The sequence below is a fragment of the Crassostrea angulata genome, chromosome 7, assembly GCF_025612915.1.
Source record: "Crassostrea angulata isolate pt1a10 chromosome 7, ASM2561291v2, whole genome shotgun sequence".
NCBI classification, from domain to species: Eukaryota; Metazoa; Mollusca; class Bivalvia; order Ostreida; family Ostreidae; genus Magallana; species Magallana angulata.
This window is the reverse complement of record NC_069117.1, coordinates 56835481-56952666: the sequence shown is the minus strand read 5'-3', so window position 1 is coordinate 56952666 and position 117186 is coordinate 56835481. Positions and strand designations below refer to the sequence as shown.

The window sequence follows — 117186 nt, the reverse complement described above, 5'->3', positions numbered from 1 at the left end:
GTGTGTGACCCTATATTGAAAAACCAATTATATGTACTAACAAATGATGGGTATCTGTTTATAAATGTATTAACATATCTCATTTTTTTTAAAATTCAAATCCTTAGACACCTGTCTGGATTGAATATGGGAGTAAAAAGCTAAAAAAAAAAATAAGAATTATAAAATATATTATATACACAGTTATTCACAGTACATGCTGAACTTTTCTTTTGAAATTTTAAGTATTTGTTGAATAGGATATCAAGTTTATAAATTAAAGCAGAAAAACCATCAATGTACATGCTGTAATACTGTTCTATACATATTTTTGCCATTCCTTAAATTCTAAACTCTCTTTTTATATTAAAAACTACTAGACAGTATACTATTTACATGAAAATCGCAGGTAAACTGTATCTATTTCTATTAAACCTATTTATTTTGTTTTTCCCTTTCAAAATTTCCAGAAAATGATTCAGCTCAAAGTAACGATAGAGTAAAGACTAAATGAGACCAAAATAAAATTACCAGGTACTCTTACAGAGGCATGCTGAAGATGTTTTTGACACCTAATATTTTTCCTGGTATTAAAAGGATAGAATCTATTAGTTAGGCCTTAAAAAAAAAAGTTGTGTGTTTAGGGTAACCCAACCTAACCTACAAAAATGCCCTGAACCTACCATTTTTAGATGTCTGTTTTATCTGATTGTGAATTTTATATTATTTCTATCAAAAGATCTGTTTTTAGATATGACATAAACAAACATTCTTAGGATTCATGCAGAAAAAAATATGATAAAATAAAAAAAAAAAATCGCTACCTACCTAACCTAATTTTTTCATTAGTGTTACCCTAAACACACAATTTTTTTTATAGGCCTTAGACAAGTTTTTTCCAAGTTTTGTTAAAATCATATGAACTGAATCTGAACTGGGAATGAATGCTGTGAACACACAGGTGTACACAGGTATTCACAGGTAGAGCGGGCAGGTGTGGCCCGACCCTCACCGTCATTCGTTATCAAGTTTGATACAGTCTCGTTCATCAAAGCTTCATCATGCCCACAGCCAGTGATCAAGTTGTTGACAACAAATTTTTTAAAAACAACCCACTGTACTTTGAGGACTTTGTCATGAACATAACTGTATGTTGTAAAAAGTGGTGAAACTGGAATTTAATTTATTTGAACTGCGTTGACCATTGGTATGTTTATCAGAAGTTTTCATAGGGAAAGGAAGAAAAAACCTTGAAGGCAATCCATTCATCTCCTTCAAAAAGTGGAGATTTAAGTGTAAATTATATAATAATCATTAATTTTATCAATCATCTTGTACAAGTGGAGAGCACAGGAAAAACCCATCAATCAATGATGTGGAATTTCTGAGAAAAAGTGAGGAATGACAGATAGCTACAGAGAGAATTTTTGTGTTCTGTTTTCTTTCTATCAATACAAAGAAGGCCCTTCAGCTGTTTAGAGTTTAACAAATAATCTGTCATCATTTTTGTGCTGAATATGAACTACCAATATTCAATCGACAAGCAATATTGTTTGTTTTGTATTAATATAATATTTGGCATACATAAGTTATTGCAAGAAAATAAAACTATAGTGATACAACTTTTTGGGGGGGAGGGACATATAGGTGCATTGATTTGTTATTCTTAATTCTTACATATTGTAAAATATTTGTATGAACGTATGAAGAACCTTGTAAAAGCCTTGCAATCTATGGTCAACATATTATTTTTCTTCCTTGTTAGGGACCCAACATAAATTATACTAATGAAGAGGCCTTATAATGTTATAAATGAATAAAAATATGCACATAGTAATCACACAAAATAAATGACCACAGCGCTCATTATAATTGCTGTAAAAGGGATGCGTTGGTTTTAACTGCATTTCTTCTAACAATTCACAAAAGAACCCGTGTTCCGGACAAAGAAACTTGACTTGAGTGGACAGGCCGATATCGGTGGGAAGAAAAAGAAAAAATAACAGCTGAGCACGATGTTTACTGCGACCCGACGGAAGATCGAGTTTCTGTTTATGTTTTAAAGATGCAAATTATTGTCGCTACATGTGCATCAAGCTCTTTGTGAAACATTACATCAGTTTGAATAAACAAAAGGTTAGTTACCTCAGCGACTTGTTTCTTCCTCACTCTCGCCGTCCGTCCGCCATGTTTACTCATCCGGGAGCTCGGTTCTGCCACACCTACACACGCCAAGAGGGGCGTGTCGCTAGGTCAGGTCACAGCTGATCTGACCTATAAACCATTTTCGGTTTGAACACATTATTGTTTCATATAAACGCATGTCTTGGCAAATGATAGGAACGTCCACTAAAGTAAATTCACCACAAAAAGATACTTGTAAGATATTTTAATATAAAACGTGAGTGGCAATGAAGAGGAAGAAAAAGAAAGATGGTGATTATAGCTATGAAGGAAGATAACTCTTATGACAGATGTCGTTTTCACAGAAAGGAAAAAGAGTAGTGCTTCTTGGAATTCAAGACGTGTCAGCTTGCGTCACATTAATCTTGCGGAACTTTTTTGTTACCCCACCCACCCACCTGGCGTTATCTAAAGTTATAGGAATAAAAGACGTGTGTTCATGTAACAGGTTTTCCTGCATTTTCGCATGTGATATATGATATATATACTCTATAATAAGTAAAATATCTCGATCCCGTGGCCTACTTTTAAATCAGATCGTCATAAAAAAATCAATAAATAAGTACACTATCGTAATAATATATTGGTTTATTTAAAAAAAAAAAAAACAAGTCTTTTTTAACAATAAAATTAGAATTTTCCAATATGATCAGAGACATAAATACAAACTACTTTTCAATGTTATACTTGGTCTTTAGTCATTGATATAGATTGACACTCGTGTTAATGTATGTCTCTGATATGATGTAAATCGCAAGCAATTTTATATAATAAATATATTTGATTATGTACATCGCAAGCGTAAACGCAAGCTAAATATAAAAAAACCCTGTAAAACATGAAATTTTTACGTTATTAATTTTGATTGAAATTCTACATCACAATAAGAAACGGGTCGATACAGGGTTTTTTTTCTTGGGAAGGGGGAGGGGTATCAAATTGTGTGCCAAATATTTACCCCCCCCCCCCCCCCCACGGAAAATTATGAAATCTTTAAGTTTGTAAAATACTTTAGTCTTCAAAATATATCATCGAGTTTTTTAAAAGTTTAGTGTGAATATGGATCAACCTATGAACGACAACTCTGGCTATGAACAAAATTGATTCGATGAAATAATTGTTTTGATTATATTGTTACATCTTTGCACCCTTGCACCAGTTCTGTTTGTTTTTCTGTAGGTAAAAGGGGGCGAGGTCTCATCGTTTAGCTATCGAAACTGGAAGGTACAATAATACACAGAGAACCCAAAGGAACTGCTTTTCATGTAAAAATTATGTTGAAGATGAATAGTGTGTCCAGTATATATTGAATGCCGTCATAAATATATTAAAAAGTATTTTTATGAGAAACCATCGATGTTCAAGCTGTTGCAATTGTTTAATAACGAAAATTTTAAAGATAAGCGTAACCTCGGCAAATACAATTTCAATTTTTCAATTTCAATTTCTTTATTAACCAATTAAGGGCCCTCAAGGGGCAACATGAAGACTGTTGACATACAACATCCAATGAACATAAAACATTCAATAAACATATACAAGAGGGAAAGAGCTGGATGATTTAAAGAACTATGACAGACATGAACAATTAAATAGTATATATGTATATATATATGTATAATAATGTATGTTTCCATACATTCAATATAGTGTCTTCTATATATTTATGTTAAACACCATACATAAATATGTCAAGATACAAATGCACATACAAATTTGAAATAGTTTATCATATGATTGAAAAATAAAAAAAAAAAAACCAATATTTGAATAGGAAATACAAATTAAGGCAATGCCTTTTGTAAAAATTTACCAACAGAGTTTAATATATCTAATTCTTCACAGTTTAGAATCCAAAATAATTTTTGTTTATCTTCTAAACTAGTAAAATGTTTTGCTTTAGATGAAATTAAATCAAATAGTTCCTCTCTTTCTTTTGTAAATTTGCTGCATTGGATAAGAAAATGTTCTTCATCTTCAATTTTATTAAGTGTACAATTTTTGCATATTCTTTCTGTTCTAGGTGTGTTATTATATCTGCCCGATTCAATAAAAAGTCTATGCGCTGATATCCGCAGTCTACAGATTGGCTTTCTGTATTCAGGTCTTAATATAGTTAAATACTTTTCCAGTCTGAAGTTAGTTTTCAAAAATAAATAAGTAACAAGTTTGCCATCTTTAAGTGTTTCATTTATTATTTTATTATAGTATGAAACATTTATTATAGTATGAAATTAAGAAACGATATATGTAATTAACGTTAGATGTTGTTCTTTTGATTCTTTTCGCCTTTACTTATGTCAATTTTTCATATTTATGAATGTACAATGTAATAGGGTCTCCTGTAAAATACCCACTTCTGTACTTTACTATGTTTAATTTGTAAAATCTGATGAGCTGCAAAGCTCAAAGAAATAAAGAATGAATGAATGAAAGAAATTAAACTCAATTTATCAGCCAATTAAAAACACAGGAGGTAATCACTTTCATGTATCCTATTATTCACAATGTATTTGATCAGTTATCATGCAAATTAGTAAAGTTTTATTTTTAGCTGAGATTTATACAAAAAAGTTCCACCCTTTCATTTGTTGGTTTGCTACATTGAATAAAAAATGTCATTCATATTCAGTTTAATGAAGATTCACTTTGATGAAGAGTGCAATTTTTACATATATTCTTTTCTATCTATCTATCTATCTATCTATCTATCTATCTATCTATCTATCTATCTATCTATCTATCTATCTTTTCCCAATTCAGTGATGAGGAAAGGATATAGATAGGTAAAGATTCGCATAGAAAGTTTTTATAACACTGAATATCAAATTGCGTCAATACATTTGACGCCAGAATGTTTTAGTTTTGCTTGATATTAACTTTAAATATTCTCCATATTTCAGAGCCATGCATGTATACGTTCTGTAAGCGTTATGCTTTAACCCGGTATTTGTCTCTACATGGTTTTACATATATATATATATATATATATATATATATATATATATATATATATATATATATATATATATATATATATATATATATATATATATATATATATATATATATATATATATATATATATATATAAAGAGTTTTTATTACAAAAAACCAAGTGTTTTTAAGCTAGCTAAACTTTTAAGTGTTAACAATACAAAGGAACTCAATAATTTAGGAAAATATTTGTGTAGCGCTTCAAAATGAGAGCGCAGCATTGTAACAATACTACAGTCTAAGCTACTTATCATACATTTATGTCTATTCATATCTGAAGATATGTACATGATTGTATTGTCTTAATATGTCCACTCACTTACTGCACATTGCACATTTGTATATAATTTTATATGTATTATAATTTGTATTCCGATGAGTTGTAAAGCTCAAGGATAATAAATTGAATTGAATTGAAAAGTTATACGTATATAAGTAATATACCTGTATATTTTTTGTGATCAAAGACATTTGTACAAGTGGATATCCAAACATTATGTCCATACTTTGAATCCTTTACGTGCCAAAGAGATAGTCCCTGAATCTGTTAAGGAGGATGTGTGGTCAACAGATTAACCATCAGATCTACCCTAAATTTTAAGATACGGTTTCTTTAGCTATGAACAAACTTTTAGTAAAGAAAAAGTCCATACATTTCTCCTTTTGAATTTGGATATTTTCCTATGTCTTTATATAGATCTCTTCTTCTAAAGAAGATCAATACAGTCTAAAAATGGCCCTCCTAAATGAATGACAAGGTATATATATAACTTTATTCACATTGGATGTAGAAATGTACACACTCTGTGTTAATACATACATAATTGTGCACTTAAACATGCAGTTTAATCATTCATTGAATATCAGTTTATTTGTTTCACAATAACACCCCAAATTCACCTAAAAGATGGTAGGTTTATGAGATTTCAAATCAGCACTCAGACCTTGCATGTATATACATGTATCTTCTTACCACCATTAATAAATTGAAGTTTAGAATATGTTCGTGTATCAATCCAAATCCAGTGAAATGGACACACACAGAGGCCGAGACGATTCAAATAGAATCAGTTTGATTTGTCGTTTATTTCAGGAATAAGGAACCGTTCTTTGAATATTATAAGACAATCATTACGGTCTGGGCGTGATCAGATCCAATAAAGCCAGAAAGACTTTATGATAGATTTCATTACGTACCGATCACATCATATGTTCAAAGAATGATTCCTTTAATGTCACTTGTATTTCAGTACGTCATTCGCATCAATGATGAAATGTATTGAACTATACGTAACATTTGATTCGTATTGAATTTAAATACACACACGTAATAAGGTTTCCACGCTCAGTCTACAACGAACAAAGAAAAAGAAGAAGAAAAGCGCATATACCCCCGCACTGCACTTCACTGAATGGAACAGTTTGCATAAAAATATTACAAATAGTTGAGTAAATGGATATTATTGAATTTAAATTTGCTGCAAATGTGCATATCTATACATTGGTACAGCATATTGCTGTAGATGTGATATGCTTACGAATTAAATAGTATTATCAAGGTTTGTTGAAATGTGGAACTTAATTTTTTTTTAATCAATTTTTTGTCTTTTTTTTTTTATTTCCACGAAGATCTGAAAGGTGTAGATCAAAACATTCTATTTTGTTAAACTGTCAGGTTTTTCTACAGGGTCATACATAGTTTAATCACAATAGCGACTGACGCACTTACTTTTTATTTTGTATTTATAAATCACTGGTCTGTATTAGGCGTAAATATGAGGGAAAAGAGATTAATCGCAATGGTCCTTACATTTATTAATACATGTATCAATACATTTCATTTGCGCCCGAAAAAAACAGTGAAAAAATATATGTATAACGCAGCCATTACGTATATATACACAAACCTACTTTTCCTTTTAATTAAAGGAGAAGGTTTCTTTCGAAAATGTCTACTTAAGAATGTGGGTTTTTACTTTACATGTATTTTATAAAATTAACTTAGTGCTGATGTCAACAAAGATTATCATCTTTATAAAATGACATAAAAAGTTTGGTGTAAACAACTGTATCTCTTTCAAAAATAAAATGCTCAACATGAATTTTTACATTTCATAATTAAGAGATTACTTTGACAAAACTATCGTTTTCAAGTGCAGAATTACCTTTTTTGAAGCCATTTTGACACTCATGGTTTAGTTGTTTTTGGGAAGAAGCCATGTACAGTAGATACAATATGTTTGTTTGACACTTTATCATGGGGACTTAAAATGATTAGACATATATATATATATATATATATATATATATATATATATATATATATATATATATATATATATATATATATATATATATATATATATATATATATATATAAATTAAGTATTACTTATAAAATGTCACAACACTGTAATGTGTTTTTTAAACGTTATTTTGGAGTAACATAAATGGGTGCCAACCCATGCATAACGTCTAAATGAACCAGTTTCTTTACAATACTGCAGTTGGATACTTATACAATGTAGTCATGCAATTGGAAAAAAATTAGAAAGGTGTTCAATATCTCTACAAAAAATATATCAATACCAGAACCGAAAAACAATTTAAAAGACATTAATTAAAGTGAAATTTATAATGCCTGGGCATTAAATTAAAAGATAGTATATATACTGTATGCTGCAATACGATATTGTATCAAAATAAACATAACAATATTGTATTTTGATTTTGACTCACGATATGTAACGATATTGTACCTAAAGTGACACGATATAATACCTATGATACAGTACAATATTGTATCATAATAAATCTTACATTATTCTAATAATTCTGGTCTTATTTATTGGAAGCACTTAATGTACGCTGTATAATTCCTTTATATGATGCGACACTATCATTTTTTGAAGATCGTCTCATTATTCACAGCGAATCGAAAAGAAAGCAGTGCTAATCATTGTATATATGGACCAACTTGCCAAAACAAAACCAGGTTTAAAATAAAGCACACTTTATTATTCTTAACAGACATCTACAGGGTTGAAACACAATTTCTTACGAATAACAAAAGTTACATCACAAGGCGCATTCAGTAAGTTGATATGTACGTCTTATTTTCTGACATAAAAAAATCGATTTTATGATATCAGAAAATACAAATGATTTTTAATATAAGAAATGAATTTCTAATATCAGTAATTCGATTTTGTTTATATCAATAAATGATTTTCTGATATCAAGATTTCGATTTTTTGATATCAAAAATGAACTTAAATTCTTGACTTCAAAAAATCTATTTGTGATATCAGAAAATAATTTTTTGATATCAAGAATTCGAATTTGATATAAAAAAATGATTTTCTGAGAACACAAAATAGATTATTTGATATCGATTATTTTTTGATATAAAAAATTATTTCTTTTTTTTTATATCAAAAATTCGAATTATTGATATCAAAGACTTATTTTTAGATATCAGAAAATACCTCAAAAATATTAAAAACGACGCCTTATAAAAAATAATCAAACTTCCATATATTAAACCAGAAACAAACTAAAGCAGATCAACTGGACCATGATAGCCGGTGATTAGAAAACATATTTGAGGATGATGATGACGATTGCATTGACTTGTGAAATCAATATACTTGGACGACTGCTACTATGACGTAGAATTTAATCTCTCAGAACGACGACCCCTTGTGGTCAGATACGGGTTACAACAAGTTCAAACGACAATGCATGAACCAAACGCACCAGATGTTGGCCGGAAATCGAAGGAAGGGGAAATAGAACACGGGTCCAAAGGTCACTCGGGGATTTACGGGTGGGTTTATATAAATAGTGCCTATTTGGAAGGGTAACAGTTGAAACTGACACCCCGAGAAAACCATTGTCAACCGACGTCAAGCGGAGGTTGACAATGGTTTCCGAGGGGTGTCAAATTCAACTGTTACCCTTGGAAACAGGCACTATTTATATCATTATACTAAATGTCTTAATTTTGAAAGAAAACTTAGTTGCTTTTGTGTAGAAATGACGTGATTTCTACGTCTTACCGTAGGCGCATAATTTACGCGCATGTAACAATTCGTTGTGTTACCCGTTGCCAGGTCTGTTGCTAACGCTGAGGGTAATAGAACGGATTATCAAGTGCGTCTTGACCAATCAGATTTCAGTATTTAACATGAAAGTATAACAAAATTAATTGGTACAGGTCTGACAGGCACGTAGCATTGTTTTTTGAAAAGGGGGGGGGGGGACAGACTGATAAAAAAATCTTGACAAGCATAAAAGGGAGAAAAAAAGGAAATTGACAGCTTATCGAAAATCCTGAAAATCCAATCTGTGTGTGTGTGGAGGGGGGGGGGGGGGGTTACTATACCATAAACTTTAATTTTCAATACTAATTTCTTTCTTCCTTCCCCTTCAATTTTTTACATGCTCCCAAAAAAGTGGGGTGGCCAACTCCATCTATATTCAGTTTTTAATATGTAATTTTAAGAAAAAAATTTGCTGCGAGAGAAAATGCGGGGCCGCATCCCACCCCATCCGCCCTTCTGAAGCTTCGTGCCTGTAGACCGGTATACATTAGAGTTCACAAATGTTAATTGAACCAAAGAAACTTTATCATGTCCGACTTTGTGATCATCTTACAACATTAAGAAATGACTCCTTGATAGATATATTCATATAATTTTCAGCTATTGTTCTATCAAATATTTAAATTGATAAGTTCATGTTATTACACAACCCGGAAGCTTCGACAAGGCGCTACTAATGATGAATCAAAGTATTGAGAGTACTGAAAGCCGATCTTTGTTTAATGAATTTGTACACTTTTTTAAGATCCTAATATAGTGGTTTTTCTTTTGAATGATGCGAGTAATCCCTGAGTTTTGGTCCAGAAGGGGGTAAAAAAAAATACTGGCAGTTTATCATGACAACAAAGAAAATGATCAATACCTTGAAACAAAACTGAAATCATTTTCGAGAAAAAGTAGTATTGTGATATTACGTCATAGAAAGACATCATCTTTTGGTTCTGTATGCGTAAAAGTTAGATTCGCAATTATATTATATCTTAATTTTGGGAAGGTTCCTAATTTCTAAACAAGACATTTGTCATCACCAGCCCTCTCCTAGATTTCTATAACGAACTATTACCCTGTATATTCCGCGAGTTAAAGCGGAGGATGATTCCCATGATTTGGTGTATATTTCACTATCGACCTCTTTTTTAAATTGAAAATTGAGTAATCGCTAGCTTTTTTATTTAATTGAATCATTTATAGCTGGAGAGTTAGATTCCCCTGTTGTTCGTGCAAACCTATTTGCAAGATAGATCAAGTTGTCCTATACTCAGTAATATGTGAGTTAAAACTTCAAACGCATTTCTTAGCAATGTATCGTCATATTATGAATTTTTTTTTATAGAAAAACCCATACATTGGTATTACAGAAAGGGAAAGAAATTTGCTAGTCATACCGTAATTATAAAATGTTGATTTTTTTCAGTACATAAAATTTATCATCTTCGCTAGTCAAGAGTTTTCGGTCCACTTTGCTCCCCATAAACCCTTGGTGGATTTCATTACGGAATCTCGGTGATGTGGTGGCGCTATCTAGCGAACAACTTGAGTTGCGCCCCTTGCATAATTTACATCGAATTAAACAACGGGTTATATACACACTACGGCATTAATACAACTTGAAAACATGTTGACTTCCGAATATCAGAACATAATTCACGATGCTATTAAATAAAAATTAAGATATAACCTAGGGAAAGCACGGAATGTTTTATTAATAGTGTTTTGTATGAAACTGTACCGGGAGTGAAAAAGTCGCCGATTTATATGAAAGCTTTTATGCCACAAAACCAGGTATCGTTGTCGTGAATGTTGCGGACCAAAGACATTAGATAAAACACAGCTCGTTGGACCCTTAAAAGCAATAACCATAAGCAGGACGTATATAGACTAACGGGATAGGCAACTTCTACATTCGCCATGTTTACTTCCCATGCTATCGAGCCTTGACAAGTTTGTAGAACTATGTTCATTCCCAGTAAAGCATACAGGTTTTTAAAGCGATCCGGTTAGACCATCGTTGGGGAGGCACTGTACTCGTGAACTTGTGTCTCACTTGTTAAAAGCGCCGAATGTTTTACCAAATATCACAATTGTTTTCTTTTTTAAGAGTTTATATTTACCAGCACTGCGATTGGATCAGCTACTCGCAGCTGCAGCCAATCATTAAACGGAGCTTGTCACCGAGTTCTCGTAATGAAATCCGCCAAGGGTTTATGGGGAGCGAAGTGGACCGAAAACCCTTGGCTAGCGAAGATGTAAATTTATATGCAGTATAAGCAAATACATGTATTCCAAACAAGCTTGTTAAGCGCTTGCCAGTACTATCAGTACTTTGAAATTTTTTATTTCTTATACATGTATTTATTCAAACCTGGATTACGCACTATCAGTACGTGATTGGCATCATTGGTGAACTGTTATAGACTATACGTTGCAAAAGAGATTCGTAGTGTTATCAAAGACACTGGAAAATGAAAAATAAATTTGAATTCGCAATAATTTGTGGCTAATCAAAATAATTTCTTTGTATTCTTAAAATTCATTTTTTGCATTGAGAGGAAGAAGAAAGGAGTGCATTTTAGCTGGGAATGTACCCCCTCCCACCCGTTTTGTTTTACCAGAAAAAAAGACACAAATAGCACTTTTATCTGAAAATAAATAATTTATTCAGATCTGAAAAGTACCTATCATTGCACAATAAAATACTGTAAACATAGTATTCTTTTCAAAATAGTTCCCACCCCCTTTATAATATCACCACTTGCTTGAACACGGTAAAAGTAGAACACAATGGACGGTTTAACACACGCACATACAGACACACATACAAAGGGTACAGACAGTGTATGGCAGAATGATTTTGGTTTTTTCCATTGAGGTTCGTCTCATAATTGGCGACAGATGTAGGGCAGCGACCAGAAGGCGGACCGGACGCCGGCCGCCTGGTTGGCAGTGTTAAACAGATAGTAGTAGCAGGGCCGTGAGCAGGTGCTCCCACAGGCCGTCATACAGCACTTCTCCACCCCCGGGCAGTCGCTGTCGGACGAGCAGTCCATCCCACACAAGTTCTCGTTCCGGAGGTACCTAGGGCACGTGCCGGGCTTATTTTGGTGCCCACTACAGGTGAACCCGCAGCCGTTGTAACAGCAAATCTCGTTGTTTGGACACATGGCGTCGTTTTGACACTGGGTGATGCAGGTGCCTGGGGTCGTGGGCACGGGGCACCTCCCGGGACGGGACAGCTCGGCGGGAATGTGGTTCATTTCGTATGTCGGGTTGACCTCTGAAATGTTAGAAAGGTAGATATAATGAAATGTATAAATCTATATGAATAAGAAATGAAATCTAAGCTGAGAAATCTGATGAATGTACTCACCCATACAGACTGGGTAACGTTTGCAAGGCGGGTACTCGCACGTGCTTCTTTGCAGAACACATTTTGTTCCGGCGGGGCACTTCAAATTCTGCAACAACAAAAAACAATTTTGTCAGGGATTTCTACACCAGAATAGCTTATAAACGTTGATTACATTTACAAGAGATAACTGTTGTACTCACACAAGAAAGGAAACGGCAGTCAACTCCGGATATAGCGGACATGGCCAGGATCTGTGGGCGAAAGAAAGAAGTACATTGAAAATGAAATACAGAAGGACACTTATTTGATAGGGCTGGTTATTACTCTGATTCTAAGACTATTTTTACCTTTAATTCTTTGCTAGATGATAATTTTTTGCTAGAAATTTCCAGATGTATCTGATGGATATTTCGTTGACCATCTGTACATACATGTACTAGTACATGCCATGAAGTACAATCACAGGTGTTTGTTACATTCTGGGGGCCTATTGTAGTCTATATAGTGAATACGCCTCCGGTATGAAACAAACGCCTGTGCGTACAATACAGAAGATATATATATATATTTTTTTCCACAAATTGTGTCTTACAAATACAGTATTCTATTAAGCACCGGTAAAAAAAAAAACTAAAGCTCTAATTTTTAAGACACTTGGTTTTACAATAAAAGTGATCTACATTATTTCACAGGTGCTTGAGGACAGGATCGACCCCCCCCCCCCCCCCAGTATATAGACCCCGGTCCTTTATTCATTTTTTAATTTAAAATCAAATTATCCTTTTAGGACATATTTCTAATCTTATTTATTCAATCATTGCCCAAAATTACCTAAAAAACATTTTTTTAAAAATCAGACCCTCTGTGTATTATATATGTAGAGGGTCTGATTTTTTAAAAATGTTTGTTTTAGTTAATTTTATGCAAGAATGTATAAATTTGATTAGAAATATGTCCTAAAAGGATTATTTAATTTTTAAAAAAATGAATAAAGTCCCGGGGGTCTATATACTTGGTGGGTGGGTGGGGGGGGGGGGGGGTCCGATCCTGTCCTCAAGCACCCGTGCATTATTTATCCAAGATATCACTTAAAACCTTCGACAGCAAAAATAAACTTGCATGGAATTTCCAGATCTTTATGCATTAAAAGTACACGGTAGCATGCCTGTGTAGAGTACAAAAGGAGTAATAGGCCATTGGTCTAACAATCGCCGCTCTGACGTAAAACATTCAGGGTGTGCCTCCGATCATTGTTCCGCTGTGTACATATTGGTACAGGGACTTATTTAGAACGTTCTAGACTTTGACTTTTGATTCTACTGACGATCCACGATATTACAGGGTCAGAATGATAAAGGGAGCACCAGGTAACACAGCAAATACAAACATTGCGTCACAAGAATGCGCGGTCACTGTCCAGTTAGCACAGTTTAATCTGAGGGGGATTGTCCGGGTATTGGACCGTGATCGATACGTCACCTAGGGACCAGCAGGCCGTCCGTCTGGTGAGTCTGCAGTCAGAGTCACTAATCGGATATCGGAACAAGTCCCCATCTTGACATCGTACTAACCCGAAGATGGGAATCGACGTATTGTAAACCGATTCGCAATTTCTGATATTATATCATTCATAGTGCATGTAAGTCAAAGAATAAAAGTTTTCACTTCTTAAAATGTCACTTAAAGGCACAATAGTCGTCAGAAGTTTTGTTGTTGAGGTTTTAATTGCAGAAATTACAAACAAAATATATTGAAAACAAAACCATCAGATTTATGCTCTTATATGGTAGTTATAAAAGTTTATCAACGATTTACTGCGCCTTATATAGTATGAAATGCGAAATTCTAGACCTCAGAAAAGGGAATGCAGTATGTGCTATAGAAAAATTTCATGCCATATTTTATGGGATTGAAAATTAAAATAAATATTTAAGACCCTAGTCTAATCTGTTGTATTAATAAATTAATGGCATTTAGCGAGTAAGCTAAGTATTGCTATTAGTATTAAATCTAGTTTTTTTGTTTTGGGATTTTTCTTTTTTTGCTCATTCTTTATAATTTACCGCGCAAGAGTATTTTATACGTGAATTTAGTTTTTGTATGGAGTATTAACCTATACATAAGTGAGAAATACGATTCATAAAAAATACATAAAAATCAAGATTCATAATACTTTTTTTTTTAATAAAAAACATTATTCTTTGGAGAAATAATTGAAAAACTTACTGCGGGTAGGATGATGAAAATCATGGTTATGTAGAGATCAAACCCTCAAATATTGCAGCGTCTCCAGTAGAGTAGCAAAAATTACTGTAAAAACGAGAACCGGCGAATCTTCTCTTATACAGAGTTTCACATACACGTGGAGAAAGGGGGCGTGACCAGCACCCTAGAAACGCACAAATATCAGCTAAATATGGAAATCACATCATCGAACGTCATTGCCATTCAGATATATAGACATGACTTGGACCTTTGTGAAAATGACAGCAGACAATTCTTTTTATTGGCGCATCATTCTACATTGAGCAAATTGCTAAAGACCACTTTAATATTTGAAAAAAAAATCTCTTAAATAATAGAATATGAATTGATTAATTAAAAAATTGAATAAATATTGAAAACTGTTTATTCTATAGGTTCTTTTAAAAACAATTGTAGATTTATGTGCTTTTAAATTTATGACGCGAGTGAAATAAAATAAATTGAATAATGGGGAAACTGACATTATCATAGATGTCATCAATAATGAATTTTGATTGCGAGCAAATGTAATGAGCCAAATTATTATATAATTAAATAAAAGCAGTTTGTGTGAAGGTCTTTCATTTCGTAACATCACGTTCCGGCATATTGTCCGTAGTACAACCATTGAAATAAAAGACAGTAGAACAAATATTTGGTACTCTAAAAGATCGGACAATAAACAAGTTAAACAGACTTAAACAATTCTTAAACAATTTACGTTGGATGCATCATTTATAAAAGAAAAAATTATATACATTGTGTATATGCATTGTGCAAGTTTTGCAGTCCACATTATCATAACACTTTATATTCGGACAAAAAAATTACGATCAGTATAAATTTTATTCTTAAGATCGTTTCTTTGCAACTCTGGAAGGAATGGAACAAGATTCAAATCATCTAACCATTTCGTAAAAAAAAAAACCTTTTAGTAGGACTCTACGACCTTTTTTGCTCACTGTAAAGTTTCCCATAATCTAGGAATGACAAAAAGACCTATCTCCAGAGGTTATCAGAGATTTACCATTGTCTGATCAGTAAGAACAATATGGCGGTGCTAGTCTGGGCCGTTATTCTTGTGTCAGGTCAGATATTCCACTTGTCTTTTACACAATTGTCATTTGTACAAAAAATTATCTAAAGTTTAGAAAAAAAAACGTTATAGCAAATGAAATAAATGTAAATTGTAGGAATCCTTGGTTCACAGGGAGAGGCCATCAAGAAGCAGGGTAAGTACAAATCACTACAGCCGTCCTTGATCTGTCATGGCGATGTATTGGTATTCTAAATTAAAAGAAGATGCGTAAGAGAGTCAGAACAGTGTACCAGCATGACGTTTGAGCTTGGAATTGGTGTTGTATTACACGCTAAACGTGTGGACAAATTATATTAAAAGATGGCAACTGTGATCATTTCTTAATTAAAACTAAACAGATACGTCAAAACAGATACCGCACTTTAAATCTTTTGACAGTAACATACATGTTTGTACAAACTCGGGTCTGATACAAATACCGAGGCCATATTACATACGTTATAACCAAATGTTCTTCTCTCAGCCCCACTGGTTTGCTACCGATGTGATAAAGTCGCCGACGCAGTGGACTGTACCGTAACGGAGGCCTGTAACTCGGACGAGGTATTATGACGTCATGTTGACATATAAATAGACGCAGAGAGAGTTCGAATGAAATCTTTGTTAAAACGTACTCTTGAATTGCCTTCGTAGCAATATCTGTAGTGTTACAAAATTTGACTCTAGATTAGATTTGTGCTTTTCTCATTTCAGCAATGCTTTACCGACAAATACATCAGTGAGGAAGGGAATGTGTACTTCACACTAGGATGCAAGGCAAAGCGAGTAAGTCTGTAGACATAAGCTCACTGGGAACTGTTTTGTTGAGGTCTTTTGATCGATGATTTTACATGAATGGTGTTATTGACAGATCTGTGATATACTGGCGTCGTTTGGGAAACGAGAGGTCGAGGAGGACATGACTGACCGAGAGAAGAGAAACATAATCCACCTGTGTACTCAATGCTGCGCCTCTGGTTACTGTAATAACAAACTGTGCACAGTGGTCACAAGTAACGCAGCCTTTCACTTATACCCCTTTAACAATTAATCAAAGATGTCAATGTTAAACGGTTTTAAGAACATCGTACGGTATACTAGTTTCTACTAAAACAACGCCATATCAAATTACTTTTAATCGTAACATTGCTACACGATTTCCGTGATGCATGTGGTAGAAATATTTTATTTCTACTCAGAATTTTGTATTTCTTCATGCAAACGTTTTTCTCAGCTCCTGTGCCAACCAGAAAATGTCAGGTCTGCACACAGCTAGAAGAGGATCCCTTGTCATGTACCCAGATCCAAAACTGCGAGCCTCACCAGGTGAGTAGGACCTCGTGTCTTGTTCTAAGGTACCTCACCAGGTGAGTAGGACTTCGTGTCTTGTTCTAAGGTACCTCACTAGGTGAGTAGGACCCCCGTGTCTTGATCTAAGGTACCTCACCAGTATGTAGGACCCCGTGTCTTGTTCTAAGGTACCTCAACAGTATGTAGGACCTCCATTTTCTGATTTGTCTCTTGGTATGTTAGACTATATGATTTAGCCTGGCTTGGTTAAGTACATCAAGACTACCCCTAGCATAAATTTTGTAATGCCCTTATTAATCAAAACTCGAAACTTGCTCTGAACAAACTGATCTTACATAATTAAAGTGCCATAACCCCATATCAAACGCATATTAAATATGACAAGGTTTTTCTTGTGTATAATCTTTATTACGCTTCTTAATATCAAGACATCAGTATTCGAACTTCATGAACGATTAAGTATAAATCTGCTTTCTGTGAAAAAATGCCATGGACCTTATGACTTTATGATCTAAAAATTCACGAACTTTATTCCCTTAAATTATGTGACAAGATTGCACCTTTTACGATGCTTAAGGTCAAGGTCACTTGCGTAATTTGTCCTGAGCATGTCAATATTTGCTACTTCACATTGAATAAGAATTAAAAATAAAATTCCCAGTGTCATCCTACAGAAAATATCTACATGAAGTTCTCTTTCTCTAACAGGAATGCTACGCTGATGTCGTGATGGATCAAAACCACCAAGTTCGTCACCGAATGGGCTGCCGTAGTAAAGTAGTAAGTAGTTCGATTTACTGCCGCAGTATGAAATTAGTTGAGGAAAACTTTGGCCCATTTTTGCGACGTTGACATAGAGTCGTTTTCACAAGAGCTTTGACTTTGGGCAATACACGACAAACTCCGATTTTTTGAAGGCGTGGTCTAATCTGGTTAACTGTCCAGTCATTGGCTAATAGATATGAATAAATTGAACATAATGACACTTGCTCGACTTCACCCAGAGATGTATATTTCATTTGAAACAGCGCAACAGTGCAGATAATTCCAATTTTGATAGTCTATGAGCTTTTCTTAGCAAATTAGAACTAAAAAGGTCATTATTTGACAGCTTATTTTGTTGCGCAAACTAAATGTGACATCCCACCGAAAGTCCAAGCTCTTGTTAAAACATCTCTAAAATAAAATTACTGAAAACTTGAAAGTGACAAATTAAAAAGAAAATCTTATTTTGTATCTTCTACGCTACAGATGTGCGAGGCATTCCTGCACCATGGCCACGGTCTTTCTCACGGCAGACGGGCGGTCGGCATTGGTAACGACGCCCACGTCGCCCAGCTGTGTGGGGGATGCTGTAACAGCGACGCCTGTAATAGGGGCGGCTGTTACACTATCTGTGAGTAGGCGGGGCCTAAAGATAACCTTGGTTGTTTAACTTCTCTTCGAGAATATTAGCAGTCTTAGATCTTGCCTATCATTGAATTCTCATACACGAACACGTGTACATTGTATATATTAGGGTAATTCGTCTCGGCGAGAATCTACTTACATTCATGCACAAGTAATGACATGGCTAAAATTTAATGATGTGCTCGACAATCGCGGCCATTAAAAACAACAAGGCAATCAATAATAGACTCCATTATTGGACAAACATTACTTACGACATTTTAATATTGTGCGCAGGATACATCTAGCATGTGGTTGTGCGCGGATTTGAACCAGTGATCATGATGAATATTAATATATGTGTATCTACTAGCATACATATCATACGCCAGGCACAAAAAATCGTTCTTGAAATTGGGTGGGGACTAACACATCCTAATAATCTTGACGACAAAAAAAACTGGAAACAAAATTGCAAATCATGAAATTCGGGGGTTGGGGGTGGGGTGGGGGTGGTTGTTTGTTTTCATGCAACTTCAATTTCACTGTTTATTTCCTTATTTTCACTTTAATTTTTTACGTGCTCCCTTAAAAGTGGGGTTTGGGACCTCCATGATTATTCAATTTTTACATGTAAAATTGATTTTACACGATAAAAACAATTATTGTAGAGCAGAGGGAAGACTTCTATTGACCGCATTTTTCAAAAAAAAAAAAACCCCAAAAACCTGTTGGTTTTCGCAAGTTTTATTTCTGGACACACGTTTTTCTTCCTTTAAAACATAATTATCTCATTTGATACAAAAATGGTTGGGAATCTGTGAATTTCCACCCTCTTGTTTCTTCTTAATGAGTTATGGCGTAATATAGTCACCTACTGTAGTAGTAATTACTATCGTGTTATTGTATATACTCAATTCACTGATTCCTTTTCTTTGTTTGTATCCACCAGTTTATTTCTTCTTGCAGCTCACTACAATCTCACCAACCACGGATAAAAATATATGTCAAGTGTAAACAAATGCAATTCATTTTTTCTATATAAAAAGCGCAAAACATCGTAAATTTGTTTGTATATGAATACATGCACTCCTTGAACTTTTTTAAAACCAGGCATGTAGGATAGGTTTTTCCAAGTGATGAGGGAGGGGCATCACCTCAGAAATCAATGCAAATCAGGAGTTCAAATGGTCAGTAAACACAATTATGACAAAAAAAAACATTGAACATTTAACATTGATCCCACCATTTAAAGAAGACACAATGACCAAAACTGAAATGCAGCATTTATTTCAAAATATTGTTTTGGACCAAAGTTGAATGGAATGAATTATTGCGGCCAGTCCCTAGTACAATGCACTGTACTTGATGACAAAATACCGTACTAAAGAGGACCCAAGATATCTAAACAGAGTCACAATAAATGCGTTCCAAAGCACAATTAGCCATTAGCCGTGATGAAGTGCAGGTTTCAATGAAAGGTTAACCGGACTCTTCCATTGATGTCATATTCAAAGACAATGCATTTATATTTGAATGTGAAGAAAACACAACACAGGAGTACTTGTATATTTTTATTAATTTCATTGTATTGGACACAACATAGTACACTAAAGAAAGGAATGTAGAAAGTGAGCCGGACTTAGAAGGATGTCCCACGGACCTTATAGAATCTAAAAGCTGGGGAAACTGAGGTCATACTGCAACAAACAAGATAAGAAGAGCTTTATTACACAAACTGTGATAACCCTAGCAGGAACTAGTAATAAAATTAAAAAGTTAAAGCGAAACATCCAAAGGTCAACAGACTGTACAGATGGGGTGGGGGAGGGGGGTGTTACATTTCTGATTGTTTCAACTTGGAGATGGATTGACCGATTGTTCTTCCTATAATATCCTTCTAAGCCTTGCTCCTTGACATGGCACTAATCTTGCTACTTTATCAGTGCTGTTCACACAGAAATATCGCTTATAGATTTACAGGGATATTTGTCTAATTCTACATTGTCATGCATACACAGAATAATTCCATTTCGTTCAATTGTAAACAAGACAATTTTTTAGTAACATTATTATAAACGAGAAGTCAGAATAGACTAGACAGTGTGTTTGTAATTAACAACATGATGTCATAATAATTGGTTATAATGACTGCTCAAAGGAATTCCAGTACACAGGGAGGGACCAGAGATATCAGTCACATGCTTAAGCTACTTAGCCAAACAGGGCAACAATATCATGGAGTTGATTTAAAATTTTACACATAAGCACAATGAATATTTCAAAATGGCTACTGTATAAAAATTATTCTATGCTATACATACATGACAAAGCTAAGAGACATAGAGTAACAAATAATTTTTTTTTAATCTATGAAATCACAAACAGCTACTTCGCTACAAGTTATATTGCAGATATTCCACCCATCTCTGAAATAAGATAACACAATATTGTTATCATTAATACAAAACATGAAAATGCCAATATGTATTAACAAAGCAGATGGGCTGTAGAAAGGTCAACACAAAGTAATATGGCTGCCGCAGTCAGCCGAGTATTTGGTTCTATACATACTAATCTGTGTAGAAAATAAAGAAAATCAATATTGCACATAAAACTCTACACAGACTAATCCTAGAAATATAAAAAAGAACATAGTTATAACAAAGTTCTTAGACTATACATAATGTATGCATCATAAACAGGAAACTTAACAAGCTTCAACTGGTGAAAACATATTCAACATGTTGATTCTAAAGACTGCAGTATTCAACATACTTTAATAGGATGTTTTCTTGTACTGTGGCAGTCAAATACATATTTTTCTACAACTGTCTACTGATTATGGGTGCAGTTTTTAAACAAACATACAGATGAAGCATCATCAGCAATCTTTGTGTTGTCCCACACATTATAATTCAACCACAATTAAAGTCTAATACAGTCCCAGGTTTAATACATTGAAAATATTTATTCTACATAAAATCCTAGTTTTTGGTAACAAAGAGACCAATTAAAGTTTACTTGAGAATGACGCGATTCACAGACACAGACAATGGCGGCATTGTCTGGGTCTGACGGATGCTTGTCAAGTGCGGGTCACTAAGCCTGTGTACACAGAACCTCCGGAAATTTCCGCTCAGTTTCCAGGAGTGTTGGAGAGGCCTTTCAGGTCCTCGAGGAACCCTTCAGGGGTCAGCAGATGGGTGGCGCCTTAAAAAAATATATAAAATCAAATTTCTATATATATACTGTCCCTAAAGATGACAGGCATTAAAAAAAGTTATAGCTGATTAAACACTTATCATAGACCGCTTTCCCTGAAGAAGAAATCATGACAAAGTCATGGGTGATTAAACATAGAACATGGACGGCATGAAATGGTATGCTCGGAATGACGTCATTACATAAGGTAAGATTGTCAATATTCAGGACCCTGACTATTTATTCAGCGAAATCCAAAAATAAATATTTAAACTCTCTGTAATTGATACAATGAAATCTTTTACACACTGAAAGTGGTACTAAGATTTGAGGCCCATATAGTACACTGTCAGAAAACTTCAGGACATGTGAATGAATGGGCTGATTTGCTTATTCATGGTTGAGATTGTAGCACACAGATTACACCGTCCATTCATTGTGGATGGTGTCCTTGAGGTGACCTTGGTCAGTGTATGCACTAGTTATCAGTCACCTTGATGAACTCAGTCAGATGGTCAATAGAGGAAACCCTAGATAGGATATAATCAGAAACCCCAGCAGCTAGAACTATTTCTGCTCAATACACTGATAAAAATATCCCTTTCCAAACAATATTGTCTTTCAATTATTGTGAATAAAATGAATGTTTCTGCAGTCCATAAAACACATGCAACACAAAACAAAAGACCTGTAGAGAGTTTAATAGCAGAAAATATAATGTTTCCTTCCGCTAATGCAAATTGTCAAATGTTTTCATATGTCTGTAAATGCATTAGAGGATTATTCATTCATATTACATAATTTGAATTGAGAATGAGGTTGAATTGTAAGAAACCTGGCACCACAGATTCACATGAAACAGTGTTCAATCAGGGGATTTTGGTTGATGTACAGAAAAGTACTGTAGAAACTTGATACACCAGTGTGTTAACGCATCAGGGGACAGATGTGGGAGTTGAGCCACCTCGCAAAAATATAGCGATTATTAATCACCAGTAGGTATCAAAGAAAGTATCGTATTCTTTATAAACAAGAAGACTTCATCTATCAAAAAAAGTTCCCCAACACCTGGACAACCAAGATTAACATTGAAATCTTTGTCACCAGTTTCATGATTTCATTAAAACAATCTGTTTCTTCACATTGGTAATATTTTTTTTCACACACAAAATCACAAAAGGCTCTGGTTCTGGAGAGGAATATGAAAATGTGAAAAGTTTACGACAATGCCAAAGACGACAGACAATGGACAAATCTTGATCAAAATAGCTCACTTAATCCCTGGGCTTATACAAAACATGCACTTAACCAACTGCGTAAATATCCACTGTTACAGCAATTGATTTCAATTGGTATTGTCTTTTTTTGATCTTTGCTATTGATGAGAGGACTTAACAGTTATGAAATGTTGAATTTTATTTATGATTTTCAAATTATTCCATTTATCAGGATGAACACTTCAAAGTTTTGTTAAGTGTATTTTTACAATGTCCAAGAAGTTTTCAATACTAAAACTGCACTTGCTGTGTTTTAGTCACCAATAAACAACAGATTGGAGATAACCTTGATAGATTTAGCATTTCAGTTCCATGTAGAAGGTCGAAAGGTGACCACAAAATAACAAACAGCAAAGTCTGTGACAGCAAGACAAACACTGTACAGGGAATCCCGCTACAGCCTTGGGTCAAATCATCTGGTCTTAGAATGATACAGAAAGATGTGACAGTAAATATAAAGGGCCTTCAGCTGCCAGAGAGTCAAAAACAATATTGGCCCTTTCTTTAAGTTTGCAGTCCATTTAAGAGACTGGTAAAATATCCTTGATAAACCGTGATTCCTGGATTTGAACTTTTTATTGTACAAATATACAACTGGGATTAGATACAAGTTCAGAAACTTCGACCACCCTCTCATTAAGTGATTCCTCATCAAGGTCGTTAAGTGATTCCTCATCAAGGTCAGACTACACAACAACAGATACAAGGACACAGATGTTTGAAAGAAGTCAGGGTTTGGTATCTTACCAGTGAAAAATGTGCATTACATTGTACATAAAACAGTTAAAATGTGCATTAAATTGTATAAAAAAGTAAAAATGTGCCACAGACTATAACTTTTTTTAAAAGTGGAAACATTTTAATACTTTCAAATCTTACTTAGATTTTAAAAAACTCTTGTCTTTATGAGATTATGTCTTGAAATTTTTTTCATGAGAATGTGTGTTGAAAAAAATTCACTTGGAAATCCCCCAAAATGACTGAACAAAATAAGAACAATAGTACACCCACCAATCAGAATTTCCCAGTTCTTGCAGGCCTGTGTCACCTGGTAGGCACACCTCATTTCGGAGTAAGCCACGCCCCCAATCACGAATATGATTAGCCGCGGTCCACTCTTGTAGCCAGCCTGGCTCTTGTCTTTATGCCAGTGTCCATAACGAGCACTGCAAACAAACAACACCCATGTAGAGAAACGTTACATCAAGGAGTCTGAAAGTCAGCATTTAGGAGGATTAACGAGGCCGAGTCTAATTATTTCTACCCTAGAAATTTTGATAAAATTTCTTTTATGCAGTTTTACTACTATAACAATTATTTTAAGATCAAACAAGTGAAAAGCTGTCAATGTGACAGCAAACCGGGTTTTCTTTGATGTGAACTGCATCCATAATCCACGTCAACGCCCGCCCGCCATTTTCACCATTTTAATAACGGGATTTTTCCGTTGGAAAACCAGATTAAAAATAGTTTATTTACCACCCCGATTTTTAAGGGAGTTGTTTTGAAAGATAACACTTTTTTTTCTATAATACACTATGGAAATTTGTTGAAAAAGGACAACATTTTCATGTTTTCCCTATATTTTTTGTACTTTTGCCCTATGAATTTCTTTCCCTTTCAAATATATGAAAACAACTGCCCCCCCCCCCCCCCCCCCAAAAAAAAAAACCCCAAATGGTGGAATTAAAAAAAAATTTACCTCATGGTTTCATCCAAGGACAATATCTAAGTTGATTTTTTTTTACAAAAAAAATTGGCATATTGTACATGTTGGCCTATAAAACCTGATGATTCTAAATGAAATAACATTTTTTAATAGTATTGTGTTTTTCTTAGTGCTCTGTCAATGAATTCTTACTTGTAAAATCCATTGATGCCTCGAATAAATGAGCTAACCTACTTTTTTCTTTGACTTTATGCATAGTTTAAAATACTGGGAAACGATGACACGTAAATGTTACATCTTATGTTAAAGGGACTTGGACACAATTTGTGATAAAAAAATTATTTTTATTTTTTTTATGTATAATATGGTTTACTGGTGCATTTTAAATGATTGGCCAAAGTATTGAATGTTTAAGTCAAGTTACAAGCAAGATACAGAGGTGAAAATTGATTGTTGTGTAAACAAAGCTCGAGTCTTATAGTTGTTTACAAAAAATGTAATGTAGAGAATTACTAATTCTTAGACAAAATGACACGTAAAAAACAATTTAAACTAATTCAGTATCTTCATAAATACTATCATCAACAAAAGAAAGATACATTTGATTGAAACTTACACCAATACTATTCATATTTAACAAATGAAATATTCGAGTTTTGTTTACAAAACAAAGAATTATGAACTCTGTATGTTGCTTATAACTTGATATTTGACTTTCAAATTTTGACATTGCATCATAAATTGCTATATTTATCATTATAAACATTAAAAATGAAAAAATAAAATTTAAAAATGTTAAGACAAATCATGTCAAAGTCCCTTTAATTTTGAATAGAAACATAATTCAAAAGAAAGTTATAAATTTGCATCTACAGCTGTACAAAAAAAAAAAGATGTGCAAAGTCAAGTGCACTTGAACTGTATTTCGGTCTTGTCAAGTGTAAGTGGCCATAAATTGATAAATATCTACACAATGTGCAAATTGCACTATTTTTTATGTTCCCCTTACATTATGGCAATGTCATTTACGATAGTTTTTCTTAGTAGAGTTCCACCTTTACAAATTAAAGCATAATCACCATATACTAATAAGATTTCTCTTTGAATGTCTCTGTGCTTTTTTAAAATTAACTTTTGTCAATCCCATTAGTTAAATTAGGCTCATAGAATATCATGCACCCCCCCCCCCCCCCTCCAAACCAAAAAATAAAAAAGAACAAAATCCTTTGTTGCATTTTGGAAAATACTGTATGGTTGCCACTTGACCTTTCTTCAATGCTTGTAATGAAAATCCCCTTGAAAACATTTGAGTTTCTGACTACATGCTATAGGTCTGTAATCACATATTTTAATGAGTTAATGAGTTTCTATATCATATTCTAATAATAAATTAGCTGTGACTGAGAGTAACTGTGTAGTGACTAAGAGTGACTATGTAGTGACTGTACCTGATCGGTGGTCCTCTGTAGCCCCCACCCGTCCTGGGAGCTCCGCCGGACAGGAACGGGAACTGTCTGGAGTCCAACTTGTCATCTACAGCCTCCTGTTGGTAATAGAGTCAATTATATAATGAATACTTCAATATACATGTTACAATAAAGGAGAGGGATGAACAGATGGAACAAATTCTTATAACTCTGTGTCATATGTATTAGTCGTGTGTATTCTTATATATTGGTGATTAATGTTAATAGGAATGCACATAATTTAGGTAATTGACCCTTTAAATGTATATGTATCATGAAAACATGTTCTTTAAATGTATATGTATCATGAAAACATGTTGTTTAGGTAAAATTTATCATATCTAGAAAATTGACAATATCACCATATGATATAATGAGTTACTATTATACTATAATGAGGATTGATATTCTGTTACACTATCATGAGGACTGTTGTTTTGTTATAGTATCAAAAGAACTGTTATTTTGTTGTACTATCATAAGGACTGTTATTTTATTATACTTTTATGAGGATTTGTTATTTTGTTACACTATCATAAGGACTTTTGACTTATTTTTGGGAGTTGATTTTAATCAACTCTCCTATGCAGTTACTCAGACAAACCGAAAGTGAAACAGTGTTTGGACCTCAGCACAACTCATTGCTGCTGACAAGACTTAGTTCTTGAAAATAAATGATGAATTCAATGTAATGTATGCTAAAGCAGTGTTTTTCAAGGAAACTTATTTATAAATACCTTGAAAATAGTCAGATTTTAAATGGTACGAACAATTTAAATATTTTTTGTAGTCGTATGTATTCCTACGCCAGAGTTAAATAGTCTCGTTCAACTCGACGCTCGGCTGTCTCCGTAAATCATTGTCAGAGATTTACGGTGTCAGCCGAGCGTTTGGTTGAACGAGACTAGAGTTCAATATTGCTTGGATCCATACAATTTTCGAGAAATATTTCTATCACTAATACATAGTTCGATTGAATTAACTTTATCTTTAAATATTATGTAACATTATTCATATGGGGTTATTTCGACATTCTTGTCGAAAAAGTCCAAAAATTCATATTATAAAAATGTGCATAATTCAAATTAGAAACTACATGTACATGTACTTGTCATGCAAAATAACATATATCATTGATTTTAAAATAAATAAACATCGCCAAAATCAACTCCTGTCAGTTCTTCAGTACTTTGATTTTGTTATACCATCAAGAGGACCCGTTTTCTGTTACACTTTCATTAAGACTGTAATTTGTTACATTATTATAAGGGAATGTTATTTTGTTATACTCTCTAGAGGACTTGTTATTTTGTTACACTATCATGAGGACGTTATTTTGTTACACTATCATGAATACTGTTATTTTGTTACACTATCATGAACAGTGTTATTTTGTTAAACTACTGTTGAAGCCCATATTTTTGTTCGCGGTTGAAATTTCGTTGTTTTAAAACCAAAAACAATTTCATGAGCATTTAATTTCGACATATTGTAATCCCTTAAACGCATCACCTATCAACTTTGTAAATATTGATACTTGTGTTAAAAATTTGTCATGGATTTAATTTTGTTGATTTATAATGCCAAAGAAAATAATGAAATTAAATCCTCAACAAATATTTCTACGTTACGATAGTCGCTGACAATCGAAAAATCGTCGCTGAAGGCAGCAAGTCCGCAACAATCGATAGTTAGTTTTTATCATCGATAGTCGTTAAAATTCAGACACGTGATAGATGACCTTTAACTGCGCAACAATATCTATAAACTGATTAAAGTATTATTATACAGTAACCAACCTAGAGGGCAACCTGCTTTGTGATCGGAAACTTCGCTGGAATTTCCTCCGAAAGAGAAGTTGAAGTCGTCCTGTATTCTGAGTTTACGGTAGTGTTAATTAAACCAAAAGGCAATGAAATGATAATTATCAAATTCATAAGACGTTTTTACAAGCTCAGTTTACCCCTTTTGTGATTAGTAACTTGCCGACTGTCTTATCTTCATGTGTTATAAAAAACGGGTGATACTGTGCATTGAAAGTTACAACTGATGTTTATTGCTTTTCATGCTGATATTACAAATATAGTTTGAAACTTGTAATTAGTTAATAATACTGCAGAATTTCTGCTAAAATTATCATAAAACCATTTGTTTACAGTTGTCTTCAAAATTTAACAGATCCGCTACATAACAGTTGTAATTGGGTCAATGGGTTGCACTAATACCTCCAAAATACACAGAAGTACATACACTGACTTTATTTGTCATTTAACTTGCAGAATTACAAAATACATGTATTTAATGTATGAAATGTACGAATGTATCAGATCAATTAAATTTAACTCATTGGATAAGTTTCTACAAATTTTAGAAGTTGTTTTATTTTTATTGACTTGCTTCTAATCCAATTTAAATTTTACCCTTATGGTCCCTAAGTATAAGTATAATATTTAATTCATTTGAAGATAAGTTCACTAAATAAAGCTATTGATATATGAATTATAAATTCAAAAAAGGTATTTTCTTTGATCATGTTGATGCTGGTATCTTTCACTCATTGACAGGATGAAAATAAAATCATTGTTGGAATTTGAAAGTTTACATAATCGATTTTATAATCGATTGTGAGCTGCCGATTCGATTTGATTATCGGTAGTAAAATTTGTTCGATTTTACAACACTAGTTATTCTTATACAATATCATGAGGACTGTTATTTTGTCTCACTATTGTGAAGACTGATATTTTGTTACAATATCATGAAGATTCTTATTTTTTTCACTATCATGAGGACTGTTATTTTTTTCACTATCATGAGGACTGTTATTTGTTTCACTATCATAAGGACTGTTATTTGTTACACTATCATGAGGACTGTTATTTGTTTCACTATCATAAGGACTGTTATTTGTTACACTATCATAAGGACTGTTATTTGTTTCACTATCTTGAGGACTGTTATTTGTTACACTATCATAAGGACTGTTATTTGTTACACTATCATAAGGACTGTTATTTGTTACACTATCATGAGGACTGTTATTTGTTACACTATCATAAGGACTGTTATTTGTTTCACTATCTTGAGGACTGTTATTTATTACACTATCATAAGGACTGTTATTTGTTACACTATCATAAGGACTGTTATTTGTTACACTATCATAAGGACTGCTATTTGTTACACTATCATAAGGACTGTTATTTGTTACACTATCATGAGGACTGTTATTTGTTACTATATCTTGACGACTGTTATTTGTTTCACTATCATGAGGATTCTTATTTGTTACACTATCATAAGGACTGTTATTTGTTACACTATCATAAGGACTGTTATTTGCTACACTATCATAATGACTGTAATTTGTTACACTATCATAAGGACTGTTATTTGTTACACTATTATGAGGACTGTTATTTGTTACACTATCATAAGGACTGTTATTTGTTATACTATCATGAGGACTGCTATTTGTTATACTATAATGAGGACTGTTATTTGTTACACAATCATGAGGACTGTTATTTGTTTCACTATCATAATGACTGTTATTTGTTATACTATCATGAGGACTGTTATTTGTTATACTATCATGAGGACTGTTATTTGTTTCACTATCATGAGGACTAATATTTGTTTCACTATCATGAGGACTGTTATTTGTTACACTATCATGAGGACTATTATTTGTTTCACTATCATGAGGACTGTTATTTGTTACACTTTCATGAGGACTGTTATTTGTTTCACTATTATGGGGACTGTTATTTGTTACACTATCTTGAGGACTGTTATTTGTTTCACTATCATGAGGACTGTTATTTGTTACACTATCATGAGGACTGTTATTTGTTTCACTATCATGAGGACTGTTATTTGTTACACTATCATGAGGACTGTTATTTGTTTCACTATCATGAGGACTGTTATTTGTTACACTATCATGAGGACTGTTATTTGTTATACTATCATGAGGACTGTTATTTGTTATACTATCATGAGGACTGTTATTTGTTTCACTATCATAAGGACTGTTATTTGTTATACTATCATGAGGACTGTTATTTGTTATACTATCATGAGGACTGTTATTTGTTATACTATCATGAGGACTGTTATTTGTTATAATATCATGAGGACTGTTATTTGTTACACTATCATGTGGACTGTTATTTGTTTCAGTATTATGAGGACTGTTATTTGTTACACTATTATGAGGACTGTTATTTGTTATACTATCTTGAGGACTGTTATTTGTTTCACTATCATGAGGACTGTTATTTGTTTCACTATCATAAGGACTGTTATTTGTTATACTATCATAAGGACTGTTATTTGTTACACTATTATGAGGACTATTATTTGTTACACTATCTTGAGGACTGTTATTTGTTTCACTATCATGAGGACTGTTATTTGTTTCACTATCATAAGGACTGTTATTTGTTACACTATCATAAGGACTGTTATTTGTTACACTATCATAATGACTGTTATTTGTTTCACTATCATGAGGACTGTTATTTGTTATACTATCATGAGGACTGTTATTTGTTACACTATTATGAGGACTGTTATTTGTTACACAATCATGAGGACTGTTATTTGTTTCACTATCATAATGACTGTTATTTGTTATACTATCATGAGGACTGTTATTTGTTATACTATCATGAGGACTGTTATTTGTTTCACTATCATGAGGACTAATATTTGTTTCACTATCATGAGGACTGTTATTTGTTACACTATCATGAGGACTGTTATTTGTTTCACTATCATGAGGACTGTTATTTGTTACACTATCATGAGGACTGTTATTTATTTCACTATTATGAGGACTGTTATTTGTTACACTATCTTGAGGACTGTTATTTGTTTCACTATTATGAGGACTGTTATTTGTTACACTATCAAGAGGACTGTTATTTGTTTCACTATCATGAGGACTGTTATTTGTTACACTATCATGAGGACTGTTATTTGTTATACTATCATGAGGACTGTTATTTGTTTCACTATCATAAGGACTGTTATTTGTTACACTATCATAAGGACAGTTATTTGTTACACTATCATAATGACTGTTATTTGTTTCACTATCATGAGGACTGTTATTTGTTATACTATCATGAGGACTGTTATTTGTTACACTATTATGAGGACTGTTATTTGTTACACTATCATGAGGACTGTTATTTGTTTCACTATCATAAGGACTGTTATTTGTTATACTATCATGAGGACTGTTATTTGTTATAATATCATGAGGACTGTTATTTGTTATACTATCATGAGGACTGTTATTTGTTTCACTATCATAAGGACTGTTATTTGTTATATTATCATGAGGACTGTTATTTGTTACACTATTATGAGGACTGTTATTTGTTACACTATCATGAGGACTGTTATTTGTTTCACTATCATAAGGACTGTTATTTGTTATACTATCATGAGGACTGTTATTTGTTATAATATCATGAGGACTGTTATTTGTTATACTATCATGAGGACTGTTATTTGTTTCACTATCATAAGGACTGTTATTTGTTATAATATCATGAGGACTGTTATTTGTTACACTATCATGAGGACTGTTATTTGTTTCACTATCATAAGGACTGTTATTTGTTATACTATCATGAGGACTGTTATTTGTTATAATATCATGAGGACTGTTATTTGTTATACTATCATGAGGACTGTTATTTGTTTCACTATCATGAGGACTGTTATTTGTTTCACTATCATACGGACTGTTATTTGTTACACTATCATGAGGACTGTTATTTGTTTCACTATCATGAGGACTGTTATTTGTTACACTATCATGAGGACTGTTATTTGTTTCACTATTATGAGGACTGTTATTTGTTACACTATCTTGAGGACTGTTATTTGTTTCACTATCATAAGGACTGTTATTCTTCTACACCCCACCTCCATTATGTCCTTGATGTAGGGGGTCCACCGTGACATCTGGTAAGTATTTTCAGCCACCTTGTTTTTCCTGTTGAAGGGCTGATAGGGCTGGGACTTCTTCTTGCCTCCCTGCAAATGAACAAGTATTTCTTATGTTTGAAACAGCATAGAAATAACAGGAAAGTGACAAGGTCAGTTCAGGTACATTATGGTGGTTTGAATTCAGTATGTTTGTGATTCAAGAATTTACACATTATGAAGTAATTATGAATAATGTAGTTCATCAGTGAATCATTGATATCAATAAAGCTACTCAATGATAATGAACTGAAAACCACCATTAAATGTAATAAAGGCTATGTAAAAAGTTGTGTTAATTTCACTGTGGAATTCAAGAGGTTTTGCAAAAACTCAAAGAAAATATATATATATCTTGCTCCAAGGGCCCATTAAATACAAACACCCATATATAGGTAATAAGATAAAAACAAAAGAGATTTCAAAACCTGTTTTACACATGCTGTTACAAAAATACTGTACACCAAAGTTCATCCATCAAGAAGCTAGTTTTTCTTGTTCAGGCTAATATAGTTACCAAGACAATTAGGTAACCACATTTCAAGGAACTTCTACTCGATCCAAACCACCAGCAAAGCGTCTCACACCAGTATACATTGTAATAATGCATTTGGCAATATAAAATCAGTTGTAGAAATTATACCCAAATTTAAATGAAAATATTTTTTTTTTCATTATAAATTGATAAATTTATTTGAATTTTCCTCATTTGTCCAAAAAAGTAAAAGTGAAATCTGCTTGCCTACCATGCAAAAAACATGACAAAATCAAATTAACCCATTCGCATAATGCACAACAGGAGTATGTTCCAGTGAACACTTTGTTTTACTAAGACTAGCTGTTCTAAATCCTAAATCATAACCAATTAACAATGTAAAATAGCATTCAAAACCTAAGATCTACTTACAAAGCATTCACATAGCAATATTAACAGCAGTAAAAAAGCCTTGGTCACTTGTCTCCATTACTGTAGTACAGCTGTTGCCCCTTTGTTACTTTTACATCTATATCGTTTCTATGTGGATTCACTTAGTATAATCATTCATCTTATATCAACTGCATCAACATTTCAAAAAAAACTAGATTCAATCTCGTTGCGAGCAACGAGTGGGTCTTCCGTCCAATTTTTGAATAGATAAGATTAAACTTATCAATTCAAAGATAAAAACGTAGATCTAAGCGAAAAATAGTAAAAAAAAATTTGCGGCACTCGAGGCTTGAACCCGGGTCGCCTGGGCCATGTCCACGACTCTATCGACTGAGCTACTCGGACTTTTGCGTCAGGACTTTGACGCTTAATTTCTCGAGAATGCCTTGATCGATTTAAAATAAATTACATATTCTGAATCAGTAGGAGGGTCACTATAAGGTGTAAAAATTTCAAAAAAAAATATTAAAAAATAAAAAAGTAGAAAAATTCAATTTTTGAAATTTCCTTCCGGTGACGACCGGAAGTGACAGCAGACATTCTCTTGACCGAGGTACACCAGAAAAACGGTAGTTCTATCATCTCTGAAAATTTCAGCCCAATATCTTTACTCGTTTTTGCGAAACCTGACAGACAAAGTTGACTTTAAAAAATCGTTTATTGACGATTACTTCCGACCGGAAGTGAATTTTGAAAAATATCACGGGGGTACAAACTTCAAATGGCGAGGCATCATCAGTGAAAATTTGAAGGAAATCAAATCAGCCATTTTCGAGAAATCTCCTGCACAAAATGTGTAAGGAAAAAAAGAATAATAATAATAATACGAAAATTGAAAAAGAAACAATAGAATAATAGAAGGGTCTTCCGCTGAAGACGGAAGACCCTAATTACAAAACAATTACAAGTTGACAAAAGATCTGGGTAAGAATTTCTGATGATTTCGTTACATAGTTAGAACAATAGACCCTTCGAGTACATTCCTTTACAGAACGATGCAGTGAAATGTGCCGTCATGTTAGTAGGGGAGGTAACTGGGAGCACACAGCAGTCGCAATATATATATCTCTTCACATACCGGTACCAACGCCTTTTTCAATTTATTTTTAATGTCTTTCTTTTCTGTTTCAACTATCTAAAAAAAGGTGGATAAATGAAATCAGAACAATACAGTAAAAGTATGGTTTTAGGATGAATGAAAACGGGTGTGGTGTTTCTATAAAAAAAAAAAAAAGTCAGTACGTTAAACAGTGCACTGAACATTACCTGCTGGTCACTCTGACAACCATAGATAAAAAAAGACACCTAGAGACACTTAGGGGGAAGATCTAAAGTGTTTGGGTCGGTAAACTGGGCCAATGAAAATTCCTACTCTATTGGGTGACACTGTAGTGACAATATACACAAACAATAGGAATGCTATCAAAGTTTTGATTCTAATGGAGAAATGATGAACAAAATTCTACCCTAACAGCCCATTCACCGAGCAACAGCCTTGAATCAAAGGAAATAAAAAAAATTACAAATAAGTCCTTTCTATGCACACATTTCAGTTATTTTCACTGTTTCTATGTATTTTATATAGATGTATTTATTCCTGTAATTAACTGATGTATTTTCAAAGTGTCAGCCAGTTAAACTCTGCTGAGTTGCTGATAACTTGATGGATGAAAAGAAGAAAAGTGAGTCATCAGAGAACTGCTGAGATGATGATAATAGGAAGCATTTAACAAGGGAGACAACTGAGCTGTGAGCAGAGTCTGGACAGAGATAAGCCTGCTCTCACCTGGGCAATGCCTTGAAATGTCCCATAATCCTCGATTATCCCCACACTAAAACTTTTGTTACCTTGAGGCTGAGGTGTGCAAATGTTTATCAAAAAGAATTACAATCAACAAGAGGATTTGTTCGTCTTCTCTATCAATGAATCTTTCTCAAGGTGATGAGTGTTGTCACATCAGGCATTTTTTTCCTCTCAGAATTATAGTATAAATACGACAGAAATAGTAGTAAAAAAATCACAAAGATAAGAAATTTATACTTGATTTTATAGAATTTAAAGTGTTATTACTTAATGCAGTTAAAGATTAAATGTTAACCCTATAACCCTAACAATACACTATAACAATGTAAACCGTTGTCTGTTCAAAATGTCAAGGTAATGAACCCATGTCAGTACTACTGAGTAAGGACCATGTCTACTTTACATTACAGCCCCACCCACAGCTACTCACATCCTGTATGATAGGCACCCCCAGGTTCTGCATGTTGGTGATGATACACTTCACGTCCATCGGGATCTGAGCATGCTGTACTAGCTTGGCCAAGTTCTCCTCCGTGATTCCTAAGGAAGATATTGATTAGTTAAAGAAATATAAGTTATGTGAAAGTGGTGCTTGCAAAACTCCTTCTCCCATAAAATATCAATGTTGACAGGTGCTTGCTAGGAGCATGCACTCTGATGAACAATCCTCTGGTACTACACCAAATCACAGCAACTAGGATGAACGGTTTTCTTCTTGGTTTTATCTCACATAATTAAAACACCTATGTCTGTTTTTATTTTACATAAGGTCAGAGGCTTTACATCAATAGCTCATAATGTTGTTGCTGTAAACAATAGATCGGTTTTGATCCTTACCTCCTTTGTGTATAACATAGAGCAGAATGATGCGCACTTTGTCATATGCCATGATGTTCTGGTCCAGAAGAATGGGAACAATATTTCTCATGTGATCTTTGATCTTCTCCCCTTCAGGATCTGTTCCCATTGCCAAGTCCTTAAAATCATACAGAATAAGAGAGTAAAACACAGTATTTACATATAGTTAGGTTGTTCTTACTTTGACACTCAGAGATGCTCATAAAAATCTAATAAAATTTGTACACAGCATGTATAAAAATGTTGTTTTTTCCTCAACAAACGATGATTAACTTCTATCCTTACAGTTAAAAAAAATTAAAATTACATGGCACCATAGCGCTATCAAATCTGTATCAGAAATACAATGGGAGCTGCCTGGCTGAGACTTTACCTGCTCAACTTTACACAGTCTATCCACATGTTTCTGATACTTGTTCATACAGTCCTCTGCTAAGTGGAGATGTGTGGAGTACTTGCTGAGTTCCTTCTGGTACTGTGGCATCTTCTTCAACATTTGTGACAGATCCCGAATGTTAGCCTTTTCCCCATCGTTCATCCGCTTGTCCTGGGCAAACTGTTTTAACTGCTTTGTAACTTGCCTTAGAAAAAGCAAAACACATATATATACTATTCAACAAATATACCCCTCAAGTGATGCATAGAGAGGATGACTACCCAATAATAAATTAAGTTGTCAAAACATATGGATTCAATGTCTCTCTTCAGCTGGTATTTGGAAACAAAAACAAAGCAGGATAAAATGTTGACTTACTGGGACACTATAGCGATGTGCTGATGCCTCAGACCCACCCATAATTCATCATTCTCATCCAGGAGAGCTTCCTTCTCGTGGATCTCTCCACTGGTGTTGTCATATCTTGTAATAAACAATTCATAAACCAGATTTACACTCATAGGAAAAGTCTTAGATATTGTGAAATTGTAAAAACTGAACTTATGTGAGCAATATTTAGCTTATTTATAGAAAGATTAAAATTAAGAAAAGTACATCTTTGCCAATAATATTTACAAATCAGTAATTAGAACAATGAACAAACTCTACAAAATGTATCATGAGACAGCCCTTACTTGTACACATCGTTTATAATTGGTAGTAGATCATACGCCATGGCTTGAAAGGTCAGTTCGTGTAATAGAGGAGAGATGGGGTCAAATCCTCGGTCAATGATTAGAAGTTGTGAGCGGTCTTTCTGGGGCCCCTAAAAAATAATTCTCACTTAAAAAATACACTTATCATTGATGTGTTTAAAAGTTTATTTTCAATCAACTTAAGGATGAAATAAATACTCAGTATTACTAATTACTATAGATATTACTTAATAAACTTCAAGTAATTTAACTGCATGTATTTATGTATTTGAATAACATTTACCTTAGTTTTTGACATAGATTGTTTGCTTACCCCCACTCAAACAATAATATATATGTACTAAAGTATCAAACAGAAGATCCCATACTTGAGTTTTCAATGCACCTTCCCTGTTGATACAATGCTTACGGATTGAATTTATATTTTTATAAGTAATACCAAAACCTCAGGCAGGGTTGGCAAAAATGCAGGAAATACTCATATTTCCCAGGACAGTGGGAAATACTGGTAATTCGCGGGAAATACTGGGAAATAAAGTACAACTACATATTTTAGTACTTCATACTTAGACATTAGTCCTAATCAAATCTGTAGGGATGTAGACAATAGTACACCTTGTCAGCAATTATGACATTTTATAATGTTCTTGATTTTAACAAGTTTTGACTGGTCAGTAATGCATTGGTTATCTTCTTATGAATACTCTAAACATGGTTCATTCACACACCATTGTTATTTTATTTTTAGACTTTAGTCAGGTATATACAGTTATCAAAAACATGGTTATTTGGTGAATGTGAAAATGGGGCAAGAAAATTGTGAAAAATAAAGTGTGACTGTGTCACTACCTTGGTATGCAACACACCTAAGAAGAAGCCAATCAGCCCCACTCATAGTATATATCTGCCTAAAACAGGAGCACAAAGCTGTCAAGTGTCAATTATTTATTAAAACAACATGTGTGATTATTTAATTGTTACTTTTAACACCTACACTAATTATAACAGTTTATTTTGTGCTTTGAATTATAAATCTGTAAAACACAAAACTTGAAGTTCAAAAAGCTGGACTAAAATTTGTACATTAGCAGCTATAGATTGGGAAAAGGTGATCCGGTGAATTTAAGATTCATAAACTGACAGTGAAATGGGAAAGTATGATAAATTGGTTTTTGATGCTTATTGTTAATATCGTATATCCTAAACATAAGTTTTACATTGAACAAATTAAAGAAAAAAAGATTATAAATTTTTATTTCCCAGTATTTCCCAGTTCAGTGAAAAACAGTAGTATTTACCGGGACGGGAAATACCGGTATTTACCACCGGTAACTCCCAGCACTGGTATTTCCCAGCCAACCCTGACCTCAGGTAATCTGAAAATCTTTCCGCATTGAATAGAATGATCGAAAGAATGACTTTTAGTTTTTAACATGAATTTTGATAATTCATATATACCCCCACTCAAATGTTAATACACATGTTCTACAGAACCAATGAGAAGACCTCACCTCTCCCATAGTGTGATCATCAGCTCTGTAAGCATCCAGCTTCTGTTGTACCATCTGAGCAAACTCAGCATTCCGGTCAAACTCACTGAAAATACAACTATATTCTGATTCTATACATGTGCCTTTCAGTTACTAAAAAAAACCTGTGGATATTCATGGAAGCCCCTGCTGGCTGTCATGTTTAAAAGATGCAGACTTATGTAAGTGGAATTACTCTTTCAATACTTAATATATCAACATCAAAGCACAAAGATGAAACTTAAATTGATAGAGTGACAAAATACTACCAATAGTAACGGGTGGACAAAAACAGTAGCAACATGCGATAATAATTTAATGGCAAGAGCATTAAAATCTCAATGATCAAGAAACAAAGCAATATGGTATTAAAAATTAAATAGATTTAAATTCTTTCTCCCAAAGTTCTGACGCCCTACCTTCTGTATCTGACACTTGGATACTCTCCGAGGGTGGCACACAACGTGGCGATCTGTTCAGCACATCGTTCTAGATTCATCGTCCGCCCTGACTGTCGTAGTGGGTTATAGTAATACTGGAAAGTCTCTGCTGAATCCAGATGATAGACCTACAAAATAATCAACGTACAAAACATGAGCCATAAACTAAATGTCTTAAGATCGTCTCACTCATTTTAATCAAACAAAAGTTCCACATTGCCAAAATGCCCTACCTCCCATCACAGGGTAAAGCAACATTCATTTCATGGTGAAACACATTTCACATTGCTAAGAAAAGTTTATTTCACTTTTGTGACATAAAACAATGAATAAATGAAACAAGATTAAGCCTGAAGAGAGGTTGAGTCCTACCTGAGATTCATACGGCAGAAATGCTATGTTTATTTCTTTCAGAGTTTTTATGTATTTTGCACTTGAGGACTTGCACAATTCATTAAAAAGAACATCAGGACAAGCTGCAAATCAGAAGTAAAAATAAACTGTTAACGTACATAACATTGGTTCAAAGTTAGCAGGATGGAAAGATAATCAACCATGAATTTATCTTTCAAGAATTCAGATGTATTGTCTTAAGAACAATATGTCCAGGAGTTTTATGTCATTCTATACAATCAATTTCCTACCTTCTGTAAAAAAAACATGTGCTGATCTGTATTGGTTGTTTATAGGGTGGCTGAAGTCCTGCTTTAGTAAATTGACAGACTGAAAAATATCAAACAATAGGGATGATTCCGATGAAACATCAAATAACAATGTTACATACATTTGATATATTTTCAAATGAAGATGACTGACTTTAAGGAAGGAGTCTTTTTATTATCAAACATACTCCTTATAATAAGAAATGCATGAAATTTTGACACAGTCAAACGAATCATATTACTTAATGATTCTATCTGTTTAATTAAATTTGACCTTTTTGTTTTCGGATAAAGGTCAGGTCAAGGTCACTACCTTTTTCCTCAACGTAAAAAGTGATAAAAATAAGTGTAGCTCTTTATAGTTCTGTAGACATTTGTTGAAGATTTGAAGATTCAAATCTTCAATAAAATCATAGACCATGAGAGTGTCTATCAGCTTATACTACTAAATTGGAATAAATATTTATACTAAAATTGATATTGCTTAGCCCGCATTTCCTCTAATTTTCTTAAATTTTGAAGAAATTTTGATTATTTTTTTATGCTTCCAATAACAAAATATTTCTAATTTTTATGTATTATGAGGACTTTATATAAAGATATAAACTGACAGTAAAGCTAATATATTGACCGTTTCATAAGAGAGAAAAACTGATCTTAGTGATTTTTTCACAAAAATCAATGTATAGAATGGGCGCTTTAAAAAGCGTATAAAAATGTTATTTGATAGGCAAATCATATTTTAAAAACATATTCTGAAACCCAAGTATCATATTATTAGTTCACATTAGTAAAAAAAATCCAACACTATTGTTATTGTTTTTAAAATGCTAAAACAGACTCATTATATATATAAAATCTGCAGCAATTCTGAATTGCGCAACATGTGATATTTTCCTACGCCAATATTACGCCAAAAATATAGTCCTTGTTCCATTCTAAACATTGATTACATTTTTCTATGCCAAGTTGTATGATAGTAAAAAGAAAGAAAAATATACTATTTTAATTTCCTTTCATCTTGATTTAATGAACAATTAATCAAATTTACGTTTGACAACCAGAAACCAGAAAAGACTCCTTCCTTAAGTTTGGATCCCATGGATTGACACATATTTTAACCCCAGGGAACCCCAAGGATACTCAACAAAACAAATTGATAACTCTTGATACATGTACCCCTGGGGACTCACTGGTATCCCAGAGACACCACTAGGTACCCCATGGAACCCCAAGGATACCAAAAGCTACCCATTAGATACCCCAGCAAATAATACAAATTTATAACTCTTGATACCCCTGGGGACTCAATGGAAACCCAGGATCACCACTAGGTACCCCAAAAAACCCTATGATACCCAAACGATATCTCAAGGATACAATTTAACAACCTTGATACCGAGGGGACTCAGTGGAGTTCCTGAAAATTCCCATGAACCCCATGAAATCCAATGATACATACATGCATTAAGACCCTGGATACAGTACCCGCAACGTCATTTTTTTTTTTACAAAATAAACAATAGGATAGGATTCAAGCATGATAGAATAGGATTAATGCATGATAGAACAAGATACATGAATGATACGAAAGGATTTATACATGATAGGAAAGAATGAACGATGTTTGAAATAAACGTATATTTATGATAAACGATCTTCATGATTAACCTGATAATGGCATAATTTGTTAAGAACAAATACAAAACAAGATGTACACATTATTTCTTTTTATTAACAAGTGTCAAGTTGTTAATTCTAGCTTTGTTATTTATAAAATATACAAACATGACCAGTTAAAATTTATAATCTTAAATATAAACTTCATTAAATTATCTGTATTGTTAACAATGCTTTCTTTACTGAACAGACCAGCCTAATAATGCGAACATCTCAGCTTAACATTAAATCACATGGAAAAAAGCGGGTTCAGTTAAAAATACATAACAAATTAACACTTTTCATGGTATTTGTGGGTGAGGGCTACTCCATGAATTTACATCCTCGATGAAAAATGATTAAAGAAAATTTAGTTTTTCTATATGAAACTGAAAACTGACGCATCCACGAAATTACATCCCCACGAATAAACAAAAAACCCACAATCAGATAACTTTAAATTTTTATTTTAAACAACTTGTACTTGTCTTTCCCAATAAAGTTTTATAATACAGATGACAGTGTTCAAATTAATTCAAAAGAAGAATGATTTTAGAGGCTGGGTTGTTAATATCTTCCTTAAATTCATATATATATATACATGTATATTATATAAATTGTTTATCTATTATCATTTAGTAAGGGTAAAATCCATGAAGTTTAGCTTTAAAAATTGAATAGTTTGCTAAATACCCCTCAAAACTAGCATTGCTCACCATATCTCTTTCATCACTCAATTCTTTTCATCTCCCTAAGTTTTCTTATACACTCCAAGTGGAGGGATCATATACTCTTGACTCAGGAAGATGAATTCATCTATTCTCTATATAACTTCAAAACAGTTTGAATTATGACACGGTTTAGGCCTGATCTGTATGAACAACTTGCATCAGTATTGTTAAATTCATTCAAAGTATGCAGATATTTTTAGTCAGGAGAAACATTTTTATCATGCAGTTATGAAGGTCAATGCACTACAATTGTATAGAAGATGTAACGAATTAAGAAACAAAATAAAAATGCAGTATCTAAGACACAACATGCATTACTTAATGTCCATCATGACATTTTGGGTGTATAGTGTACATTCAAGGGTTCCCTGCAATATATTGGGTATCATAAGTGTTCCTTGGGGTACCCAGCAATGCTTTTGAGATTCCATTGAGTCCCCTGGGTCAATGGGTATTAAATAGTAATATGTTTTACAGTGCAACCATTGGGGTACAAACAGCTTCAGATTCTCCGACCCTCAGCTTTAAAATATATTTTTCATCATAAAAATGTTATTAATTTTGTCTTTCAAACTTAATTTATTGAATTTTCCCATGTTGGATATTATGGAATTAATATGCAAGTTGAGATCAATTTGAAAAAAGAAAGAAAGTTGTATCCGTGCATTGGTGGGTCAAACCCCTTTATTTCTATGTAGTAGATCTTTGAGGAACCACTAAGCCAAGCATTTAGTTGAATAACTGATCGCAGCATTAACAACAGAAGACTAATTAAATTTGTCTATTTAAAAGGCAGATTTATGGCACATATTGACAAAATCTGGATAATTAAGAGTTATCAACCATTGCTGAGGATCGGACATCGTTGAGTCATTATGAGATAAAAAATAAAAATTAAACACATTTTTCTGTTTTTTGTTTCTTTTAAATACATGTACTTGCTAATCAATATTTTTACATTCTAGTTTTGAGTTCATTACTAAAATATATTGATTGATTAATATAAATAGACGAACTTGGTGATACCATACAATGGCCCTTGGATTCCAATGAGACCCCAGGGGGTTTCGGTGGTTATTAATTTGTATCATTGGGGTTCCTACAGGTATCCCTAGGGTACCTAGGGGTGACCCTTGGATTCCAATGAGACCCCTGAGTTATTAATGGTTATTACTTTCTATCATTGGGGTATCCATGGGGTATCTAGGGGTGGCTCTTGGATTTTAATTAATGAGAGCACTGGGGTATCAATGGTAATTAATATATAGCATTTGGGTATCTTTGGGGTTCCTTGGGGTATTCGTGGGGTTCCTTGGGGTATTCTTGAGGTTCCATGGGATACCTAGGGGTGTTCTTGGGATACCAATGAGTCCCCAGGTGTACCAAGAGTTATAAATTTGTATTATTAGGGTATCCTTAGGGTTAAAAAACACATCCCCATGGCTTATATTTTTTTTATTTCTTCCCAAATCAATACCAAATTTTGACTTACTTTCAGGGATGGCTACTCAGTCAGAATGAATTGCAATTAACCAATTAGCAATTCATTGCCATCCCTAAATATTTAACATTATGTGTAATGAAACTGTATGACTACAGCCAGAGACAGAAAGTGAGACAAATAAGCCCCTCCTTATAGAAGCAGCCCTAGAAAACTATATCATGGCATATACACTCACGTGTCAAGAGTATGTCAACTTTTTTTAAGATGGCCGCCGTATAAAAAATTAATAAATGTTTATCATCAATAATATTGTATTCACAATTCTTCATTTTTGTCACCAATGAGCTGCCACAGACTATATTTATCCTTTGTAAACCAGAAGTTGTAGTAACTTCTGCTATTTTTACGTCGTTAATGTCAACAACAAGCATAGGTATAATGGGCAGAGAACTCACTCTTGATGAGAAAAGAAGCATTATTTCACATACTGAAAGTGGATTTAAGTCAGAAAAAGTAGCAAAAAGTCTGCATTTGAATTCTTCAACCATCCGTAGGTTTTTGAAGCAATTTTGTGAGTGAGGCAGCATGGAAAATAAGCATCAAAGTGGGTGACCCCGATGCATGACAGTTTGCAACCAAACAACACTATCAAAAATGGTAAAAAGAGACAGGAAGATAACTTTAACGAATATTACTGGGAATTTTAATAGATCAGTGCCCAAACCTTTTCAGGTAGAAGTATTCAGCAAAAATTACATTGTCAAAAATATAAGAGGAGGACCACAGCAAAGAAATTGGGGATGTAGGAATTTAACAGGAAAAAAAAAGCTTCAATATTGCAGGAAAAAATTAACGTGGAAAGTTAAGCAACACTGGAAACATGGGATTTTCAATCATGAGATATAAACTATAGTTATACATGTATAACCTGAACGTAAGGTCAAAGTTTAGAGAAAGTTTGGAGAAAAACAGAAGAAAAATGGAAAGGCTTCTGTTTGGAATTCCTGGGACAGGGACCAGCATGAAGTTTGAAACCGATGGTGTTGGGGACAAGAACATACCATAGAACTGGTATTTTGGCTTTTATTGAAGGTAATATGAACTCTCAGAGTTATATCAGTGTATTAGATATTTATGACCTGTTATTATGAAATATTTTGGAAATTCACCTTGGCACTTCATGGACGATAATTGTCCATTTCATCGCTCCAAAGAGACAGAAGACTGGAAACTGAGAAACAATATCCCACCTTTCTTTTGGCCCCCACAATGTCCTGATTTAAATCCATTTGAAAATGTTTGGCTTGTTTTAAAACACCATGTAAAACATCAAATTTTCTACATCTGTACCATCAATGACTTGAAACAGAAATTGCTGTGTGCTTGGAACAACCTTTCAAAAACTTACCTCCTGTATTCTAATCTTCGGAAACGATTTCGGAAAATTGATTGAATCCAGGAATTCATCACAAAATATAAAGTCAAAATACAAAGGAATAAGGTAAGTGCCTCACTTTTATTAAAGATGTAAATAAAAATGTTAGCGGCCGTCTTGGAAGAAAATTGACATACTTTTGGCATGTGAGTGTATTTCTGTAACATAAGATTAATGTTTCTGTTTTGAAATACTCACCCTTTCTGTCGGTGTTATAAGGTAAACAGCGTCAAGTTTCGGCAATCTTTCTCTTCTCTTGTTTATATCTTCAACCACTGCACCAAAAGATTATATGGTGAAATTAAACAGAACTTAATATCTTTGAGGAACTCTGATTTTTTTTAAAAGATAAGGAAAGGAAAGACAGCTGAAATAAGTATGCAAGCTGAATAAGGTTGTGAATGGAAATGAATTATTATTTATAATTGAATGATATTTTCAAACACTGGGTAGGGAGAATTCCTGTAATCACAATTTTGTTGGACTTTTCAAGATATACATTAGAAACACAACAACTTAACTATATAAACATGTATGAAAGCTGATAGAAAAGATTATAGAACATAATAACACTACAAATATCGGAAACAATTTAGGATTGTACACATTTTTAAAGAATTTCTCCAAGTGCACATCCTTATATCAACAACTTCTATCGGTGATGAACAGTCAATGAATTGCCATTTTCTTGTGATCAAATAAAAATGCAATTGAATTTGGGTACTATTTTGTTCCCTTTAATACTTACATGTTATTCCTTCTGTCATTATTTCATGCATCTTGCAACATGCTGATATCATCCTCATACTCAGCTGATCTACAATCATTACTTTCCATTCTCCATTCTTTTTTACTGCCTGAACTACATCAGACATAATCTCTACAAGAATAACAGTTTGTGGTAATTCAATTTTATTTTCAATATACTTGGAAAATAATTTGATTAAATCATTCATTTGCCTTCCTTGACTATAGAGAAAAAAGTGGGTGGGGAAGTATGGTAGAGGAAATTCGCGTTGATAAATTAAATATCTATAAACTGTGTGAATTTCTGCCTTATCTTCGATTTATCCTTTCAAACTAATTGTATACTTTTGATTGAACATTTCAAAGGGAAGTCAGTTTAACGTATGCATGCAAATTTAATAATTTGCGCATAAAATGCATCCAATATCGATCGCTAGAACCCCGTTGACAGCCAGTACAAACACTTCGTGTTTTAAAGAGTCTAAAGTTCATTTTGGTAGATGCAAGTCAATAAAATTAACCTGCTTTTTATTACTTCATTTTCTGTAACATTTCATAAATTGATCTACTTTAAACACCTAAACAAATGATCAAAATAAAAGCCTACTTTCGTGAACTGCCTGTTTGAGCGACATCTTGAATTTTTTACAGTCCAGCAGCAAATATTTAAAATGATATAAAATCAAAGTATCGCAAGGAACAAGTTCTTCTTCTTTTGAATTTTTTTATGAGTTAACTTTGAACATTATCATGATTATCAGAGTAACAGAATTTTTAACAAAAATAATTTGTTAATTTGTACAAGGTGTTACCATATGGTTACTGTAGTTATCGCTCTTGACACGTGGAGGGGCCTTTTCTTCGATTTTCACAAGGACCTGATTATGTACATATGTACCTGTATTTATTCCCTGTAATTTGATTCAGACCTTTGACATGTTGATGTGAAAAATAAAAATCACTTCATCATATAGTTAATTCCGCATTTTGAAAAAAATAATGATCCCCCCCCCCCCCCAAAAAAAATTGTATAACGTTACTGAACTTTTTCCCCAATTTTATATTTATATAAATTATATAATTTCAAAACATGCGAATCACGCCATTCTTTTAGGACCGTCATATTGATAGTTGATCCCCTGCAACCCCCCCCCCCAACTTTGTGATGATCTGGCATATGAAATATTTGCTATGGTGGCATAGATCTGCCACCACTTGTCAGATAATTATGTCGACTTGTCAGATCTTGATGTCGACTTGTCAGATAATTATGTTCACTTGTCAGTTCTTTAAGTCGACTTGTCACTTATTCACATGTTTAAGATTTCAACACTTTAACCTTTCCACGCCCAATTTGTGCCATCCATTTGAAATAATATTTTCTGACAAGTCGACATAAGGATCTGACAAGTCGACATAATCATTTTTTAAGTCGATATAATTCTGTGATAATTATTTGATAAGACGACATAACATATGACAAGTCAACATTATTATCTGGCAAGTCGACTTACAATATGAATGATAATTTTCTTTAAACTAGTGGCCATATTATTTTTTCTGTCAGATAATAATCTTAAATTGTCAGATCTTTATGTCGACTTGACAGATAATTATGATAACTTGTCAGATCTTTATGTCGACTTGTCAGATGATTATGTAAACTTGTCAGATCTTTATTTCGACTTATATGATATTATGATGACAAGTAAATGGCAGTTAGTGGCACTAACACGCTTTGACAACAAAATATTGAGTCTCTAGTCACAATGGTTATTTTCTGACAAGTCAACATAAAGATCTGACAAGTTGTAATAAATATCTGACAAGTCGACATTATCATATAAGAAGTTAACATAATTATCTGACAAGTGGTGGCAGATCTATGCCACCATAATTTGCATACAAAACTATTTCCCCAAAGTTATGAAGTTATATAGAAGTGCAAAAAAAAAAAAAAAATAAAATCTTTAATTAACAGCGTACAATTTTAGCGCATACAAATATATATGTCATATTAGAGTGATCAGTCTCATTTAATTGATTAATTAATCTTTTCCCCAAACTTTACGGCTGTAAAGGAATTATTTAGAACATAAAACTTTTTTTTACATTCTATATTAAATCATAGGAAAAGAAATCCCGATCCCTATATATATTATATACACATGTATTCAATTTAACATCATTTTAAAGAGGAGCTCAAAGCTTAGTGCCGTTTTTTAAGGGATTGTAGGCATTCTAGATATATTTTAATAGTAAGAAAGGGACAAAACCCCTGCGATTTTTGTTACCGTACTTATTTTCTTCATGTTTCATCAAGGATGACAGTTTAAATCATGATTTTTTTGTGTTTACCAAAAATCTAAGCTTTGCTGCACCTCATTAAACAAATTAAGCTATTATTATGAAACATCAATAAAAGTATTTATTAAATCAACCTGTACATGTAGGCACCTTTTATTTACTATATCTTGACATGAATTAGCAACAACATTTTTAGCTACAAAAATAGACTTTAGTTATGATGGTGGTCTTTCGTTTGATTCGGGGATACATACAAGTAGTGCACCGAATTAAAAGATATATTGCTATTCCTTCATCCTAAGATCCCTCTAGAACCAGGCAAGTTTCAAAATTTAGGAACTGAATTGTCACATGGAAGCGTTTTTGATTACAAATCTTGCCAACATCATCATAAGTTTTGAATTAAAATAATATGGTTTATGCACCTTGATATTGACAACGTCTTAAAAGCTGTTAAAATCGAGTTGGTCATATTAGGATTACTAAATGAACGCACTGGCGTCGAAAGCAAATTGAAAGGGGGGGGGGGGCTAGACTAATCCTCAGAATATTAAAAAAACAAAAACCTAATTCCCAAAATCATGAAAATCCTAATCCGGTTGGGGGGGGGGGGCTAGTATGCCTATGACTCCAACTTCTCCATATTTCAATCGTTTTAGGAACAATTATATTTCCTGCAAGAAAAAGTGTGTGGGGGAGGGGGGAGGGGCTGAACCCTCTATGATGCTATGAGCCTAATGGTTAGGTCTAATTTGGCGAAAACAGTGGGGGGGGGGGGGGCTTTTCGATGCCTATGGAACGTCATAGGCAGGCACGTAGCATCGATATTTTGAAAAGGGGGGGGGGGAGACTCATCCAAAAAAAACTTGACAAGCAAAAAAAAAAAAAAAGGGGGAAAAAAGACACTTTCCAAAAATCTTCAAAATCCTAATCCGGGGAGGGGGGGGGGGGCTGGCCTTTAACTTATAACTTCGATTTCTCTCATTTATATTCCAATTTTTTACATACTCCCAAAAAAGTGGGGGGGGGGGGGGGGGGCAACTCCATGATAATCAATTTTTACTATGTAAAATTAAGAAATTAATTTGGTGCGAGAAAAAGTGGGGGGGGGGGGGCAGCCCCCCCCCCCCCCGCCCCCCCTGATGCTACGTGCCTGATAGGAGAATGTTTTAAGATCACATTCAATCCATTTTGCAAGTCGCGAATGGTAAATCAGTATGCATAGCAAAACTGAACTAATCATGCACGAGAATGGCTAAGTGTACATAATGTTCAATAGCTTGCTTTTTCAGTCATCATTATGTTAGAAATTGGCTGTTTATTATTATTTAGGAGGATCTTTTAATTAAAATATATAATTGAAGCTGTGTAATACGCAAATTCCAGATTTGTGCATGCGGGTGATTAGTGTTCAGTTAAATTGCGGTTCTTGTTTTGCTGTCGGCGGTATTGTTTAATGATTTATTTTTCATAACAATCAACCAATCAACAAACCATGAAGTAAATCAGAGTATTTTACATTTACATTACCACATGTCATATCATGGATACATTTTCACAGTTAAATTTCTATAACTAGTGTTCGATCTGTCAGATGTGAAAGCCCGACCCCTCCTCAATAGCGAATATTCTTAGTACGGGGTATCTAAAATAATACAGAGCCTCGTTCCCAGAATAAACACTATTCGAAGTGCAGAAAGTAGAATTATGATTAAAACTTTGCAAATGTGACTGTTTACTACTTGTTGCAAAGGCTGTGTGGCCAATATTGAGCACAATATAAATCATGACAGGGAACTTGACCTAAATAATCGATACCATGTCTAAACCAGGTAAGAAGCAACAAGGAAGCGTTCACAGATGGAAATTTCTATTTGTCTTCTAGCTTCAGTGATAGTTTCACTACAAGAGAAACAACGCTGCCTTCATTTTAACAAGTGATTTAAACATAATGAGATGATTTAGTATTTGACCGTTACATTAGATAAGCCAGTGTTTTGTGTATACACACCTATCAGCCTATAGCAATTCATGTTTTAATTTAGCAATGGACATGGCACATGGTTCAATGGGTGATACTGTTTGACAGAATGGTCCATATAACATGTTTCAAATAATTATCAATATTACAAGACCTGAACAAGAGATAATGTGACAATTATTGATAGATATGATCATCATTCATCAGAGACATAAATAACAGAGATTGGCAACTGATCGAAATCTCGCGAAATCCTGCGGTCCCTTTTGTAAAGTGTTCCCTGTTTAAATCAGTATATCTTTCTAATAAACAATTATATTGAAATATAAACAGCTAAAAATTACCAAAACATTCAAAATATTATATTTTCATGAGTTTATGTCATATAAACAATATGAAAAGAGGCAGTTGGCTACCCGTCGTCAGAGATTTCACCGATGTTTTATAGCTGACCAATATACTTTTTATATATTAATCTTATTTTTGAATTTTTTGTTTCAAAAATGTCTAAGTATATATATACTCTTGCAGTTCGATCCCAGTAAAACAAGTCCCTGGTTCATATCAGAAAATCCACCCAAAAGCAGTTCTTTAAAAAATTGTCAAAGCTCGTGATATATATAGAAGTAAGCATGGCTAATGTAAAAGTTGCCTATCCCATTAGTATAGACAATGCATGTCTCCAGCATGCAAGCTATTGGACTTCTCAATTTTTTATTTTCAATGATCAGAATTAAAAAATAACTGGCCTCTGAGATTTTGTTAAGACTTTAATGGGGTGTGAGGAAACATGACAGACTGGACCAAATGTTGAACCTGAATTTTCTCAAGTCATGTGCTCTACAAGATGGTAAATGAGCTATCTGATGCCAGCAATCAAGACAGTCTGCCTGTCACATTTCTTCCTCCCTTAAATGATCTTCACCTTTGAGGATCTATTCCTCAGGATCTTTCCCCTGGCAGAGCCTGGACTTGATCTGACAATTAGATGCAGGGGTACATGTAAGTCATGTCTAAATGTACTGGGCTGGAAACATGACAGCTAGATCAAGCCAGCTAGAATTTAAACCATAATTTACTTTAATTTTCTCTTGTTGGCGCAATGGCGGGTACTCTATCAAATGAGCCATTTGAACCAGTCTGACCATCACAATGGGAAATTGACTAATTTCATCTCTTTTATTTAAGGTGTTGATTCCAAATCCGTAATCCATATAAAGAAAGAATTAAGATATAACTGTAAAATGTCCAGAATCCTCTGAGAGCTGGTCAATTTATATATGATTATATACATGTATTTTATCAAAAAACAAATTATGCATTTATCAAAGTCATCCCTAGCATTTAAAAATTACTTTTGCCTTGACACTTAGTTCTTAGAGATACAGTGAAGGCTGCAAATGATATCTGAGGAAATTTTCATTCCCCAAAATGACTTTTGAATGAGATAATTATCTTTGATTCTTAAATTTTGTTTAATTGGAGTTGCATTTGACATTGGCAAGAGGAAGTAATGAACAGTATATTATACAAATTCTCTAATTGGAATATTAATTATAGTTTTATAGTGTCTAAGTTGAATCTTTTATTTGGCCAGTACTCAATGCATTGGTACAAGATTATTTATTGATTTTACAATAAATTCTGTATCATGTAATCACATATCAGGTACTTTTTATTAAATACTGTATTCATTAATGTTTCATATGATAATGACTAACAACTTTGAAATATCTTAGTTTGAGCAAATTCCTATTTTTGCAAAATGCTTGATTTTCCCCCTGAAAATATATTTTATGAACAATGTTTATGTTTTTTGTTCAAGATTATGTGCATGCTTTTATTGTTAGTTTTATGAAACCAACAGGGAAACCAAAGTCTTTTCTGAATCCAGAATTTACTAAAGGAAGCTTTTATCACTTACAATAATTAAGGACTTCCTTATTTGCTACTCTTAGTTCTTGTTTGCTTACTGCCTGAAATGGACATTTTAAATTATTTGTAATGTGATGGTATTCATAGCAAATTTACTTAATAGTTTTTAAAGTTGTCAATTTCATCCCAGTTTATTTATGTGGTATTTGCGTAACATGTCTTCACATACCCGCTACTATAAGTGACTCAACACTAGAGTTTCAGGTGTAAATTGCTAAATGTTACAGATGGTGAAATGTGTACAATCTGGAATTTAATGACTCTGCTTTGAGACTTTGGATTACTGATGGAACTACATGTACATGCTCACAGTAAGATTGAAATTTCTGTAAATGGAGGCTGTAATTAAGCATGCTATTATGTAGTGTAAACTGTTAGAAAAAAAATACTTAAATGTAATGAGCAGAACTGCTCAGCATGTTGCTTAATCTAGTTATGATTTCTCAACAATCATACCAGAAGATTTTTTAAAAAACTGTATGTAGTTTTTGATACTGAATCTACTATTGTACTAGTTAATGATTTCTGTCTGTCGTTTCACTATCTATTGTTTGATTACATAGTATTATAATATGATTCTTGATATCAAATTGATTGTGGTGTACATCGAAATGATAGCTTTATGTCTACAGTGATGAGATTATTTGTTGACATGTTGTGAACTCTTTATCCTGCTTTTTTCCATGATGACTGAAATGAAAATTCTGTCAATATATCAACCATTTATGGTAAATTTGATAAGGAACATGTGACTGATAAAGCGAGCGGGGTAATACCCGGTTATATTTTATTGGCTAAATTGATCCTGGAAATTTTTGTAAAACTGAAATAACATGTAAAAGTATTTTTTGGGCAATACCGATACTTTTTTAAATTTCCTGCCCTCCTCTTCTCAGCTTAGGTCAGTATGAAGGTCAGTTTGTAAACCAAGTATTGTTTGCACAAAATCTTATTTGGGGGAATTACTTTAATTTAAACATACTGGTACATTAGTTTTCCTTAAATCAAGATGACCCCAAATGATTAACAGATCACAAGGTTAAAGGTCAAGTGTCAAACAACTCTAAATGTGAGAAAACAGTGTCTGCTCAATATCTTCGTGAATTTTCTTGCATAAAAGAAATCAAAGTTGTATATGGATAACGTATAAGAAGTAAGTTGCTGCTCTTGACATTGATGTCAAAAGGTTGAGGGTCAAACTATTCTAGGCATGAAATGATATTGATGTCAAAAGGTTAAGGGTCAAACTATTCTAGGCATGAGATGATGATTTATTTTCTTGCATCTTTGGAGTAGATGATATAAATTGCTGATTATATGGAATCTTGAGATTTAAAATCATTTTGTTTCATAAAAACTTTTTTGGTTGCTTAAAAAAAAAGTACCAGTAAAACGACTGCTTGCTTACCATAATAACTTTAGAACCCTTTGCCTGTTTCTCTATTCAAAGAAACTTTTCAGTCAATTGTTCAGTTCAGTTGTTAGTGAATCTTTTCTCTTGCCTATTTACTTACAGTGATGTAAATGACCAAAGATGAGAAATTTGATAGTTAACAATACTCATGATTTAGCAAACTGACAACTTTTTCACAATCACCATTGTTCAAACTACTTGTACATGTAGTAGTGGATGATGAAGGTTTCTATGTAATTCTTTATTAAAAAAAAGGATACAGGCATGAACCCACTACATGTAGCTCTTGACTTGTCCAAGCCCTGACACAAGGGCAGTGAGTAATTTTGCCTGACCTTTGTCTCGTAGCTTTATATGGTGTCTATAGGAAACTTTGAGTCACTCACTTAACAAATAAACATGTAGATATTTTAATACTACGGAGATAGACATAAGTGTCATACATCCTATTGAACGATTCTCCTAATTGTGTCACATGGATGTAGTCAGGAGGCTGTTTATGTTTTGATTTCTAAATTGTACGGACATGTCTGATATGAGGCAAATGGTATTGCTGAAAGGTAAGACTGTGAAGATTAGTAGCAGAATCTTTTACTATTATTAAAAAAAACCAAAACCTGATGGTTAGGCGTATGCCTTGTGTTAAGTATGCATCTCTGTTCCTCAGTCATTAGGTTGTGACACAGGCACTTGAATAATATTACTTTTTATAGGTGGATCATTTTCTTGTATAATGATATAATTATTTCAGTAAAGAAAATTATTTTAAAAAGCAACAAATTTTAAAGTGCTCGTTGTGACATGTTTTTTGAGTTTTTTTGAGCCAATTATTACAGAGACTGCGTCAGTCAGTCTATAATCGCAGCATTGATTGGTTTTTGTGCTGTCAATCATCTACTTTGTTTTGTGATAGAGTGTAATCATCAGATGTTTCAATTGAAGAGTTATTGAAAAACATATAACTAAGCAATCTTGTTGCCTTAGAATTATAATTCTGCTAGTCTTTAGGCAGGGATAATATGATGTACAGAACAACAGGGAAATAATGGGAAGAATAATTTGTGGTAAGGTGTACATCACTTGCAACACATTCTGAAAACTTGAATCACATTGCCTGATAATTCTACCCTTACAAAGTGATTCAGACTGAAACATATGAACGTGATTATTGTAGAAATGACTGACAAAGCTCAAATCACAACTTTAACAAAGGTCTATAATGTGTTCGCCAATCAAGCTCTTGCTAATATTTTTTCCAATATTTAAAGTTTAATATTACAAGTTATTTATAATACCTTATTACATTGTATTGTAACCAGAATTAGAATATGAATTTGCGATGAGATTTAAATTGTCACTCTTAAAATTGCATGATAAATGTAACCTATCACGTATTGGTAAGTAAGTGGTATCCTTGTACGTGGAGGTACCAGTATGATGCTTTTTTTAAAAGATCATAACAGGAAACTTATCTTGATCTTTTTTTTTTTTTTACTTTGGGAGAACAAGTGTCCTGCTTTTTGACTCTGAATATCATCCCTTGATTGTGTATTGTGAGCACTGTCTGTCACTTTCTCTGCCTTATTGTGGACTGACCAATGGGATGGCATAGCACTGTTGTGTTGATTTGACGGATGACTAGAACATTGTTCTATTTTTAATTTGGTCAATGTTCACACAACATGCACAGAATATGACATGTGATAAAGATACTGAAAGAGGCAGATAACAAATGTGATACAGTCAGATTGTTACTAAAAATGACCATTAAAAAATGTTATCCAGTACACAATATCTGTTCTCAGAATCTCTTAAACTTATAAACATTTTACATCCTTAATTTTAAATAGAAAAAAATATGTTTTACTTTCTTACTTCCCAATAGATAAATACTTCAAATATCCTTCAAAAAATGAATGAAAATGCAAGAATTTATTGACATGTCATTCCTTCCTGAAAGTAAAACTTTTCACAGATTGCTCCATCCTCAACCCTGAAGGCTGGTGTAAAAAAACCCCCAAAAGTTGACAGTCATTTCGTCATATTTTGTGTTGCACTCTTATTCCCTTTATATATACACAAGTGACCTCCATACAGGTCCCTCCAGATAGAACAAAACGGTGTGAGTGAAGTGAAATACCAATCCCTCTGAATTGAAGAAGCTGTCATCTTTAATTTGGTCAGTGGAGAACAGCGTCCAATGAAGGCAGGGATGGAAGGGAATCCCCCCCAGAAGGACGGATCATCCCGATCAAACGTCCTAGTCCTCCTGACTCAATTGTCATAATCCATAAAACAAACAACTAATTAGTTTCAATTGTCATTGGTAGCTGCGCGGGACAGTGAATTTCTCCAGTGATGGTGGCCTGATGGAGGCATTGATTGCAGTCTGTTGCATTGGTAGCACTGCTCCTAGGGGAACTTGGAGAAATCTTGAACATGTTGATGTATTTTGAATTATGTTTCCTGTATAATTGATCATTCATGTATTCTGTTTTCTATACGTGGAGTTTAATCAATACACCATATTATCATTCAGAACTGCAGGGAAGTCTGCCACTGGTGTTGATTTTAAAATGTTCGGTCATGTTTTAATATCTACTAACTGAAGAGGTGTGATAAAGAAGAAAATTAGTTTAGATAGTCTATCAAGGTTTAACTTCTTCCACTGGGTGAACCTCTCCCAAATCTTTCGCCCATCAGCAGTTCGCACAGTCTGCAAGCACTGACATGATGTGACAATAATTGTAGTTTGGATTTTGATTCCGTTTTTAACTCGCTATGGAGCCTGAGATACAAGATGGTGAGTTATATGCTTTCTTCCTCTTCTTGACCAGTCCATCTGTCCTTGACCTCTCATTATGTGCTCCTTGACATTGTTCAAGATTATGTGTCTTAGTTCAGCTTGGAACTGTAGGCACTTCAGTTATGTGCTGTTTTCTTTATTCAATACAAAGAACATTGAAATTATGATTCTTATCGTGCATAAGCAAAATTCTAAGAAAAGATTCAATTTTGGCTTAAATCCTGGATGGTGTTAAAATTGCTAATATTAACTATTGTAGAAAACTTCATTTCATTTTACAAATCTTTTTTTGTTTTTTTTGTTTTTGTTTAAGGTCAGACGACACGTTCCTCAATTTTATGTAACTTTTTCCTGGAATTTGTTAATGGTTTACTACTACTTTGACAAGCTTTCTTGCAAAAAATTAGGGTACCTTACCAGGCATTTCTGTAAAATACTAGAGTATGCAATTTCCTATATAATTTAATCTTCTTGAAAATACACTTGAATTGCTGATATAAAAATAAATACATCTACAGCACAGCGAAATTCACTATAATAGAACTATATGTCCGCCGGGGCGGGGCTTTGAACTCACGACCTCTAGAACCTATATGCTTCTGGCAGTGAGCGTCCACAGTTCTAACCGCTCGACCATCTAGACATATAACCAAATACAAGTAATTTTGATCATTTTTAAAGAAATTAAAAAATTAATTTTTTTTTATTGGAACTCTTTATTACGAGGAGATACAAAAAAGATTCTCAAGGAACATGTCGTCTGACCTTAAGGTCAGACGACACGTTCCTCAATTTTATATAACTTTTTCCTGAAATTTTCTCAAGGAACGTGTCGTCTGACCTTAAATAAAAAAATCTCTGAATAATCTAATTATTTAAGTAACTGGACTTTGAATCATGAAGAATTTTTAGACTTAACTGTAAATTTCAGTCATTTGTAAAATTATAATTTGCCATAAAGTTACGCTTAAAATTTGTAATTATCAACATATATTATATATATAGATTATATGGAGACACATTTTAAAAGCATTTCATTTTATCGGTGTATTTACTAACAAGACAATGTAACAGTTTACAAGTTTTGACTGGAGTCTAAGATTGCTTCATGATCCTGGGGTCAGGTATTCACTTCCAATAAGATTTTGTGAGTTTTGCAAGGACCTGTCATTAAGAATTTTGTTTGCTGTGAATCACTCCTTTAATATCTCTATCATGATTTTTCAAATCACAATCTGCATAGGTTCAGTGGCGTAACAAATCAGTTTATCATTTGTCAATCACAAAATAAAGTGGTGGTGACTGGCATTTGAATGGTGTTTACAGTAGTTGCATCTTGATAAAGTAACTTTATCAGTATTCATGCAAGCTCTTCTTATGAAAAAACATGGAAAAAAAAACCAAAACTACAGTGTATATTTACATTTGAGCAATTTCTGGGAAACTCTTCTTTTCAATATCTGATTGATTTTGAAATGAAAGTGTATTTTAAAGTGTTTCTACTATAGTACATTGTAAAGTTGCATTTTACTGATAATCATATGAATCTTTGATGTTAAGTCTTAATCATTGATGGAGCAAACTTTCTCTCATTGTCAAAACAGTATTGGAAGCATTTAACATATGACCTTGTAACCGTCAAGTCCAATACTAAATTATGATGCAGACACGATCTATCTTAGATGTATAAAAAGTAGTCAAGGAGAAAAATGATGAATAATCAAAACTGTGTAGGTTACAGGAATTTGTCAATCAAACGCTGAATGTGGAAGAAAGCCTCCCGTCGTATTGATTCTTTGGTCCGGAATGACTCATGCTGTATTGATGGGTAGTCTTCCCAATCTTACAACTTTTGGAATTATGACTAATACTAAACTGTTACTGGACTCTTGTCTCTAAATCTCTGGGAGAGAAGGTGTCCTGTCGAACACAATCTATTGTGTTGTTGCAGTTGCTGCAGACTGTTCAAGGTCTTTATTCTTGTGCTAACTATAGCAGTCTTATTTTTACATGTTTAGCTCTGCTATATATTAACCCATTGAATTATCAGAAATTCTAATTACGGTAATATTGACTTTTCTGCAAAAAGAACATATTTAAATATAATATTGGTTTTTTTTTTGGTTTTTTTTTGGGGGGGGGGGGTGGGGGGGGAGGTGGGGGTAGGCAGTATGTGGGGAGCAAGTTCATTTTGAAAAATTGAACAATTTTGCAAGAGAAAGGAACAAAATTTGGACCATATATTAGGTGCAGAAAGACAATTTAAGGGTTTTACATTTAGCTTTCTTTATTATTATCATTGGACTAATTTCAGTAAAAAAAAAAAACCCCAAAAAACCTCTTTACTTATAATGTCAAGTCAAAGGTCAAGGTTAACACTAAAAAATGAAACCAAATTTTTACTCAGTTTTAATGAATCAAAAAGTAGACTTGAAAATTTCATACGTTTTGTTATTATCTCAAAACATGTGAAGTTTGTGGAGCATTTCTTACAATATTTAGCAGCTAAAAATAAGTCAATTTTTGGCAGTTGAGACACAAGTTATGTCAGGAAACATACAGTGTAGACTAATGGACTTTCGGGTATATTTATTCACTATCAGAGGTCATCCCCACAAGGACAGTGACATCTGTGTGGTTCAGTCCACAAACTAAACATTCCTGAAACATGAAGAACTTATTGTTTATGGGGGAGGGGTTGGTGGGTTAGAGCACTCCTGTTGGGTTGTAGACAGTCATTGAAGGAATATTTTAGCACTGCAAAGACCTCCGAATTTGATCTTCTTTTCATTAGAAGTGTTCCCTTTTTGTCACTTTTGCTTAATTAAAACCATCTCTCTGTGATTTTCATTTACCTTCGCCATCCCAAGCTCTTTGCTCTGCTAAGTGTTGCTGCTTACCTTGACTGCTGGGAGATCAAAGTGTGCTACACAGGTGCTACACAGTTGCATCTTATGTAACGAAGCTAGTTTACTCCAGCCTCAAATACAAAATAGCTGGTTTAAAAAGAGATGATCGTAATGCAATATTGCTGATTTTTGGAAGAGGCTTGTGTAACAAGTCAGGGATCAGCTCTGATCAATTGAACAAGAAGAAATATTATCAGGGCAAGGCTATTCATCTCACATTCAGCCCATAGATGAAAAAGCCTGTTTGGTTATGCTGTTGTCTTTATGATGTAAAATGCATGATGATAAAAATACAAACTGTGGCTTATGGGATGTGATGTAATCCTTATTTCCAAGACAGGGCTTTAGTTCATTACATTTCATATCAGGAATTATAAGTGAAACTCCAACCAATATCTGTTGATCTAGATACGAAGGAAGGATGACTCTAATTTTTGTGAGGCCTTATCTGGACACAGTTAATTACTATACTAGGGGATATCATTTTCAGAGTTTACAATGTAAGATATTTGTGACTTTCACCATCCCTGTTTGATCTATTCTATACAGTTCATTGACCAGTGTAATTAGCAATGACCTAGTTATTACCCTCTTTACTGACCTTGACCTCTCATTTATTTCTTGCTGAAAATGAAGAGAAGAACATGGGGGGTTTTACATGCTCTCTTTTGGTGATGCACACAGACAGATGTAAGACATGTAATCATTTTTACAGCAGCTCAGACAGGAGATTTAGGTGCAAGATTATTGTTTACAGATGGCATTTATATCCTATTGTACAATTCTTGTCTCACTTCGCTGTAATGCTTATTGCCGATTGTAGTGCTCGTTGCAGATCGCGGAATTTTCTATGAATTCTCAGACAACTACGACCAACTTTTAGTGAAGGGGCATGCTCCGTGTGTTGAGGTTGTATTTCACAGCCTTTGATTGGTTGTCACATCACGACACACAGACAAACTATCACAGACATCAAACGAGGGAATAAAAAACTTCACTAAGACCAAGAAAACTCCATGTTGTGTCTAATTATAGCGAGTTAAGATATTTCGGCAGGGATGGTTTCTAGTTATCTACAGTTGCTTTTAACATCATTAGGATACGGGAGGCAGCTTCTGGGGATCCTACTAAAGAATGTTGGGAGATAAACAAAAATCTCTGTACATTTTACCAGACCTTATAATAAAAGTCGGAAAGCTCACAGCTCTGTTCTCTAAAATGAACACATCTTGTTTTGTTTTAGCAGATGTTCTTGCTTGCTCCCAATACACCAAACCTGGCTTTTAAAGTATCAAATAAGGATGTTTTTAGCAAGCCCTTGTTGTTTATATTTATCAGGAAGTTATGTGTTTATATATTAATGTGCATGTTTATTTCCTATAGATAGATTGGTCCCTGCTAAAGAGGAAGTGAGCGAATGATCATGTTCACACTTACAAATTAACCAATGTAGGACAAAAGCAGTTTATGTTTGTGTACTGTGTGACAGGCGTTTACCTGGGAACTCTAAACGGTTTCCCTGTGACATTTGCTGTAATGTCCTTTTATAGGCAGGCATTCCTGTCGTGTTATGCGTGGTTGTGAAATATTTAAATGACACACAAGTTTAATTTTTTATCCACAAGATGTAAGCAATACTACTCCTACACCTAGGCCAGGTCGCTCACCACTAGGTGATGAATTATGACGGGTTTACACCCAACTGTACTCTCCTTTCCCTGGGGTTAGGAAGCTAGAGGGCTGCATAGGTTTTGAGATGGTCCCTGCATATAAAAAAAGATAAAGATGAAAGGATGAAGTGATGGAAGGTAGATAATATTTGCAGTGGATAAGACCTGCAAATGTTCGATGGTATCGTATTAAATTGTATTAGATTTAATTTCTCTTGCACTTTTTCTCATCAGCAGCTTCTTAAAGGTTAAAAATTTTAGATGAAAAAGTATCTTAGAAAAGTAAAGTTTAAAATCGAGCTATTATTAGTACAAAATGTATATTTTGATGAAGATGGTGAGATAATCATGGACATCTCCAGGGCCCCATGTTAATAAAGGTTTTACCTTCTCAGTAAAATATAAGTGGTGATTAGGTTATCAGAATCTACTGATAGCATTACTTTCTGTTCTGGCCAAGCATTGATACAGCGATGGATTTGAGATTTTATTAACCGTAGTTTATTGTTCTGATGCATACCCCAGATGCTCAATGTATTTCGTACCTTCTCACCAAGCGGCCACTGTACTCTATCCATAATTCATGATGCTCTTTGGAAGCTACCCTGTGTTTCTCAGAAATACTGCTTCCAGCGACTTGTAGAAGAGTTGATGCATTCTAAAACTATCGGACAGTGATCATTGTGTTGTTATATTGTAGAGAAAAGTCCTGGGGCGAAGATGCTGAAGAAGGCAAAGTCCTTCAGGGATGATGTGAAAGGATTACTTCGTCGCCGCTCTTCAGCATCCACCCACGAGTCAGCCATAGCTGAGGCGAAGCATCGACACAGCAAGTCCTACTCCCTGCCGACAGAGACGCCGCTAGAGAACCCCGCCCTCACAGACAAAGTAGGTATCCCTAGTAGAGAGAAGGGGGTCGTACAGGGGTTAGAGCCAAAGTGACTGTCAATAGATGAGGTCTATTTCAATACAGGTCCTTTGTGTACCTCAAACATTGTTTTCAGACTTTAGAAGATAAATCTATCATATAAGTGATAATGAAGTAGAAATGTTTCGTGCACTGTACTGTAAAGATCCCTAGAAAGTTTTGCAATTTGAATCAGTTAAATGCTGTTCTATAAACAGTGTTAAGAAATAGTCTAAACTAGTCTGTGACAGATATGCATAAAAGTCAAAGTTATTTCTGTAAAAAAATTTTTTTTGCTTTTTTGCCTAATAAAAATCTTCAGAAAGATCATGTTTCAAACATTGTAATATGCATTTGTCATTTGTAAAAAAATATCCTGGTACTGATGTATATTAAACAAAGAAGCTGAACATAAGAAATGAGAACATTGATCATAATTAACATTTCATTGTGAACAATTTCAAAGCTCAGAGCAATTTGAGCTGCAATTTCTAGATTTGAAATTTCGTTTTAAATTGTTTCAATGACAGATACAAACTTCAGTCAACCAAATTGTGTTCGAAAAATGATTAAGAGGCTCTGATCGAAGCAAAAATTACATTACATGTATTATCAAATAGAATGAAATTATTGGCATGTGCTATTTATTTCATACAGTATTATTATGATATCATGTTTGAACAACAAATTATTGCTATTAAAAATACAGCTCTAATCACTTTAAGTAAAAATTGATATAGATGTCCTGTCTATCTGCTGTATTTCAGATACATGTATAGAATTAAGCATTGCTAGAGCAACATAACACTTTTACATGATTTCATACCTACGTGATTTCAAACATTAGAACAGACCAGATTTAGATTTTCCATTGTCTGAGTTTACAATTTGTGGTTATAGTGTAATTATGGTCACAACATAACAGAGCTGACAATTACCTAACAATCCTGTGAAGTACAGGTCTCTGCAGATTCACAGTACGCTGTCTTGTCAACCTATGCATGTCACATAGTTCTCTTCACTGGTAGCAGTCTTTGTGTTCCTTAGAAAATGAATGATTTTGTCGCCAAACTAACGACATAAGCTTCCGTGCATTGAGAGGTGTTGAATTCTGTTAGTACAAGTCTTGTAATTTGTATTCAGTTAAGTTACTGGGTATATTTTATGTTTATGTATTGGTTTGATTTTTGTAGGAGAGTTATATTTTCAATGATTTTTACACCGTATATATATGCATGGTTTTCTGTTTGTAAATGTTATGAGTAATTGTATTTCAGAGAAAAGAACAAGACCCCCTCAAAAGTAAAAACAAAGTGAGTAACAAATATGATTTTAACTTTGGGCAATTCATGTTGCTTTATAGCTTGTTTCCAAAATGTTGTATTTTTCTTATTTACTTTTTCTTTGTATTTCTTCTTTAAATTACTGCCTAAGTGACATAATCTATTCCCTTTGAGTCTGCACTGCAAACTAATATTAAGAAATTTTCTGCTTCCTTGGAACTTAATGTATTGCACTTTTTAATGTATGGGGACTTAACAATTAGCTAACATATGTATTATTATTTTTACTATAATAAATTTCTTTTTTACTTTATTAATATTTATTTAATTTTAAGCATTCAAATACATGTAGTACTATTTCATTTATCTTTGGCCACAATTGCAAACCAATTGAACAATCACTGCCAGTAAATGATATTTAACAAGTGACATTTAGAAAACCATACAAACTATGATACGAGTCACTGTTTGTGGGATTTTTACAATGATCTTAAAGAATGGATAGGAACAAACATTTTTTTTCAAAATAATTTTATTGGCTCACCATATGGTACATGACAATGATATTAAACATTGTACAATAGAAGGGATTAGGTCATACGTCACCCTTGTATATATGCAATTATATAATAAAGATCATTGCATAGAACTTTTTCAAATACCAAAAAAAGAATACCCAAAAAAACCCAAAAAAAACACAAGAAAAAAAATTGCTCCTAGATTTAGAATGAAGAGAGAAAAAAGAGACAGACTGATCAATAATATGGAAAGTAATCTGACCTAATTAACTTCAAATCTTAAACTACAATTTTCGATACATTCAAAATCTAAATTCACAATTGCTCTGAACTTTGTGGAATAATCTTACAGAACACATTGGAACAATAACTGTCTGTGTAATTAATACAAAAACCGTACAGAAACAATTGGAACAAGCAGTGGTTTTAATGATTTTCCACACAGAATCAATTTGAACCAATTTGAATAAGCACATGAAGCACTTGTTTTGTGACGGTTAGAATTATTGCACAGAACACATTGGAACAAGCTCTGGTTAAGTGGTGTTTAGAATTATTACACAGAACATATTGAAACAAGCTCTGGTTAAGTGATGTTTAGAATTATTACACAGAACACATTTGAACAAACTCTGGTTGTTTCATGTTTAGAATTATTATATAGAACATATTGGAACAAGTCCTGATTGTTTGATGTTTAGAGTTATTACACAGAACACATTGGAACAAACTCTGGTTGTGTGATGTTTAGAATTATTATACAGAACACATTGGAACAAGCTCTGGTTATGTGATGGTTAGAACTATTATTCAGAACAGATTGGAACAAGCTCTGATTGTGTGGTGATTTGAATTATTATACTGAACACATTGGAACAAACTCTGGTTGTTTGATGTTTAGAATTATTATACAGAACACATTGGAACAAGTCCTGGTTATGGTTATTATACAGAACACATTGGAAGTTTTAAAAATTCACTGGTTATGTGATGGTTAGAATTATTACACAGAACACTTTGGAACAAGCTCTGGAGAGGTGATGGTTGAAATTATGAACAGACCAATTGGAACAAGCTTTGTATGTGAAATGTTTATAATTATTTAAAGAACTCATATGTACATTCACTTTAGTTTTGTAATTTTATCTTCTCTAGAATAACATTACAGAAACATTAGACAAGAAGTGGTTGTAAGATTTTTAGAATTTTATAACCATACAGGCATTAGTTGTGTGAAACCATGTAAGGGCATTCAAGCATATCTTTTTTACTTGCATTTACATGTAAAAGATATTGACTTATAACTTCATATTGACTTTAATTTCCTTTTTTGAAATATCAAAGTTATGTTAAGATGAGAAAAAAAAAATCTTCACACAGAAAAAGAAAGAGTGTGTGCATGGTTTGTTGTTTTAGAAAGAGCTGTTTTCATCATTTCCTGTTGCACTTCACCAAGTGTAAAAACCAACATGTAAATCGGCCATAGATCATCAACATAGGATAATGATCAGCCTTTTTTTCATCACAATTGCATTTATATAGAAAAAAAAAACCTGTAGTATTTTGAAAACTATCAGCATAGTTTTGTTGGATAATTTGCTATGTTTATTATTTGAAGAAATCTTGCTTGATTTCCCTCTTCCTGTGATAAGAACACACTACTTGACATGCAAAGTGCAGAATTATATCCCTCTTTGTCCAAGGTTAAGTGACACCGGTTTTTTGTGTGTGCACATAAAAAAAATCATTGGTATTGGATATCCATCAATAGCAGCGATTAATTTGCTACATTTGTAAACGGACCAGTTTGCCTCATTAACATCAGCATGAATTCCCTATTGATCTGGCTGTGACACTTGGTGCCGGTTTTTTAGGGGGGTAAGGTTCCCCTGAGGTGATACAATAAGGGTACAAAGAGGAAGCAACAGCAGATGAGGCAGCAGCAGACATTTTGTTTTTTATCTGTGTTGAGGATTCTTGGCTAAGTGAGATTCTGTCTGTCTGATCGTCCCTATCTATATATATGTATTGGATCCAGAGGAAGTTGAGCGCAGCATCCCACTCAGTCAGGTGATTGACTGAATAATATTGAGTGAATCACACATGTTGGGGAGAAGAAGGCTGTGGGTTAACCTTTTTTATCTTTATTACACACAGTCTCTCTGACCTGTGAAAAACTGTGATTGACTTGTGAACTGGAAAGTTAGCCGTTAATTCTGAGTTCTGTACATCAACCTCAGCTTTAGTTGTAGTGGCTTTATATGATTCCTGGGAGAATTAGGTGTTTGGTGCAATATTGGTTTTGTATACTTGAGTAAAAGAGAAGCACTTATGTTCATCTTAATGGATATGGGCTTTTTACCTTAATACATAATGGTAGTAAACAGTGGTTGAACAGCCAGAACAAGTTTAATGATGGGAAAAAGCAGTACTCTGGGGAAGAAGAAGAAGCTCAAGGCGGAAGCTCCAGTACAGGTAAAGCCTATATAATGTCACTATCCCCTGTAGATCACTAGCTTTTCACAGCTATCGCATTGGCTTATTAATACAATCAGTAGCTCTGGAGATTTATAAAGGCAGTAGGCCTGGTGAGAATCTAAGATGTTATAAATATCAATAAACAGGATCTTATATGTCAAAACTTCTGGTTATTTGAGTACATTTAAGGAAATATTTGATCTAAATATTGGTATTTTTAGCAGAGTATAATCTAGTTCCGTTTCCTAGATGTGATATTATTGCTATGATCAAAGGCCAAGTATCTTATTGTTTTCTGTAGTTGTATGCATTGGTAATTCGACTCAACAGCTGTCGAATCGGGAAGCGTCTTACCCCCAGTCTGATAAAGTGTACCAACCTTGATCATGTTTCCCTGGGATCTGAACCTTTAAATTACATTTATTAAATTGGCAACCTGGCTTTTTTGATCAGTTGTTTTCTTAATACAACAGGAGGCATGATTCATTGAAGATCTATGTCTTCAGAGCTGAATTCATCATCCACCTGTCTGGATTGAGGCAGCTTTTGAAGCTGAGCTGATCACAACAATGTACAATACAGGGGAGTGACAGGCTCGTGTATGAAAAGTCTGGTCTCACTCCACTGAAGTTAAATTTTAAAACTTTAAAAGAAGAACGACGTAGTATTGCTTCATAAGTGTAGGAGTATGATATTTTATAGTGGTGAATGCATGTACTTGGTATTTAGATATTGCACAATGGGTGTAGGTAGGGACATTGGCACCTTGTGTTTCTTTTTGTCTTATTGATGAGGTTTAAAACAGAAAATGCTCCCTTCGACCTCTAAGGATGATGAAAATAAAAAAAATCAGGCTTCATTGTCTGTCAGGATATTAAAAAGAAATGAAGGGTATGAGTGTTTATGAGTTATTATGGCTGATTAGATGAGTCTCCTGCTGAGGATGTATCAACAAACTCCAGAGGCCAAAATTCTAACAATTGTTACATCTCCTGGAAAATGTTATCTTCTGTAAGATTTCAGGATATCCGCAGAGGAAGATATGCAGAGAAAGCTCAGGTTGTCCTGGTTATGGGAAACATTCGATTTGAATGGTCAGTTGTTTGCTGTTTTTGGTCATATTTGTCTTCAACAAATATAGAAGAAGTAAAGAGATTGATTGGTCATTTATGGACATAACAGAGAGATGCTTGTTGATGGAGAGCTTCTGAAGGAGAAGCTTTCTAACTGCTGGAAGGGAGTAGAGTGCGTAACAATGTCTGTGAAAGAAATTGAGGATTGGAGATTTATCGGAAATCAATAAAAAACTAAGTGTTGTGGGTAGAAGTCCAGAATCAATCCCAACAGTCCTCTAGAGGCGGAAAAAATCTCCAGGATTAGGTCTGTAACAAGTACTTTATGGAGATGTGGTCATGAGTACATGGCCCCCGCATTAGTCAATATATCCTCTGCCGATCTATGCTTTGATGTCCCAAGTTATCTCTACAAGACTCTCAACAACAAACAAATTTTGACATATGCAACAGTTGGAAGTTTTATTAACCAATCTGTGTTAGTTCCAATAATGAGGTTTATGTGCAGAAATGCGATCATGTGGCCTTGGTCCCTATCAATAATGAATGTCATTGTCTCAGATCATTGAAGGGTACTTTGCTATGTTCTACAAGAACATATATTCCATCATAATCTTCTGTGTAAGAACCAAGGGAACAATATTTCCCCTATGATGTTAAGCAGTCATATCAGTCAGATGTAAGAGAAAGGTGTGCTTTTCTGCACCAGACTTGTGATGTAAATAGGCTTTGTTTATTACACAGGTGTTCGTCATGCATCAGGGATCAAAGAATTACCCTTTCATCTAAAGCTTTCTGATCTTAAAAGAAACATATTGATTACACATGAATAGTGACAGATAGTGCCACTATGCAGTTAGTACATTAATTATGAAGTAAATGTTTTGGCTGGTAATCGTAAATAATCATTGGCTGCAGAATGCAGTAAATCTGAGCATGTCTTAGTTCAGTTCTATCTGTGATATCCTCTTGTACAGAGTAAATGATAAACAAGTCTCTCTCTCTCTCTCTCTCTCTCTCTCTCTCTCTCTCTCCATGAGGAAGACATTGACCCCTCAGCAGGACTGTTGTCCTCCTCCTTTGTTATCCTGTAGATTAGTCATCTTTCTGAGATCTACGAGGACTGTGATCTAATTATCTGATAGCTTGGTTTATTGATGCAGTACAGACTGACTGTTTAATTGAACCCACACTAATTAAGAGCATCACTCAGCTGGGGGACTCCAGCCTTATTGTTTAATGTACCTTTTTATGCTGCCTAGCTCTGCGTGGTTCCTGCTGCTAATTGGTTAATTTAAACATGCTTGTTATGAGTACCTGCATTTCAATTAACCACACAGATGCATTGTGTGGAAGTAGTGAGTTACTGGTGGAGTTTGGTTTTGAGTTACTTTCCATCATCATACTGTAGGAATGTGATACATTATCTCATCCATAGACTGGCTAACACAACATTTTCTGCTCTCTTCTGTTATTGTAGTGGGCAGTGGTCATGTTTTATGGGTAATTGATGTACACGACACCTGTGGAAAGATCATGATTGTCCGTGTTTAAATCGGTTTCATAAAAAGAATTCATTGTGGCAAAATACTAAGTACTTTTCTTTAAGTGCCTACACATTTTACTCACAGAGAAAGTATTTCCCATAAATAGCATACAGAATTACATAAGCCTCTACTTCCATGTTGCATGGTGTTATGCTAGGATCGGTAATGTTTTCCTGTTTATTTGGTGGAGCTAGACATGGTCTCTACATCACACTTAGCAAAGTGTCCCATAAAACAGAAAATGGCACTATCCATTATCCATCATGTCATTTGTTTTATCATGTACTCAACCCTTTCAGTTTTCATACGGGTACTTCGCAGTAATGTTTGGATTTAGGTCTGAAAAAAAAAAGCTTCACAGAGAAGCTCTTGTTTATATTCTGGTTTTTGACCTCTGGGAGGGAGGGGGGGGGGGGGGGGGTTAATGGTTTGTTTACATCTCGTACAGTGTGAGGGGATCTGCATGTTAAGATTGTTGGTATGATTGTCAGTTAAGCAATCTAGATTTGGGTGAATCAGGGCCAGTAATGGCCAATTTACCCTTTGTCCCCTCCAAGATGCTACGAAGTGGATTATTTATCTGTACATTGATCACTCCACTTAAATCAGGAAGGGTTTTCCCCTTCTACTAATGTACGGGGTCAATTAGGTCAACATCTGCTGGAATAAAACAGTTATAATGGACAGCAGCGATTATCTGAGAATCATCACGTTTGTCACATTGAGAGGTATCAATTCAAAATTCATTCTCCTGAAACCACAGTCTGAACATGACTCACTGGTTCTATATCTTTAGCGGCTTCCAAAACCAATATTATCCCGGAATCATTCACTGTTGCATATGCCTTAGAGTTATTGATGTTTCCTTAAAAAAAAATTCATATTGCGTAACACTATATGATAAATGTAGAGTGGTTATGATAAAACTGTCATGTTTTTGCAATGTTGTCTGTTGCTGCAGTTCCCTGTAGCACATTTTTGATCAACATTTATACCTGGGAGGGTGCTTGTATTTCTGTTGACCAGGGAGAGACCTAATATGACCCCCCAAGTATCAGCTGTGGTCACATACGAAGATGACCTGTCAGGCTTTGCCCTCATCATTAGCTCCAGTCTCAGACAGTTCATTAATAAGACCCACTGTTTTGACTCAATCTCTGATTAAGACATTGCATATGGCACCAATGCACCTCACTGACCAGAAGGAACCCTGTTTGTTTCTCTCTCTGTGATGGGATGAGAGCAGGTCAGGAAAGGTGTGAGGGAGATCACACAGATTGGGTGTAAGGCTATCTGGAAACAGATCCCAGATGGCTCTTAGATTCCCTCAGTGAACTTTTGACCTGTGTGATTTATGGTCCCTCGTTACCCCCAGAATCACCTGTACAAACATTAGCTCATTAGTTTCATTTACTTCTTGATTTCTTCAGTGTAATCAATGAACAGAAGAATTTGGTAATAATGATTGATTGGTTTTTATAAAAGTGCACATCTGTAAATTATTTCAGGATCAAAATACTATGATTGCCTACTTTTAAATGTACTCTACATCATAGTATAATGCTGAGCAATACAGCACAATGTTTGATTATTCAAGAGGAGCGCAGGCATTGATGTATGAATCTGAATGTGTTACCTGTATCACCTGACAGGTTTTGTGTAATTAGTGATGAATGAGTCATAATTACAGGTGAACATGTAGTACTGCACATGTCGTCTGAGTGTGCAGGTGCCCCTGGTCTCTCCTACAGTAGGACCCACAGTTTATTACAGCATCTAGCTATTTATATCGTTTTATTTTATTTTTGGACGTAATCATTTCCCTGGCAGTATTAAATGGAGTTGATCTATTGTGGATATGAATGTGATTAAGTCTGTGTAAATATAAGTGCTTCCAGACCAATTGAGAAACAAGTCTGAGGCTAGTATTGATTGATTAGTTCTTAATGGAGCTATTGTGCAACATGCAATTTAGCAGCCACCAAAGTGGCCCAGTCGTTTATCTATGAATGAAACTGTATAAAATATTCCAACAATATCTTAAGGTCATAGCTGTTGTGGGCAACTGTTGACTGACCCTAGAGAAGTCCATTTAATGTAAGAACTGGGGGATTCAATGACGTATGGAAAGTATACATATACAGTATATATACACAGTTGGCAGATACAAATCAATATAAGGAAAACTTTTCTTATTTGTTTAGATGTAGGAAGTAGGATGTGGAGGGAAGGAAAACCCAGTGTGTGGTTATAAAGCAGAAGTTTGGTGTCATTCTCCACGAGCTTAATGTTTCCGCTGGTGACAAAATAATTAGAGTTGTCACACAGAAACATGTTTGCACAAAATGTCTGATAGGAAAATGAATACAAAAACAGTGTAAAATATGTGTAGATACTTGAAGTTCTTGGCTACATGCCCAACAAAAAATCTAATGAAGTACATGTATAGGAAAATATGATATGTCAATGCATGCATAAACATATGTACTTGTACAACAAAATATGCCATTAATGATGGTTAAGAGATTTGAACAGGTTAAATGTTCTATTGCTAAAATGGTAAATCTCCTACGGACCGTGGCCTGGTCATTGTTATTCTTTCTAGTTAACTCTCACCTTATGCTGGTACCCAATTTCAGCTGGATGGACTATAAAGTGCCTTGTCTAAGGGCACAACACACAACATCAAGTGACCATAGTGGGGTTTGAACCAGCAAACTGTGGGTTACTGGCCTAATGCCTATGACCACTGAGCTCCACACATTTTATATTAGGTAGATATGATTAAATACAGTGAGATAACACTCTGAGATCTGATGGTGAACAGTAAGATACTATGTTGTGTATGGTACTAGTTCAGCAAGATCAGATGTTAATTAGTGTATGGACAGGTGAGATGTACGAAGCAGTGACAGCCCAGTGAAGGGGGCCAGTGACAGGGGCGGTCAGTGATTAATGCTGTAATGACTGTACATACAACTTGTGTTATTACTGATCAATGTCCTACATTCCAGCTCTATCACTCAACCCCCTCTCTCTCTTTCTCTTACACCACTCATGGCTGACAGGGCAAGTATATGTCTGTACATTTGTCTGTCTGATGTTGGGCCATTGGTTAAAAATTTTACATAGTTTCTTCCGATTCACCGAAATATTGATCCTTTTTCATGAATATATCCACTTTGTATGTTGTCTTATTTTTTGATGGTCTGAAGAGAGAGGGTTTTTGACATATATGTGGTTTCTTGATGTACTAGTATAGGATTAGATATTGAAATTTAAGTTCATACATGCATAAAAACTTCATGTATTTTCTCAAGATGTTCCTTATTTAACATTGGTAGGGGAGGGACATTTTCATGATAGTATTCTGCAGTATATTGATATTTATTTAAAAATCATTACTTTATTATTATATTAATAGAAACACATTGCTAACATTACTTTTCATTATGTGAATATTTAAGCAGTTTGTATACTGCTAAACTCATATCTCAGGATATGGATAAGTTTGTACGCTATTGGTTGATATTTCAGGATGTGGATAAGCCTGTAAACACCTCAAATTTTAGGAAATGGATAGACCTATACACTTTCAGGATGTGGATATAGCTGTTTTGTTTTTCATGATGTGGATATTAAGCTATTTTGTTTGTTTTTCATGATGTGGATATTAAGCTATTTTGTTTGTTTATCATGATGTGGATATTAAGCTATTTTGTTTGTTTTTCATGATGTGGATATTAAGCTATTTTGTTTGTTTTTCAGGATGTGGATAAGCTCCAGGCAGAGGTGGAGAAGGTGTTTCGCTCGCTGGCCTACATCAAGGCGGTGGTGGAGTACCAGAAGCCACAGGTCATCCCAAGCACAGCCACCGTGATCCTGGAGAACGTGATGGACGTCTTCACCCTCCTCAACAACTTCTTCATGGCTCAGGACAGGTAACAACACACCTTAAATCACCCAGGAAAAGCTATAAAGTTGTTTTAAGGGATTTGAACATGAAACCAATTTTGTTCCTGTAAGAGGAATTCTTGATCATCCAAAAATGTCTGCAATTTAAAAAGATTAAAAAATGCCTTGACCATTAAAATTAGTGAAAGAATTGCATGGTATAACTTGAGTATCACTATTTTTAGGCACATGAATTTAATCCACGCAAATTAGGAATATTGATTCTTTAGGAATACAGTGATAGCCCTGTAAATTAAATTTCATGGCAAGAGAGAATAGATATAGTGGACTCTTTAAACTCTTGAGCCATTAAACTTAGTCAAGCTCACTTTTACTCTCAGTCTCACTTTTCCAATATATATTCCTATTGTAAAAGTGAGGCTTGGATCAAAAGTGAGAGTTGTAGTTTTGTTCGTTTTCTTAACAGACTAGGAAATCTATGTGCCAGGTAAGGCACAGATCTTTTCTTAGATTAGATACGTTCTCTGGTGATTTCAAATATTTAGTGCAATTTCTGAAAAAATATAGATGAACAGATTTTTTACTTCTAGTACTGGGAGTATGTTTAATTTTCCAGACCAAGGTTTATTTCATTCAGGAAGTGAATGTTGGATTTTAAATGGAGCAATTAGTGCATGATTACTTGTACATTGATTTAATTCCTTTGGAGACGACCAATTTTGTCAACTAATATCTCTTAGCATTGATTGATGCTTAATGCAGCTTTCTATCTGGTGGGAGGTAGGGTTTCTCAAATCTGCATTAAAGGAAATTAAAATCTGTGCTGAATCAGCAGTACTCGTAGTAGTAGAAATTCGAGAGATAAATGGATGACTGGGTTTTTTAGCGATAGTGTCGTGTCGCCTCTTCATGTCGTAGAGCAATTCAATGCTCTCAAGAGAGTATCCAGCCATTAAAATCTAAAACTCTCAATAAATGGCAATGATTGCGGCGACAGATTTAAAAACACTAATACTTTTTATCTTGAAAATAAGTGATGATACTCGAATTATCCTATAGAGTTTTTAATGATTGGACTAGCGTGAGCTTAATTAAGGTGTAAGATTTTTACACAGTGATTTTTTTCCTTCTGTAGCTCGGTGCTGGTGTCACGGCAGAGTAAAGTGTGTCAGTGCCTGGCGTGTTTTATCCAGTGGGCGGACGACATTCTGTTACACGGCGAGAAGGAGCTGAATAAATCCGTCGCCATAGACGTCATTCAGGCTCTCTCTACTGGTGTACAGGTGATGATATTTCCTCAAGTTTGAAACTTTCTAATTTATTCATCATTCTTTATGAATAAAATCTTAAAATTTAGGATTTGTTACTTTTTGTGTCCTAGAACAATGCTCACCTGTTTCAAAATGCTGTAGCATGTTGATTGAACAAAGAATTCATAATGTTTCTAATTTAGTAAGTTTGTATTGTTTGCTAAAGGAGTTGTGTATTTTACTAAACAGGAACTAAAAGAGGTGGGCGTGTCCAAACTACAGGACAGGAAGACTGATGTGACCCAGCAGCTCTCTCCTGATTCCTTCAAGAACCACCCAGAATGGTAAAAATCAAGAACAGCATGATTAATGCATAGTTTCATAATTAGATACATGATATATTTCTGTATGGAAGAATAGATGAATTTTGATTATTGTATTACGGTACTTTTGATAAACTTTCATAATTTAATTATATTTCTGTATGGAAGAATCATAATAAATCTACTGGATAAAGTGATTGTTGTTACTTCTACACACAGTAAGCGAGCCTCCCTCCCAGATCTTCCATTGACGCCCAGAGAGAAGGAGATTCTAGACAAGACCGGGGAGATAGGGGTGTACGATAACCCCAACTTCCCCGCCTCGCGCTCCCAGGACAGTATATGTAGCCTACGTAGAGAACCCCCCGACCTAGGGGAGTTACCCCCCCCTCCAAAACCACCACTGCCAAAAAACCCAGAAGTTATTCGAAGGTAAGATGGATTTAAAATCTTGTCAATTTTTTTTTATCGGAAATTCTACTTACTAAACTCTCTAGATATTTTTACATCACAGATTTTGAACCTTGATTTGAAACATCAAAATGATATTTTGAAACAATTAAAAAGTAATTTTTCTTTTCTACGAACAGACTAGTATCCCAGCATTCACAACAAGATGATGTTGATGGCCCGCCTCCTATCCCAGAGAAAGAAAACCGACAGTCCCTGACCGATTCACTCCATCGCCTGGGGAGCACCTCGGACGTGTACCAAACGCCATCGTCCAGGAACAGTGTGACCACTGCCAGTCTGACGTCCAGTCCCAGCCACTCTCCATACAACAGCATGGTGTTCTCCGGTCACTCCCCACACAACAGCCTCATAGTAACCGGCATCTCCCCCAACCAGTCGCCACACAACAGTGTGTTAATACACAGTCACATGACCCCAGACCACTCCCCCCATAGCAGTGTGTTTATTCCTAGTAATGTGTCAAGTGAACTTTCCTCGAGTTTGGGATTTAACTCGTCCGATTACATGTCCCCTTTGGCTACCTCTACGAACAGCAGTCTGGGATCAGGATTAAATCACTCTGCTGACGATGAGGATATACCAGGGGCCGAGGTTCACAGGACAAGCAGGGCCAATAGCTTCACAAAGACTATGTCAGAGGGACGCTTACAGCATTTCCATGGAATGAATAAAAGCATTTCTAATTCCGAAGGGACTGTCGACCAAATAAACCAATTAACGATTGAAATAGACAAATTAACCTCTGACATAGCTTCCATGACTAGGCGTAATGGGGAGGAAAATCTACAGCCCCCTCCGCTGCCAAACAAAAAAGTCAACAGAATGCCGTCACAGTATGATAACGTGGATGGGACGTGTGTGCAATCTTATAGTACCACAAGTAGTTCTTACAGTCGTAAAACCAGTAGTGTTATTAGTTCCGAACACAGGACTTCTACATCTTCCACGGGGAGTGCACAGTCTGGATTCCAGAAGACCAGTACTTACATACAGCAGACAAGTTCCCAGGAGTCGTACTCCAGCTCCGAAACGTTCTCTAGTGCCAGCCTAGAGAGCCTTCCAAACAGACCCCCACCCCTCCCACCCAAGAAAAAGCACAGTTAGTAACATTGATCATAAAAGATTCGATCATTTTTACTTTCATCTAGTACAGAGAAACAGTTTACTATACAGGCTTTGTTTACTTTGTTTTCAGTACAAGATTACATGCACTCAATCGGAAACTACACCCAGCCTGAGGTAGTTCCTGACTGCTATTCCCGGCACTCCATCAATTTCTATGAGACTCAGTGGCACCAACACCAGATGGAGCTGCACCACCAGATGTACCCGCGCTCCAACACGTTCAGTGTTATCTCGGATATCAGCTCTGACTCATCGTTCAGTAACAGTGCCCCCACCAGCCCCGCTATCCCACCGCTGCCTTCCAAACGCAGGGTAAGTCCACTTCAGCAATAGACAAACTGGAATGTCCATTGTCCTATGGTGTATAGTTAATTTAGATATGATGAAAATCTGAGAAATTGGTTAAAATCCCATGCAAATTATGATGTTTAAAGATTACAATCTAATGAAGTAAAGGGTAACCGTTAATAGTTATTTAAAAGTTAATTTTTTGAAAAGGTCTGAATGCCAAGTATGTATTTACCTTTTTAGGACAGTGAGAAACGTGCAAGCCAAATGTCCAACTTGTCTACCCTTTCTGACACCTCCATGGAGTGTGCCCGGGAGAAAGCTTCCAGTGTTGTAGAGGGACCAACCCAGCCATCGGAAAGGTACATTGTTCATTGAATACAGCTAATAGTGGTACTAAGTTGTGGGGCATTGGAATCAGTCACAGAAGGGATGCATATGAAGATATAGATTTTTGAATAGCTACAGGGGTTTGAATTAACCCAATTGCTCTGAAAAATGATTTCATTCTGTTATAATATCTGACAACAAAAGTCAGTTTTCAAATGAATAATGTGATGTTTTGTTTTGAATTGACTATGTTTAAAATATGTCAAAGTTGTTGGTAAATTTAAGCAAGAATGAATTGCGTAAACATGTTTTAGCCTGAGATTTTCCTACATTGAGATTTGATATTTCAGTGAATTGAAGCGAGCCTCTGCTCCCCCAGGCCATGTTGTAAAAGAAGCAAAGACACCAGGATCCCAAAAAGCAGACATACCAAAAGATATGGACTCAGACTTTGCTGAACTGAATCCACTTGATGATGTGGACGTATCAGATCAACTCATCAAAAAGGCAGAGGTATACAGTGAAAAAGTGGAATACATATACTGTGATCCCCTGCTATAAACCAAACTTAGTACTTTTGGAATTTTATGTTACGTATTAGCAATAAGATACTTCAAACCTAGTGCCTGGAAATGAGGGCACATAATTGCCTTAACCTTTAAACAGAATTTTTTCATAGATATACATGTATTATGGGTTCACAGTGTGTATATATATGTATACAAAGATAGAGATATTTTTAAAAATAAGAGCTCACTAATTTTTTGTATTTCCCAGATAATTTTATGTATATAAATACCAGTACAAGTAAAAAATTGTGAATGAAAAAACAAGATATTATTGATGGCTGTGCCAATCTTCATGAAGTATATGTTGTGTTTGTAGACAGAGGACGGTCCAGAGATTCGCGGTGGGTCAGTGGATGCACTCGTGGTTCATGCCACATCAGTCGGCAAACAAGGTGAGAAAGATCACAATAGCTGACCCCTGCTGGTTGATAAATCTAGAATCTCTGATAGTTCTATACACGTGTGTTCTCATATACTTCACAATGCGGGTAGTAGTTAGGTGCTTTTTTATTCTACCAAATATTTCCAGAAAATTTTTTCCCAGCATAGCAAGTTTCAAAAGATTGCTTGGCTTATATCTTTGTTTTGAAGTAGAATGTTAACGATCCAGTTTTATTATGTCTATATAATACGTTAAGATCTGCATCCTTCAATATGTTTATCCTGGTCCTAGTTTATTTCATTGTGTATTTTTGCCATTTCCCAACAAGGCTCAATGGAAGATTTGACTGACGAGGGTGAGTTACATATAATCAGTGTGAACCAATCAAATTTATTGGTACAATTGTATCCCTATGTGTCACTCATCACTGTTCTATTTCTCTGGGTCCCTGAAATGGCTTACTTGACAAAGACTTCTGCTAAGCTTGTCAACTGGGCTAGAAATCAAAGCTTCAAAGACTGCTTAGGTGTCATACAAAAGCTTCTTTAGAGTGTAAGCCATTTCATACCCATAAATTTAAGTAGATGCATGTGTACAATTTTAATTGTTTGCATGGTGACTATTTCTGACCTCTGTTGATATTGTTCTGATTTCCAGCGGTCAGTTTCTTGTATTTGCCATTGTTGTCGGTTAGTTCATACTGACCATTCTTTATGCCTGTAAAGGATGCATTTTATTGGTTTTATGTAAATTATCATTTCTTTATTCCATTTCTCTGAAATGATGAGAACAAGAACATAACTATACATGTAGTGTACAAATTCACATGAAATTAACTGCACAATTATTAAAATATATATTAAAACTTTTGGTGAAATGGGAAATTAAATATTTAAAAATGACAACTAATTCACATTTATTTTTTAACTAAATGTCAAATGTATGATAATGATTGATATATCGTATATGAAATTAACATTTTTTGGGATAAAATGAACTGGGATAATTTAGATAATATATGCATATTGAGAATCATATATTTTTGGTTTAAGTGAGATATGGGTCATAACACTTATTAACTCGGTGCATCCTGTCATCTGAGTTGTAACTTAATCTGTCAAGTTTTGTTGTTTACTGTTGTTAAGCATGAATAGTCATTCTTGTCAATAGTTTGCCAAATTTTGAACATAGAAAGCTTTTGAATATGTTGCATAGAATGTCTTATCAAATCAAACAGACTTGAAATACAGTGTGTAATCTTGCTAGTGTGTTGTATGTTGTAAATGTACATTGATGGCTTATTCATATAGAATGTCAAGTTTCAATTCCTGAAGTATGTGCAAAATGTAGTTTCATTAGAGATTTTAGTAAAAGTAATTTACTGATAATAGTTCTATATTAACCACTTCAGATAAAAAGATTTTATATTGTATGTCTTTACATAAGTGTTGTCACAATCTCCTCTCACAGTGACGATTATAATATCCTCCATCATTTGCATGTTTGTCCTATTTCAGCAGTGACTCTCTTAGCACCATAGTAAAGCTTCCTTTCTCCACCACCCTCCCTCCCTCAGAGTTCGCTCCCTTGGTAGCTGTCCAGTAACCAGGTCACCGTGCCTCCTATACTGATAGCTTTGCCATGACCTGCTTGACCTCTGTTATTAATCGTCATGACCTTCTGACCTCTTAATGTTGTGCCTTTGTAATACATGTACCAGCATGTTAAGTTTCAGCTTTAAGCAAATCAACTGAATCAAAGCCTATACTGAAATTTTCCTTTAACATGCTCACTGCTTTGTTTATGTTCAAAAAGATGATAGCTTTAAATATATGAAAAAATGAGATGTAATATGTCATGGAAGGGTGCATAGCTTGAATATTTTGACTGATCTAAATAATATTATTGTAATCCATGACCTCATTTCACCCTTAAAAAATGTTAAACTTAAAATCTCCAGATATCATCCTGCAGTTTATAGTGGTACTGAATTAGTTTTATACTGCAGGTAGGATACTTACACATTATGTCAGTTGATATGATGTCATGCCTTTTCTGTAGAGTTTATGTACCAGGAGGCCTTCCTTACCACCTATCGGACATTCATCACACCGCACCAACTCATCGACAAGCTGCTGTACCGCTTCCACAAATTCCACCATGCCAGCGAGAAGAAGAAGAAAGTTGCCAGGAACACATTCTCCCTGCTTATCCGGGTCATTGATGAGCTCAGGTACGTGTTTCTACCTCTATTTTGTACTTAAAACAGCCCAAGTATATGTTTTCTTGTGTATAAAAGATACATGTCTGGAAATTTGGAGGCAAATTATTCAGATTTTTTTAAGTCATTAGCTTGAGTTTCATATACTATTTTGTTCTATAGTGAGCATACATGTAGATTAAAGCAATCAGGATAAGTCTATCCCCTTGTGTTGACCAGCCAGTATGAAAAAGTTTTCAGCTTGAACTGCATACTAGAAATGAAATGTATTTTATGAAAATTAGTCCGCTATTTTTAAGCTGTAGTAAGAATTAATTGAATAGAGTTTATGCTATTTGACAGTCGTAAGGAGATGGACCAGGCCACCACCCAGAAGATGATGACCCTGGTGTTTGAACTGTTGTGTCAGAGTGATCTAATGCTGGCCAAGGTGCTGAGGAAGAAGGTCATTGAGAAGTGTGAGAGTAAGAGGGCGTCGCCCGACCAGTTCTCCTCTATGACCTTCACCTCCTCCATCACCCTCAAGTCAAGGTATGTCTCCCACATGGAATCAAGTGGGACAGTTTTCTTCTTATCCTTCCTCTGTTTCTTTGTGGTCATTATCCAAATATGTACAGGATCATGTTTCTATGTAGAAGAGATTTTAAGATATTTATAACCCCTAAAGTAAATGATCATTTAGAATAAATGCGTAAGTGTGGAAAAAAGATGGATAAGTTTATGTTCTTGGGTGTTAGAGTTCATGGTCTGTAATATTTCATTCTGTTTTTCAGTCCATCAGATTTTCTGTTTTACAAGTCACACGATATTGCGGAACAAATGACACTTCTGGATGCCGAGCTCTTCCAAAAGATTGAGGTAAAAATCAACAAATGGGTTGAATAAATGGATTTTCTGTTTAATGTAAGTGATTTAGGATTTAGCTCAGATTACCGGTACCAGGTAATGTTGATTATATTTTCTCCAACAGATTCATGAGGTGTCACTATGGGCACGAGAGCAGTCAGAAGAACTTAGTCCAAATCTGACCGAGTTCACAGAACACTTTAACAAGATGTCTTACTGGTAAGGAGTCTTATGACATCATCATCAGTATTAGATGCTGTAGTGGAATAGTTAGTGTTTTATTTCTCATTTCTGTAACGCCTTTTGTAGGTGCCGGACTCAAATTCTTACACACGATGAAGCCAAAGACAGAGAGAGATATTTCTTAAAATTCATCAAAATCATGAAGGTACCTATACATTGTGTATGGTTAGAAATAATGTTTAAAATTTCAACATTGTATCACCTATATTTTCCTACTTTTTTAAAAAATCAAAATAGTCATATCCTACTATCAATTGTATAAACCCATTGATGTCCTTAATTGCATTGAAATAAACATATTTTTCCTTGTCATTCTTAAGGATATAAATTTTCCTTGTTAGCATAGCTACACTGAGTATAGAATGATGAGTTTATTTATTTATTTTTAGCATCTAAGGAAGTTAAATAACTTCAACTCTTACCTTGCTATCCTGTCCGCTGTGGATTCGGCTCCGATCAGACGACTGGAATGGCCCAGACAAAACCTAGAGGCATGTGACCATATTTTTCAACCTCAAACTTTTTTAACCACATTTCTTCTGTACCTTAAAATTCAACTTTAATGGGATCACAATGCTGTACTTTAAAGTACTTTGATGTGACCCTATACCTGTACTCTTAACTTCTGTTTTGATGGGTATCAAGTTGATGATGTAGACTAACTGAGATATTGCCCTTTTTCAGGCATTAAAAGAGTTCTGTCAGTTGATTGACAGTTCTGGGTCGTTCCGAGCTTACCGCCAGGCTCTTGCTGAGACTGAGCCCCCCTGTATTCCATACATGTAAGTCATGGCAGCTGTCACTCTCCTATTTGTGTTGTTTTTTTTTTAAATTAAAGGGGATGCTGCATTCAAATCCCTGCAAAGTGGCAGGGACATGTTATTAATTTTGTTGATTTTTTTATGGGACTTTTCTCCTGATACTACTAATCTTAATGTATGTACTGTAATAGGTTGTTAAGAGCTTTTTAATAATTCTGAAGTGAATTACTCATTTTCAGAGTCTTTATAAGAATACATGTATTTCCAATTGTGGTTGGAGATTGAAGAACTGTTTTTTCTCTCTCTCCCACAGAGGTCTGATTCTACAGGACCTCACCTTCATCCACATTGGCAACCAGGACCTACTGCCCGATGGAAGCATCAACTTTGCCAAGAGATGGCAGCAGTTTAACATTCTAGACAACATGAGGCGATTCAAGAAGTGGTAAGTGTAATTATGAGGATATTTATGCAGAATTCAGTCTTCAAGAAATTCTTTGTACTTAAGGTACAATGTCCATCTAACAATTAAGATCAAACATTATCGTTAAAGATATTTTCATGCACAAGGATACTCAAATTTGAATTGTAATTGATATAACTTCAAAAATTGTCATTAAAAATATATTTTCATGCATGAGGATACTTGGGGAATATTGCATCTTTATCTATTAAAACACACAAAAATCTTTAAAATATGATTTTATATTTTTATTGCAGCAACTACCAGATTAAAAGGAATGAGAAACTGATAAACTGCTTTAATAACTTTGATGATTATCTCAGTGAAGAAAGTTTATGGCAGATATCAGAGAAAATTAAACCTCGCGGTGGGAACAAGAAAAGGTTGGAGTTTGACAGCTAATGAGGACAGTAAGGAACAAAGCTGACGCTGGGATAACTCATCTACTGATTCAGTTTGCAGGGTCAGGAAGGAAGTGATACCATGTATCCAATAAGCCATAATTTAATTCACTGAATCATTTTGTGTGGAGTTACATGCACCATGAAATGGGAATATGTTTACAGAAGAGACATGAAGGTTTTGTTTTGAGTGTGAGAGTTGGAGATGATACAAGTTGTACTTATTGTTATAACGCTATGTTTGTTACTTTGACCAATCCCTGACTTGGGGATTACTTGTTATGGATGACCAGGTTCCTACTGGTGATGTTCATTGAATGACATTTGATTGGTTGTAGACTTTTATTTATTCCACAGAGTTTTCTTTTTTTACCCAATCCTAGGTTGAAATCAAATTCCTTAAGAATCTAAAAAAAATTATTATTTAATGAGAGATTATTTTACAATACAAATATAACTTCTTTTTTTTTATCTTGTCAATGATTTTGAAAACCTGTATCCACACCTGTAGACTCTGAATTAAATATCTGAAGCACTCTCTTTTTCAGTAATTATAGTGATCAATTTTTGGGTTGTCTTTGTGCCAAATTGCTTCTGCTGTTGATTGTGCTATGAGAGGCCTAGAGTATTTGGAGAGTATTTATTGTTCTATGTATACAAGTGCTATGATGTGTCACATTTTATAGAGTTCTGTAATTTATTTCACCGTGTGTAGCAAACTTGCTGTGATTCTGTAGTTGATTAATGATATCCTATTTATCATGTAGACTTTTAGAATACAGGGAGTTGTATGTTATAGAATATGGACAACAGGGGTATATTACAATATTACCATGAATTTGAATCAAAGTGGTGGTATGGAATTAAAAATATCACAATTTTGTTAATTGATGTAAAATATGATTGGATCATAGGCATCTGTATTGCATTTATTACAAGAGTGTAAATTATTGTAACACTACAATGGATTATACACTGATCTGTAATACAAATATTAAAATGAACTGTAATATGTAATCTTATGATGGACTGTAATATGTATTGTTTACACTAGTGTGTTAATTATAATTTAGATGTTAACGAGTCTAAAGATGCAGAAAGGAATACCAAGTGTCAAATTCACTCAGTTGTTGTGGTTTTATATACAAACAATGCCAACCTGTTCTAACACCAGTATTACTGTTAGTTGAATGAACTCTGACCTCGAAATGAACACCATGTACTTTTCTATTGAGCTTTTTTAAAAAATTGATAAATTACCCGTTTTTCTAGAAGAAAAAGATGTAGGATTTTAACAGTTGAGTTTTGGAGACCATTTTTCTCTGTGCTGACGTTTGGAGTCACGTTCAGAACGTTTGTGTTGTTTGATAATTCTGTGTAGGAGATGTTTGTAGAGCTGGCTGGTGTTCAGAATGTATTGTTTTGTTATAGCTGAGTGACCTAGGACATGTACATAGTCGCCTCATATGCAGTTATTATTAAAGAATATCAGAAATAAAGAATTATAACAAGAGGCTGTCTCTGTCGTTATCTCGGTTGATCTGGAGAGGAACAGCTTTGTAAGGCACACAGGAAATCAAAGATAACAAAAGAATTAATGATTTTAATAACATTCTTTAAAAGAGTTCTAAAACAAAACATATATATCAAGATCTCTATTTGTGGTAATTCTCGGCTAATGTCTGTAAAACCTTTGCCTGGGCTTTACCAGTTTGTTGGACCAGATTTTTGAAGAATCCATCTTCTATCTGTAGAAGTTGAAATGGTGTATCAAATTCAACAAGTTTTCCTTGATTCAAAACCTGGAATAAGAAACACATATGCAACTATATGTAATTTAATTGTCTATGTTAATGTGGACTATTGGATGGCTATATCAATCATTCGTTATAACCGTAAAATGAATTAGTAATACTAAGCATAGTGAATTCATTATATACCAGTTCATGTACATGTTTCCTTTCATATGACTACCACTTGAATGTGATAATTTTGGCATTGAATAAAAATACAATTTTACAAAACTTTGAATGATTGGATTGAAAATTAAAAAATATGTGTAAATATAAATTTCAACAATAATGTCAATAAGTACTGCTATCTTTTATCAATTAAAAAAAATATGCTATGAGCAATGTAAATTTCATTTTTTTTCACTTCTACGGGGCTCAGTTCGCCATGTTGTTTATTTTTTTATACATGTGATTTTGTGGAGGTATGAGGCAGGGATACTTACCATGACTCTACTGGAGTCCATAATGGTATGAATCCTGTGGGCAACTGTTAGGACCGTACAATTCTTGAACCGACTTCTAATTGTTTCCTGGATCAACCTGTCAGTGCTGTCAAAAAAACCTCAGCTACTGAATATAACCTCATGCTACATTTAAGTGTTTACAGGTTTACACATTCAGTCATCTCAGGCCTACTTGTTACAGTTAACAACATTAGAATTCAGCATGCTTGATCTCTATGATTTCTATGATATTTGACTTAAATGAACTTATAGTTGACATTAAGATGCTGTGACCTAGAAGAAGATCCCTAGCAATTCTTTGACCTACTTGTTGTATTCTGTGACCTGCATTCGACCTGAACATATTATGGAACCTTTTTTTGATTCCTTCACACTTTGTGACCACCACAGATTCTGTTACCTGACCCTTCCTGACTGTGACCTACTTTTGACCTCCACAGACTCCGTTACCTACCTGTGGTCCACATTGGCGGTGGCCTCGTCCAGCACCAGTATGTTGTTCTGTCGGAGGATGGCCCTGGCCAGACACACCAGCTGTCTCTGCCCCACACTCAGGTTCTGTCCGCTGTCAGACACCTCCATGTACAGTCCCTCTCTCTCACTCTGAACTTTCACCTTGAGCTGCACCTGTAATAGAATGCAATGTAGCTTAGACTTAATACACCTGTGAACACTGATTAAATTTCAAGACTTATTACAACAATGATATTGTAACAAACATCGGCCAGTCTTACTGCTGTGTTAGTACCTGTTCTAGTGCTATCCATAGCTGGTCATCTGTGTATTCCTCAAAAGGATCCAAATTCTTCCTTAAAGTACCACTGAATAAAATTGGATCCTAAAAAACAAAAAGTTTATTAATTCAGTTCCAATTTGAATGGGATCTATATAAAAAAAGCATGTATGTGCAGACCTGATAAAAAGAAAACTTGAGTGTTAGATGACCCCCAGTGTTAAACAATGCCAACACAATGGAACCCTAAACTGAAACTTGTTGAGATTTTGCAAGATAACAGATTGTACTTGTGTATCAAATATACTCAAGTATAAAATGTTCCAATTTCTTACATCAGTATGTGACTTGTATGGTTGACACTACCTGTGGAATGACAGAGATTTTATTCCTGAGTTCATGGAGGTCGATCTTTAACACATTGACATCGTCGATATAAATCTTCCCTGTAGGCTCCGCTAACCTCAGTAAAGCAGCAAGTAAAGAACTCTTCCCTGCTCCAGTCCTCCCCACAATCCCAATCTGAAAGGAAGATCCAGACTTATCCCATTGTCAAAGCATGCTTTATTAGGTCCTCAAAATATCCTCGCTGATTGTCTTTAATTGATCATCTGGCTGTCTGCCGGTCTATCTGTCTGTCTGTGTGTCTTATGGTGTTTTACATCTTATCTGACTCTTGACTAACCTTCTCTCTGCTGTTGATAAGGCAGGTTATATTGTGTAAGACTTGGTCAGTATCAGATGAGTACTGTAGTCCTACATTGACTAGTTTAATCTCCCCATTTTGAGGCCAAGAGGAAGGGGGCGGGGAATTGGAGACTTTGGGGGCCTCCTGTTCTAGCTTTGTGTAGGACACGATTCTTTCAACAGATGTCATCTACAATCAGTCATTTAAAACTGCTTACAAGTAGAAATAACGTAGGGCAAATTTCTTCTCTGAACACCCAAGAATATCTAGAATACATGTACAGAAAGATGTAAATGGATGTAAAATGGACTCTTACCAGTGTGTTTAAGTCGGCAGTTTTCCTCATCATATACGCAAAAGGGGTGGCCATTGTCAGCAAATAATTCAGAGCCATTCCAAACAGTCCCCCAGATAATCCAATCACTGAAACAGAAAACCAGTACTTACTATCCTACTGAGATCACTACTTTCTATCTTACTGAGACTTCTACTTAAAATCTTACTAGGACCACTACTCACTATCTTAATGAGACCATTACTTTCTATCTAACTGGGACCACAACTTACTATCTTACCGTGACCACTACTTACTATCTTACTGGGACCACTACCTACTATCTGAGACCACTAATTACTATCTGAGACCATTACTTACTATCTTACTGGGACCACTACTTACTATTTTACTGGGACAACTACCTACTATCTGAGACTACTACTTACTATCTTAGACCACTACTTACTATCTTACTGGGACCATTACTTACCATCTTCCTGGGACCACTACTTACTGAGACCACTACTTACTATCTTACTGGGACCACCACTTACTATCTGAGACCACTACTTACTATCTTACTGGGACCATTACTTACTATCTGAGACCATTACTTACTATCTTACAGGGACCATTACTTACTATCTTACTGAGACCATTACTTACTATCTTACTGGGACCATTACTTACTATCTTACTGAGACCACTACCCACTATCTTACTGGGACCACCTCTTACTATCTTACAGGGACCATTACTTACTATCTTACTGAGACCATTACTTACTATCTTACTGGGACCACTACTTACTATCTTACTGGGACCACTACCTACTATCTTACTGGGACCACTACTTACTATCTTACTGGGACCACTACTTACTATCTTACTGAGACCACTACTTACTATCTTACTGGGACCACTACTTACTATCTTACAGGGACCATTACTTACTATCTTACTGAGACCATTACTTACTATCTTACTGGGGCCACTACTAACTATCTTACAGGGACCATTACTTACTATCTTACTGGGACCACTACTTACTATCTTACAGGGACCATTACTTTCTATCTTACTGGGGCCACTACTAACTACCTTACTGGGACCATTACTTACTATCTTACAGGGACCATTACTTTCTATCTAACTGGGACCACTACTAACTACCTTACTGGGACCATTACTTACTATCTTACTGGGACCACTACTTACTATCTTACTGGGACCACTACCTACTATCTTACTGGGACCACTACTTACTATCTTACAGGGACCATTACTTTCTATCTTACAGGGACCATTACTTTCTATCTTACTGAGACCACTACTTACTATCTTACTGGGACCACTACTTACTATCTTACTGGGACCACTACTTACTATCTTACTGGGACCACTACTTATTATTTTGCTGAGACCATTACTTTCTATCTAACTGGGACCACTACTAACTACCTTACTGGGACCATTACTTACTATCTTACTGGGACCACTACCTACTATCTTACTGGGACCACTACTTACTATCTTACTGGGACCACTACTTACTCTCTTACTGGGACCATTACTTACTATCCCAGACCATTACTTACTCTCTTATTGTGACGATTACTTACTATGTTACTGGGACCACTACTTACATTTAACATCTAACTGGGACCACTTCTTATTATCTTACTGGGACCACTACTTACTATCTGAGACCACTACTTACTGTCTTACTGGGACCACTACATTCCATCTGACTGGAACAACTGCTTACTATCTTACTGGGATCACTACTTTCTTTTTAATTAGGACCACTTCTTACTATCTTTCTTAAGCCACTACTTATCATCTAACTGGGACCACTACTTACTATGTTATTGATACCACTACTTACTATGTTATTGATACCACTACTTACTATCCCTGAGAACCAATGACAACAAGATGACAAGGACTAAGTAGACATCCAGGATGAAAAGAGAACGCAGACTGAACCAGCGGATGGTGGACAGGTAAAGGAAGAAGGCGCTGGTGTGTCGGTCCTGGAATCTGTCAAAATCCTGCAGGAACTTCCGACTCATCCCCAGGGCACGGGTTGACTGGAGTCCCTCCAGAGTGTCAGAGATGTGGGAGAAGATAGGACCTGAGACCCTTACTAACTATCTTACTGGGATTACTACTTACCATCTTACTAAGATCAATACTTTCTATCTAACTGAAACCACTACTTACTATCTTACTGGGACCACTACTTACTATCTTACAGGGACCATTACTTACTATCTTACTGGGACCACTACTTACTATCTTACTGGGACCACTACTTACTATCTTACTGAGACCATTACTTACTATCTTACTGGGACCACTACTTACTATTTTACTGGGACAACTACCTACTATCTTACTGGGACCACTACTTACTATCTTACTGGGACCACTACTTACTATCTTACTGGGACCACTACTTACTATCTTACTGAGACCATTACTTACTATCTAACTGGGACCACTACTTACTATCTTACTGGGACCACCTCTTACTATCTTACTGAGACCACTACCTACTATCTTACTGAGACCATTACTTACTATCTTACTGGGACCACTACTTACTATCTTACTGGGACCACTACTTGCTATCTTACAGGGACCATTACTTACTATCTTACTGAGACCATTACTTACTCTCTTACTGGGACCACTACTTACTATCTTACTGGGACCACTACTTACTATCTTACTGGGACAACTACTTACTATCTTACTGGGACCATTACTTACTATCTTACAGGGACCATTACTTACTATCTTACTGGGACCACTACTTACTATCTTACAGGGACCATTACTTACTATCTTACAGGGACCATTACTTACTATCTTACTGGGACCACTACTTACTATCTGACTGAGACCACTACTTACTATCTTACTGGGACCACTACTTACTATCTTACTGGGACCACTACTTACTACTGTACTGGGACCACAATTTACTACTGTACTGGGACCACAACTTACTATCCTACTGCGACCACTACCAACCATCTAACTGGGACCACTACTTACTATGTTATTGATACCACTACTTACTATGTTATTGATACCACTACTTACTATCCCTGAGAACCAATGACAACAAGATGACAAGGACTAAGTAGACATCCAGGATGAAAAGAGAGCGCACACTGAACCAGCGGATGGTGGACAGGTAAAGGAAGAAGGCACTGGTGTGTCGGTCCTGGAATCTGTCAAAATCCTGCAGGAACTTCCGACTCATCCCCAGGGCACGGGTTGACTGGAGTCCCTCCAGAGTGTCAGAGATGTGGGAGAAGATAGGACCTGAGACCCTTACTTACTATCTTACTGGGATTACTACTTACCATCTTACTAAGATCAATACTTTCTATCTAACTGAAACCACTACTTACTATCTTACTGAGACCATTACTTACTATCTTACTGGGACCACTACTTACTATCTTACTGAGACCATTACTTACTATCTTACTGGGACCACTACTTACTATCTTACTGGGACCACTTCTTACTATCTTACTGAGACCACTACTTACAATCTTACTGAGACCATTACTTACTATCTTACTGGGACCACTACTTACTATCTTACTGAGACCATTACCTACTATCTTACTGGGACCACTACTTACTATCTGACTGAGACCATTACTTACTATCTTACTGGGACCACTACTTACTATCTTACTGAGACCATTACTTACTATCTTACTGGGACCACTACTTACTATCTTACTGAGACCATTACTTACTATCTTACTGGGACCACTACTTACTATCTTACTGGGACCAGTACTTACTATCTTACTGAGACCATTACCTACTATCTTACTGGGACCACTACTTACTATCTTACTGGGACCACTACCTACTATCTGAGACCATTACTTACTATCTTACTGAGACCATTACTTACTATCTTACTGGGACCACTACTTACTATCTTACTGGGACCACTTCTTACTATCTTACTGAGACCACTACCTACTATCTTACTGGGACCATTACTTACTATCTTACTGGGACCACAACTTACTATCTTACTGGGACCACTACTTACTATCTTACTGGGACCATTACTTACTATCTTACTGGGACCACTACTTACTATCTTACTGAGACCACTACTTACTATCTTACTGAGACCATTACTTACTATCTTACTGGGACCACTACTTACTATCTTACTGGGACCACTACTTACTATCTTACTGAGACCATTACTTACTATCTTACTTGGACCACTACTTACTATCTTACTGGGACCACTTCTTACTATCTTACTGAGACCATTACTTACTATCTTACTGGGACCACTACTTACTATCTTACTGGGACCACTTCTTACTATTTTACTGAGACCACTACCTACTATCTTACTGGGACCATTACTTACTATCTTACTGGGACCACAACTTACTATCTTACTGGGACCACTACTTACTATCTTACTGAGACCAGTACTTACTATCTTACTGGGACCACTACTTACTATCTTACTGAGACCATTACTTACTATCTTACTGGGACCACTACTTATTATCTTACTGGGACCACTTCTTACTATCTTACTGAGACCACTACTTACTATCTTACTGAGACCATTACTTACTATCTTACTGGGACCACTACTTACTATCTTACTGAGACCATTACCTACTATCTTACTGGGACCACTACTTACTATCTTACTGAGACCACTACTTACTATCTTACTGAGACCATTACTTACTATCTTACTGAGACCATTACTTACTATCTTACTGAGACCATTACTTACTATCTTACTGAGACCATTACTTACTATCTTACTGGGACCACTACTTACTATCTTACTGGGACCACTACTTACTATCTTACTGGGACCACTACTTACTATCTTACTGGGACCACTACTTACTATCTTACTGGGACCACTACTTACTATCTTACTGGGACCACTACTTACTATCTTACTGGGACCACTACTTACTATCTTACAGGGACCATTACTTACTATCTTACTGGGACCATTACTTACTATCTTACTGGGACCACTACTTACTATCTTACTGGGACCACTACCTACTATCTGAGACCATTACTTACTATCTTACTGGGACCATTACTTACTATCTTACAGGGACCATTACTTACTATCTTACTGGGACCACTACTTACTATCTTACTGGGACCACTACTTACTATCTTACTGGGACCACTACTTACTATCTTACAGGGACCATTACTTACTATCTTACTGGGACCACTACTTACTATCTTACTGGGACCACTACTTACTATCTTACAGGGACCATTACTTACTATCTTACTGGGACCATTACTATCTTACAGGGACCATTACTTACTATCTTACAGGGACCATAACTTACTATCTTACTGGGACCATTACTTACTATCTTACAGGGACCACTACTTACTATCTTACTGGGACCACTACTTACTATCTTACAGGGACCACTACTTACTATCTTACTGGGACCATTACTTACTATCTTACAGGGACCATTACTTACTATCTTACTGAGACCACTACCTACTATCTTACTGGGACCACTACTTACTACTGTACTGGGACCACTACTTACTAATGTACTGGGACCACAACTTACTACTGTACTGGGACCACAACTTACTACTGTACTACCTACTATCTTACTGGGACCACTACTTACTACTGTACTGGGACCACAACTTACTACTGTACTGGGACCACAACTTACTACTGTACTGGGACCACAACTTACTATCCTACTGCGACCACTACCAATCATCTAACTGGGACCACTACTTACTATGTTATTGATACCACTACTTACTATGTTATTGATACCACTACTTACTATCCCTGAGAACCAATGACAACAAGATGACAAGGACAAAGTAGACATCCAGGATGAAAAGAGAACGCAGACTGAACCAGCGGATGGTGGACAGGTAAAGGAAGAAGGCACTGGTGTGTCGGTCCTGGAATCTGTCAAAATCCTGCAGGAACTTCCGACTCATCCCCAGGGCTCGGATTGACTGGAGACCCACCAGAGTGTCCGAGATGTGGGAGAAGATAGGACTCTGGGCTTAACAAAGAACAGGAGATTGAACAAAGGATGCATGCTAAGATTTAAATTGGACTCCTGGCTACCCTAATCAAAGAAACAAGGAGTTGAACAAACTGTACATGATAAAGGCTCAAATCATTGTTTTGTTACTTTAAGAAGATGATTTGACAAAGGTTGCATGCAAGATCGTAGTGGCTTTTGAAGCTTCTAAGTAGATACATGTATCCAAGTCCTACTGAATGCACTGTATGTGTTAAAGCTTCTTATGGATAAACTAAAATATTGTTTAAGATTATAATGGCCACATCAAACTAGTTAGCTGCTATAATCTTGAACACAGCCCTGAACTTGCATTTTACTTACTCATGGCTTCTAAACGTTTCATATTTCTTGTAGTCGGTAACGAGAACCATCTTATTAAGTAAAGCACTATAACCAAGGGAGCCAAAGGTAACAGCAAGAAAGGATTGATGATACAGGTTATACCAATTTTCATTGCCAATTGAACAGATATCTAAATTAAAATACAAAATGAAAGAGCTGATATTTAATATTTAGAACAATAAACATATGGGTCTTAAAGGTCAATTGAAAAAATATGACACATTTTTTAAAGGGGCATGGTCACGATTTTGTTCAAAAATTATTTTTCGGAATTTTATGTTTCAATGCTTCAGTAAGGCTTTTTTAATAGGCAACCAAATTAGTTATAAGCAAGTTATAGAGCTTACAATTCTTTGCTTTGTAAACAAAGCTTTTGTTTACATTTTGAATGTTCAAGTGAAAATTCTAGTTTTAGACCTAAACTGAATGTGTTTTGACGTTTGGAATTGTTTATTTATGCATAAAATGAATATAAGAAGATAGACAAACCAGCTTGATGAAGAAATTTTACAGGTATATTGAACCTATGTAAACAAAAACAGGACATGAGCCTTGTTTACATGACAAAGAATTGCGAGCTCTGTATCTTGCTTATATCTCTACAACTGACTTTCAAATTTCATTTGACATTTAGAAACGCATTTCTAAAGAATTGTAAATAATAGAAACAGCAAAATAAAATTTGACCAAAATTGTGACCATGCCCCTTTAACCATACTTTACTATATCTTCAAATAGTAAAATATAGACACTGATTTTAATATAATCAATACAAGAAGATTGGTATGCAATAGTTGTTTCCAAGATCCTGAGTTTTAAAAATAAAATTCAAGTTAAGGATTTCTTTTATTATATTGCAGATATTTAATGTGTGAAAAAAATATGTTCCTGGGAAAAGGATCGAACTTACTTCTATGACCATGCTTGTTAATGAAGGTATGAGTGAATCTATCAAACCCAAGTCTCGTGTAAATCTGTTCAGTATCTGACCTGAAAAGAGATCGACAGCATGATTAAAGTCAAGCTTAAGGGTGACCATAAGAATACCAGTAAGACAGAAAGACAAGATGGTGTCACATCTTCAGAAATAGTCTCTTGAATCCTCAGCAGACAAACTATAACATAAAGATACAAAGTTATTAGGTTATGAACATAGGGTTATTTTCACTTGTTATTTTTGTCCTTCTAGACGCAGTTTAGCCCCATCTTTAATTTGCCCAGACACAATTGCATGTGTTTAAGGAGAGATGTGAAACATTGGAATTCGCCCAGTCTTAATTTTGCCTCGACAACAAGGGCAAAAAGAGCAAAAATAAAAAAAAGGGGGAACATTTTTCCTGTATAAAGTACATGTACATGTATATCAAAACCATCCATTGGTCTTATCGAGAAACGACAGACAGGCATAGATTTTATGTATATTTCCCTACCCACAGGGTTTGAGTCAAAGAAATGAGTCTTGGCCCCCATCACCACTTGGAACATGTTGTTGTGAAGTCTCTTGCTGATGATGACTGACATTCTGAAGTACACCAGACTGAAGAGGCTGATTCCCACCACAAAGACAGACATGGCCACCAGGTACTGCTGCATCAACTCATCTCCCTGGACGGTGATCAGGGACCCCTCGGTGGTAAAGTTGCTGGTCTGTAGATGGGGTGTTATGTTGTACATGTATGTTGTGTAAAGTCCATGTGTTTGGTTCAATGTATCAATCACTGGATAAAGTGGATAAGATCCATTTTGTGTCCTTAAGTTTAGAGAATTTGAGAGTTCAGCCCTGGAACCAAGAGATTAAGAAATTACAAGTGTGAAGTAAAATATAACTACCGGTACTTGTGTTCATACATGTATATATTGACTGGCATGACTCACAACACCCACAGATATAGGAAAAGTCAAAGTTTATACATGAGCAATCAGTACAGATATACTTTGAAAAAGGTAGTTTACACATTACTAACCATTTAGCTAGATGCCAGTTTCCATATCCATTAGCAGCCTGGAATTTTATAAAAATTATTTTATATTTAAATCTAGGTTACTCTATAGGTAGTCACGTAGAGACTACCCTGACACCTTTAATAGATACTCAGAAATATGTTGTAGAAATTGTGTAATAAAAACCTTATAATCAAGCCATCCTCAAACATTCATTCTCCCACAATGTAAATGTTTATACATGTATCTACATGTATATCACTGTAAAATCCCTCCAAAAATTTTGCAAAGATTTCTTAGGTACTGATGTATATATTTCACATCTATGATTTATTTACATTGTGATGTGATCACATACATATTCACTAAAGGAAATTCAGTGTATTTTCTGGATAAGTTTCACTTTATTAGATGCTCAAATATTTTGCATATCATGGATTCAATCTGTCCCCCCTCCTTCACATCCACACCCACACTCAGACTTGCACTGCTAGTTAGCTACTCTCACTGACATAGGCAATCAGAAGAAGGAACATGGTGAGCGGTAGATACAGCCATGGCCGACCGGAGAGGTAGTAGTCCTTGTACACATTCCAACCAACGTCCCCAGTCTCCACAAATTCACCATCATCAAACGCCTCAGTACTCTACAGAAAAAGAAATTTATCCTCTGATCAATGGTCTTGGACTTCTTTCTATTTTTTTCTAGTTCCAGTTTGACATATTTTTAGTGTTATCTAAGGTCAGTTGACATTTCAAGATCAGGAACCTACCTTCTCTCCTTGTTCATTGATGGATTTTTCCTGACTCTCATCTTTTTCTTCCATGTCTTTGTCATGCTTGGTAAGGATGGAGGAGAATTCTGTCCCCTGTTTCACGAGTTCATCATAAGTTCCAACACTTACTACTCTACCCTACAGTAACATATCATAGTTATTGGTATCATCTTTAACAAATCAAAGTCAAAGAAACGTAAGAAAAAATCGGAAATATGTCATATTCGACATTAAGCAAAGAATATTTATAACTACAAAGATGACTGAGAATAAGCTTCATTGCTGCCTACAGTATTGGTAAAATGAGTGGAACATACCTCGTTCAGAACAACAATTCTGTCAGCTGACCTTAGATACTGCAGCTGATGAGTCACCAAAATCCTGGTCTTCCCTCTCAACATCTCACAAATACATCTAAAACAAAAGACATCAGCATTTTATTCTCTCTCTCTCTCTCAAGTAACACTCTTTCTCTCTTTTTCTTTCTCTCTCACCTCTGGAACGTACAGGTGACTTCCCACCTCTGTGTCCACTGCCCCCAGGGGATCATCCAGCAGGTACACATCTGCCTTGATCCCTGTACAAACCCTCTCTCTCTCTCTCTCTCTCTCTCTCTCTTACCTCTGGAACAGGTGACTCCCAACCTCAGTGTCCACTGCCCCCAGGGGATCATCCAGCAGGTACACATCTGCCTCCCTGTACACCGTCCTATCAATCAAAAAAGAATTAAGAGCATGGTCAGTCTTCATCTTTAATTTCAAAATGAATTCAAGTTGGGTTTTTCTTAAAGTCAGAAATTAATCCATGCTACATTTTCACCCTACATAGATTGGAAGAGAATCATTAGAAAACATTAAAACCATAAAGGAGCTGGATGGTCAACAAATTAACCATCATGCAGATCTTTAAAAATGTCAACACATGATTTGTTAAACTATAAATTATAATAATTTAAGTAAATATCCATAATAATTTATCTTTTTAATTGGATGTTTCTTTAATTATTTCTGGAACTCTTCCTGTAAAGGGGATCAATACAGTGTAAAAAAAAGCCACAGCCATCAAGCCCTCTTAATACCGAATAATTTTGAAACCTGTGGATTCATTTTTTGTAGGAGCTATTTTTTATGGACTTTCACATTTTCAAAGGTTTGTTGGGATGTATTTCATGGAATTGCTTGTACATGTATTTGGCTAAGAATGTGTTTCATAATTTGTTAGATATGTTAATTTCAAGGTGAGAAGTACCCATGAAATCCACCTTATTGAGCCCAAGAATGTGTTTCATAATTTGTTAGATATGTTAATTTCAAGGTGAGAAGTACCCATGAAATTCACCTTATTGAGCCCCCATAGAACTGTGAGTACCTTGCGAGTGTAAGTCTGGCCTTCTGACCACCACTCAGCAACAAGCCTCGCTCCCCGACCAAGGTCTGGTCCCCCAGTCTCATCAGCTCCAGGTCCTACAGAGAGTAAGCATCCCTCAATCAGAACTTGATATACAGCACATCCTATACAATTTTACAGGAAAATAGCCCCTGACTCTTTATATTTTTAGCAGCTAGTGTATTGAAACCTGACAAGCTAGAAAGGGCATTTCAAAGGAGAAATCTTGGAATTTTTTGATACATTTTTATATTATTAAATGAATTACATCACTTGAACCTAGAGAATGTGCTGCATTAATATCCTTGGACAGAGAATGTGCTGCATTAATATCCTTGGACAGAGAATGTGCTGCATTAATATCCTTGGAAGCTAGAGTGAAGAGGGTAAACCATGGACTACATTTATTACATTAACAGTTAATGATCATTAACTAATAATGGCTTGACTTATGATGAAAAGGATTTTGACTTAAAAGTCTACTGCTGATCATTTATATAGCAGCTAACTAAAGGATAAGTTAAAGTTAAATCCTTTCCCGTGCCATTAAGGCGCATAAGGCAGGTGTTTATCCCCGGTTTCCTTGGTACTAAGTGGACGAGAATTGTTGATTCCTCATGGATGGCTGGTTCATTCCAAGCACAAGCCGGTACCAATTCCAGCTAGGTGGACTGAAGCAATGTAGATTAAGTGCCTTGTCAAAGTGCACAAAACAAGAACATGTGACCAAAGCAGGGTTTGAACCAGTGACCTTTTGGTTACTGGTCTAACACCTATGACCACTGATCTATGTGCTCTACAACTAAACGATTACTAAGCCTATTTTTACCTTGTATAAAGCACAGGCATGCAACACCTGGCGATATCTTTCTTGCTCAACATTCTCTCCAAATGTGACGTTGGCCTGAAATGTTCCAGACATGACCCACGGCGTCTGAGCCATGTACCCCACCGTACCCTGTACACACACCTGTCCTGTCTCGGGTGGAAGCTCTTTAAGCAGGCTCAACAGGAGAGATGTCTGTTGGGGAAAATATATTTTGAAATTCTATTTTGAAACTCTTTTGCAGTCTATACATATAATGTAGGAACAACAATTGAGAAATGTATGTGTAAAAGAATACAGAATATTACTAAGATAAAAACCTTTCCAGAACCAACTGGTCCTACTACAGCCAGGAGTTCTCCCTTAAATAAAAAGTGAAATTCACATAAAACTAGAAAACTGACCAGTCAGGAAGGGCCCCGCTATGAAAATTAATATAGAGAAGTGAAAAAAACTTTGAATTCCATCCTCGTTATATTAACAATGATGAAAAATAAATACCCGGCAGAAGATGTAAAGAACTGGAATATATAGGATCTCGTGATTTGTAGTTGGATATGATTTTCATCCAACCATTAAAGTGTTTTTTTCTTGAGCCTTAGTGAGGGGATAAAACACACACAACTTGGATAAAAATCATAGTATACTACAAATCATATGAGATTCTGTTTATCCCATGTTTTATACACCACAATCAATGTTTACACTGTTTATAAAACTCCACATTATTTTACTTCATTATGCCTACGCAAATCCCATTGTAAAGTCACAACTGTGGGATATCAAAAAAATATCCAATGAGACATATCCACGGGATAAAGGGGGTTAACATGGGATGAAATAAATTTTTTTAAAAAACAAAGAATTGATACCAATGCAATATGATACCTAGGCTTTGCCTCAACTTCAAACAAACATCACTTGCAGACACATGTGAACGGTAATACATATAACAGATAAAGACAGACCTTAGATTTTCTGAAACAGGCAAGATAATTAATCTCAGGGGAGTAATTATCCTGCTCTCATCCATTTATTGAATTTAATCAGGGCTTACAGAAGGAACATTTTCAGGTACTATTCTTATGTTTCCTTTAATATAAACATAGCAACCAAAAACAACAACAACACCAAAACATCCATTAAAAAAAAAACAAAAAAAACAAAAAAAAAAACTGATATCTAATAAATTTTTTTTTTCAATTTATTGTAATTCATATATTTTTTTTTATTTTACAGAATATAAGTATTTGGACTAGAATGAAATATATTCTTTATCAAATACCATCCTTTAAACTAAGGGGTAAAAATATTAGGGTGCAGCTCATGGAATGAGAGTTTAATTTGCTTCAAAACAAACATCAGTGCAGACAAAGGTGTTCATTAATCTCGATATGACAGATAGAGATAAGCCTCTAGCAGCAGGCAAGATAATTAATCCCAGGGGATTAATTGTTCTGCTCTCTCATCCTTTTCTTCTAAATTTACAATAAGATTTTTTTTTTTCAGAAATGACAGAATGGGGTTATTATCTGATTACCTGTTAAAATTAACAGCATTTAGGCAGAAAAAAATAAAATAAATAATTAATAAAAATAAAATAGTGAAAAAGGATACCTTAATATATATCTTGATTTAAGAATTCAATAAAATTATCATAAATCATTGTGTACGGTATTTTAACCAAAATAAAATATGAATATTATATTGTAAATCCATATTTCAAAGAATGTACACAATACTACACATCATTCAAAATTGACCTTAACTTCAAAACAAAGTTCATTTGCAGACACAGGCAGTGCAGTAATTAATCTCAATGTGACAGATAAAGATAAAGCTTAGGATTTTCTTCCTGTGGAAGGTTAATTAATCCCAAAGGACAAATATTGCACAGCCTTCCATGTATACAATGGTAAAATTGTCAGCAGTTATCTCTCTTTGCCTATTCATTCTCAGCAGTTATCTCTCTTTGCCCATTCATTCTTATGCATAGTTAGGAATCTACCCCACCACCCCAGCTCCAAACCAGATGACATAGAGAACTTAGCATCAAAATATGTATTTCTGCCTACTGAACTACCATACCAAATTTGAACTTGATTGGGCAACCATAAAAAAAGTTATATGAAAAAAACAGGAAATTTGTGGACGGAAGAGTGACAGACGGACAGACAGAAGGACGGACAGAGTGATTACTATAGGGCACCCGCAAATCCTTGCGGGGCCCTAATTATATAAATCAAAGGATATGAAAACTTCCTGTCCAAGAAAAATCATCATAACAGTTAAAATATCAGAACTTTGTGACTGACATTCATCTCCTACCTTTTTGACTTCCAGATCAATGTTCTTCAAAGAAAATGCCTCACTCATCTCCTGAAATGAATCAACAAAATAACCTTGACCTTTGTATTCTTTTTTAAAATTGAGATTTACATAATTTTATTGAATACTACTGAGATGTTAAAAGGGAAGAAAACTTAAAAATTTAGTACAATTAATCATTATAATCAATCAATTAATAATCACTCTGATTGTTAATTGGAATAATGTATAAATCAAGAAATATTGAGTTTCCTTCCCCTTTCAGTAAGCTCTGAATGGCACTTATAACCATTAGTAAATTGTTATTGATTCTGTTACTTTTATCTCACCTGGCCCAGAAGTTTTTCAGTGACACCCTCTTTGTTCTGGGGTAGGGGCCCGTGCCAGCTTGCGGTCATGTTCCTGATACAGACAGACACACCCCCCTTCTTGTTTGATTTGGCCTTCCCTTCAGAGAAAACCTTCATATCCTCCACTGTGAGGAAAGACTGTAAAAACAAGCATATAATGATATATACTAAGTAATGTTGTTATGTTATAAGAAAACTAATTAAAGAAAAGATTTTCATTAACATACTTTGTTAAGAGAACGTTGTTACATTAACAGTATTCTGATTTACTGAGAGTTTACCTGTATTCTTTTGAGGGAAGATGCCAGCTGTTTGCTATCTTCCACCAGGTACATCATACAGAAGAAGATGGTGAGACGGAGACAAGAGACCCAGCCCAGGGTGCTGTAGATCCTCTGGGCAGACAGGGGAACCCCCGTGTACCACGCTGTTCCAAACAGGGCCATGCTGATGACCACAGAGGCACTCTGGAACAATCCAATGTTGATGGACTTGGCAATACTGGATTTCCATATCTGGAACACCTCCAACCTGAAATCAACATTTCAAATATATTTAAATTTGATACAATCTTTACAATATATTAATAAATAAAGCCCGATTTGTAAGGCTTTCCATGAAATCAGACATGGGCCATGCAAGTAGCAGTTACCCTTTAAGATTAAATCAAAGTTCACAGCGTACAGATATTTGGGCTCATTTGATGTGCATTGAAAACATTTTCTTGATATGGCATTATTACAAACGAAAAAGACACATTGAGTCACGATTCATGATTTAACTGAGTTTATAAGCATATTTATACTAATACTAGACTAAGTATCAAAAATGTAATAAATTGTAGGAGGGTAAGATATTTAACACCCTAACTAAGATTAATTGTTGCCAAGTTTCGCTCTTAAAACAACTCCCGCAACAATTTGACTATGAACTGTATAAGCTCGAAGTGTTTAGAATATTACAGAGAAGAAGAGTATCATGTGGTTATTAATTATGTGATTTGATTATAGATGTAAAATTAAAATGACTAAATGGCATGCTCTACATTCTACCTTCTCTTTTAAGTTGGAACTACATTTTGTGTGTAGAAACAATTTCAGTGGTTGTTCAGTCAATATCCGCTAGTGTGCACTGTAACTATAGCCTGGCCATTGCTTACGCAATGAGCCTATAAGCTAATAAAATTTCTTTTAAAAAATGGTTTCTCCAAGTAATACATTTTTATAGCCTTGATCACAGCAATAAGTTAGTTTGTCAAGATTTGTAATTTTTTTTTTCATAAAACGATCAAAATATAGCTGGCTAAAGCGGAGACTTAGTGAAAATAACAGTTACCCTCTGATGTTAAATATAATTTCACTGAATGGTTTCTCCCAGCAGTACATTTTGATCACTCTCATCCCAGCGATTATCTGGTTCATCAAATGAATCCTTTTGTCTCCTGCAGCTCCTATCTTCATCCTTCATAATAACATTCATGAACATTATCTGTATTAAACAGCAGACTTTTCTTTAAGCAGCCTCTCTATACAGTAAAACACAGTTATGATGAGCATGCTTATAACAAATTCATGCTGGTACATGTAGTGTAGTACGTCAGTTTCATTCCCCCTAGCTTTTATAATAGGCTAATACATATTTCAAATTACATTTGTAATGAATCAAAATTGGTTGTTCCTGGCACTTCTTTCTAATCATGTATAGCTGTAAATACTGGGAATATATACTTCAATCTAGAGTGGAAAAAGGCTAGATGTCTGCACCTCAATTTCCCACAAATCCATCCCAGCATGAACTGTAGGGGTAGGAGAACCAGGGTGACAGCTAGAGTAAGGAGGCTGACCAGACCGATCTGTTGGTACAACAAGTACAGGATAGCCACAATCTCCAGGGGACCAATCCAACAGAAATGGAAGTTTTCAACTGCCTGCATGAGGAAAACAATTCACATTCATGCAATTAAACTTTAAGTTTTTCTTGGCAAAAAAAATCATATAAATGTTTCAATGAAATTACACTCTGATACTCTTTCTTACATATAAAAATTTATCTAAATCTGTTGACAAATGGTTGATAATTTTTCCTGATGTTGTGGAATGTTTTGACCAGCTGCTCATCTTGAGTATCTGAAAATGTCACTTTTATTTTTTATTAGAAGTCAATAAATGGAAGTATATATAGTATATAGCACAGGTTATAATTTAATGAAATTGCAATTCTATTTAAAATTCACATGAATTATAATCATCAATAAAAAGTGAATTGTAGAGTTTGTCCTACCTTCCTATAAATGAGACTAGCCACAGCTACTTTCATTTTCAAAGCAATATGTTGGCTATTACAGAAATACTTGGGACTGACAATCAGCCTTAAAATGTGGCTGACTGCCACCAGCATCGCATAGATGTACACCTCGGTCTGTGACAAGGTGGAGCCAGGCTGGAAGTAGGAAATGATCCGACCAACAAGGAAGGGTTGGGCGAGTTTGATGCCTTCCTATTACAAATACAAGAAAAGTAAAAACAAAAAAAATATACAAAAGACAGCATTATATAGTTTCTATATCTGGCTATATGTTCAAAGTAATCTAATTTGCCATTTAGTCAAAGCATGGTGATTCTTGTACATGGGATGGTCCTGTCCACAAGCACTTGCTGTGTTACTAACATATTATATTAGGTGTATGCTATTATGGCAGAAAATGATTTTTCAACCAGTTAGCATAGATCTGAATAAGTATGCTTCTGATGTTTTTATTCTATAACATATATGCCAGGCATTTGGTGATGAACCTGATTTAGTGGATGCCTTAACACAAAACAGAATACACAGCCAATTGTAATACGCTTACAGTATTCCGCTGCTCTGCCTGAGCAAATCCAGAAATATATAAGATAACTATACATTTTCTCAATCAGATATTTTAATCAATTTAATATATAAACACCTTTTTTTCATGGAATGCATGTACTTCGATAGCCCTTATAGCCTTTAATTGTGAAGCGAAGTTATGATCAAAACCGAAAATATCCCTTTGGTTCCCTGTGGTAGTATAGTGCTGACTGACTTCCGGTTTCATGTACGCATCCCATTCGATTCTCAGCTGATCACGTGGTACCTGAAGGGTATATAAGATGAGAAAATCGGTCGGATCGGAGTTTGTGTTTGACGGTAGAAGCATCAACACATCGAAGCCAGAACAGAAATCGAGATTGGAAAGATTAACCTTTCTATATATATGGTCTTACGTGCCTGTAATAGGCTTTCGAGACAATAAGGATATATTTGAATTAATAAAAATACAAATTGACTGTGGTTGGTACGCTATAGTCCTGGAACGGCGCGTGCGCTCCTGTCTCCAAGCAGTGCATACGCAATCATCATTCAAAACTGTGCGTGCACCACAAAGAACCCAGGGATAATACTTGTACATATTTCAAATTAAAATATGTGATTGAGGAAATAGATTATTAAATTCACACTTTGATTTGCTCAGGGAGAGCGGCAAAATCCCTTATCGAACTCAGAAACGTTACACTAGCTATAATACAACATCAAATAAAGTATCGAAAGCCTTATTCAGGCACGTGAGATTTAACCTTTTTTAAATGGTTTGTTCTCACCTAGTGAGAAGTGACTGTCTTCAACTTAACACTGCAACTAACTTAAACTTCCTTTGTGGCTGCTTATCTACTCTCACATCTTAAGTGATCAGCAAGGATCGAAAGGGAGTGATAAACCGAAAGTGCTTGATAACTCGGCTTCAATAGACTGTATAGGAACTATGATCTCGATTTCGACATTTGTTTCACATCCATGTGTACCCGTTAAACGAAAAATTACATTTATTTTAAATTTTTTTTTTTTTTGCATTTGTTAGTTTTATTTCATAATAAAGATGCTTTGCTTTATTTGTCATCATTTATCAGTAGGTTAGCCTAATGACATTCTAATGACATTGGGTGTCTTAGGCAGAGGCCTAATTATGTTGGGTGATGACGCCCTCTTGCTTGGTGCCTAATGCCTAAAAGTGGCCTAATCTTGTTAGGCAGCAGGAAGCCCAAGAATAATTTGGAGCCCAACATAAGCCTAACTACGTTCGGCTGTTACCTAGTATAAATACAGGGTGAAAGAATACGTAGACCTCTTCTCCTTACTTTCTTTCTTGTTTTTCTCGCTGTAATTGGTGTACATTTGTTACAATACAATTTGTTATATGAAAGCACGGTGTTGCTCTTCATTGATATATAAAGATCACAAATCCGACTCACGTGTTGCTGATCCACATGATTTTGTGACTTAGCTGAGTTTAAAATGGAGTTTGATATCCACAGGTCAAGTATATCCAGGCACACTTTATTTTCAGGATTGCAGGTAGCTCGCAGGATTAATAGCTCCATTGTCAAATCCGAGTTACCATTGAGTGTCTATAGAGAGAGAAGTGAGTCTAGAACAAGCTTATAGAGAATCTTGTTCATTTGGTCTCTTTTTGCTTTGGCTGTTGTTTATTGTACAAAGCCTGGACCTCTTTTTCATTTAATGAAATTGTGCGGCGATCTTATGAACATTAAACAATTTCTCTCACATCTGTTGCAGGTGTAATAATGTTATTGATTATAATAATATCATGAAAATATGGGAGAACAAGCTCTGTAGCTTTAAATGACCAGGTAAAAGAAATTCTCCAGGGATCAAACATTGGCTATTTTGGTGGCGAGGCAACCAGCAGTCTAAAGGGTACCTATCAGGAACCTAACGTAGTTGGACAGCTGAGGCCCTTAATATGGGTCAAGGTTCTTCTCTTGGAATAGGGCATAACTTTGAACTGCCATTTCCTGATGCAGCTCCTGTTAGCAGTCCAATAAAAAGGACGCAGGATAAGATGAGTCCGAGGGTGAATGAATATCCGGTTAAGAGGACTTATCGGGAACATACAATAATGTTTGGAACGAATTTACATACTTTAAAATATTGCTGAGCTCAACTCATGGGGACCTGAGAAGTCTATCGAGTGTTATTGACTACACGGCGGGGTCAAGCAGAAAGTAACGCTAATTGAACACCCATTGCAACTCAAAGGGATTATGAACAACTTAAACAAAAGATGGAGCAGAGATTAGGCCATTCTGTTATGAAAAAACGCTATATAGCAGATGCTAAACTTCGACAGCAGCAACCTGGGGAATCTTTACGAAATTTTGAGACCTTTACAAGAGAGCTTATCCAGAAAATCCTGACATACTAACTTGAAGAAAACACTATAAAGCCGTGTTTGGACAAGTGTGGACAGTCTGAAAATTTTTGTCAGGCAGTGAAGAGGACAAGGCCTTAGACACTGCTGGAAGCTGTCGGAAATGATATGTTAGAGGGATGTCTGCAGGTTGGAGAGAGGGAACTGTTGAAGGAGCACAAAGTCGCCCACCAACAGATATATAAAATTACAAATAAGACGGGGGGGGGGGGGGGGGAGGATACCGTAGTTGAAGGTATGAGCAAATATAAGGGTTAAAGGAAGGCTTGAAGAAACACCTATAGAGTGGAAAATAGACACTCGGGCAGAGCAGACGTCTGTCTCTAAAGAATCATTTGCCAGCATCTAACAAAAACCAACTGTAGGTCCTCTTAATGCCTCGTACGTTATAGTGGATGGACGAACTCTATACTTTGCTGGAGAGGCTACCATGGTACTAAATTTTGGAGATGATGCTTTTGAGCATCCGGTTATTGTAGGAGACAAAAAGCTTAACCTCCTTGTGAAGATATATTGATAGGTTTCGTTGTTGATGGGATCAAGACGAAAAGAGTTTTATTATCAAAGGGGTAAAAGTACCTCTGGGAGGCTCTGATGAAGAAGGACCTGGAAGATTGATATCACTAGAGTCGACAGTTGTCCCAACTGGTGGTGAAACCCTGGTTCTTTCTGGATTCACTGGGCGTAATAGAACGATCTGTACAGAGGAAAACCTCGGGGTTCCTACGCTTAAGAGACCTTTTGTGGAACGATATGGCTTAATTATAGAAAGGGCATTGGTTGATTCTAAAAATGCGATGATTTACAGTAGGATATATAATCCTAGGGAAGAAAATGTGAAGATCTATCGACATACGCATATAACATTATTTACCCCAAATGATAATGTTTGGCAAGTATTTGAATTGCGAACGAGTAAAAGCAATAAAGAGCAAATTGAGGTGAATGAGAGTTTGATTACTGATATCCCGGAACATCTACGGGATGTGTTCACAAAGGGATACAAACACCTTGATAAAACGTAAGCAAAGACATTCTAAGAATTCAATCTTAGTTAGCAAAATTAGTTTGGCTAAACCAGGAGAGGTGGGAAGAACAAATCTTGGGTACCATGAGATAAAACTTCACGACGAAAAACTTATCCGAGAACCTCCAAGAAGAGTTTCCATACACAAGAGAAGCCTAAAAAGAGGAAGATAAGAAATAAGAGAAACAAAATCGAATAGAAAAAAGTACGAGTCCCCCGTCATCTCATATCGTTATGATATAGAAGAAGAACAGATCATGAAGGATGTGTGTAGACTGTAGTAAACTGAATTAAGCAGAATGGTTTTCCTCCCTAGAACTAGATATGGCCTACCATCAGATACCTTTGGTGGAAGGAGACAAAGGAGAAGCTGCTTTTGCTACGCCTAGGGATGGTCTGTACCAGTATGTCACCGTGCCTTTCAGTCTATGCAATGAAGCAGGTACGTTTCAAAGAATTATAGAAAAAGCTCTGACTTACTTGCAGTGTCATGTTACGGTATTGTTCCTGGATGATATCGTAGTATTTAGGAAGACATTTGAATAGCATTCTAAGAATTTAAATTAAGTTATGGATTAGCAAAGGCAGTTCTGAAGCTCAAACCAAAGAAATGTTATTTCCTGGAGAAGACAATAAAGGACTTTATTTGGAATGGTCAAATATTTGCCCTCAATTTTTAAATAGTATTATATATAATCAAGTCTTCATAAATCATTGTACAGAGGATTTCTATCACTTTAATCTTGATTTTAGTCATCATTACTAATTCGCTAAAAAAATTGTCATTTTTCTTTCTATTTTGCGGTCGGGAGTATAGAGCGCAGGTCTGCTCAAGTACGATGTTAACATATATTTTTCGTCATATATCTATACACATCATACTAAAAAGGGTTCTCGAGCAAGCCTGTTTCCCAGTCGATGTTTCCTAGTCGAAAATAAACATCGAAAAAAATACCCATATTTTGCTACAAAACATCAATTCACAAAACAAGACCATCTTCATGACGTCATTTCGACATTATGACGTTAATGTGGTGTTAACCTTTTACACACATATTTTCAATATGATTTCAACCATTTTCCGCCTTATTTTTAAAGCCCTTTATGAAACTTTAATCTTGGGAGCGAAAAATGCATAACACTGCACATAGTCCTTTCCTGGAACACGTGGTTTCAAAAGAAGGTATACAGAGAGATCAAGAGATGACGAAGATAACAGATCCAATTCGATTAATAACTTCTTTTAAAAACGTGCGATGTTTACTAGGATTGGCATCTTTTATAGAAAATTCGTAAAAAACTACTAAAAAATTGCGAAGCTTCTATATGACCTCACAAAGCAAGATAAGATATGGTTTTGGACAGATAATTGCCAACGTGCGTTTGAAGAACTTAAGTTCAGATTAATATCAGCTCCTATTTTGGTATATCTCTACAAGAAAAGAGAGGAGTTTGTGCTTGATATCTATGCTAGTGCCTTTGCTATCGTAGCAGTCTTACCGCAAAAGCTAAATGGTAAACAGAGGGTTATAGCCTCTGAAAACAGGAGGCTCAATGAGCCACAAAGAAATTATTGTGTTTTAAGAAGGGAAATGTTGGCTGTTGTATACTTTACAAGATATTTCAAGCATTATCTGTTAGGAAAAAGGGTAACCCCGAGGACTGATCATGGTTCCCTCACGTGGGTGAAAAATTTCAAGGAACCTGATGGCCAGATACATAGGTGGATGCAACAACTTAGTCAGTTTCACATGAAGATACTAGTAGTGCAAAGGCCAGGAAAAGGACATGGGAATGCAGATGCAATGTCAAGGTTAACAGAATTACCAAAGGAAGTATGTAAGCAATGTGATATGTCAAGCAACTAAGGACTTACAGAGGTAGACGTTCCATATATGAAAGAAGGACATAAACATAAAAAGACACGAAAGGACACAAGCAGCGAGTGATGAGGACATTTAATTTTTAGAGAAAGAGAGAGAACCTGAAAGTACTATCTTATTTTCAAATAATGGAAGTAATAGTGGACTACATGATTCAAATTTGATTGATGGAACGCCTATTTTGTGTAGGAATAGGAAGGTAAACAGATCCGTACCTGCAAAACAAAAATCCGGACCCAAACTTAATCTAAATTACACTAAAGAATAAGAGGAAGACGCAGTAATTGGCAGTTATCTTTACTTTTTACATTTAAGAGAACTTTACTAAGAAACTAGAAAAAAATACTACTCAGGGATCAAGTGACTTAACTTTATTGAAATATTTGCCAAATATTATGGTGCTGATGATGTGACTGTATAAAGTTTTGTTTTATTTTTATGTCAATTGGTCTTATATATATTTACGTTTTTTAAAGTTGAAATTGTTCTAGATTATATTTGTTACATATTTTCATTATGTTTTTTTTTTGAAGATGAGTCATGTACATTTCATTTTTGTTTAATAGTCTCGTTTTTTTAATGGACTGAAATTCCATTGCTTTAAGGAAGGATCAATGTAATGGGTTTTTTTATGTTCCATAATAATAATTTTTTTATTTGTCATTTATCACTAGGTAGCCTAATGACATTAGGTGTCTTAAGCAGAGGTCTAATTATGTCAGGTTATGAGACCCTCTTGCTTGGTGCCTAATGCCTAATGGTGGCCTAATCTTGTTAGGCAGCAGGAAGCCCAATTATCCTGGTGTGCTCTTGTGCCCAGTAGCTGTGTGCTTAAGAAATAATCTCATTTATTGAGCAGTTAAATTAAATTAATGGTTATTTTTCACGATAATTAAACTTACTGAACTGTACTCTTATTTATTGTTAATCTAAAATACATGGTTAAGTTTTTTGGAATAGGTCACATGTTTAATAGATGATAGTACTATTTCAAACTTGCATAGTTGACTAAACTGTAATATGAATGAATCACAGAGGAAGCTTCAGATGCAGAGCTTGATCTCCATTATCAAGGATGCTAAAAAATATATCTTAGTTATTACAGGTCCTAACTTCACCAAACTTGAATGGATGGTGTGTCTTATGATACAGATGCACCTGACGGGCATGGATGTTGAATCTGAGCCATAGGTTGCGGATGCTGGAGCAGGTTAAGTTTTAATTGCTAGTGCCCTCTGATGATGATATCTTAGTTATTACTGGTCTGAACTTCACAAAACTTGCATGGAGATGCGTCTTATGTATACTGATGCACCTGACAGGCTTGAATGCTGAATCTGAGCCATAGGTTTGGGATGCTGGATGAGGTTTAGTTTTTTTGGAACAGGTCACATGTTTTATAGATGATAGCTTGCATAGTTGATTTAACTATATTATAAATGAAACGCAGAGGTTGCTTCAGATGCAGAGCCTGATCTCCATTATCAAGGATGCTAAAGAAATCTCCTACCTCACTTAAACCTGCTTGATAGAAAGATGAGGTTGTTATTAAATGATATAATATGATTCCTATGATAAAGTATTGTATGATATGAAACACTTTTGTTTAATATGATACAATATAATATCATATGTTATATTGTAAAAAGTTATATGATACGATATGATATTGTATCAATTTTTTTGATATTTTATTATATGATATTGTATCATGATATTGTTTTGTATAGTATTGAATATTATGATACAGTATTATATTGTATCATACGATATTGTATAATATGATATTGGTTTCTGTAATTTACAATTATATCACGCAAAACTGTATAATATGATATTATAATATTATATATTATCGTATCATACGATATTGTGTAATATGATATTGGTTTATATGATATATTATTGTATCATATGATACAATATGTATGTATAATATTGTATTATATAATATTTTACTTTACCACATTATATTGTATCATTTGATATGATACAATGTTATATCAAATTATACAGTATCATATGATACAATATCATATTATGTATCAAATATAATACAATATCATACAATATATCATACTGTATTATTCAATATAATATCATATGTTTCAATGTTATGATGTATTATGTAATATGATATTGTGTCATATAATACAATATTTTATTTTATATAATAATGTTGTATTATGTGATCAAATACAATAAGGTTTAACACAATACAATGTCATTTCATATTTACAATATCATCTTTGTTTATTACAGTATTTTATTGTATTATATGATATATATTGTAAGTATGATAGGATGCAATATTTAATTTTATATTATTATATTGATTAATATATGATATAATTATCATACAATTTTTTAACAGATGATATATGATTTTGTGTCAAAACAGAATCCATGAATATCCAAGATCATAAAGTATGATTTTCCTATAATATGATAAAGGTGGTCTCATAGGGGTGATGCCTCGTCTCGGTGAGCTTTGTAATCTGTGATTACCTATGTTTTGTATAGTAAATAAATTCAAATATTTTTTAATTCAAATTAACGGTATAAAGTGTTTTTCTCTCAATTAAGATTATGTTTTTTAGTCCCTCTCTTTACTGAATTTATTCCTGTGTTATAATTACGTCTACAAAAAAACGTAAGGAATATCAAGGACCTATATTTTCAAAACCCAACAATTAAAATGTTTGGCCTATAGAAACAATCGATAAACGTTGTAACCTTTACATTTAGATATGCTTATTAGCCATGTGCTTTTCAAGTCTAGAATGTACGCTTCAACCCTGTAAACATAAATTTTTATAAACTGTAAATTGAGTATTAAGATGAAGTATTCACAAAATGGTGGATTTTATATATAAAATATATGTTCGTATAATTTCATACCTGTTTATTCCGCATATTTGACTCTTTGTCTGTTTACACGCACTTGATTCTAACCTTTAAAAAATCAGCCGTTTATGAGGTAATGTTTTGGCACATGACCAAAGACAACAACAAACAACACGTCTTCAGGGCACGCACGACTATTGGACCTTTAACCATATTTGGAGCCTAATAGATGCCTAATAGAAACCTAACGTAGTTAGGCTCTAACCTAGTATAAATACAGGGCGAAAGAATACGTAGACCCATTCTCCTTTCTTTCTTGTTTTCCTCGCTGTAATTGGTATACATTTGTTACAATACAATTTGTTATATGAAAGCACGGTGTTGTACTTAGTTAATATAAAAAGATCGCAAATCCGACTCACGTGTTGCTGATAGCACAGGGACCACATAATTTTGTGACTTAGCTGAGGTTTAAGCTGGTTTAAGAGTTGGAATAACCGTAAGCAACATTACCCCAGGTCGCGTTACAATGCCATTTATAAAAAATTGCTTCAAGAATTACATTTATTTCAAATATGCATGAGTTACACTATTGCAGGAAATTCCAAACACTATTAATAGTTTCTACACTACATGCAGCCTTTTTGACACAATGCTTACAGAGACGACAAGAAAGATGCCATTAATGCCCCACTCCCATTTGAACTCTGCAATCACTGCCCAGAACAAACTTGGTTTTTTCCCTTTCTTTTCACATTTTTTCACATGGTCATTCCATGATCTACAAGCATCAGATGGAAAACACAGAATTTTTTTATAGAGATTATTTATTAATGATTATAACATTATTATTGATAAATATTTGGATCAGTTCCTAGTGCATCAGACAAACCACAGAAAAACTTATGATTTTTAAATCAATTTACTGCATGTGTATGAATTTTCTCTTCTTACTTTTCCATGCGATCCCCTAACAAGTGGGACTGGTCCTCTGGTAAGACATCGTACAGATGATCCTGTGTCAGGGGGTGCCGGAATCCGTAACGGAACAGCGGAAAAATCCACCTATATCACATACAAAGAAAACAAAAACATCCATCACCCACAAACAAGAAACTTAAACTACAGGTCTTGACGGTCACGCGAATACCGTGGTCCTTAGAGAGACCTATTATGGACTCTCGTGTTTGCATTTTAAGTTTCATTTTGGAGTATAAATTCTTATCTGAGATTCCTCTGACTGTTACCCTTACTTTTATTTGATGTTTGCAAAGGGGGGGGGGGGGGGGGCAGGGGCAGTGTTGGAGAAATCTTGGATTATCTATACCATAGTTCCAAGGGCCAAAAAGTGTAAAATTTTAGTAAAAAGAAACTTAATGCTTTTAATGTCACTTGTCAATGGTAAAATGAACGTTTGTAGCTGAGAATGCTGTGAGATTAAATAGCCTTTCTTATTCTCTTCAGCTATTAAAGTACATCAGCCATAACTCTGATCAAATCAGCATAACAGTATCAAAATCAAAATATCTTTTATGGCAATGTGGTTTTAAAAAAGATATTAAAAGATTTTCTCTATATCTACCTATATAAAAATTCGAGCCCCCCTCCCCCCTCTGATGTGGCCCCATTATACTCTTGGGATCATAATTTGAACACTCTTTAATCTACACTATCTGAGGATGCTGCAACTTAAGTTTGTTCAAGCTTTTCTGGCCTAAAAGTTTTTAAGAAGATTTTAAAAGATTTTCTCTCTATATCTTCCTATGTAAAAATCCATCCTCCATTGTTGCCCCATCTTCACCCCGGGGATCATGATTTGAACAAACTTGAATCTACACTACATGAGGATGCTACTAATTAGGTTACAGCTTTTCTGAAGATTTTAAAAAAAATATCAACAATATTTAATAATTCTAAATGATCTTCTCTTTAAAAATGAGTGTGACGCTCATTTTGAATAAACTTGAATCTCCTTCATCGAGTGATGCTCTGTGTCAAGTTTGGTTGAAATCGGCCCATTGTTTGTGAGAAGATGAAAATGTGAAAAGTTTATACTAATGACGACTGACAACGGACAAATTTTGATCAGAAAAGCTCACTTGAGCTTATAAATAACTGGTAATTTAAATCAATAAACAATGTCAAACAGTTAACGTGTAATTTTGCATTGTTCACATTCTCCCAGTAAACAATATTACTGTCAATAATAGACATTACTCTTATTGGTGACGGTCCTGAAAAGCAAAATGGTTATGTCATTTGACAGACAAAAAATTCTAACCCATGCAAGAGAGCGAGTGCATGCATAGATCAACTTCCCTTAGGTGTTAGAGGCTAGCTAATGCAAGCATTCTGTGTTCGGAACATGCATTCTTAGCATTTAGGACATTTTCATTTACTATGTGGCCAAATTGGCCCTACTCAAGAGCCTAAACCTTTATCCAGGGGCCATTAATTTCACAGTCATAAACATCAAAACCATGAATTCTGTTTATCTCCAACTATACTGTGGATTAGAGAAGATTTTCAGAGATGAAATACATTTTCACTCAATGGTCATATTGGGTTCGCCTTTGGGCCTGAGCTACTGATTCAAAAGTTTATTAATTTCAAAATAGAGGGCTTTATGGAATTGTGATGTTAGTCTTGGACTGTGTTATGTGACTCCCTGTCTTATGTTGCATTTTTATTTGTCCCTTGGACGGTCTCATAAGACAGTCTAGACTGTAACAAATTTCAGAATTTAATTTCTACTTATTATGTAGGTGTGAAACTAAGCTCTTACTGTATATTTTAATTCTGTGAGTGCGTCATCATTGGATTTTATATTTTATTCACTTTACAAATTTTTTTTATCTCAAAAAATGGGGATTCCTAAAAAATAAACACATTCTGTTGGCTACCAAAATGTTTTGTGCAAACGTCCCTATGAAAGTTGAATTCTCTTTTCACCCATTTATTATAAAGATGTAGAGTATTTACAAACTTACCAGTAAGTGAACCTAGAGAGCCAGTTAGCTCTATTATATGGACATGGTCCTTTCAATTTGTCTGCCATTGAGTCACCTTGAGTGTTTGAATTTTGATCTCATTCAAATGGCTTTATGTAAGTGTTTCAATATCATTTCCACCTAAAAAACAATTAAATCAAATATACATTAAAACAGTGACCAAGCATGTTTCTGCATTTGAGATAACTTAAACAACAAAATGCACTCTTTGGTGATTCATCCGGGATATGAATGTGGCGACACTGCAGAAAAATTAAATACATAACCGACGGGTTATGTTCATTTTCTCTGCAATAATAGCTACCTTCATAACCCACATGAATCATTGAATAAAGCATTTTATAGTTTATATTCGCAACTTTGTTTTAACAAATAAATAATTTGATTGTAAAAAGTAAGTTAAATTAACTAAATCACTGTTAATCTACATCAGTACATTAGCTAAAAGAAACAGCCATATTGTCTCATTTGAGAATTTGAGTCTGACATCATCATGATTATTTTGTGCACTCCGTGACTAACGTTGCTGTAGATTTCGATCAATCGATAAAAGGAGCGTGTAGATTGTTTCTATAAAGATGAACTTAATGATAAGTTTTCTTAAGAAATAGAGGGAATCATATTCGGTAAATGTAAATATAATTTCTGAAATTGTCATTCCACCTCGGGGAGTTTCAATACTTCGATTTCTTTTAATTTGGCCGCCAGGAATTGGTAAATTTGAATATACCATGAAAAGTACTACTACACGACATTCTCGCTGCAAGTTAACATGAAACGCTTATCGGTAAACGAAAGCTGTACTTTTTGCTTGAAACGCTGTAAACGATTTACACGAAACACTGCACTCTAAGGAACTTTGCCCACAACGCAATTAACGATTTTTCACAAATGCTGAACGTTTTAAACGTCTTGCACGAAACGATTTCCCCGCGTTTCACATCCTTTAAACACACTTTCATCTTGATCTATTTCTGTTTTAATCGGGTCCTCTTGGGGTTTTCCTCTGACAGTAAGACTTGTTTTAACATAAATAGAGTAATGTATACATATATGGCTTACCAATATCCAAAATATTCGACTTTTACTTGAATGTCACTGTGGTCAGCAGCTCTCTTAATTATTTAAATAAATCACCGAATTCGTTAAGAAACTGGTGTATATAGTTTCTCATGTCTGTAACAAATACTCCCACCAATCTTGCGTCACTAGCATTACAAACTGCAAACATATGTATGGCAAGCCAAATTCACCAAAATGTGCGAAACATGTTTCACATTTGATAAATTAGGTTTCTCGTCTTGTAACTATATTTTACGAACCGCAAACTATAGTTAAAGATTAGTTAACTATGGTTTTCATCTGTAAAACTATATTTAACGGTTGTAAACTATAGTTAACGAATAATAATGTAAGTTAATCTGTCTGCAAATTACGTTAACGATGGATTTTGCTGATAAATATAGACTCACATCTGTAAAATATAATTGCATTCGTTAACTATAGTTTAGAGTTGTTATTCATAGTTTCACAATCGTGAACTATAATTATCAGATAAATCATGTTTTACAATCGCAAATTGTTGTTTTCAGTATTAATTATACTTTTACGCGTCTAAAACAAATGTTTGCGTTAATTATGGTTTACAGATGTGAAATATAGATTAACGGCGTTAGATAAAGACACAGATGATAAACTAGGTTTACCAACTGTTAACTTTAGTTGACGGACTCTAAACTATAGTTAGCTATAGTTTCTTGTTAACTATAGTTTGAGGTTCGTAAACTTTAGTTAACGATTCGTTAACTATAATTAACGATCCGTTTACTATATTTTTTATCTGCAAAACCATATTTTACGGTAGTAAACCATAGTTTACAAATGATAATTTAAGTTTGATCTGTCTGCAAATAACGTTAACGATAGATTTTGCAGATGAATATAGATTCACATCTGTAAACTATATATATATATATATATATATATATATATATATATATATATATATATATATATATATATATATATATATATATATATATATATATATATATATATGGTTAAGAATTGTTAATCATAGTTTCACATTCTTGAAACTATATTTATCAGATAAATTTTGTTTTGAAATTGCAAATGGTTATTTTCAGTGTTTATTATAGTTTAAACACTGCTGAAACAAAGATGATCGCGTAAACTATGGTATACAGATGTGAAATATAGATTATCGTCGTTAACTATACTGTTAAATCCGTTAACTATAGTTTACAACCGTTAAACCTAGTTTATGGACTGCGAAACTATGATTAACTCATTTCTGTGAATTTGGCGTGCCATACATATAACTGTGCTAAAAGTCTACACATATGCGATCAGAAAGCGTTGCATAAGCATTCCGTCTCCAAAAAATTAAAAGAGGAAAAAACCCCAACACACTCAATTAAAAGAAGTTTTTCTTTGGAAAAAACTAAAGAGGTAGCTAGCAATGGAATATGAATACTTTTCATATATATATATATATATATATATATATATATATATATATATATATATATATATATATATATATATATATATATATATATATACACTAAACATTTGTTGTAATGTTAAATCTGCTGATCATTAATGAAACAATATTTTCAGTGCAATGTTGTAAAGAGTACCTGAGTATAATATTATATCGTGAATAGATAGTGCGCACTGATCGAATATATTAAAAAGGGCACACGATAATAGAAATAATGATATTGATAAATTTATCTTTATCAAATTTTTATCTTAACTACCAATATTACTATTTCTTCTTTGCCTTCGCAAGTTTGCTCTCTCGCCTTCGTAACCTTGCACTTTCGTCTTCGCCTTTTTTGATCGCATTCAATAAGCCTCGGTCGTTTACTAATAATTTTATGCAGGCACCTTACTTGTCCTAGCTTTGCCGATTAATCTCAGATGTTATCAGTATGCAAGCGCTAGGACATCTTGCTTACTATGAATGTTTATTAATATTTTATTGTGTTATGTAACATGTGTTTACCAGAGTTGCCTATGCCCAATCATTATACATCTCACATGAAACTTAATGTCCGCCAGAATGTGTTAACATGCACTTCAAAAATCCTGTC

General features: G+C 34.7%; 5 protein-coding genes across 17 annotated transcripts; 2 read left to right on the top strand and 3 right to left on the bottom strand.

Moving 5' to 3' along the window:
• Positions 1 to 11899: 11899 nt before the first annotated feature.
• Positions 11900 to 14940, bottom strand: LOC128191215 (whey acidic protein-like). Its single transcript, XM_052863303.1, has 4 exons — positions 14842 to 14940; positions 12816 to 12866; positions 12634 to 12721; positions 11900 to 12540 (listed from the first exon to the last, which is right to left on the bottom strand). Exons 1-4 carry the CDS (start codon positions 14863 to 14865, stop codon positions 12143 to 12145), a joined length of 561 nt encoding a protein of 186 aa, XP_052719263.1. The 5' UTR covers positions 14866 to 14940; the 3' UTR covers positions 11900 to 12142.
• A 903-nt stretch (positions 14941 to 15843) lies between these two features.
• LOC128191214 (uncharacterized) lies at positions 15844 to 19702 on the top strand. Its single transcript, XM_052863302.1, has 9 exons — positions 15844 to 15947; positions 16053 to 16091; positions 16422 to 16501; positions 16652 to 16723; positions 16809 to 16950; positions 17172 to 17263; positions 17957 to 18028; positions 18500 to 18644; positions 19607 to 19702. The coding sequence occupies exons 1-9, from the start codon at positions 15911 to 15913 to the stop codon at positions 19633 to 19635; spliced, it is 708 nt and encodes a 235-aa protein (XP_052719262.1). The 5' UTR covers positions 15844 to 15910; the 3' UTR covers positions 19636 to 19702.
• A 496-nt stretch (positions 19703 to 20198) lies between these two features.
• On the bottom strand, positions 20199 to 46342 carry LOC128192999 (syntaxin-binding protein 1-like). Of its 3 annotated transcripts, none has more exons than XM_052866151.1 (17): positions 46196 to 46342; positions 45590 to 45721; positions 45040 to 45116; positions 39555 to 39633; positions 39283 to 39386; positions 38890 to 39038; positions 38453 to 38537; positions 36921 to 37051; positions 36604 to 36708; positions 36223 to 36430; positions 35829 to 35967; positions 35422 to 35531; positions 34974 to 35042; positions 32200 to 32310; positions 26236 to 26330; positions 24130 to 24284; positions 20199 to 21850 (listed from the first exon to the last, which is right to left on the bottom strand). In XM_052866151.1, the coding sequence occupies exons 1-17, from the start codon at positions 46221 to 46223 to the stop codon at positions 21777 to 21779; spliced, it is 1851 nt and encodes a 616-aa protein (XP_052722111.1). In that variant the 5' UTR covers positions 46224 to 46342; the 3' UTR covers positions 20199 to 21776. The 3 variants fall into 3 exon arrangements, with proteins under 3 accessions (XP_052722111.1, XP_052722113.1, XP_052722114.1); XM_052866153.1 differs by lacking the exon at positions 34974 to 35042 and adding an exon at positions 34266 to 34322; XM_052866154.1 differs by lacking the exon at positions 34974 to 35042.
• Positions 46343 to 49560: 3218 nt separating this feature from the next.
• Positions 49561 to 83520, top strand: LOC128191814 (rap guanine nucleotide exchange factor 1-like). 9 transcript variants are annotated; one of them, XM_052864123.1, is made up of 23 exons: positions 49561 to 49727; positions 52039 to 52122; positions 61311 to 61498; positions 62795 to 62830; positions 72185 to 72357; positions 73467 to 73614; positions 73831 to 73925; positions 74124 to 74336; positions 74495 to 75477; positions 75574 to 75815; positions 76035 to 76153; positions 76472 to 76634; positions 77007 to 77082; positions 77401 to 77427; positions 79134 to 79305; positions 79636 to 79824; positions 80067 to 80151; positions 80264 to 80358; positions 80449 to 80527; positions 80772 to 80873; positions 81067 to 81164; positions 81457 to 81588; positions 81864 to 83520. In XM_052864123.1, the coding sequence occupies exons 2-23, from the start codon at positions 52098 to 52100 to the stop codon at positions 82006 to 82008; spliced, it is 3585 nt and encodes a 1194-aa protein (XP_052720083.1). In that variant the 5' UTR covers positions 49561 to 49727; positions 52039 to 52097; the 3' UTR covers positions 82009 to 83520. The 9 variants fall into 9 exon arrangements, with proteins under 9 accessions (XP_052720083.1, XP_052720085.1, XP_052720087.1 ...); XM_052864125.1 differs by lacking the exon at positions 52039 to 52122; XM_052864122.1 differs by lacking the exons at positions 49561 to 49727; positions 52039 to 52122 and adding an exon at positions 53517 to 53785.
• A 75-nt stretch (positions 83521 to 83595) lies between these two features.
• On the bottom strand, positions 83596 to 115280 carry LOC128191813 (ATP-binding cassette sub-family C member 4-like). 3 transcript variants are annotated; one of them, XM_052864119.1, is made up of 30 exons: positions 115127 to 115280; positions 114044 to 114184; positions 112008 to 112118; positions 111714 to 111834; positions 102326 to 102541; positions 102082 to 102171; positions 101809 to 101972; positions 101381 to 101506; positions 100327 to 100576; positions 100025 to 100183; positions 99696 to 99746; positions 97688 to 97729; positions 97371 to 97562; positions 96524 to 96618; positions 95777 to 95863; positions 95473 to 95569; positions 95153 to 95293; positions 94892 to 95026; positions 94403 to 94440; positions 93869 to 94218; positions 93349 to 93428; positions 92418 to 92568; positions 91842 to 92072; positions 86002 to 86108; positions 85683 to 85874; positions 85364 to 85519; positions 85013 to 85102; positions 84719 to 84891; positions 84244 to 84349; positions 83596 to 83809 (listed from the first exon to the last, which is right to left on the bottom strand). In XM_052864119.1, exons 2-30 carry the CDS (start codon positions 114109 to 114111, stop codon positions 83663 to 83665), a joined length of 3966 nt encoding a protein of 1321 aa, XP_052720079.1. In that variant the 5' UTR covers positions 114112 to 114184; positions 115127 to 115280; the 3' UTR covers positions 83596 to 83662. The 3 variants fall into 3 exon arrangements, with proteins under 3 accessions (XP_052720079.1, XP_052720080.1, XP_052720081.1); XM_052864120.1 differs by lacking the exon at positions 97688 to 97729; XM_052864121.1 differs by lacking the exons at positions 111714 to 111834; positions 112008 to 112118; positions 114044 to 114184; positions 115127 to 115280 and adding an exon at positions 102993 to 103178.
• Positions 115281 to 117186: the final 1906 nt, after the last annotated feature.

What these genes read in the sequence shown, in the direction of transcription:
- LOC128191214 (XM_052863302.1), top strand. Translation starts at nt 15,911, where the DNA reads ATGGCGGTGCTAGTCTGGGCCGTTATTCTTGTGTCAG. An exon ending in AGAGGCCATCAAGAAGCAGG is followed by an intron (nt 16,092 to 16,421) that starts GTAAGTACAAAT and finishes TTCTTCTCTCAG; the next exon opens with CCCCACTGGTTTGCTACCGA. An exon ending in ACTGTGCACAGTGGTCACAA is followed by an intron (nt 16,951 to 17,171) that starts GTAACGCAGCCT and finishes CGTTTTTCTCAG; the next exon opens with CTCCTGTGCCAACCAGAAAA.
- LOC128191813 (XM_052864119.1), bottom strand. Translation starts at nt 114,111, where the DNA reads ATGGCAGACAAATTGAAAGGACCATGTCCATATAATAGAGCTAACTGG. An exon ending in TCCTTCTTCTGATTGCCTAT is followed by an intron (nt 94,441 to 94,891) that starts GTCAGTGAGAGT and finishes ATAAAATTCCAG; the next exon opens with GCTGCTAATGGATATGGAAA. An exon ending in CTTTGACTCAAACCCTGTGG is followed by an intron (nt 93,429 to 93,868) that starts GTAGGGAAATAT and finishes ATCTCTTTTCAG; the next exon opens with GTCAGATACTGAACAGATTT.
- LOC128191814 (XM_052864122.1), top strand. Translation starts at nt 53,752, where the DNA reads ATGTCTGATATGAGGCAAATGGTATTGCTGAAAG. An exon ending in TCCATCACCCTCAAGTCAAG is followed by an intron (nt 79,825 to 80,066) that starts GTATGTCTCCCA and finishes TCTGTTTTTCAG; the next exon opens with TCCATCAGATTTTCTGTTTT. An exon ending in ATGAGGCGATTCAAGAAGTG is followed by an intron (nt 81,589 to 81,863) that starts GTAAGTGTAATT and finishes TTTTTATTGCAG; the next exon opens with CAACTACCAGATTAAAAGGA.
- LOC128191215 (XM_052863303.1), bottom strand. Translation starts at nt 14,865, where the DNA reads ATGATTTTCATCATCCTACCCGCA. An exon ending in ACTGCCGTTTCCTTTCTTGT is followed by an intron (nt 12,722 to 12,815) that starts GTGAGTACAACA and finishes TTGTTGTTGCAG; the next exon opens with AATTTGAAGTGCCCCGCCGG. An exon ending in ACGTTACCCAGTCTGTATGG is followed by an intron (nt 12,541 to 12,633) that starts GTGAGTACATTC and finishes CTAACATTTCAG; the next exon opens with AGGTCAACCCGACATACGAA.
- LOC128192999 (XM_052866151.1), bottom strand. Translation starts at nt 46,223, where the DNA reads ATGTCGCTCAAACAGGCAGTTCACGAAA. An exon ending in ATGATCACACTATGGGAGAG is followed by an intron (nt 37,052 to 38,452) that starts GTGAGGTCTTCT and finishes ATTATTTTTTAG; the next exon opens with GGGCCCCAGAAAGACCGCTC. An exon ending in CATTTCAAGGCATTGCCCAG is followed by an intron (nt 32,311 to 34,973) that starts GTGAGAGCAGGC and finishes GTTCATTTGCAG; the next exon opens with GGAGGCAAGAAGAAGTCCCA.